At 45.0% G+C, this 123,580-nt stretch overlaps 1 protein-coding gene across 1 annotated transcript; it reads left to right on the top strand.

Annotated features, from left to right (window-relative positions):
* The first annotated feature begins 1,916 nt into the window (after positions 1-1,916).
* Positions 1,917-75,560, top strand: LMOD1 (leiomodin 1). The gene is made up of 3 exons (XM_073542541.1): positions 1,917-2,362; positions 59,233-60,627; positions 73,638-75,560. Exons 1-3 carry the CDS (start codon positions 2,135-2,137, stop codon positions 73,662-73,664), a joined length of 1,650 nt encoding a protein of 549 aa, XP_073398642.1. The 5' UTR covers positions 1,917-2,134; the 3' UTR covers positions 73,665-75,560.
* The last annotated feature ends 48,020 nt before the right edge of the window (positions 75,561-123,580 follow it).

Raw genomic sequence — 123,580 nt, forward strand, 5'->3', positions numbered from 1 at the left:
AGGCTTGTATTTTACATGAATATGATAATTGAGAAGGGGCTGCCTAAGTAGTGGCCAACGCCTTTAACCTCTCTCCTGGAATGTAACTACGGCACACTCTTGGCCAGGGTCTGGGCAGGCATAAGGAGGAAGACCAGGCTGCGGGTACCGGTGCAATGATGGGTCCGGAGCTGCCGAGGCTGCATCCAGTGCTGTAGGGGGGAAAGAATGGGGAACCGGACAGGACCCATGACCTGGTGGGAGAGGGCATAGTGAGCCGGGGGGAGGAGAGAGGTTGAAGCGAGGAAAAGACAGAAGGTTCCTGCCTTAGGGAGGAGCAGGCAAGAGTGTACTGCGCTCTTCAATGAGAGGGAATGTGTGGAGTTGAGACTCGGGAGAGGCTTAATGAGGAATCTCATGAAACACTGAGCGCGGAGAGTGTCGGGCGCCCAGCTAAGCAGCTTGGTGCGGTTGCATTGGGGGGGCGAGTATACGGTGCCGAATTGTGAGTTGTGTTCTCTACCATTATCGGGCGTGCACTGCAGTGCGCATCGGATAGAGATTTGAACAGCACTCCCCACTTTGGCTTTACAGATTAAAGGACTAGGGGCTCAACGGGCAGAACCGTGACCGCCCGTTGCCGCCAGAAGCGAGATTGCGTGTTGGGCGGAATAGGCCCGAAGACACAGTGTCAGCCGTCGCCGGTATTTCATCACTTTTCAGACTGCATGTGACTAAGGACCAACGAAGTCACAAAAAGCAGAGTCAACACAACAATAAGCAGAGTCAACACTGTTGTGTTTACTGTTGTGTTATACTGCAATCCTACTGTTAATCCCATGTAGCCTCCTTGTTAACTGACTGCGAGGAGTTCTATTGTTATAAGTTAAACTGCACTTTAGTTAATTCTTGCTCTGCATTCCCTGCGTTACTGCATTCTCGTACCTGCTTACACTGGCACTGGTGGTCGATCTCCATGGTAACCAACTGTGCACTATAAAAGTTCTTATTGCAGGAGAATGACAACAGATAGAAAAAGCAAGTCAATTGTACACTTCCTTACGTTCATGTTATATACGGTAACCAATTAAAAGCATGCACTCTGCTAATAAATATGATATATACTGCACAGGGCCTCATACTTACCTATAAAGATCAGACTGTTATAAAATTATAGTGAGCATAAACTTAAATATGAAATTAGTGTATTTGTTGGCAGGGTTCCACACTGTATTGCTCTTGGACCCTATGATTTTTCTCTATCTTTGCTGTTTTGCAGATAGAACACATACACTCTGGTTTATGTCCCCCGTAAGGGTAGCGATGTCGTCTCCCATGGCACCAGTGCAGGTGGCATAGGGTATGTGCTCTGTTCTGTTCTCTGTGGTCCAACACTCACATTCCTGGCATGTGTAGTAATAACTTGTGGAGCTGCAGTTAATTCCACAGCAAGCAGACTGTAAACAGAGATATTTTCTTTACCAAATAAGGATTTCTTAATTAATCAGTATCTTACATACAAATGTCCATCACAGGGATAATCCCAATGCCACCGTTCACTATGGTACAGTAGTTGTATCTGCATTATGTGCATGGTCTACATGATAGCATTGCCCCTCAGTATTAATATGTGCGCATTTTGTATACCTTCGCTGTAACTAACCAAGGATCAATATGTACAAGCAGAAGTTACTCAATAATGGACTAAATAGCCCTTCATGTGTAGGCACATCCACCATGGGTACAGGGATCCCTTACCAAGTGACATGTACAGTTTATTTACTCCCAGCCCTCAGTGATTTCCATAAAAAGCGATGTATCCTCTCACTAAATTTGGGCATGAGTGGAACATTCACAAGAATGTCTTGAATCTGCGCCCCTGGGAGGGAGAGGAGGAGGGGGAGTTGAGGAGGAGAGGCAGTAGACAGTGACTAGAGCAGCACAGTATCCACTGGTGGAGAGCAGGCACCTGAGGGGCTCCTGGCTCTAGAACTGCAGGGGATTTCATTCACCTGGTCTTCATACAATTCTTTTGGCTTCATTTTGTGTCGTAAAAGTTTTTCAGGCGCAGGGTCTTTTATCCGTGGACAATAACTGCTCTTTATTGTTCTTTTTCCATCTCAACCTTGTACTCTAACATTAATAATCAGCCATCATGTCCAGGGTGGCCAGGTACAGGCGGCAGGTAAGCGAAGACCCAGACATAGACAACTTGTTGTCCACCTTGTCCCCGGAGGAGATGGAGCAGCTGCAGAAGGAGCTGGATGCCGGAGACCCTGACGCTGGGGTATCTGCAGGTCTTCGAAGGGACCAGACCGAGAGGGCATCAAGTCAAAGAGAGGCGGAGAGGGAGAGCAGGAGACTGGCACAGGAAGCATCTGAGGTAACGTCTATTTTACACATAATGGTTTACGTAGACTGTAGACATGATAGATAAACCTCATAAATAGTTACGTTTGCTTGAAAAATGAAATATCTCAACGTTAACGAGCTATTTATCAATCTCACACCATAACTCATAAATGACTTAGGACATTTTTGGAAAGTGGCGTTCTTTTCACGTTCATCTATGTGTGACCGATTGACAAGATTTCCAAACGTAGTGAAAAGTGCTGCTTTTTTAGTGCCGTTCCTGCGACATATTTCTCAATAAGCCGTATTATGGTGCATGATGTATCATCTCAGATCTGTATCATCCTTTTCTTTTGCGTCAGTAGCGCCTCAGTCTTCAGCTTTTGTGAGTTGCTTTTTTTTTTATTATTTATGTGTGATTACAAAAAAAATATATTTTATCATTGTGTTGGATATGAATTTCAGCCATTTTCGGTCATTTGTCCATTTTTTCCAGTAGTGTGGCATCTGTTTTTTTCATATGCAAAAAAAAAATCTCCAAGCTTCTCCTACCCACTAAAGAGTTAAAATCGGATAGCACACGGATGACACACAGACGGCATCAGAGTGCTGTTTGTTTTTTTGATCAATCTTTTCAATCGAACGGGAAAGATTGGATAAAAAATGGACATGAGCGTGCAAGATAGACTACAATGGGTGTGTGCTGGGTCCCTGAAAACATATATAGAACATGTACATGACACATGGAGGTAGTGTCACCTTGTTGTCTCTGATTAGTCCAGCTGAGGAGCTTTCAGGTATATACCAAATGTAGCAGATCTGTCCCAATAAGGGAAAATGAGGCAGTGTTTGCATATTGCCACATATCGTTTTAGCAGCCACCTAAAACACATATCGCCTAAATCCTTGATAGATGCATGCTCCACCTCTGCGGCCTCTGCACCTGCCCCCCTGACACCCATCATGACAGATGGTGCATCCAGACAGCTCACATGTGTGGTTCTTTCTAATTACTTGCATAACAGTCATGAAAACAGACAAGCATGCTTACATTGCCTCCTCTCCTTTCTTTCTTGGCCTGTATCAGCAGCCAGAGGTAAGATGATGGAAACCCATTCAAGAGATAGATGTGTCTCCTGAATCTATTACATATACATTGCATTTTGTGTGAATATGCCATAAATGTCTATAGTGGAAATACCTCTATAATTAGGTTTAAGATTGGCTTCACACTAGGTTTTCAGATTCAATTTCAAAATTTTGGTTGGGATTAAATTGAGCAACATGTTTGTCAATGTTCCTTGCTCTTGTCTATGGGACGGATAAAGATAGGCAAGTGCTGTTCTCTGTTATCACTGTCAGTTCCAAAGACCTGGAATAGACCAGTGTTTAGCAAATTTTCCTCTACAGCCCAGTAATTTGTTGATATTTTTCTTGTAAAAAATTTCACTTAAGATTGTCTTAAAATAGTGTGACATTAAAGCTGGACAACCACTTCTTCAGTGGGGTCATCTGCTCACTAGTGAGCTTCTGTCTGTTAGGGAAGCTCCTCATCTGCAAATATATAGCATTATCTCACAGTGTGGTAGTCACAATGTAAAAAAAAACATAACTTATTGTACTTTATAGGGTACTTTACCCCAGTTAGACTTAATAAAATCTTCCCAGCACAGTCATTTTTGTGCTGGAGGAAATGCGGGAAAAGAGAGACATCAAGCATATCTTTTGGAAATGTACCTCGATTAAAGAAACATGGAAAAAGGTGGAACAACTGATACAACAGATTACACACAATAATATAATACTCTCTCCACAATTAACAATTCCAGCAATAGGGATAAATGATATAGCAAAAGAAAATATCTATATACAGTGGGGAAAATAAGTATTTAGTCAGCCACCAATTGTGCAAGTTCTCCCACTTAAAAAGTTGAGAGAGGCCTGTAATTGACATCATAGGTAGACCACAACTGTGAGAGTCAAAATGAAAAAAAAAATCCAGAAAATCACCTTGTCTGATTTGTCAAGATTTATTTTGCAAATTATGGTGGAAAATAAGTATTTGGTCATTAACAAAAGTTCATCTCAATATTTTGTTATATATCCTTTGTTGGCAATGACAGAGGTCAAACGTTTTCTGTAAGTCTTCACAAGGTTGGTACACACTGTTGGTGGTATGTTGGCCCATTCATCCATGCAGATCTCCTCTAGAGCAGTGATGTTTTGGGCCTGTCGCTGGGCAACATGGACTTTCAAATCCCTCCAAAGGTTTTCTATGGGGTTGAGATCTGGAGACTGGCTAAGCCACTCCAGGACCTTCATATGCTTCTTATGAAACAACTCCTTCGTTACCTTGGCAGTGTGCTTGGGATCATTATCATGCTGAAAGACCCATCCACATTTCATCTTCAATACCCTTGCTGATGGAGGGAGGTTTGCACTCAAAATCTCACGATACATGGCCCCATTCATTCTTTCATGTACACGGATCAGTCGTCCTGGTCTCTTTGCAGAGAAACAACCCCAAAGCATGATGATGCCACCCCCCATGCTTCACAGTAGGTATTATGTTCTTTGGATGCAACTCAGCATTCTGTCTCCTCCAAACATGATGAGTTTTGTTTCTACCAAACAGTTCTATTATGGTTTCATCAGACCATATGACATTCTCCCAATACTCTTCTGTATAATCCAAATGCTCTCTAGCAAACCTCAGACGGGCCCAGACATGTACTGGCTTAATCAGGGGGTCACGTCTGGCACTGCAGGATCTGAGTCCCTGGTGGCGTAGTGTGTTACTGATGGTAGCCTTTGTTACGGTGGTCCCAGCTCTATGCAGGTCATTCACTAGGTCTCCCCGTGTGGTTCTGGGATTTTTGCTCACTGTTCTTGTGATCATTTTGACCCTACAAGGTGAGATCTTGCGTGGAGCCCCAAATGGAAGGCGACTATCAGTAGTCTTGTATAGTAACATAGTTATTAAGGTTGAAGGAAGACTTTAAGTCCATCTAGTTCAACCCATATCCTATGTCTTCCATTTTCTTATTATTGCTTCCACAGTTGATTTCATCACCCCAAGCTGCATGCCTATTGCAGATTCAGTCTTCCCAACCTGTTGCAGGGATTCAATTTTGTTTCTGGTGTCCTTCGACAGCTCTTTGGTCTTCACCATAGTGAAGTTTGGAGTGTGACTGTTTGAGGTTGTGGATAGGTGTCTTTTATACTGATAACAAGTTCAAACAGGTGCCATTACTACAGGTAATGAGTAGAGGACAGAGGAGCTTCTTAAAGAAGAAGTTACAGGTCTGTTAGAGCCAGAAATCTTGCATGTTTTTAGGTGACCAAATACTTATTTTCCACCATAATTTACAAAATAAATCTTGCCAAATCAGACAAGGTGATTTTCTATATTTGTTTTCTTATTTTGACTCTCATAGATGTGGTCTACCTATGATATCAATTACAGGCCTCTCTCATCTTTTTAAGTGGGAGAACTTGCACAACTGGTGGCTGACTAAATATTTTTCCCCACTGTAGATATTTTTTTATTGTTTTTTGGTTGTTTGTGTTTTTGAGAAAATGGACTACACAGCATTAACTCCTGTTTTTATCCTAGATCTGGATATTCCCATTCCTTTACCCTTCTAACCCCCCTCCTTGCCCTTCTCTTGCCCATCTCTCCCATTACAATAAATAATATGTCTTAAGTATAGTAAAATATTGAGAGAAGATATACTTAAAAGGTAGAAGTGATGCACCACATGCACCGCTTGTTATTGTTGTTAAAAAAATAGTTTGCTTTTTTTCTTTTTGGAAAAATAAATATAACTCTATTGAAACATTAAAAAACAAACAAACATGACTTTACTTCCCCTAGGAGTCCTGACAGTCTGATACATTGTCTGCATGTTTTTGAGGAGACCCATACTGTGAAAAAGAAAGCTGCCTGTGCAGAGTATAGCAGCATGACGAAGTCATCTAAACTGCTGCGCTCGACATGCAGCAATAAAGATATTGTAATTCAGGCTGTGCAGGTCTTGTTGAACTGATTTAGCAAGCATGGATTTAATGGTATTCCATATAATGAATTAGTCAAACAAGCTTGGTCACGCCCCTTTTTTTAAAGTGGGTAGAGCTGGTCAATGTTCATGTAAAAAGACTGAAACTCACAATATTTTTGCACAATTTTAAATTGGGCAAACATTTTGCAATGTTTCAAGGTGTTTTACATCATTATTCTGGTGAAAACACCTTCATGAATTGGGACCTAATTGAAGATTAGAAAATGTTGAATGGGCTAGCGGGCACTATTCTCAGGGCACACGGTATACTCAAGGTATACACTCTAGTCTCACTGAGTATTCATGATCAAAAATGTCCCACTGATTATTCTGGAGTTTGTTTGGGTTCCGTTTTGTCTATTTTTGGAGCAGAGCAAAAGAAGTCCTGCATCTTCCATTCTAAAAGCTGGCAGAAAACAGAACCCAAACAGACCCCATAATAAACAATTGTACTCTCTGCTTCTGTTAACAAGGTGATACAAATGGATACTTTTGAACATGAATTCTGTTTGTTCCTCAATATGGAATAGAATGTACAGACATGTAAGGTTAGCCTTATGCCCCCCAACACATCACAGAAATGTTGGATAAACCTGCTGATATCAGCGGGCGTGGTTAACAGTCTAATGTTATGGGGGCCTCCAGCAATATACCACTGGTGTATTCACAGTTATGAAGTGCGTTAGGATGCTATGAGCGGAGGGAGATACAGTAGAATAAAAATTGTTGGCTGAAGTACATTATTGTTAAAATCACAGGATTCAATTGTTTACTGGTGTTAAGTCTAACTAAAAATGTCTCTTTAAGGAGTGATTGAGATTGTGGATGTTGGAAATTGATCTGATTATTAGGGGGTAGTGTATCCCATACAATGGGGGGTGTAATATGATAAAAGTCTTGAAGACAGAAGGAATGGATTATGGGGGATTTAGTCTTAGATCTTAGGGTACCGTTACACCCAGCGATGCACCAGCGATCCCGACTAGCGATGTGACGCGGTCAGGATCACTGGTGCATCGCTAGGTGGTCGCTAGTGAGCTGCCACACAGGCAGATCTCACCAGCGACATCGCTGGGGACGGGGATCGCTACTTACCTGTCAGACGCGGCGATCCTGCGTCCTCCCGTCGCTCGTCGGCGCCACAGGAAGCGCCGCAGGAAGTGACCGACGAGGAATGGTCCAGGAGCTTCTCGCGCGATCAGCGATAGCCAGCGGGGGAGCCGGTCGGAGGTAAGTATCACATGTAGCGATATCGCTAGCAATATCGCTGCTGCGTCACAAAATCGTTGACTTTATAGCGATATTGCTAGCGATATCGCAGTGTGTAACGGGGGCTTTAGTCAGAATGTTAGCTCAGCTAAGGGAAGAAAATATAATGTGGTAGAGCACTATAGAGAGCTTTGAGGTTGACAGCAATACATTTCCAATTAGTTCTAAAGTGAATGGTGGTTTAAAATGATAGAGAGCTTTGTGGTTGACAGTAATACATTTCCAATTAGTTCTAAAGTGAATGGTGGTTTAAAAAGGGCCATCAATGTAATTGAAGTGTTTATTTTCAACTTTATTTCAAAGGTTTTGACATAAATATTGCATCAAAAAGTTATCATATTTATATGCAATTAATGTGTCAGATGATATACAGTATGTCATAAATGTATAGTAGATATGGGTGTTAGACTCACCAGGTGAGGCGTATCCTCCAAGCCCAAGGTCTAGGTGGACACACAGGCCATGGGCATTGGTGCAGCAGCTAGGTGGGGCACACAGAACACTGACAGCAGAGGAGTTGGAAACCACAGGTACGCGGATGGTATACTTGAAACCGATGGCAAGAAGAATGGACTGATCATATCAGGATGGTGTAGTACTGGAGCAGTGAAAAAATAGGACTTGAGTTCCTGAAAGGCTCGAATAGCAGATTCTGCATAGTTTCGCGAAATAGCGCCCTTCCGAGTAAGGGCCTTCAGTGGAGCAACCACTTGAGACTAGTTTTTAATAAACTGATGATAATAACAAAGCCAATAATTCTTTGGAGAGCCTTGAGACCAACTGGTTGTGGCCAATCTAATATGATAGATACTTTTGCTGGGTCCATATGAAGACCACCAGAAGAGACAATGTAGCCGAGAAATGGCAATTCTTGTCGCTCAGACACTTCTTCAACCTGGCATAGAGATGATTTTGCCGCAACTTCATTAGAACAGAGTGGACATGAAGATGATAAGAGTCTAAGTCTCTGGAGAAGATTATTATGTCATTCAGATAAACTAAGACATATAGATACAGGACATTACAAAAGTTCTTCTTCTAAAAAGGCTGGAACACAGCCAATGCATTGCATAATCCAAAAGGCATCACTAGATATTCATAGTGACCATCGTGAGTATTGAACACCATTTTCCATTCGTCACCCTCCTTGATGTGGATCAAGTTAAAAGCACCACGCAGGTCTAACTTAGTGAGGACAGTAGCAACATTAATCCTGTTGAATAACTCAGAGATGAGGGGCAATGGATAATGGTCCTTCAGATTGATTTTATTCAAGCCATGATAGTCTATGCATGGTAGAGAGCCATTTTTTTTTCTTTACAAAGGAAAAGCTCACACCGGCCGCAGATGAAGATTTTCAAATATACCCCCTCTCCAAGTTCTCTTTAATGTAGGCCTAAATTGCCTCAGTCTCTTGAAGAAATAGAGGATAAACTCTCCCTCTCGGGGGTGACATACTAGAAAGAAGAGGAATGACGCAGCCAAACTGCCGACGAGGCAGTACTGTCTCTTCCCTCTTCTTGGAGAAGACACCCGTGAAGTCCTGATAGGGTGCAGACATATTGGAGACAGCAGATACTGAACATACAGTAGTTTCACAAGAGAGGCTTGAGGCAGAATTTTGAGACGACAATGAAAACAAGATGGACACCACCGAGTGATCTGGTCGGTCGAGCCGTCAATGAGCAGAGCATGAATCCACAGCCATGGAAGTCCTAAAACCACTTGAACATCTGAGAGTGGCACAATTTAAAAAATAAATGTCCTCAATGTGTAGCACACCAATTTGAAGGATTACCTTCAATGTCCAGAATTGGATATGACCTGGAATTGCAGTGCAATTTGTCAAGTTGAGCTTTAGATACGTTCTTAGAGGGATGAAAGATATCTTCAATTTTTTGCCAAAGAAAAGTCCATGAAATTTTCAGCTGCTGCAGATTCAAAGCATGCTTGTCCAGTGAAAACAAAGGAGCTGAAGGAAACGGACATAGGGACAAGCAATTTATCTTTAGTGGAGGACAGTTCTATGCCCAGGGTGATGCCTCCTCTCTCACCTAGGGGCTGAAGTTTTCCTGGTTAGCCTTTAGTTTCGAACAGTCTGTGCAAGAGTCCCATTTGTAGCAACATAAACAGAGTCCTTTTCAAAGTCAACAGGATCTTTTGGCAGGTGACAATCTTTTCCAACCGATTTGCATAGGTTCTGGTATGGCCGCTCTGGGAGATTTAGAAGAGACTCTTGCAAGGATAAGAGACAGGAGAGTCCAGAGTCTTCTCCCTAGAATGTTCCTTGAAACGTAAATCCTCATGAGTAGTGAGAGAAATTAGATCATCAAGGGAAGACGGCAAATGTCTACCCTCAAGTTCATATTTAACACGGTTGAACTGGCTTGTTAGGTGTCGGGTTCCTGCAGCGGCTCAGCAGGAATCCAAAGCCTCACATTCTGCGGTCTCTCACTGTCTATCGACTGCAGAGGAGATTGCTCAGCTGTCTCAGCGTCCCAGATGCTCTGCCCAGACCTGCTCTGTGGGTCTGGCTGTTGCTGCCACCTTCAGCAATAGCAATGCAGGCTGCTTTGCAGGAAAACGCTCCAGAGGCTAAGTCCTCTTGTCACGCTACAGGGCATGCTCACGAGATGATCTCCCATTTGAGATCGTGAGTCACATACTCAGGTCCTTCTCCTGATCTCAATGGTCCATCTCAGAGATCTGGAAGGTCCCGGAAGCGCACGGCTATGAAAGGTCCGCATGGCCGCTCGGCCATGCGCTAGTATAGTCTCTAGTTGCTACTGTGTGAATGATGATGGATGCATGAACCTGCGAATGACTCATTAAGATCCCCTTCCTCTGATATTACGAGTGTGTATAGGGACTTATGTTATGAATGGGTCACCGAGGAGGAAAAGAAGACCAAGCCAGGTCACAGAAAACCAGAGAGGTTGGTAACTACGCGGATTGCAGACCCCTGATCCTAACCACAGAACTAACAGCAGCCGTGGAGCGTACCTACGATGATTCTAGACGCCTCATCACAGCCGGAGGACTAAATGAGCCTAAAGCAAGAAAAGGGGAAATCTAAAACTGCCCCAGAGCAGACCCCAAAGGAATAGACAGCCCCCACACATGTATTGACGGTGAGACAAGATGAAAACACAAACACAGATAGGAAAATAGGCTGAGCAAACGATGGGGCCCACACTAGCTAGAAAGGACAGGAAGGGAAAGATACTGTCTGCAATCACGCCAAAAAACCCTGTAAAAATGTCCAAAACTTCTGATAGAAAAAAATACCCTGAAGTCACTAGACTTCTCCCACTATATCAGCACTCTGGCATATTCTGAGAACAGAGCAAAAAGAGGTCAATCTAATAAGGGACAAAAAGCAAACTGGCACATACAGTGACATAAGAGTGGAAATTCAGCACAGCCCCTGCCTGAATAGACCAAACCAAATCAAATGTGAATATTATTAAAGACAACTTAACTTGAGAAGACAGGAACTGAGCTTGAATCTAAGACCTCAGGAGACAGGAAAAAATCACCAGCATGGGAATAGGGAGTCGGCTGACTTAAATCCAGTCTGAGACTCCAGATGTCCACTCCTCTTCCTCATTATCAGGTGGCAGGACTCTGTTAATTAGATAAGCTCCACTACATCCTGCCACCACCAGAGGGAGCCCGGAAAGAGACCTCACAACTCCTCTGTCAGCACAACCAGCTCCCTCACCAGAAACCAGAGGCAGACCAGAAAATGAGTTCACAACAGACTTAGCTTTTGAGTCTGCGCCAGCCAGTGGCAAGCTACAAGCCACAACAGCATCCTCCACAGTGCTAGCGTCCGACAGTGCGCCTGCTACCGGGCATTGTCGATTAGCGGCAGTGTCTGTCGCCGCGCTGCAGTCCGCAGCTCCTCTCGGTGTCCACAGTTGCGACGCCGCACGCACGGTAGGTCTAGACGGACTCTAACTCTCTGCCTAGGGTCCAGCTACTGTGACCACATACTGTGCGTGCACTTCTCTGAGACCTGTGAGTCCAACAGGCTCAGTATTTTTGTTAATGCCTTAGGCGTCTCTGTGAAGCCAACAGAGTACGCCCCGCGCACACCGGGTGACGTCCAACCCGCGTGCGATAATACCGCCATATTTAGTGTTCGCCATTATCTAGCAGCCGTGTTAACACCTTCTGCACGGTGGACCCCGTGCGGCAAACGCACTTTTATTATTTATTTATTTAGTGCGTTCCGCCGTTCGTAACATTATACCAGCGCCAGGGTCTGGCTAATAATGGCAGACCAGCAGCAGTTACAGTGGTACATTCGGCAGCTGGAGGGCAGGTTGGCAGCCCTCGGGAGTTCCACCTCAGCTGCGGATGCTGCTGCGGTCTTTGCCCAGACAAATGCAGAGGCTGTCTCCTGTGTGTCCATGTCCACGCTGACAATTTCCCGTCTCCCGTTGCCCGATAAATTTTCTGGTGACAGCGCCACCTGTAGGGGTTTCGTGAGCCAGTGCTCTATCCAGCTCGAGTTACTGGCCGAGCAATTCCCTACAGAGCGGGCTAGGGTGGGGTTTATCGTCTCCCTCCTGTCAGGCAGGGCTTTGGAATGGGCTACGCCACTATGGGAGCGTGATGACCCTGTGGTACTGAGCGCTGCTCAGTTTCGGAAATCACTAAAGCAGATCTTTTTGGGGCCCCGGGTCACTCACGACACCTCTCTCCAGTTACTTGCATTAACACAGGGACCCCTGTCGGTCAGTCAGTCCGCCGTCAGTTTCCGGACACTGGCTTCCGAGCTGGAGTGGCCTGATAAAACACTCATCCCTGTGTTCTGGAGAGGGTTGGCAGAGCATGTTAAAGACGCTTTATCTACCAGGGAGGTTCCCTTAAGCTTAGAGGAGTTGATTGCGATTTCCACCCGTATTGACCTCCATTTTACGGAGCGAGGGCTGGAACGTACTCAATCCAGACAGAAGCTTGGGTTGGCTCCCGACTTCTCTGAATTTCTTGAACCCTCTGCTCTGGAAGTTATACCTCCTGAGCTCATGGATGTGTCTCGTACTGGTCCCAAACCGCGTCCGGCACAGGGCTCCACATGCTGTTATCTGTGTCGACAGTCTGGCCACCTGGCTAACAGGTGTCTGCAGCGATCGTAAAAACATTCACCTCCCATAGTAGTTGGTGGGGATCTACCTAATATGAAAACTTTCTCCTCCAAACCGGTATTCCGAGGGACGTTAGACAGTGGAGCTTCCACCTGGGAGGTAGAGGTCACGGTGGACTCTGGGGCAGAAGGAAATTTTATGTCTTTGGCCTTCGCCCAAAAGCACGCTATTCCACTGGTGCCACTTCCTCACCCCGTGACTGTCAGGGTGGTCAACGGATCTACCTTACATCTCAGATTACCCACCAGACAGCACCCCTGGGGTTTTCAATCTCCCTGTCTCATCACGAGACGTTGTCCCTGCTCATTATGCCAAAGGGCATCGACCAGGGGCTTCTCAGGCTTCCCTGGCTTCGTTGCCATTCCCCTCATATAGTGTGGTCCTCAGGGAGTATACTGGGCTGGAGCAAGGACTGTGTGGGAAGGTGCATGGGGGGCAGTGTCCAAGTAGCCTTTGCGGAGGTGCCCATGGGTCTTTCCGCGCCCTCCACTGGGAATCTGAGGTCCACGGGTACGGCCACCCTTGAATCAGTGCCATCGGCCAAGACCTTTGTTCCGCCTCACCTGCGGTCCAAGGTTCTCGCGTGGGCACACGCGTCCAGGATGGGTGGTCACTTTGATTACAAGAGGACCACAAAACTCCTGGCAAGGTCTTATTGGTGGCTGCACAGGGCCCGGGACACTAAAAAATACATTCAGGCATGCGCCTCTTGTGCTCGGAGCAGCTCCTCTAAACAGAGGCCGGCTGGGTTACTGTATCCCTTGCCGGTGGCAGACCAGGTAATGGAGGTTCGCGACTGTTTGGGTCGCACCCCGCATGTCACTCAAACCTCTAAAGAGAGTATGAAGACCCCCGCCGACACATATCACCGCCCCGCTCCATCTTTTGCTCCTGGCGCCTTTGCCATCCCTGACGCCTGCCACGTGTCCCTTCTCAAACCTGTTCACATGTCCCGGTTTTCTGAGTCATCTGCCGGGACATCAGACTTGTCTTCGGACGAGTCTGAGTCCTATGCCTCTATGGGAAACAAGGTGGTACGTGGAAAAATTATTATTTTTTGATGGATTGGAAGGCTCAGGGGGGAGGGGGCCCTAGGAGGGGGGGTAATGTTAGGCGTCAGGTTCCTGCAGCGGCTCAGTAGGAATCCAGAGCCTCACATTCTGCGGTCTCTCATTGTCTATCGACCGCAGAGGAGATTGCTCAGCTGTCTCAGCGTCCCAGACGCTCTGCCCAGACCTGCTCTGTGGGTCTGGCTGTTGCTGCCACCTTTGGGTCAGCAATAGCAATGCAGGCTGCTTTGCAGCAAAACGCTCCAGAGGCCTCTCGTCGCGCTACTGGGCATGCTCACGAGACGATCTCCCATTGGAGATCGGGAGTCACATGCTCAGGTCCTTCTCCTGATCTCATTGGTCCATTTCAGAGATCTGGACGGTCGCGGAAGCGCATGGCTATAAAAGGTCCGCATGGCTGCTCGGCCATGCGCTAGTATAGTCTCTAGTTGTTACTGTGTGAAGATAGATGCATGAACCTGCAAATGATTCATTAAGATCCCCTTCCTCTGATATTACGAGTGTGTATAGGGACTTAGCTTTAGAGTCTGCGCCAGCCAGTGGCAAGCTACAAGCCACAACAGCATCCTCCACAGTGCTAGTGTCCGACAGTGCGCCTACTACCGGGCAGTCGATTAGCGGCAGTGTCTGTCACCACGCTGCAGTCCGCAGCTCCTCTCGGCGTCCGCAGTTGCGACGCCGCACGCACGGTAGGTCTAGATGGACTCTGACCCTCTGCCTAGGGTCCAGCTCCTGTGACCACATACCGTGCGTGCACTTCTCTGAGACATGTGAGTCCAACAGGCTCAGTATTTGTGTTAATGCCTTAGGCGTCTATGTGAAGCCAACAGAGTACGCCCCGTGCACACCGGGTGACGTCCAACCCGCATGCGATAATACCGCCATATTTAGTGTTTGCCATTATCTAGCAGCAGTGTTAACACCTTCTGCACGGTGGACCCCGAGCGGCGAACGCACTTTATTATTTATTTATTTAGTGCGTTCCGCCGTTCCTAACATGGCTGGAGTAAACCAGTAAACCACGGCCAGGAATCCGTAGTTGTTCCAGGCCAATTTGGCAGACAAGGTATGAAATACACCAAATCCAGGACGTATATCCATCCCAGACAAAGAGATAAAAAAATTAAAATATATCAGTTTATTTCAATATTTAAAAAAAAGAAAACACGTACACATAAAAAACAAGATGTCTCAATGAAAGAAGACATCAACACACAAAAAATTCACGCTCCCAGAAGAAGTCAGCGTCGAAACGTGCGTCGGGGTGAGGAGACACCACCACCTTCTTTTTTTTTTTTAATTTGTTTATTAAACTTTGAAACAAGAAAAGGATGTAATGTACAGCATACATATTTGCTTGTGGTTGTTAACATTGTACAGAGCGTACACATTATCGTCTATTTGTTAAATACTAAACAAAAGTTGAACACTCTTATTAATAATATACGGGTAATATACGCATAATCCCCCAAGCATATACAAAGACCAACAGGCTATACATTATGAGCATGTACATCAATCATATCTCACAGGCCTTTATCATGTCACTCAGATAATGTAGATTAATTTTAAGTTCCTAAACTAAACTACGACTACGTCAACTATTTACTAACTTGCAGCCTACTATCTTGCACTATATTATCTCATATGCAACGTCTCCATTCTACAAAGTAAGACGAGAAGAATTCCACCTCTCCCAGATCTTTTCAAATTTTCCCAAGCATCCCCGGTTCTGATATAATGTACGCTCGTATGGAACAATCGTATTTACCAAGTCAATCCAAGTTCTAAGAGAGAGACATGAATTACCCATCCACCGTAGTGCCAATACTTTCTGTGCCATAAACAGCATCTCACGTAGAAAAATCCCAACATGGTGACCCCAAATCTCTTCCTCCCATACCCCAAACAAGTAGACCAGTGGTTCAAGAGGGACAGGAGTTTGCACCAGTGATGACAATAGCGTCACCTCTTTCCAGCAATGTAGGATAGTGGGACATTGCCATATCATGTGAATAAAATCTGCATCTGGTGAGTTACATCGCAGACATTCTGATGATTGGAATCGACCCATCCTAAAAAGTCGTATCGGAGTCAAATATGATTGGTTTATTATATACAGCTGTATCATTCTATTATTAATAGATGGTGATACTCCGATCGGAGACTCCAGGATCTCTTCCCACTGCTCTCCCTGCGTATTAGGAATGAGTCTTTCCCACTTCCCTTTAACAGAGCTTATGGCAGATTCTGCTCCCACCGACAGCATGTACGTATATAAAGAGGAGATAAGGCCTTGGGGACCCTGTGAATTAAGAATTCCTATCAAAGGTAGGGCCGAAATGGCACGGCCCTCACCCATACACCTTATGTTTGACTGAAGATCAGATCTTAGTTGTAAATAGCGGGAAAATTGAGATCTTGGAACATCACGTTTAGCCTGTATCTGTTCGAAAGTCATTAAGGTTCCATGATTGTACAGGTCTCCTATCAAGGAGACATTATGTTGAATCCAAAAATCAGTGGACGGGTGACTTAGTAATACCGGAAAATACAACATTTTTCTATAGGGGCATTTCAGCTATGATATCCTTAAATCCGATCACTTTCTTAATTTGCCTCCATACTAATCGTGCCAGACGAAGCAAGGGCAGTAAACGAGGGACACTAGGCCTCTCTAAAGGTACTGTCACACTTAGCGATGTACCAGCGATCCCGACCAGCGATATGACGCGGTCAGGATCGCTGGTACATCGCTAAGTGGTCGCTAGTGAGCTGCCACACAGGCAGATCTCACTAGCGACATCGCTGGGGACGGGGATCGCTACTTACCTGTCACACCAGGCGATCCTGCGTCCTCCCGCCCGGCTCCACGCGTCGCTCGTCCTCACAGCAGGAAGCGCCACAGGAAGCTGACGACGAGAAACAGTCCAGGACGTTCTCGCGCGATCAGCGATAAGCAGCGGGGGAGCGGGTCGCTGGTAAGTATCAGACACAGAGATATCGCTAGCAATATCGCTATAACGTCACTAGTTATAGCGATATTGCTAGCGATATCTCTTAGTGTGACATGCCCTTAACTCCAGGAAACCCAGTGGGAAATCAGTTCTTGCCACGTGAAGCAAGTGACTTTCAGAATTAGGAAGGTAATTACCCGGCATCCATTTACTTAGGGCTTTAGCCTGGCCTGCCAAATAATATTGGAAGAAATCTGGCAGCGCCCCCCCACCTCCCTTTTTAGGCCTCTGTAGAGTGGACAATTTAAGTTTGGGTCTGGATTTCCCACAAATAAAAGATGTGACCTGGGAATTAAGATTCACAAAGAAGGACTTGGGTACCATTACAGCACAGCACTGTGCTGAACTGTAATAGCTAAGTTTGGGAAGTAATATCATTTTAATCAGGTTAATGCGTCCAGCCACAGACAGCGGTAATTTGCTCCAAGTTGCAAATTTAACTCTAACCAGCTCTAGCAATGGGTAGACATTAAGTTGTAAGTCGAGCGTACTGTTATGGGATACATGGACACCCAGGTATTTAAAGCTAGATACAATAGACAACAAGGAGAGAGCCTCAAGTCGAGGCATCAAGGAATGGGATAGGGGTAACAGGGCAGACTTTTCCCAATTTATATATAAGCCCGAATATTTACTGAATCCATCTATGGTGGCAATCACTTGAGGCAAAGTTTCCTCCGCTTCGTCCATAAATTTCACCATATCATCTGCATATAAACCTATGGTATCTACCTGACCCGCTATATCTATACCCCTAACACCAGGGGAAGACCTTATACGTATTGCCAATGACTCAATCGCGGGGGCGAAGAGGGCCGGGGAAAGGGGGCACCCCTGACGGGTCCCCCTGTGTAATGAAGAGGACTCAGATATGGAATTGTTCACAATAATACAGGCTTTAGGTTTCATATATAGTGTCTTGACCCAATTTATAAACTTATCACCAAAGCCATATCTCTGTAGGCATACGGAGAGGAAAGGCCACTCAAGAGAGTCAAAAGCCTTGGCGGCATCTAACGATGCCAGTGCCCATTTGTTGTCTGGCACTAGAGAACTATATTGGACTATTGACTGGACTCGTCTGATGTTAATTGAAGTGCTCTTACCAGGCATAAAGCCCGTCTGGTCATGATGTATAAGGTTTAGTATAATCAAATTTAATCTGGTGGCGAGAATCTTAGTAAAGTTTTTATAGTCCACATTTACTAACGATATGGGACAATAGGATCCACATTCTAAAGGGTCCTTCCCCTCCTTCCTAAGCACTATGATATTGGCCTCGTAAAAGGATTCAGGCATAGATTCCCCCTCCCTTATTCCCCGAAATACCTTTATCAGAAGTGGCGTTAATATGTCTCGGTATTTTCTATCTCATACACAGTGAATTTAGCGTCCATAAAGGCTCGCTGATCAGGATCTAAGGTAGGGAAAGTTACATCTGACAAGTAATCCAAACACCCCAAATCATCAGAGCCACTTTTAGATTCATATAATGACTTATAATAATCACAAAAGCAGCCGAGAATCTCCTCAGTTGAAGACACCAACGAATCATCCGACTTACGGATCTGTAGTATTGTGTTAGAGATATTACAGTCATATGTAAAAGTTTGGGCACCCCTATTAATATTAACCTTTTTTCTTTATAACAATTTTGTTTTTTGCAACAGGTATTTCAGTTTCATATACCTAATAACTGATGGACTCAGTTATATTTCTGGATTCAAATGAGGTTTATTGTACTAACAGAAAATGTGCAATCTGGATTAAAACAAAATTTGACCGGTGCAAAAGTATGGGCACCCTTATAATTTTCTTGATTTGAACACTCCTAACTACTTTTTACTGACTTCCTGAAGCACTAAATTGGTTTTGTAACCTCATTGAGCTTTGAACTTCATAGCCAGGTGTATCAAATCATGAGAAAAGGTATTTAAAGTGGCCACTTGCAAGTAGTTCTCCTATTTGATTCTCCTATGAAGAGTGGCATCATGGGCTCCTCAAAACAACTCTCAAATGATCTGAAAACAAAGATTATTCAACATAGCTTTTCAGGGGAAGGATACAAAAAGTTGTCTCAGAGATTTAACGAGTCAGTTTCCACTGTGAGGAACATAGTTAGGAAATGGAAGAACACAGGTACAGTTCTTGTTAAGCCCAGAAGTGGCAGGCCAAGAAAAATATCAGAAAGGCAGAGAAGAAGAATGGTGAGAACAGTCAAGGACAATCCACAGACCACCTCCAAAGACCTGCAGCATCATCTTGCTGCAGATGGTGTCACAGTGCATCGGTCAACAATACAGTGCATGCATAACGCCATTTTGTATGACCAAACAACTCCATCTTTGTTTCATCAGTCCACAGGACCTTCTTCCAAAATGTAACTGGCTTGTTCTAATGTGCTTTTGCATACCTCAGGCGACTCTGCTTGTGGCGTGCTTGCAGAAACGGCTTCTTTCGCATCACTCTCCCATACAGCTTCTCCTTGTGCAAAGTGCGCTGTATTGTTGACCGATGCACAGTGACACCATCTGCAGCAAGATGATGCTGCAGGTCTTTGGAGGTGGTCTGTGGATTGTCCTTGACTGTTCTCACCATTCTTCTTCTCTGCCTTTCTGATATTTTTCTTGGCCTGCCACTTCTGGGCTTAACAAGAACTGTACCTGTGTTCTTCCATTTCCTTACTATGTTCCTCACAGTGGAAACTGACAGGTTAAATCTCAGAGACAACTTTTTGTATCCTTCCCTGAAAAGCTATGTCGAATAATCTTTGTTTTCAGATCATTTGAGAGTTGTTTTGAGGAGCCCATGATGCCACTCTTCATAGGAGAATCAAATAGGAGAACTACTTGCAAGTGGCCACTTTAAATACCTTTTCTCATGATTTGATACACCTGGCTATGAAGTTCAAAGCTCAATGAGGTTACAAAACCAATTTAGTGCTTCAGGAAGTCAGTAAAAAGTAGTTAGGAGTGTTCAAATCAAGAAAATGATAAGGGTGCCCATACTTTTGCACCGGTCAAATTTTGTTTAAATGCAGATTGCACATTTTCTGTTAGTACAATAAACCTCATTTGAATCCAGAAATATAACTGAGTCCATCAGTTATTAGATATATGAAACTGAAATACCTGTTGCAAAAACCAAAATTGTTATAAAGAAAAAAGGTTAATATTAATAGGGGTGCCCAAACTTTTGCATATGACTGTATGTTGGCGCACCAGATAGGCCAAAAATTTACTTGCTTGGTTTCCCAGCTCAAAATAAGACTGGCGAGCAAAGAATAATTTGCGCTTAGACTTAGTGTCCATATGCTGGGTGTATAATCGCTGGGCAGCCTACCACTCAATCCTATTGCCATTAGTTTGGTTAGATATGTATGCAGCCTCTGAATCCTTCAATCGCCGTTCCATCACATCATCCTCCCTTGAGGTTACCCGCTTAATATAAGAAATTGTGGAGGACAAGCAGCCCCTCAGATATGCCTTAAGGGTACCCCAAAATAAATTAATATCCTGAGGATCCTGGTGTAACAAAATGAAGCAATGCAATTGATCGATTGTTCTATCGGGGGGTACTATCAGTTTCAGTCAGAAAGGGTTCAACTTCCAAACCACCCTGTTATTTAATTGCCCGTACTTAAGTCTGAGGATGACCGGGCTATGGTCTGAGATCCCTCTACTGCCATGTACTATATTATCTACCCACATCGCCAGGCCTCTGGATCCGAATATGTAATCTATGCGTGATAGGGAGCGCTTAGTAGATGAGTGGCAGGTATACACTCTCAACTCAGGGTGCCGCACTCTCCACAAATCTAGCCACCCGCTACCCTCCAAAAATAGCGACAGCTGGGTTGCTGTTGGCGAAGGAACCCCCCCCAGATATTCCATCATCCTATCTCAATTTATCAAAACGGTTATTCATGACCATATTGAAGTCCCCCATACAGATAACATCCGCATCCGGATAATTTAGGGCGAAGCTCATCGCCTTCTGAAGAATGGAAATATTAGCCGGGGGTGGATTATAAACACATACAATTACATATTCCCTGGTATTTATCGATGCATATACAAAGACAAAACGACCCTCAGGATCCCTCCGGGTCCCCCTGGCTTCCCATCTAACATCTCTGTGCACCAACCGTGAAACCCCTCTCGAGTAACTAGTATGGAATGCATGGACATACCATTGTACCCAAGGCTTCTGCATGCACCGAGCTGTATCCCTGGTCAGATGCATCTCCACCAAGGCCACAATGTGAGAGCGGTAATATCTGCGAGAAAACTTTGATCTTTTTCCGGGGGGGTTTTATACCTCTCACGTTCCATGTCATACATATCATCTCAGACTCCATGCTTACTCCACTGGATATGGCCTACATCAGTACACGAGTAAAATTTAGAGACACCACACATAGATTATGTAACGGGGTCTACCCAAGCTGGGGTACCTCTTTCAGTACCACCCCATGTTTTCAGAGATCCGCTCTGCGTTGGCTGGAGTCTGAATGAATGACGCTGGCTGGAATTCCTTGGTCACATGGGCGCAAATAAAAGATCACTGCTTCTCCACGTATTTCCAGTCTGACAACACTTTACTCACAGGACACAGAATATATCACACAGATATAGAGGGCAGGCCAATAGAAAAGCGACAGACCAGACATGCATTACAAAAGCCACAGGTGGCCGGAGCCTGCCGATGTTTACTGTGGGAATTACAAAGGTGGGGAGAGGGCGGATAAAAGGAGAAGATCGTGTCCCCTCTACCCAGGGGCGCAGCCTGTGGGCTGATGCATTAGGGACATGCATCTCACATAGAACCTATTATACATACATATAACTGCACAACATATTCTGGGTGCTGAGTGGTTCTGTAACACGTAACACGGCTCCCCTTTTCAGCGACGCGATCGGCATACACAGTCTGATCCTCAACGGATCGGTTTGGGGATGACCGAAGTTTATGGGGTTGGTACAAGTTCCGTTTGTCGACTTAGTCCATCGGCGTTACCATTTTGTTTGCCGGGTCTGTGGTGGATGGTGAAGTCCAGAGGTTGTAGGGCTAAACTCCACCGCAGCAATCTGGCATTGTCTCCGGAGACCCGATTAAGCCAGACTAGGGGATTATGGTCTGTTAGGAGGGAAAACTGTCGTCCATACAAATATGGTTGCAACTTCTTGAGTGCCCATACTACCGCCAGGCACTCCTTCTTGATGGCCGCATAGCTTACTTCACGGGGCAGTAGTTTCCGACTCAGGTAAGCTACCGGGTGTTCTTGGCCGTCCGGCCCAACTTGGCTCAGTACTGCCCCCAATCCAAACATAGAAGCGTCTGTGTGAACAAGGAAACGTTTAGTTGGATCGGGTGCGGCCAATACAGGGGTATTGGTGAGGGCGTCCTTTAGTTGGCAGAAGGCTTCCTCACACTCTGAGGTCCAGGTTACCTGGCGGGGTTGGTTCTTACGGGTCAAATCAGTGAGGGGCTTGGCTACGCTGCTGTAATTGGGAACTAATTTCCCGTAATACCCCGCTGTCCCTAGAAACGCCATGACCTGGGTTTTAGTGCGTGGGATGGGTCATTTGGCTATGGCCTCAATCTTGGCTGGTTCTGGTCGCTGTTTCCCACTTCCCACCCAATGCCCTAAATACTGAACCTCTGCTTTGCCCACGTGACACTTGTTTGGGTTCAGGGTGATTCCGGCCTGGTGGATCCTGTCCAATACTGTCTCTAGGTGATTTAGATGCTCTTCCCATGTCGCACTGTAGATGGCGATGTCGTCCAGGTAGGCACAAGCATAATCCTGGAGACCATCCAGAAGCCGGTCAGCCAGCCTTTGGAAGGTCGCCGGGGCATTCTTCATCCCGAATGGCATAACTCCAAACTGGAATAAGCCGAACGGTGTGAGAAATGCCTACTTGGGAATAGCGTCAGGACTAAGGGGAATCTGCCAGTAGCCTTTGCATAGATCGATGGTGATCAAATACTTTGCCCCCGCCAGCCGGTCTAACAACTCATCCACACGCGGCATGGGGTATGCATCCGTCACTGTTTTCTCATTGAGCTTACGATAGTCTACACAAAACCGTGTAGTCCCATCCTTCTTGGGCACTAACACTACGGGGGATGCCCAGGGACTATCTGACGACTCAATGACCCCTAATAGCAACATCTCTTGTATCTCTTGTCGCATCCCCTCTCGTACAGACTCAGGGACGTGGAAGGGGTTTTGTCGCAGGGGGGTCTGATCCTGGGTCTCAACCTTGTGTTGTGCCAGGCGAGTGTACCCCGGTCTCTCTGAAAACATCTTCTGTCGCAGCCTCAACAACGCCTCCGCCTGCTGTCTCTCCCGGGGGCCTAGGTCTTCACCCAAGTGTACCTGGTCCCATGTTTTAGACTGAGTCCTTTTCCCTAAGACATCCGGCAAGGGAAGTCCGGCTAAATCCTTTGCTTCAGGTGCACAGATGGCCACTACCTCTTCAGGGCGCTCCCGGTAGGGCTTCAGCATATTCACATGGAACATGCGGATAACCCTGGGGTTGTCACAATCGGCGACATTATAGGTTGTGTCGGCTATTTTCCCCACTACCTGGTAGGGCCCCTGCCATGCAGCTTGAAAGTTATTCTGCTTAGTGGGCTCTAACACCAGGACCTTCTGTCCTATTTCCAAAGTGCGCTCTCTGGCCCTCCGATCGTACCATATGCGCTGGCGCCGCTGTGTCGCCTGCAGGTTCTCACGTACAACCTGGGTCAGCTCCTGTAGGCGGTCCCGGAATTCCCGCACATAGGGTACAATAGGTACCCCTTCTATGAGGCCCTCCCCTTCCCAGTGTTCCAGCACTAAGTCTAGGGGTCCCCTTACCCATCTCCCGTATACCAGCTCGAACGGGGAGATCCCCGTGGATTCTTGGGGCACCTCCCGATAGGCAAACAGGAGGTGTGGCAAGAATTTCTCCCAGTCCCTGTAGGTCCTGGTAAAAGTCCCAATGAGCTGTTTTAATGTCCCGTTAAAGCGTTCACACAACCCATTGGTTTGCGGGTGGTACGGGGCGCTTCTAATGGACTTTACGCCGCACAGCTTCCACAGTTGGTTGGTCACCTCTGCTGTAAACTGGGTACTCTGGTCCAAGATAATCTCCCGGGGAAATCCAACCCGTGAGAAAACCTGGAGCAGGGCGTCCGCCACCGTCTCTGCCAGTATGTTAGGTAACGCAACCGCCTCTGGATACCGTGTGGCATAATCTACCACTGACAATATATACTTTTTCCCGGATGGACTGGGTTTGGCTAACGGCCCTATTAGATCGACCGCAACTTGGCTAAATGGTTCCTCCACAATGGGGAGGGGGCGTAATTTGGCCTTGCATCGATCCCCCCTCTTGCCAATGCGCTGACAACTTTCACAGGTCTGGCAGTAGTGACGAACATCATAGGTTACCCCTGGCCAAAAGAAGTTTTGTGTCAGACGATGCCTGGTGCGACTGACGCCGAAGTGCCCGGCCAAGGGTATATCATGAGAGATTCGCAGTAACTCCTGCCTATACTTCTTGGGAACTACCAGCTGTTGTTTTATAGTGGGGCTCGTCCCTGTGTGGTGCTGCTCTGTGATCCGGTAGAGGAGTCTCTGCTTCCATACAAACTGTTCCCCTTCCAGTACTCCTCTCCCCTCCTGTGCCTTCCCACGATATCACTCTAATGAAGGATCCTCCAGTAACTCCCTCTTAAATTCATCTGGGGTGGCCCAAGAAATGTGACTGGCTATGGGAATACATGCAGGGCTGGGATGTCTTACCTGGGCCTCCTCTGAGTGTGATTCCGCCTCCGCAGCTCAAGCTTGTCTCCGGGTGGTCACAGGATAGGTCTCAGCCATAGGGGCCACCGAGAATGCAGACAACATGGGCCCCAAGTCATTTCCCAGCAAGACGTCTGCAGGCAAATCCTCCATCAAGCCGACCTCAACAAGGCCATCCCGACTCCCCAGTTCAGGTGAATCCTGGCAGTGGGTAGTCGATGTATAGCTCCCCCTGCTACACGGACTGCCACTGTCCGGTCCGCCTTCTCTTGGTCCCGGACGAGATGAGGCTTCACAAGGGTCAAAGTTGCCCCGGAATCTCTTAGTCCCTGCATACGTTTCCCATTAACCCACATGACCTGTCGATGCTGTTGTTGATTATCTGCCCGGGCTGCCTGCACGGGGTCTACTTCATGCAGCACTTCCTCCAACTCTTCCACCCCTTGGTTAATCGTAGCCCCCAATGCCGGGTCAGCTTCGCCTTGGTAGCAGTGTACAGCAGCCCGGCTGAAGGTAGCTGTTACCGCCTTTGGCCACTGGGTATGCTGAGTCCGGTTGGGGCATTGTCTTTGCAGGTGGCCCAGCTGACGACAGGTGTGGCATCGCGCCCCAGGGGGACTGTGGTAGGCCGGGTTTCTAGCTGGTCCCCCTACAATCTTCAGTGGTTTGGGGCCCTCAAGGTCCATGGGCGGGCCCCTAGTGACCACCTTTGATCCGGACAACTGCGGCCTCCTGGCATCATGATGTTCATTGGCCAGACGAGCGGCTTCCTCAAGAGTCGTTGGCCGCCTGTCCCGAAGCCATTCCTGTGTCTCGGGGTTTAGTCCATTAAAGAATCGTTCTAACAGGAAGAGCTGGAGGACGTCCTCCTTAGTGGTTGCTTGGCTCCCTTGTACCCACTGTAGCAGTGACCGCCGTAATTTACAGGCCCATTCAGCGTGGGTATCGGTAATGCGTTTTATAAGTCCGCGGAACTTTTGGCGGTAGGCTTCTGGTGTCAGCGCATACCGGGCCAAGATCACTTCTTTGATCCACTCATAGTCCATACAGTCCTCATCAGGTACCGTGCGATAGGCGTCCGCTGCCCGGCCTGTCAGCTTGCTCACCAGAATCTGAACCCGTTCCTCCGGCTTCACTTGATGAAGGGCACACTGCCACTCAAAGTCCTGCAGAAAGCCATCAATGTCTTCCTCTGCCTCCCCCAACTGTCGGAAGGCATTATACTGGATCTTTTTGTGGCTTACTGTTGAAGGTACCTGGTCGAAGGCCAGAGCTCCCCCTGCTCGCTGACTCTCCTCGCTCCGCTCTGCCATCTCCATCTTGGCCAGCTCCACTTTGGTCTGCTCTGCCATCTCCATCTTGGCTAGCTCTATCCTGGTCCGCTCGGCCATCTTTTCCTTCAGATCAGTACGCACATCAGCCATCACCTCTCGTATGATCTCTACTGCAGGGTTTCAGCCATAGAACGCCAGTCTGTTCTTTACCTCCATCTGGAATTCGGTCTCCTCCACATTCACATTGGGGGGCGCTGCACTGTCGTGTTCCATGATGGCTGCTATCAAATCCGCTTTTGTTTTGTTGCTGGCGATCAACCCTCGGGCTACCACCAGATCTTTTAATGTAGTCCTCTTTAACTTCTGGTAGTTATTTTCCATTCATTCCTTTCCTCCTGTAGAACGGGTATCAAATCCCGCTGTCTGCCACCAGTGTAACGAGGTCTACCCAAGCTGGGGTACCTCTTTCAGTACCACCCCGTGTTTTCGGAGGTCCGCTCTGCGTTGGCTGGAGTCTGAATGAATGACGCTGACTGGAATTCCTTGGTTACATGGGCGCATATAAAAGATCACTGCTTCTCCACGTATTTCCAGTCTGACAACACTTTACTCACAGGACACAGAATATATCACACAGATACAGAGGGCAGGCCAATAGAAAAGCGGCAGGCCAGACATGCATTACAAAAGCCGCAGGTGGCCGGAGCCTGCCGATGTTTACTGTGGGAATTACAAAGGTGGGGGGGCGGACAAAAGGAGAATATCGTGTCCTCTCTGCCCAGGGGCGCAGCCTGTGGGCTGATGCATTAGGGACATGCATCTCACATAGAACCTATTATACATACTTATAACTGCACAACATATTCTGGGTGCTGAGTGGTTCTGTAACACGTAACAGATTGAAACTGCTGTTGGCTGCAAATTCAACCTAAAAAACAAATAAAACCACTATAAATAAACATCAAAGTAAAGAAACAAACAATACGGGCGCAAAGTCCTGTTCTCCAGTCATGAAATAGACAAGGGGATAAAACCACTGAGCTCAGTGTCCGGTATTGTTGGTAATCCGGACGCCCACGGAAAAAGCTCCAATCGAACTATCAATAAAAAGAATTCTGATTAACAGTAGAAACATTAGGATTCCTTCGCAGCAGACCCTTTGTGGGACCGCAACCACTCAGCCGCTTCCGCCGGATCCGTAAAAAATATAGAAGAACCCTCATGGACCACCCGGAGCCTGGCCGGATAGATCATGGAGTACACAACATTCCTCTCCCGGAGCCGCTTCTTGATGTCCATGAATTGTGCCCGCTGTTTCTGGAGTTCCATAGAAAAATCCGGAAAAATTGAGATCGTGGCATTGTTGAACTTGATGGGACTTTCCTGTCGAGCTAGACGTAGAATCGCATCCCTGTCCCTGCAATTGAGGAGACGCGCCAGAAAAGGTCTAGGTGGGGCTCCAGGAGGAAGAGGTCTTGTAGGAACCCTGTGAGCCCGTTCCACAGCAAATGTTGGGGAGAATTCATCTCCCAGAGAAGTTTTGAGCCAGTCTTCTAGAAATTGTTCCGGATGTTGACCTTCCGATCGTTCCGGCAGACCAATAACTCGGATGTTATTCTGACGCATTCTATTCTCCAGGTCGTCTGCTTTTTGCCTCCATGCGTTCACCGAGCACACCGCTTTCGCAAGCTTGGCCTCCATGGGTACGATGGTGTCCTCTACCTTGGACAGCCTCGTCTCCACCTCTGTAATGCGCCCTCTCATGGCCTGCATATCTTGTCGAAGACGCCCCACCTCGGTATGCACGTCCTCTATTTTCCCCGTCAGCGATGTCCTAGTTAAGGAGATCCCCTGCATCAGTTGTTCAGATGCCTGCTTGAGGGTTAATTCCTCCTGCTCACTTTCCTCTTCACCATCAGAAGGACGGTTTTTACGCTGAGTCTAAGAGGGGTTATTTCTGAGGGACCGTGCGGTATCAGAATGGTCAGGTCTAGCAAACGCTTTCAATTTTTCGGCTGCTCCTGCCCCCTTAGAGCAGTTAATTTTCAATAGCAATATGGCACAGCCGGGTAACAGTAATGGTATATCCAGGGGATTCTCAGATCCAAGTTATGAGCACAGCAGTGCTATAATATAACGGTGACAAGTGTCCCAAGGGCAACACAGTGCAATAGGGCCACACAGGAGGATAAGATCCAGCTCTAACAAGTAAACGAGAGGTCTTATGGCTGGGGAGGGATCTGCAGTGCCCACAAAGACAGCAGCCAGGGAGGGGTCCAGAGGCCCCTAAAGTAATAACACTGGCAAGTTAGGTGACAGCAGAGGGGAATGGGGGGCCAATCTTCCAGAGCACTCACCGCTTCTCCCCTTCAAGTCCTCAGGATGTGTGCTCAACGTCCTGTCAGCGCTGCGAGGAGGGAGCCAGCGCTGCGTCTCTCACAGCCAAAGCGTGCGCTTCTGAAAATGGCCGCCGCCTCGTGCAGACCCCACCGGCTGCCCCGACCTATGCAGCTATCGGCCCGCCGAGATTCGGCCTCCCACGGGGGTCCAGAGATACTCCACAGTCCAGAGGGTCCAACACCGGCAGGTATGTCACGGCGGCCCGAGTCCACTGACTGGATTAATTGCAGGATATGAGTAGCTCTCCCCGAACGCGTCCTCTCTCCGCCGCTACATAGCCACGCCCCCACCACCTTCTCTTATCAGGTAATGCTGCTGATTATTGTGTTTTGACCTATTCTACTGTTTATATCCCTCCTCACTGTTCGGTTTAGGGACGGCTTTAGCATTTAATAATTTTTGTAACTTCCATTAGCAGCCTGATTTTCTTGTTCCACCAATTTTTTCTTCGCTTCTTAGTGGATTCTTTAACTATGGCACTATAGGTGAGTATATATTGAGCATTAATGTATTATGTAATTTTTTTCATGACTACCTTTTGGGATACCTCAGCATAATTTCTGATATGGTTTTCTATGGTATCTTACCATTATTGATTACATTTTTTGATTTATAACACTGTGCACTTTAATACCTTTCGCACTTTTATTTGTCTTTATAATTAGTACTAGATGGTGGCCCGATTCTACCGCATCGGGTATTCTAGAGTCTCTGTTAAAATAAAAAATAGTTATATACTCACCTTCCGACGGCCCCCGGACTCTTTCGCTCCTCTCCACGCTCCCGGCATCTTCCGGTTCCAGTAATGCTTTGCGCGAAACACCGCTGATGACGTCACGCTCTCGCGAGAGTGACGTCATCTTCAGCCCTTCTCGCTAAGCATTACTGGAACCGGAAGATGCCGGGTGCGTGGTGAGAGGAGGGACAGAGTCCGGGGGCCGTCGGAAGGTGGGTATATAACTATTTTTTATTTTAACAGAGACTCTAAAATACCCAATGCAATAGAATCGGGCCACCATCTAGTGTATTATACTCCTGTTACACCCGGAGCTGCTGTCACTGTTCTGCTGTTACCGAATGTATTGTACTCCAGTTACAGCCAAAGCTGCAGTCACTGTTCTGTTGTTACCTAGTGTATTGTACTCCAGTTACACCCAGAGCTGCTGTCACTGTTGTGCTGTTATCTAATGTATTGTACTCCAGTTACTCCCAGAGCTGCAGTCACTGTTCTGCTTTTACCTAATGTATTGTAGTCCAGTTACACTCAGAGCTGCAGTCACCATTCTGCTCTTACCTAATGTATTATACTCCTGTTACAGCCAGAGCTGCAGTCACTGTTCAGATCTTACCAAATGTATTGTACTCAAGTTACACCCAGAGCTGCAGTCACTGTTCGGCTGTTACCTAATGTATTGTACTCCAGTTACACCATTAGCTGCAGTCACTGTTCTCCTGTTGCCTAATGTACTCCTGTTACACCCAGACCTGCAGTCTCTGTTCTGCTGTTACCTAATGTATTGTACTCCAGTTACACCCAGATCTGCATTCACTGTTCTGCTGTTGCCTAATGTATTGTACTCCAGTTACTCCCAGATCTGCAGTCACTGTTCTGCTGTTACCTAATGTAGTGTACTTCAGTTACGCCCAGAGCTGCAGTCACTGTTCTGCTGTTACCTAATGTATTGTACTCCAGTTACTCCCAGAGCTGCAGTCACTGTTCTGCTGTTACCTAATGTAGTGTACTTCAGTTACGCCCAGAGCTGCAGTCACTGTTCTGCTGTTACCTAATGTATTGTACTCCAGTTACTCCCAGACCTGCAGTCTCTGTTCTGCTGTTACCTAATGTAGTGTACTTCAGTTACGCCCAGAGCTGCAGTCACTGTTCTGCTGTTACCTAATGTATTGTACTCCAGTTACTCCCAGAGCTGCAGTCACTGTTATGCTTTTACCTAATGTATTGTAGTCCAGTTACACTCAGATCTGCAGTCACTGTTCTGCTGTTACCTAATGTATTGCACTCCAGTTACACCCAGATCTGCAGTCACTGTTCTGCTGTTACCTAATGTATTGTACACCAGGTTACTCCCAGAGCTGCAGTCACTGTTCTGCTTTTACCTAATGTATTGTAGTCCAGTTACACCCAGAGCTGCAGTCACCCTTCTGCTCTTACCTAATGTATTATACTCCTGTTACAGCCAGAGCTGCAGTCACTGTTCAGATCTTACCTAATTTATTGTACTCCAGTTACACCCAGAGCTGCAGTCACTTTTCTGCTCTTACCTAATGTATTGTATGCAAATTACACCCAGAGCTGCAGTCACTGTTCTACTGTTACCTAATTTATTGTACTCCAGTTACACCCAGATCTGCAGTCACTGTTCTGCTGTTACCTAATGTACTCCTGTTACACCCAGAGCTGCAGTCACTGTTCTGCTCTTACCTAGTGTATTGTATATGTACAGGACTGTGCCTGTGTAATGAGCTACGAAGCAGTGATGCCTTTAACGGCTGTAATGTGCCTGTACAATAAGCGATGCGGCAGTGTTAGTGCGACGACTAAGCGACTGTCGCTGATTGGTCACAGCCTAACTGCCGCAAGCAATCAGCGACGCTGGATTTCGGTTACAGACAGACATGATAAGACAATTATATATATAGATACGTTAATTAACGTGATTGAGGTTATGTAGCCATATTATGGATATATTCTATTTTCAAGAACTACAAGAGAATTTTTTGTGTGGTGACGTCTTCTTTTATTGAGACAACTTGTTTTTTTATGTGTATGTGTTTTCCTTTTTTAAATATTGAAATAAACTGATATATTTTAATTTTTGGATCTCTTCTTTGCCTGGGATGGATATGCGTCCTGGCTTTGGTCTATTAGATAAGCGAAGTGCCAAATGACCCTTTTTCTGAGGACAATTTTTGTTAATTTAGACAAGGTATGAAGCTGAATAGCATAATGTCCCACAGAGCTAGTCCCATGTCTTAGCCACAGTATTGAACCAGTAGCTGAGTGAACACAACCTGGTTCATCAAACACTCGTCTAAAAGCTGCGTCTATATGGGCTGTGAGGTTTTGCACAGTCTGGACAAGTTCACATTGGCTGACAGCCAGTTTCACCACAAGTCCAGGTAGCTCATCTATATTCCACGGCAACGATGTTGTCACTGCTGCACCTTTGGGATGCATAGTCTTGTTATTCTGTTAGACTCACTAGGTGAGGTGACTCCTCCAAGGCTAAGTCCCGGAAGGGCATACAGGTCACAGAGATCGGTACAGCAACTAGATGTGGCACGAACAGCTGAGTGTCTGGAAACTGCAGGTTGGCAGGCAAAAGGCTGAAAATCGTTGACAGACGGTAGACATCCAGGACACCACAGGCAAGCAGGTGGAATTCTAGAAAACACAGGTAGTCAGGAAATGTCCAGGAGACCACAGACAGCAGCTGAGTAGATCAAGGTGTATGGAGCAGGCCAGAGTCTTAGCAAAAGAGAAGTCTTTTAATACCAAGACACAGGTGTGTTTATAGTTCTTGGAAAAAAGTGAGGAAGAGCATAAAACAAAAAAAACCTCCTGGTCCTTAAAGGATTACTTTGTAGTCCCTTTTTTTTTTTTTTTTACAGGCAACTTTTCTCTAGCCTTCATAGACTTGCCAGCCAATTGCTCTAAGGCACAAACACATTGATCTAGATGCTGTCATTGATAGATCTTGATCCTGTCTCCCTGACATTAGCAAAGGGTTATCTATAAATTCTGGTTCTCCGAATGTGACTCATTACTGTGTATAGGGAAGGGGCCTGTTGTGACTACTCATCAAGTCTTAAAGCTAGTTTCACACTAGTGTTCATTCGACGCAGCGCACGGCACCGCTAAGCCCCGCCCTCTGCCGACTCCCTGCCCGCCCCATCCGGTCATCACCGCCTACTATCGCATATGGACGCTTGCGATCTGCGCACCCTATCTTTAGCATAGGGTGCGCAGATCGAGCGCTAGTAGGATTTTGGCGTGCACCGAAATGCAACATGCTGCATTCGGCGCGCACGGGCGCACCTTCAAAAGTGGGCAGCGCACGCCAAAATCCTACTAGCGCATGGCCAGCGCACGATCTGCGCACCCTATGCTAAAGATAGGGTGCTGTGACGAGCGTCAGCTTACGCTGAGTCGTTCTTCTTAGAGTGGACCCTCTGGGCCGTGGCACCCACCCACCTAGGGTGAGCTGACCTAATGAGAACCACCCCCTATACAGGGAGTGTCAGGGGCAAGACCAAGGGGGTGAGCCACCACAGCAGCTGTACCAGACGGCCGGCTCAGGAAAACAAGACAAGGCAAGACGAGTTGTTAATTCAAAGAAACTTCATTAAGGAAGACTTCAGGTACAACAGGTGCAAAACGTGAACACACAGAACATAAGACAAGGTGCGTGCAAGGGCACGCCGAGGTCCAAGACTCGAGGAACTCTTCAGGGTGCAACAGGAGCAAGCGTGAACACACAGAGTTCGTAGAACAGGGTGCGTGCAATGGCACGCCGAGGTCCAAGCATGGAACGTGCAGATGGTATGCGAACATCGGACTCTGGACAACAGTCCACGATCAACCAGGGCATCAGGGCCTGTAGCTCAGAGGGTGATCGGCAGGATCCAGACATCCAGAAGTCAGCCAGAGTTCCATGCAAGGAAGAAAGACAGGGTTAATGAAATGGTGCGTGTCAACGGACATGCCAGGATCAGGTTCACAGGACAGAGACCTGCGCATGCCGAGGGGCATGCCAGGGACGGGTCAGGTTCACAGGACGGTGGCCTGCGCATGCCAAGGGGCATGCCAGGGACGGGTCAGGTTCACAGGACGGTGGCCTGCGCATGCCAAGGGGAATGCCAGGGAGAGACACAAGGTACGGTGGCATCGGAATCCAAATGCTGGCATCGACCGACAGGGTCCAGGTATCTGGCTACGGACATCAGCTCCGGACATTAGGCCGCAGTCATCTAGGTCCGGACCTCTGGCAGCGGTCGGCAGGTTATGGAATCCGGCAGGCAAACTAGGGTCAGAGAAGAGCAAAAGAGACAAAGGCTTTGTGCAAGAGTAGCACAAAAAGGCACAGTGCGAGAACCAGCGTGAGTGCAAGGGAGCACAGAGACCACGGCTGGGAGCACCGGCAGGTGGTACCGACTATGGCAGTTGCAAGCGGGCACGACTAAAGGCGGCACCGCTGCGGGGCTACGCAGCCAGACCACTATAGCACTGGACGGGGCACAGCTGGGGCACACAGGCGAGCACGGCTAGAGGCGGCACGGCTGAGGCACACCAGGCAGGCACAGGCGACCAGGCACGTGCACGGAGGCACGGAGCCACAAGGCAGGGCTAGGCAAAGGTACAGGACAGAGACGCGTGCGATACCACACGGCAAAGCCTAGTACGAAATGTGCAAGAGCGCACGAAACAACAGGGACAAGACAAAGAACGAGGCAGAGACCTGCGCATGCAGAGGGCATGCCAGGGACAGGGACAGTCTAGCAGCGGAGCGTAGGCCGAAGCCCAGAGCCGGGTCAAGGCAGGGCCTTGGTACTAGACAAGGTACAGAGCGAGGCCTGCACGTGTAGAGACACGCCAGGGACAGAGACAGAGGCCTGCACGTGTAGGGAGACACGTCAGGGCAGGCACAGTCTAGCAGCAGAGCGTAGGCCGAAGCCCAGAGCCGGGCCAAGGGAGGACCTTGGGACTAGACAGGGTACAGAGCGAGGCCTGCACATGTAGAGACACGCCAGGGAGAGGTTCAGAGCGGAGGCCTGCACGTGTAGAGACACGACAGGGACAGAGACAGAGGCCTGCATGTGTAAGGACATGCCAGGGACAGAGACAGAGACGGAGGCCTGCACGTGTAAGGAGACACATCAGGGACATGGAACGGAGGCAGGGTACCTGAAGTCGCAAAGCAGAGTGAGACATGAAACGAGGACAGAAACACGGAACAGAATCAGAGCAAACAAGGACTACAAGACAAAGCAGAGCAGGGACAAAACATGGCACGGGAGACAACACAAGACAAGAGACGGAATACGAGCACGGAGCATGTGCAGAGACGCACTAGAGAGCAAAGTGCAAGGGCACAGAATAGAGGGAGCGCCCCACAGACCAAGCAGCCATGCAGAGACACAACACAATACTCAGTCCCTAAGCATAGGAAGGGGCGGCCTGATATAGGGCATAGCACCTCTTCTTCCAGGTCAGGACCAGGGGAGCACTTCCGGGTTCAGATCCACAGGATAACAGAGCGTAGTCACATGATCAGAGTTCCAGACATGACGAGACGACTGTAGAATTAGTGCTGAAATCTAGATAGGTCACATGATCAGAGTTCCAGACATGACGAGACGACTGCAGATTCAGTGCTGAAACCTAGACAGGTCACATGATCAGAGTTCTAGACATGATGAGATGATTACCAAACCAGACAGTGCAAGATCCTAGGAAAGGTCACATGATCAGCGTTCCAGACATGACGAGATGATTGCAGAACCAGACAGTGCAGGATCCAGACAGGGACACCTGATCAGAGATTCTAGACATGACGAGAAGATCACAGAAGACAGAGCAGAAATGCAGGCATCCTGCAGCTCAGACATGAGGTGAGTGTGCACACTGCTCTAGGGAACAAGCAGGACAGCAGACAAGATAAGCGCATGCACATCGCTCCAGGAGTTCTTGAGAGAAAACAGACAGGGCAGACATGACAGACACGGTGGACATGACAGGTGCGCAGATCGCAAGCGTCCATGTGCGATAGTAGGCGGCGATGACCGGATGGGGCGGGGCTTAGCGGCGCCGTGCGCTGCGTCGAATAAACACTAGTGTGAAAGGGCTGAGGACAAATGTGGAACAGCAAAAAATATCCAGTTAAGTGGCTAAAAACACACTATAGTTAAATGAGACTGGTATCTTAAGACACTATGGTACATCTATAGGTTATGACATAATTTGTAGTAAAAGTCTCTATGCATCATGATAAACATAATGGCTAACATCATTTGACCAAGGGAGCATTGTCAAACATACCTGGTTGAGATTATACAGCCCGTGGCTGATACCTGCTGCCTGTGGATCGGACAGCATCGATCAGCTGTCAGGTTCCCTTTAAATTTTAATCTGTTAGACAATGCAGGTAATCCTTTTACATGTTATGTATTCATGAACAATTATTTTTATCTAATCTGACTGTATTAATTAGAAACTTTAATAGCAGTAATACTTAGAATGTTAATTTATTTATTCAAGGTGTTTATTTTGACCATCAGCGGAGTGTATTTATCATCTAAAATGTCACAAACCCTACTTCACAGGACCATTTATGGTGGTCTAAGTTTTGTTATAGAGACTTTCCCACCTAAGACATGTCTGTGTCTTATGTGGGAATAGAGAACCACACAAGTGCGCTCTGCTGTTACTGTGAGATGGGAGCCATACACATTGCGGCTGAATCGCCACATTAACCCCTTAGTGGCAAGGCCACATTTTTCAAATATGACATGTCTCACTTTACGTGGTAATGACTGAAATGTTTCCACATATCACAGTGATGTTAAGATTGTTTTTTCAAGCTTTGAAAAAAGTTAACAAATAACATTGACCTCATGTCTGTTTTTCATCAACACCATTTGAAACATTTGTAAACGAAAAACCACAAGGTACAACAAATGCACAGTAATAGAATCATATAAGGACAACAACATCTTGTTTACAGAGGAGGGAAATTGGAGTCTAAAGTGCTTCAAATGTAAGAAACTTTTATTAATACACATAATTATAAAACATGACACAGACAATGATAAAAGATGATTAAAGACAATGAACAGAGCTGACACATACATCTACTGAACCTCCCATTAATATATAATTGCCTAGATATAAAATTACCAACTGCCGGCCGGGATATATGGTTCTCCACTGTGCCCCTGAATGCATTTGAAAGCAGTACTCTGTGAATATACACTAGATGGATAAAAGTGTTGGGGCATCTATGCATTACCTACCTTTTCCGACAAGCCTACAACCTGCACTAACCACAGATCGACCAAGCCACTGCATGACCAGCTCTACCTTCACCTACTGTATCCTCACCCATGCCTTGTAGATTGTGAGACCTTGTGGACACTCTCTCCTCCTGTACCAGTCGTGACTTGTATTGTTTAAGATTACTTTACTCGTTTTTATTATGTATTAGAAAAAGACCCGAGTGCGGTGAAATTAACAACTGTGTATGCTTAGTGGTGCTGACAGGAGCAGCGCGGGTAGAGCACGCAGTTGTGGCTGTTACTGCGCATGCGCGGAAATTGCATCCACGAACTGCGCCTGCGCAAGTGACATACACGTCACCGCTATTCCCGCGCATGCGTAGTATCAATGTGGCTGTTACTGCGCCTGCATGGGAATAGCGGAGACGTGTACTGTATAAACTCGTATATAAGCCGACCCAAGTATAAGCCGAGGCACCTAATTTTGCCACGGAAAACTGGGTAAGCTTATTAACTCGAGTATAAGCTGGGTATGCATTGTCCCCCCATCCTGTCCTCTATGTGTGGCTCCCCCCATCCTATCCTGTTACGTGTGGCTCCCCCCATCCTGTCCTCTATGTGTGGCTCCCCCCGTCCATGTCCTGCTATGTGTGGCTCCCCCCATCCCTGTCCTGGTATGTGGCTCCCCCCATCCCGTTCCTAGTATGTGGCTCCCCCCGTCCCTGTCCTAGTATGTGTGGCTTCCCCCATCCCTGTTCTGATATGTGGGGCTCCCCCGTCATTGTCCTGGTATGTGGGGCTCCCCTGCCCCTGTCCTGGTATGTGGGGCTCTCCCCGTCCTGTCCTGTGTGGCTCCCCCTCCTGTATGTATAGCTCCCTGGTCCCATCCTGTATACATGGCTCCCTGGTCCCATCCTGTATACATGGCTTGCCTTGGCTCGGCTCCCCCGGTCCTCACTTGTCCTTGTCACGTGGACCCGTCCTGTGTGACATGGCCCACGGGCCGGTAACTAAAACAACAAGACAAAGGGAAGGGAAAACAGTTACAACGGTGGGCCCTGCGATAGGGAAAGGGGACGTGGAGACCTCCTGCACTCCCCTGAGTCAGTGTCCCTAACACTCAGGATACCTGTCGCCCTAACACACCCTACACCTATCCCTTGCTAGGGAGCTGGGTGGCGCAGGCACTGGCCCCACCGCTGTACTAATACACACGAAGGAAAAACACAAACAGGGAAACACCACTTTGCTTTACTCTGTTGCACTTGCTCCTGGCAACAGAGTCCACCACCAGAATGCAGCTCTCCTCCTGAATAGCTTCCACCAAGCTCTGTCAGAGCGACAAGGAAATCCCCTCTGACTCCTTCCACACCAGGGCTAAGACAGTGCTGCATGGAACGCTCTCCAGCCCCTTCCTCCACCAAGGATGGTTGAAAAGAACACTATCACCAACGCTGATTGCCACACCTGTGACTCTTTTATAGCAGAGCCAGCAATCACACCTGCATTCTAAATGTGCACTTAACTAAAGAAACAGAGTGCAATGATGCTCACCACCACCGGGGGCAAACTTAGAACAAACGACACCACAGTGTAATAATCCAAATGGCCACCGGGGGCAAAAACATCTCTAAGCACAGCTTGAGAAAAAAAAAGGTTACCTGTGCTTTTATCTGTCCTGATCCTGCATGGATCATGACAGTCCTCCCCGGTCCTCAATCGTCTTCCCCGCGCGGTGGCTGCAACAATCCTGCATCTCTCTGATTTCCCGGTTACCAGCAGCACTTCCTGTATTCAGCGGCCAGGTGATACCGCTCAATAAAGTAATGACCGCTGAACACAGGAAGTTCTGTTGGAAGCTGGGAAAACAGAGAGAAGCAGGGACGTTACAGCCATCGCGCCAGGAGTGGGTGAGTATGCTGTCACAGCTGCTCTCTCCAGCCGCTCCCCCTCCCCCCGCTGGCTTGCTGGCTTATACTCGAGTATATACCGTATGTCACTTGCGCAGGTAAAGTTCGTGACCTTGCAGCCACAAACTGCGCCTGCGCAAATGACACTGCCTCGGTGCCTTATGGAATTCGGGGACAGCGGCCAACTGGCAATTATATATGTAGATACCCCTTCTCACATGTAAAGCGCCATGCAATAAATGACGCTATAATAATAAATGATAATAATAATTACGCCTACAGGAGCTTTTATTCCATCCCATCCTAAATCCATAAGCATTAATATTGCGTTAATCCCACTTTAGAGCTAAAACAGCTTCCACTCCTTTAGGAATACTTTCAATAAGACTTTGGAGTGAGTCATTGTGATTTTTTTACCCATTCATCTAGAAAAACATTTGTGATGTCAGACACTGACATTAAATGAGGTGCAGGGGTTGCAGTTGCAAACATCCCTAGGGCTTAGTGGGGCCAAAATATCCATTGGGTCCATATGACCCATACTATTAAAGACCAGTGATAGTTGGGGCCCTGTTGAGAATTTTGCAATGAGGATCATGAGCCTCAAGTTGCTCCACTGATGAAAGGGCCTGGCTCACAATCTCTGTTCTACTTCATCTTTACAAGTGACAGATGAGGTTGAGGTCAGGGCAGTGTCTGGGCCAGTTACAAAATTGTTGGTACCCCTCATTTAATTACAGAAAAACCCACAATGGTCACAGAAATAACTTGAATCTGACAAAAGTAATAAATAAAAAAATCAGAATTTAAAAAAAAATAAAAAACTCATGAAATAGGCCTGGACAGAAATGATGGTACCCTTAACTTAATATTTTGCTGCACAACCTTTTGAGTCAATCAATTAAATCAGTGAAACTTCTGCACCTCTCAACAGGTATTTTGGCCCACTCCTCAAGAGCAAACTGCTCCAGTTGTCTCGTGTTTGAAGGTTACCTTCTCCAGACTGCATGTTTCAGCTCTTTCCAAGATGCTCAATAGGATTTAGGCCAGGGCTCATAGAAGGCCACTTCAGAATAGTCCAATGTTTTCCTTATAGCCATTCTTGGGTGTTTTTAGCTGCATGTTTTAACCACATGTGTAAGTTGTTCCACATCCCTCACTGAACTCACCCAACCAAGATTATATGGACCTTGTTTTGTCTTCTAGGGTTCCAGGGAACTTAAAACGGACCTTCCCAAAGAGTTTCCACAACGTTGGAAGCATACAATTATCCAAAATGTCCAGTATGCCGAAATATTAACATTTGCTTTTATGCTTATAGGCCTACACAGTAATTATCTATTCTGCCTTCGGGCACGCTGACACGTTGTGCACTCCAGCATACAGCATAAACCACAGCTCTGTCTTCCAAAATAAGCACACTGTTCTCTGTAGTCTAACTTGTTTATTGGTGAAGAGTACAGAACATGTGGTAAAACTGTAAAGAATACAAATGACATGCATAAGTATTGGCAAATGATCACAGCTAACACAAATGCAGAAGCATTCAGTGTGATGCAACCTACATAGAAAACACAGGTGTCTAATTATATCTCTGATAAACTCTCTGCACACACTGCATTATAAGAAAGATTAAGCTTACCAGATATGCTTTACCTGGATAATGAACTCAAGTTGGAGAGTTAAGATGGAGGACAGGTATACACATGCATCCTATGATATACACAGAAGCAAAATGGCCCTTCTTTGTCCCAGAATACATTACTTCCTTCCCACAAAGCAATGCTTCAATCCCAAGTGCATTGCTTCTGTTAAAATCACAGACTGAAAATCTTATCAATGACACTGCTATAAATTCAGCCACCACTAGATGGTTCTATAACTAACCCAGCATATAATACAAACATTCTTTGCTCTAGTCAGAGGGCAGAACACTCCCCGCTTGGCATTAACTAATGCCACTTCATTTTCCAGGTTTGGAGCGGTAAAGGCGTGCTTGCAGTGGTGCCAACCTTTACAAGACTTCTGACTGGTGGGTGATGATGACTTGTAAGACTGAGCCACATGAATTAAACAAACAATGGCACGAACAAGCGAATTCAAAGTTGAAAACCTGCTGAAATGGTGGGATTTGAGGTGATTGTCTGAAGTCACCGTACTTAGAGCGGATACCTGAGGGCGGATTTCTTCATCTGCATCTACCAGTTCAAAGGTGTCTGATTCGTCACTGTAAGACATTGAACGGCATAAGAATGCAGGGCCCGTAAACCAGGTTGTGTCGTTAAGGTGTCCAGATTCAACGGATCTAGTTGCGTGGTCTGCAGGATTGTGGTGTGTGGACACATAGTGCCACTGTTTAGGGCAAGTAAATCTCCTGATCCTTAGCACCCGATTGCTGACGTAAACATAAAAGCATCGAGTTTCGTTGCAAATGTACCCAAGCACTACCTTGCTGTTTGAGCAGAACTCAACGTCCTTGATTTTCAGGTCAATTTCTGTCAAGATAAGTTCAGCTAACTCTACTGCTAGCACAGCCACACAGAGTTCCAGTCTGGGTATTGTGTGCTTCTGGACTGGTGCTAGTTTTGTTCGGCTCATAACAAGCCTTACATAAATATCAACTATAGGAGAAAAGAGCGCAATAGGGTCTTATCTGGGTAGACTTTTGAAAGAGGATAAGATAAATATACTCACCCTTTGTAGGAGAGATTTAGGCACGTAAATTCAATGGTCAGCCTGCTGCACGTCCAAGGGTCCACTCCGTGGCCGCCAAAACATCAGTTTTAAAAGGAATAAATTTATGGACTTCTTGTGCGCTGCTTGACAAACTATCACATCCAAATTGTGTTGAAAGATTAACCATTTATTACCCAACGCATTTTGAAGTGTACAGCACTTCTTCCTCAGGGGATGACATATACGTATAGATAGAGTTGTCTCCAGTTATATACATACAAAATTTGAAAATTGGCGCCAAACAGTCACATGCTATGCGGCACAGAAGTCAAAGTTCAAATAAGTAAAATGACATAAAAATATGAATATAACAACGGTCAATCCAGATCATATAAAAACAATTGATCTTTTTATTATTTGACAGATGAAAACGAAAAAAAAGGGTAAAAAAAAGAGAGAAAGAAAAAAAATCAGTTTTAAGTAAACGAACCCACGCTGAAAGAAAAAAAGGGAAGAAAGAGGATTGCAGTCCACTACTTAAACCACCACACCAGACAGGATACATGTCTTGGAAGGAGGAAGGAAAAAAGGAGAATGAAATGAACCACTTATAAAAATAATAAAAAATGTATATGTGAAAATAAAAATATATATATAGAAAAAGCATATAAAAATATATATTCCCTGACAATAAAATTATTTTTGGCAATAAAAATAAAAAAGAAATATATGTCTGTTGATTATTGAGTCCAATATCATGAAGGGAGCTGATGGCATTCAGCCAGGGAAACAGAACTTCAGGAAAGCAAACCAGCGCTCCCGGAGGAAACCAAGATCGCTCACCGTGTTCAAAAGACACAAGAAAAAAAGAATAGAACACCTCACTTGCATTACTCTAAAATAAACATTTTTATGGTAAATATATTGTATATATATTTCCATTATATATATCTCCTGAGGTTGATATTATTTTACCATAAAAATAAAGCGTTCTTGGTTTCCTCCGGGAGCGCTGGTTTGCTTTCCTGAAGTTCTGTTTCCCTGGCTGAATGCCATCAGTTCCCTTCTTGATATTGGACTCAATAATCAACAGACACATATTTATTTTTTTATTTTTATTGACAAAAATAATTTTATTGTCAGGGAATATATATTTTTATATGCTTTTTGTATATATATTTTTTTTTTATTTTCACATATACATTTTTTATTATTTTTATAAGTGGTTCATTTCATTCTCTTTTTTTCCTTCCTCCTTCCAAGTCATGTATCCTGTCTGGTGTGGTGGTTTAAGTAGTGGATTGCAAGCCTCCTTCTTCCTTTTTCTTTCAGCTTGGGTTCGTTTTCTTAAAACTGATTTTTTTCTCTCTCTCTTTTTTTACCCTTTTTTTCATTTTCATCTGTCAAATAATAAAAAGATCAATTGTTTTTATATGATATGGATTGACCGTTGTTATATTCATATTTTTATGTCATTTTACTTATTTGAACTTTGACTTCTGTGCCGCATAACATGTGACTGTTTGGCGCCAATTTTCAAATTTTGTATGTACAGTCATATGTAAAAGTTTGGGCACCCCTATTAATGTTAACCTTTTTTCTTTATAACAATTTTGGTTTTTGCAACAGCTATTTCAGTTTCATATATCTAATAACTGATTGACTCAGTTATATTTCTGGATTCAAATGAGGTTTATTGTACTAACAGAAAATGTGCAATCTGCATTTAAACAAAATTTCACCGGTGCAAAAGTATGGGCACCCTTATCATTTTCTTGATTTGAACACTCCTAACTACTTTTTACTGACTTCCTGAAGCACTAAATTGGTTTTGTAACCTCATTGAGCTTTGATCTTCATAGCCAGGTGTATCAAATCATGAGAAAAGGTATTTAAAGAGGCCACTTGCAAGTAGTTCTCCTATTTGATTCTCCTATGAAGAGTGGCATCATGGGCTCCTCAAAACAACTCTCAAATGATCTGAAAACAAAGATTATTCAGCATAGCTTTTCAGGGGAAGGATACAAAAAGTTGTCTCAGAGATTTAACCTGTCAGTTTCCACTGTGAGGAACATAGTAAGGAAATGGAAGAACACAGGTACAGTTCTTGTTAAGCCCAGAAGTGGCAGGCCAAGAAAAATATCAGAAAGGCAGAGAAGAAGAATGGTGAGAACAGTCAAGGACAATCCACAGACCACCTCCAAAGACCTGCAGCATCATCTTGCTGCAGATGGTGTCACTGTGCATCGGTCAACAATACAGCGCACTTTGCACAAGGAGAAGCTGTATGGGAGAGTGATGCGAAAGAAGCCGTTTCTGCAAGCACGCCACAAATAGAGTCGCCTGAGGTATGCAAAAGCACATTTGGACAAGCCAGTTACATTTTGGAAGAAGGTCCTGTGGACTGATGAAACAAAGATTGAGTTGTTTGGTCATACAAAAAGGCGTTATGCATGTGCTGTATTGTTGACCGATGCACAGTGACACCATCTGCAGCAAGATGATGCTGCAGGTCTTTGGAGGTGGTCTGTGGATTGTCCTTGACTGTTCTCACCATTCTTCTTCTCTGCCTTTCTGATATTTTTCTTGGCCTGCCACTTCTGGGCTTAACAAGAACTGTACCTGTGTTCTTCCATTTCCTTACTATGTTCCTCACAGTGGAAACTGACAGGTTAAATCTCTGAGACAACTTTTTGTATCCTTCCCCTGAAAAGCTATGTTGAATAATCTTTGTTTTCAGATCATTTGAGAGTTGTTTTGAGGAGCCCATGATGCCACTCTTCATAGGAGAATCAAATAGGAGAACTACTTGCAAGTGGCCACTTTAAATACCTTTTCTCATGATTTGATACACCTGGCTATGAAGTTCAAAGCTCAATGAGGTTCCAAAACCAATTTAGTGCTTCAGGAAGTCAGTAAAAAGTAGTTAGGAGTGTTCAAATCAAGAAAATGATAAGGGTGCCCATACTTTTGCACCGGTCAAAATTTGTTTAAATGCAGATTGCACATTTTCTGTTAGTACAATAAACCTCATTTGAATCCAGAAATATAACTGAGTCCATCAGTTATTAGATATATAAACCTGAAATAGCTGTTGCAAAAACCAAAATTGTTATAAAGAAAAAAGGTTAACATTAATAGGGGTGCCCAAACTTTTACATATGACTGTATATAACTGGAGACAACTCTATCTATACATATATGTCATCCCCTGAGGAAGAAGTGTTGTACACTTCGAAACGCGTTGGGTAATAAATGGTTAATCCTTCAACACAATTTGGATGTGATAGTTTGTCAAGCAGCGTACGAGAAGTCCATAAATTTATTCCTTTTAAAACAAGCCTTACATGGCATTTATCCCTGATGTCAGTAGTTTTCAGATATGCTACTGCTGCAATCGCTTTGGTTGAGGCATCGCAGAAGATACAGAGCTTTTGAGTCTTGACTTCTGTTGATGGCACTGAAGCGTATGGTCGTGCCACATAAAGATCTGACAAGGCTTCTAAAGATTTCCATCTTACCCATAGATCTCTCTTCTCCATGGGAAGCGGGTCATCCCATTCAGACATCTCTTGGGTGAAGTCTCTCAACATCATTTTACCTTGGATAGTTACAGGGGTTACAAATCCTAGAGGATCATACAGGCTGTTTATCATAGATAGGATGCCTCTACATGTGAAAGGTTTTCCTTCTTCGTTGATCCGAAAGGTAAATGCATCTCTCTTCAAATCCCAGAGCAAACCAAGGCTCCGTTGCATGGGAAGGGAGTCCGTGTCCAAATCCAAGTCTTTTAGATCAGTTGAGTAATCTTGAGAGGGAAAAGCTGCCATAATTCTTTGGCTGTTGGAAGCAATTTTGTGCAGTCTCAAGTTGGACAAAGCGAGCATTTCCTGTGTCCTCTTTAGGAGACTGACCGCCGATTCATCTGTAGGTGTGGATTTCAAGCAGTCATCCACTTAGAAATCCTCCACAAACGATCTAACATCCGAACCGTAATTTGCCTCGTCCTCTCTGGCTGAATGTCTAAAACCATAGATGGCTACAGCAGGGGAAGGGCCATTCCCGAAGATGTGTACTTTCATCCGATATTCCACGATGGTCATTATCGCGGTACAAGAAAGATCTCAAATAGTTTCTATGTTCTTTTTTGACAAGGAAGCAATGAAACATCTGTTCTATGTCAGCCATGAATGCCACTGCATCTTTGCGGAAGCGAAGAAGTATTCCTAGAAGTCTGTTGTTGAGGTCTGGGCAAGACAAAAGGACATCGTTTAGCGAGACACCTTCATATCTGGCTCTTGAGTCAAATACTACTCTTATCTGACCAGGTTTCTTAGGATGATACAAGACAAAAATGGGTAGATACCAACATTCCTCGGAATCTTGAAGTGCAGATGCAATTTCTGCACGGCCATTCTGAAGTATTTTCTCCATGAAGGCAAAGAAATGCTCTCTCATTTCAGGTTCCTTCTGAAATTTGCGTTTGAGAGAGACAAATCGACCATAGACGGGTTCTCTGTTGTTGGGTAAGCGTTGCCTCTGGGGTTTAAATGGTAGAGGGGCCATCCAACTCTTTGACTCATCTCTTACCATCTCTCGATCTATGATGTCCAAAAACAGTCTGTCTTCTATGGACATTGCCACCTTGTTGTCCTCTCTTGTTCTGTGGAAAACTGAGCACCCTATGTGATCTTGGTCGCCGTCACATGTGTGGTCTTCACAGGAAGGATCAGCTAATGGACAAGGTAGAGGAGCATTGTGTGGCAACTCTTTTACCAGGAAGCTACTCTTACATGGCTGGAAGAGAGACGGACGTCCATTTTCAAGAGTATTGGTAAGCATGCTGTCGACTAAGGCCGGCGTGTGTGCTCCTCCTAGGCAGACGTCTCCTATGATGACCCATCCAAGGTCGTGCCTCTGTGCGTACAAAGCGTTCCTGGAGCCGTTTATACATTCTTTAGCCTTGTGGACTTGTACTGTAGTATATCTCTTCCCAGAAAAAGAGCTATTGGGGTTCCTGGATCCATCTCAGGTATCAGGTGGGCTATACGCTTTAGATGGGGGTGATGTCTCGCCACCTCCCGTGAAGGTATTTCTGACCTGTTGTCAGGAATCTGGTTGCACTCCAGGATGGTCGGTAATGATAGGCAGGTCTGGCCATCTATAGAGACCTGTTACTTTGGTCATCCAGGATTGCATGAATCTTGAAAGCTTTGTCCTTGCAGCCTGCAGGATAGATTCGGACAAGGCAGATTTTTGAACAGGACCTTCCTCCTGTGAGTCCTCTACAGATCTCAGTACATTTAGAGCTGACCTCCTGGGCGTCTTCGTCAGTGTCCTTCTGCTTCCCATCGTGCTCCTCGGCTTGCGACAACACTCCTGGAGGTGATCCGTGCTGCTGCATTCTTCACATTTCACGCTAGCTTCACAGTTCCTGGCAAAGTGAGAGGTTGCAGCACAATATTTGAAGCAGATGTTGTTCTCCTTGAGGAAACCTTTGTGAACCTCTAAAGACTTCTCCCTGAAGGCTCTGCATTTTAGTAGAGAATGTGGTTTCTTGTGTAGAGGACAATATTTACTGACATCCTCAGGTTTGCTCTCATCTGGAGGGGGTTTATTCACCTTGTGAGGAGGGCCTGTGGAATGAATGTTAGTTTTGTGGACTGCCACGGGTGTCTTATCAGATTTGAAACCAGTGGCAGTGGAACACGACAGAGTAAAATCAAAACTAGGGTCATTTCTAATCCTAGATTGTTTGGTGACAAAATCAACAAATACAGTGAAAGGAGGAAATGATACATTATGATTATATTTATACTCTGAACCACATGTTATCCACTTTTCTTGTAGGTTGTAAGTAAGTTTCTGTACTATCAGATTGACACCCTTAGGGTACCGTTACACTTAGCGATGCACCAGCGATCCCGACAACGATATGGATCGCTGGTGCATCGCTAAGTGGTCGCTAGTGAGCTGCCACACAGGCAGATCTCACCAGCGACATCGCAGGGGTCGTGGGTCGCTACTTACTTGTCAGATGCGGCAATCCTGACGTCCTCCCGCCCGCGTCCACGCGTTGCTCGTCGGCGCCACAGGAATCTCAGCAGGAAGCAGACGACGAGAAATGATCCAGGACGTTCTCGCGCGACCAGCAATGAGCAGCGGGGGAGCGGTCGGAGGTAAGTATCAGACATGGCAATATCGCTAGCAATATCGCTGCTACGTCACAAAATCGGGGACGTTACAGCGATATCGCTATGTGTAACGGGGGCTTTAGCGGTATCCAAGAATGCCAACCTGGGCAAGTCTCCCTCCTGCTGAGCAACCTGTAACTCATTCAATAAATCTCTCAGTTCTCTAAGCTTCAGATAACCTTTAGGTCCTATCTTAGGAAAATCCTCAATTCTTTTATATAAAGCATTTCCTATGACTTCTACTGACCCATAGCATTCATCGAGTCTTTCCCACACTTTATGTAGAGCTGTGCGAGGATGCTTTACATTAATGTCTCTCAGTCTTTTGACATGCTCGACTGACTCACGTCCAAGCCACTTTACCAGGAGATCTAACTCCTCACTACAAGAAAGGTCCAGACCATGAATGGCGTTCCGGAACGAGGCTCGCCTTGACCGATAGTTCTCAGGTTTGTCAGTGAACTTTACAAGTCCCTTTGTAACCCGTTCTTGGCGGGCAAGGAACTTTGCAAGGTCCTTGATGGCTCCGTTAGTGCTTGCACGAGCTGGTGTGTAATAGTCATGTCTAGTGTGTGGTGTATCACCATACCTGTAAGACGCTTGTGACTCCGGATAGTCTGTGCGGTAATTTGTTGGTGAAGAAGGTGTCTCTTTAAGGCGGGTTGGGAGCTGTACCTTCTTTTCAGTGGAACGGTAGCTGTAGTCGACATCTCTGTGCTGGACGTCTCCTCGCCTATAGTAGTGAAGCTCAGGGTTGGATCGCTGGTAATCGGCATGGGCTGATCGATATGATGCGCCAGGGCTGTCATCTACGCCGGAATGTTGATGTACCTACTCTGCGACGCGTTGCGCTGGATCTTGCTGCTCTAGATCTGGTCAGAGAATGTTGCTGCGTCTTTCATAATCAGGATCTTTCATAGCTTCCAAATACTCTGCTTTAGCTATTGCAGCTGCTGTCTCTTTGTCTGCAGCAAGTCTTTCTAGTTCTGCCTGCAGGCATGTGGTTTCGGCCTCTCTCTCCCCCTGTAAACATGCGGTCTCGGCTTGCAGGCGTGCAGCTTCCGTATCTTGCTCTGCTTGTCTCAGCTTTAGATGCATCTCTCATTCGGCGAAGGAAGATCTTGCTTTGGCTGCCTCAGCCTCGACGCGAGCGACGGCAGCTAGCTCTGGTAATGACGATCTGCTGGAGCTTGCTCGTGATCTCGTTTTGAGTGAGGATGTGTTTTTCCGAGACATTGTGCATTTAGCTGAGTACTGCTGAGTATATTGGAGGGAAACAGTCTATGCGCAGCAGCTTCCACGTGGCAGGAAAGATGTAGCACTTCTTGGCGGGCTGCAGTAGCGTTCTGCGGCTGTATGGCGGCTGCTGTGATACCCGTATGCGGAGCAGTGTGGGTGTTAGCGGTCCCGTACAGTCTATGCAATCACTGCGTGCTTGTATTTCTATGCAGCTGAGCGCTCCGGTCCTGAGTGCCGGCAGCAGTGCAGGTTATTAAGATGCGAGACTCGTGCGAGTTTCTCGCATATCTGACTCTGGCCTAATGGATAGAATTTCTATAGCTCCTTGATGCTTATGATTAGTAATAAGCGAACGTGCTCGAATACTATTTTCAAGTCGCCACCGCAGCATGTCAAGTGGCTGTTTGACAAGGATTACCTGTTTGTTAAGCAATCCCTGAATGTGTTGCGGCTGTTCAACAGCCACTAATCATGCAGCCACGGCGACTCAATCATAGTATTAAACACGCCAAAGATTCTCAATTAGCACTTGAGAAAAATCAGATAACGCCTTATCCGAGCATGCTCACTCATCACTACTTATGATGCCAATGCTTTTGTCCATGCATTTAGTGCTACCTAATGTAGGGCATTGTTTTAGGACACTTAGAGCACTCAAATTCATAATCCTGAAACTTGCTGCCTAGGCTATGTTCACTTGTTGGGGTTTTGCTACGTTTTTTTTCTGAAGGCAAAACCTGCTTTCCTGGCAATAAAGAAGCTACTGATATGGTTTATTTCCCCACAAAAACACAGCAAAACCTGATACCTGCGTTTTTTTGCTGCATTTTTGCACTTAATCATTTGCAAAAACGCAGCAATTTTACAATTAAATTAGGAAGAAACACTAATGTGTGTGTACAAGATTTCTGAAATCTCATAGCTTTTACTGGTACTGTAAAACGCAGCTTAAAATTTGCATTAAAATATACAGCAAAAACACAATGTGTGAACATAGCCTTAGGGTACGTCTCCACGGTCCGTATTGTCGGCGCTTTGGATGGAGCGGAATCCCCAATCTGCCCAAAGCACAGCCCCCTTCTGTACATGCAGTGATTCCAGATGTGTTCATTGAACACATCCGGAATCCCCGCGCCCTATACATAGAACTGTGTTAATTACCTTGCGGAGATGGAGCGTCGCCGCAAGGTAAACAGACATGCTGCTGTCTAAAAAGATGCGCCTCGTGTCCGGAAACTCAGGGCCGCCGGATGCGTGTTCGCACGCATAGTGGAGACGGGATTTCATAAAATTCCCTCCACTATGCTGTAACATCTGGATGCTAATCCGGATGTAATCCGGCCCGTGGAAACATACCCTTAGAATTAAATTTTACTTTGGACCTTTCAATTTACATCTATATATATATAATTGTCTTATCATGTCTGTCTGTAACCGAAATCCAGCGTCGCTGATTGGTCGCGGCAGTTAGGCCGTGACCAATCAGTGACAGTCGCTTAGTCGTCGCGGTAACACGGCCGCATCGCTTATTGTACAGGCACATTACAGCCGTTAAAGGCATCACTGCTGCATCGCTCATTACACAGGCACAGTCCTGTACATATACAATACATTAGGTAAGAGCAGAACAGTGACTGCAGCTCTGGGTGTAACAGGAGTTCATTAGGTAACAGCAGAACAGTGACTGCAGCTCTGGGTGTAACAGGAGTACATTAGGTAACAGCAGAACAGTGACTGCAGATCTGGGTGTAACTGGAGTACAATAAATTAGGTAACAGTAGAACAGTGACTGCAGCTCTGGGTGTAACTTGCATACAATACATTAGGTAAGAGCAGAAAAGTGACTGCAGCTCTGGGTGTAACTGGAGTACAATACATTAGGTAAAAGCAGAACAGTGACTGCAGCTCTGGCTGTAACAGGAGCATAATACATTAGGTAAGAGCAGAACGGTGACTGCAGCTCTGGGTGTAACTGGACTACAATACATTAGGTAAAAGCAGAACAGTGACTGCAGCTCTGGGAGTAACTGGAGTACAATACATTAGGTAACAGCAGAACAGAGACTGCAGCTCTGGGTGTAACAGGAGTACATTAGGTAACGGCAGAACAGTGACTGCAGATCTGAGTGTAACTGGAGTACAGTACATTAGGTAACAGCAGAACAGAGACTGCAGCTCTGGGTGTAACAGGAGTACATTAGGTAACAGCAGAACAGTGACTGCAGATCTGAGTGTAACTGGAGTACAGTACATTAGGTAACAGCAGATCAGTGACTGCAGCTCTGGGTGTAACAGGAGTACATTAGGTAACAGCAGAACAGTGACTGCAGATCTGAGTCTAACTGGAGTACAGTACATTAGGTAACAGCAGATCAGTGACTGCAGCTCTGGGTGTAACAGCAGTACATTAGGTAACAGGAGAACAGTGACTGCAGATCTGGGTGTAACTGGAGTACAATACATTAGGTAACAGCCGAACAGTGACTGCAGCTCTGGGTGTAACTTGAGTACAATACATTTGGTAAGATCTGAACAGTGACTGCAGCTCTGGCTGTAACAGGAGTATAATACATTAGGTAAGAGCAGAATGGTGACTGCAGCTCTGGGTGTAACTGGACTACAATATATTAGGTAAAAGCATAACAGTGACTGCAGCTTTGGCTGTAACTGGAGTACAATACATTAGGTAACAGCAGAACAGTGACAGCAGCTCCGGGTGTAACAGGAGTATAATACACTAGATGGTGGCCTGATTCTATTGCATCGGGTATTTTAGAGTCTCTTAAAATAAAAAATAGTTATATACTCACCTTCCGACGGCCCCCGGACTCTGTCCCTCCTCTCACCACGCACCCGGCATCTTCCGGTTCCAGTAATGCTTAGCGAGAAGGGCTGAAGATGACGTCACTCTCGCGAGAGCGCGACGTCATCAGCGATGTTTCGCGCAAAGCATTACTGGAACCGGAAGATGCCGGGAGCGTGGAGAGGAATGAAAGAGTCCGGGGGCCGTCGGAAGGTGAGTATATAACCAGGGGTGAACCTAGCCTCTCTGCCGCCTGAGGCAAGCAGCAAAATGACACCCCCCCGCACACAAAGTAAATTTTCACATCTATCCTGTAAAACTGAGTACAATAGTGGACATTTTGATTTAGATAAATAGAAAAAAAAAGGTGTCCAAACACAAGGATGTCAGCGCCATCACACGCACATACAAGAACAACACAGAAGTATCCAGAACAAGGGTCATTAATGGCAATGGTAGGCCTGGCACAGGGCCGAACTGGGACAAAAATGCAGCCCTGCCACACAAATCCCACCAGCCCACAAACTATAGCACTCATCACCCCGATCAGTGAATTTTTGCTATACTTTGTCGTCCCCATATCACTCTCTTTAAGGAGTTATTTGAAGAGCCACATGTGAATGGCACCACAGTGCGTATGATTGACCACAGCTCCATTTACATGGTGCTCTTCAAAGCTATGTTACCTAGGATCATGGGGGTCCCAGCGGTCAGATCCACAACAAACAAAGTCATCCCCTATCCCCACATAGTGCTCCATACATTATTATGGGCCCCATATATTACTGCATACAGCATAATGGGCCCCATATAATGCTCCATACAGTATAATGGTCCCCATTTATTACTTCATACAGTTTTATGGGCCCCATATATTACTGCATACAGTATAATGGTCCCCATATATTACTTCATACAGTATTATGGGCCCCATATATTACTTCATACAGTATAATGGGCCCCATATATTACTTAATACAATGTAATGGGCCCCATATAATTCTCCCCAAACCCCGCTGCTCTGGTCTCCTCAGTGTATTCTGATCCTCCGCACTGCTTGGCACAGGGACATCATTACCTTTACGTGTATAATTGTCCACTTGGACTGATAGTAATAGTGATTTGTTTATACCCTGTTGTTTGGGGCTGGCCCTCTTTATGGGGGTGCTCAGGGCATGTGATTATACACCAATAAAAAGTATGAGAGGCTCAAAGTCACCAGTGCCACTTAGTTTCCTACCCCCCTTATTCTACTGGTACTGTGGGCACACTGACTGGTACTGAGGAAAAGAAAGAAAGAACAGAGAGAAAAAAGAAAACAGAGAGAGAAATAAAGAACAAAGAGAGAGTAAGAGGGGAAAGAAAGAAAGAACAGAGAAAGAAAAGAAGAAAGAACAGAGAAAGAAAGAAAGAAAAAGAAGAAAGAAAGAACAGAGAGTGAGAGAAAGAAAAAAAGAAAGATTAGAGAGATAAAGAAACAGAGAGAGAAAGAAAGATTCTATAAAGATACTATAGCAGCCCAGCTCCCACTGTAGTGCCCACCTGAGCCTCCCGATGCAGGACATATCATGATCCGCTCACATGGCCGGCATCCCCGAGTTCAAGGCGATCCTGCTATCCGCGCTGTTGGAGGAGGACACTGTGATGGATCTGAAGCATTCCCTGAAGTGCCTCCATGGTTCCGTCACAATCTCCTCCCGAAATTACCTCATTTCCGGTCAGCTTCTAGCACGTCACTTCCGGTGGAACGTCACGTGCGAATTTTAAAGTGCTCCTCGGGGCTCTGCCGTGTGCTCCTGTGTCCGCGGGAAAAGTAAGCTCCCAGGCAGGGCAGTATCTCTCTCAAAATCGGGACTGTCCCGCTGGGAGGTATGAATGCTCCCCACCATACACCTTGTACACATATGGCTCCGCATACATCCTACACACACGGTTCCGCTTTTTATGCCTCGTACACACGGCTCCGTTCTGTACACCTCGCACACACATGGCTCCACTCTTTAAACCTTGTACACCTTATACGCACATGGCCACGCTCTGTAAACCTTATACACAAATGGCTCCACTCCGTAAACCTTATACACATGCAGTTCCGCTCCATACACCTCACACACACGCGGCGCCGCTCCATACACACACGTGCGACTCTGCTCCGTACACCTCGTACACGTGCGGCTCCGCTCCGTACAACTCACAAACTCACGGCTCTGCTTCGTACACCTCGCACACACGGCTCTGCTACATCCACACTGTAAACCCTCCCTGACCCCACACATAAACTTCACCTCATCCAGGACGATGAGAACCAGCACAGACAGCAGAGTACTGCATAAACCAAGGGCTGATACTGGGTACTGGGGGATCATTATACTGTGTGGGGGATGGCAGTACTGTGGGAATATTATACTGTGTGGGGGGTGACGGTAGTGGGGAACATTATACTGCGTGTGGGGACAGGAAAGGGACATTGCAATATGTGTTTTGTTACTTCCTGTTTTCCATACTTGGGTCATATGTATCTATCAGAGGAAAAGGAACAAAATGCTATGATTCTTAGAAAGTGACAACAAAAAAGCACCAAGATAGTCTCAACTCTGAAAAGCTTACTTCCCCCTGTGCCCAGTAATGGGGAATCTCCGGCACCGACCTCCACCCGCAGAGCCGCACTCCACATAGAGAATAATGGAGCCTCCAGCACCAACCTCCACCCGCAGAGCCACACTCCACATAGAGAATAATGGAGCCTCCGGCACCTACCTCCACCCGCAGAGCCGCACTCCACATAGAGAATAATGGAGCTTCCAGCACCGACCTCCACCCGCAGAGCCCCACTCCATAGAGAATAATGGAGCCTCCAGCACCGACCTCCACCCGCAGAGCCGCACTCCACATAGAGAATAATGGGGCCTCCAGCACCGACCTCCACCCGCACTCCACATAGAGAATAATGGGGCCTCCAGCACCGACCTCCACCCACAGAGCCGCACTCCACATAGAGAATAATGGAGCCTCCAGCACCGACCTCCACCCGCACTCCACATAGAGAATAATGGGGCCTCCAGCACCGACCTCCACCTGCAGAGCCCCACTCCACATAGAGAATAATGGGGCCTCCAGCACCGACCTCCACCCGCAGAGCCACACTCCACATAGAGAATAATGGAGCCTCCAGCACCGACCTCCACCCGCAGAGCCCCACTCCATATAGAGACTAATGGGGCCTCCAGCACCGACCTCCACCCGCAGAGCCGCACTCCACATAGAGAATAATGGGGCCTCCAGCACCGACCTCCACCCGCAGAGCCCCACTCCACATAGAAAATAATGGAGCCTCCAGCACCGACCTCCACCCGCAGAGCCCCACTCCACAGAGAATAATGGAGCCTCCAGCACCGACCGCCACCCGTAGAGCCACAATCCACATAGAGAATAATGGAGCCTCCAGCACCGACCTCCACCCGCAGAGCCGCACTCCACATAGAGAATAATGGAGCCTCCAGCACCGACCTCCACCTGCAGAGCCCCACTCCACATAGAGAATAATGGGGCCTCCAGCACCGACCTCCACCCGCAGAGCCGCACTCCACATAGAGAATAATGGAGCCTCCAGCACCGACCTCCACCTGCAGATCCCCACTCCACATAGAGAATAATGGGGCCTCCACACCGACCTCCACCCGCAGAGCCGCACTCCACATAGAGAATAATGGAGCCTCCAGCACCGACCTCCACCCGCAGAGCCGCACTCCACATATATGGATGCTCTGTGCGCACAGGACCTGTGATGAGGTCACAGGAGGGGAGGAGTCAGGGGTCACATGATCAGGGGGCCCTCCTGTGACCATCAATTACAGCCTCTTGCACGACCGGCCGCAGCACCAGCGTGCAGGCTCAGAGGCTAAATTGTAGGTGCTGCAGGTAGAGGAGCGCATAATGCCGCCCCTTGCTGCCTGCCGCTTCAGCAAGTCACTCAACTTGGCTCATTATAGCTGCGGCCCTGTATATAACTATTTTTTATTTTAACAGAGACTCTAGAATACCCGATGCGATAGAATTCGGCCACCATCTAGTGTACATATAATGTTGATTCATTTTATAGTCTATTCCATGTTATCTTCACTGACATAATGGTTGGTTTCTGTAACTGTCTTGCAATGCTCTGGAATTTATTTTTTGTTGTTGTTAAAAACTGCCTAGTAAAAGAAGCCCTCCTACTGTAAGAGGTTGTAAAGTATGGCATTTCTCCTTTACCCCTATAAGTTCATTATGCACATTTATCTCAATGTATATACCACTGTATCTAAAGTACATGTCTGTGTAAGTTGTTTGCTCTACTGTGTTGCTACTGTAATATATATTTGTATACTTAAGGTTGAAGTATTGCTAGGGAAAGGGAGTTACCCCGGGTTGGCCACTAGATGGGGTAAAATGCTAATGGGGAGTATTACCTCAGATTGGGCACTAAATGGGGGCACTGTAGTCAGGGAACATGGATTGGCGTGTAGATAGTTAACAAAGGAGGGGCACGGTGGGTTAAGAAAGAGAGAACTTCCTGACAGGAGTCAGTCGGGGTGAGGGTGCCCATTAGCTCAGTATGGCTGGATAGCCCTGATCAACACCATGCCACGTAACATTTGGCAAGCACAGAACCCACCATTTATTTGTGACAGGGATTGTCACAGTAAGGAGTTACAGCAGCAGTGCTGGCAGTGCAGTTAAAATGCGTCTGCAATTGCTGGTGAAGAATAGGCAGTACGGGCATAGCACTCAACATGTGGCAGCTTATCTCTTGGGCTGAGGGAACACCCGACTGGAGTGTGGCTGGGCACTGAAGATGCTGTAGGACCGTTCGGCACGGTCCGCCCCTGAGGCGGGCTTAGTAATAGAGAGAGAAGGAAAGGGACAGAAGAGGAGTTGAATGCTGGAACCCTGATGATGATGATGCTGGAAAGAATATGAATATGCTGTCTATAAGTCTCAGTAAAGTTTAAAGTTGAACTGGACTGTGACTCCGTTATTCCTAAAGTAGATCCTGAAGTCCTCCAGAAACGTACAGAGGACCCTGAAGGAGCTATGAAAGGTGCTCCAGGTATGCTGAGTGATGGGAGGCCAGGGCACACTGTTGCAGCTGTTGGTGGCTATGACTACAGCGCTGGACGTCCCTCACACTACCATCAAAGTTTTCATTCTCTCAATATATTGCAATCATCATATTATTTATCACTGTGTACTTATAATTGCTCAATTTGATTTCTATTCAGTTAATTCTCTTTTCTTTGCTCTATGTAGAAACATAAAGTCTTTTGTCCCTGCATTTATCATTCCCTTTTTCAACTCCTGACTCTGCTGCTCCTCCTCCCCCTGCCATGGACTTTTGCAGTGACTCATGACTTACAGGAAAAATGTACCTCCTGTTTCTACGTAGAGTTTAGAAGGATTCAGATTTTAATCACGTGATGTCATAGAACTAATGGAAAAGAGAAAAATTAGCTATTTAGAAAGGTAAAATGAGCAATTGTAAGTACAGAGTGCTATATAATATGATGATTGCAATATTTTAAGAGGATAAAAATCTTGGTGGGAGTGCTTCTTTAGTGTAGAAGTCACTTTGAAAAACTTTCCTTTATGGCTTTTTAAGAAAAGCATAGGGGCACCAGTCTTAGTAAAGGGATTGCTGGAATATGACGCTCCAAATTCATTAAGAGGTACACGGCACTTAATTAAATTGGCGCTTATTCTTTGTGGCATGCGCCTCAGCAGAAATGCTGCAGTTAGTGCTCAAGTTATATTTCTAGTGTAAGAAATGCCTGCACTTTTAATGAATTTGAAGTTTGGGTAAAGCCAAGCCTTGTCCTGCCCAGACTCTTTCCCAGTTTTGCCCATTTTGGCAGAGTTGATTCAAACTGGAATGAAAAGACCAAAAATCACAACATTTAGTGATTTTTCACAGTGTTTTACAAGTTATTTGGCAAAAAAAAAAAACACTGATGAAATACCCCCATATTGTGTAATTTATATTATTTTGTTAATTAGCTTGTTATTATTGTTACTGATGGAAAATAAGTAAGTGTTCATAATAACAGCTTCTTTTTTTATTTCTTTTATTTGTGAATTACTTAAAGGTAATCTGTCACCACACTTGACCTATCCAAACTATTAATATGGGCATTGAGGTTATAGAATGCTGAAAAAAAAAGTCCTCTCTGTGTGTCTTATATCAGATGCCTTGTTGCTGAGAAATCATCTTTTATCACTTTATATAAATGACCTCTTCCATGCTCTGAGGAGGATGGTGCATGGAGATAACTCTGCCTCCACAGCTTGTTTTACATGAAGGGAGAGTTACCAGTGTGAGACAAGTAACTGAATTTTATCTTCTTGCAAACACATTGTTGCATTTCTATCAGCTCTGCTGTGTTGCAACAATATTGTCACCCTGTCTGCCTGTGAGCTGGAAACTGAAGCTGAGAGGAACCTGCTGATGTCAGTTATAATCACACACAGCTCTGTAGTGAGATCAGGAGAGCAGAGAGCGACCATTACACATCACACTGGTAACAGGAGTAACCATTGCACATCACAATGGTAACCATTACACATCACACTTGTAACAGGGGTAACCAATACACATCACAATGGTAACCATTACACATCACGCTGTTAACAGGGGTAACCATTACACATCACACTGGTAACAGGGGTAACCATTACACATCACACTGGTAACCGGGGTAACCATTACACATCACACTGGTAACCATTACACATCACACTGGTAACACTAGTAGCCATTACACATTACACTGGTAACACTGGTAACCATTACACATCACACAGGTAACCATTACACATCACACTGGTAACAGGGGTAACCATTACACATCACACTGGTAACCATTACACATCACACTGGTAACACTAGTAGCCATTACACATCACACTGGTAACACTGGTAACCATTACACATCACACAGGTAACCATTACACATCACACTGGTAACCATTTAACATCACACTGGTAACCATTTAACATCACACTGGTAACACTAGTAGCCATTACACATCACACTGATAACACTGGTAACCATTACACATCACACTGGTAACACTAGTAGCCATTACACATCACACTGATAACACTGGTAACCATTACACATCACACTGATAACACTGGTAACCATTACACATCACACTGGTAACACTAGTAGCCATTACACATCACACTGGTAACACTAGTAGCCATTACACATCACACTGTAACACTAGTAGCCATTACACATCACACTGATAACACTGGTAACCATTACACATCACACTGGTAACACTAGTAGCCATTACACATCACACTGATAACACTGGTAACCATTACACATCACCCTGGTAACACTAGTAGCCATTACACATCACACTGGTAACACTAGTAGCCATTACACATCACACTGATAACACTGGTAACCATTACACATCACACTGGTAACACTAGTAGCCATTACACATCACACTGATAACACTGGTAACCATTACACATCACACTGATAACACTGGTAACCATTACACATCACACTGGTAACACTAGTAGCCATTACACATCACACTGATAACAATGGTAACCATTACACATCACCCTGGTAACACTAGTAGCCATTACACATCACACTGATAACACTGGTAACCATTACACATCACACTGATAACACTGGTAACCATTACACATCACACTGACAACTCCCCGTCATGTAAAATAAGCTCTGGAGGCAGAGTTATCTTCCAGACAACAACCTCCACAGAGCCTGGAAGAGGTCACTTATATAAAGTGATATAAGATGATTTATCCACAACAAGGCATCTGATATGAGACACATAGGGAGGACTGTTTTCAGCATTCTATAACCTGTATGCCTATATTAATAGTTTAGATAGGTCAAATGTGGTGACAGATCCCTTATAATCTCACTATACCTATATATCGTATACAATTCTAAAATTAAGCTAAAATTTAACTGACCTTTTAACTTTTTCAGAGTGGAAAATCTTCAGCAAAGGCGAAAGAACAATCACAAAAAGAAGACAAAGTAAAGGAGATTCCTGTAAAAGACGCTATTTCAAATAAAAAACTGGAGGACACAAAAGACCCCAAAATAAAGGCAAATAGAGATACGGAAAAACCAAAGGATGAACGAGTCAGCAAAATGAGGGAGAGATTCCGACAAGAGAAAAGCAGTAGTGCGGTTGATAAAGATAAATTAGAAAAAACTGCATCTAAAAAGCTAGATGAAGAAAAAGGTCCAAAAAAAATAGGGAAGGATAAATCAGAAAAAATAGCCGTTGATGATAAAGCAGAGAAGATTGCAGAAAAAAAAGGCGTTGCAGGTACACAAACTGAAAACAAACTGGAGAATAAAAAAAGTTCAGACAAGACCCTAGAGAAAAAAGAAAAACTAGAGAGTACCCAAGCTAACAAAGACCTAACAAAGGAAAAACAAGTGACTGAACAAGAAAAGAAAAATGTGCAAAGCCCAGAGCTACAGCGAAATGAAAATGGATCTAAAAATGCAACAGAGGAGAACAAAGATGATGAATCATCAAGTATTTTCGATGAACTTCTAGAAAAAGTGAAAAATAATGAAGCCGAGCTAACAGAGCTCAACCTGAACAATTCAGACTGTATTACCATTGAAACACTGATGAGTTTTACAGAAGCCTTAGAATTCAACACTGTGGTTAAGATCTTTTCCTTGGCCAACACACGAGCTGATGACCATATTGCTTTGGCTATTGCTGCCATGTTGAAGTCCAATAAGATTATTATTAGTATCAATCTGGATTCAAACCACATCACTGGAAAGGGCATATTAGCCATATTCAGAGCTCTGCAGCACAATGACACGCTTACTGAACTTCGCTTCCATAATCAGCGTCACATATGTGGTGGGAAAACTGAAATGGAAATAGCGAAGATATTAAAAGAAAACACCACTCTCTTAAAACTTGGATACCACTTTGAACTAGCAGGGCCCCGCATGACTGTTACTAACTTGCTAAGTCGCAACATGGACAAACAAAGGCAACAGAGGATGGCAGAACAGAAAGCATTAAAAGAAGCAGAAAACAAGAAGAAATGTTTAGATGTTCCCAAAGTAATTCCTCCTCCAAAAGAGCCCAGCAAATCTTTGGTAAAGCCGGTCGCCAACAATCCGCAAAAGGGCGCTTCTAAAAAATTAGGACCACCTGCCCCTCCACCACCTCCTCCACCAATGGCTCCTCTGGCTCCACCACTATTTAATGAGAACATTCGAAACTCATTGTCCCCTGCTTCACAGAGAAGAATAGTAGACAAGACTGGGCCTTCAGAGAAGAACTCAAGAGATCAGCTTCTGGAATCGATTAGGTCCAGTAATATTAAGCATCTTAAAAAGGTACATTATATGACCTATGGCTTTGAAAATATACTGCTCAAAAAAATAAAGGGAACACATCCTAGATATCACTGAATGACAAATTCCAGTTGCAAATCTTTATTCATTACACATGTAATGCATTGAGAGCAATAAAACATAAAAATGATTATAAATTAAAATTAATATCCCATGAAGTGTGATTGACTTGGAGTTACATGGTGTTGTTTAAGTGTTCCCTTTATTTTTTCGGCAGTATATATGACATTCCGTAAAAACTGCTACCTATCTTGGCTAGATTTCAGTCTTGATGTCTTCACAATTTTTTTGTTAATCGAATAAATAGAAGACCACATGTAAAGTGTTTGGCGAGCTTGTTGATCTTTCTGTTTAGGGTAGAGAAAAGAGTGTTCAGTGCAGGAGAGTCATGAAATACCACTTTGCACGCCGGGAACTTGCAGCTCCAGCGGCAATTCACATACCATACATGCGGACATTGCATACTATGTAAACCAACTATCCAAATATTCCAGCACATCTTCTTACTTAAAAATAGAATCTTTATTGAGAAATCTTCATTAAAAATCCAAAAGTAGGATACAGGTTAAAAAGCCATGGTAAAGACAGGCATTTACGCGTTTCAACTCAACAGAGTCTTACTCATAATGAGTAAGGCTCTGTTGAGTTGAAACGCGTAAATGCCTGTCTTTACCATGGTTTTTTAACCTGTATCCTGCTTTTGGATTTTTAATGAAGATTTCTCAATAAAGATTCTATTTTTAAGTAAGAAGATGTGCTGGAATATTTGGATCTTTGCATTTATGTCAGCTTGTGACATTTCCTAGCACCTTCATCAAAGAACTGCCTCCAACGTGACAAGTAAAAAGGTGAGCTGAATATATTCGTTTATGTAAACCAACTAGTCTATTTTTTTATTTATTATATTTACAATATTTATTATTTTTTTTCATTCCTGAATGAATAAAAAATGGTGGTGCTTCCGGTGATAGGTACTATTTAATGAGGTATGTAACAAGGCAAGGTTATTTTTGTGAAAATATATTACATTCATTAAAACCTGATAGCTTTTTTTAGAGCTTTCAGTACTAAGGTCTTCCCATTCGTTCTGTAAATCTACTGACTGAAAGGCAGCACAGTAAGCAAAAAAAGCTGGCATACTTGCCAATACCAGATCACAATACTAATCTACAGTCATGGCCAAAAGTTTTGACAATGACACAAATATTAATTTTTACAAAGTCTACTGCTTCATTTTTTCTAATGGCAATTTGCATATACTCCAGAATGTTATAAAGAGTGATCAGCTTAACAGCAATTACTTGCAAAGTCAATATTTGCCTAGAAAATGAACTTTATCCCCCAAAACACATTTCAACATCATTGCAGCCCTGCCTTAAAAGGACCAGCTAACATCATTTCAGTGATTGCTCCATTAACACAGGTGTGGGTGTTGATGAGGACAGGGCTGGAGATCAATCTGTCATGATTAAGTAAGAATGATACCACTGGACACTTTAAAAGGAGGCTGGTGCTTGGCATCATTGTTTCTCTTCTGTTAACCATGGTTATCTCTAAAGAAACACGTGCAGTCATAATTGCACTGCACAAAAATGGCCTAACAGGGAAGAGTATCGCAGCTAGAAAGATTGCACCTCAGTCAACAATCTATCGCATCATCAAGAACTTCAAGGAGAGAGGTTCCCTTGTTGCCAAAAAGGCTCCAGGGCGCCCAAGAAAGACCAGCAAGCGCCAGGACCGTCTCTTAAAAGTGTTTCAGCTGCGGGATCGGGCTACCAGCAGTGCAGAGCTTGCTCAGGAATGGCAGCAGGCAGGTGTGAGTGCATCTGCACGCACTGTGAGGCGGAGACTCTTGGAGCAAGGCCTGGTCTCAAGGAGGGCAGCAAAGAAGCCACTTCTCTCCAGGAAAAACATCATGGACAGACTGATATTCTGCAAGAGGTACAGGGAGTGGACTGCTGAGGACTGGGGTAAAGTCATTTTCTCTGATGAGTCCCCTTTTCGATTGTTTGGGACATCTGGAAAACGGCTTATTCGGAGAAGACCAGGTGAGCGCTACCACCAGTCTTGTCTCATGCCAACTGTCAAGCATACTGAAACCATTCATGTGTGGGGTTGCTTCTCAGCCAAGGGAATGGGCTCTCTCTCAGTCTTGCCTAAAAACACAGCCATGAATAAAGAATGGTACCAGAATGTCCTCCAAGAGCAACTTCTCCCAACCGTCCAAGAGCAGTTTGGTGATCAACAATGCCTTTTTCAACATGATGGAGCACCTTGGCATAAAGCAAAGGTGATAACTAAATGGCTCAGGGAACAAAACATAGAGATTTTGGGACCATGGCCTGGAAACTCCCCAGATCTTAATCCCATTGAGAACTTGTGGTCAATCATCAAGAGACGGGTGGACAAACAAAAACCTTCAAATTCAGACAAAATAAAAGCATTGATTTTGCAAGAATGGACTGCTATCAGTCAGGATTTGATCCAGAAGTTGATTGAGAGCATGCCAGGGAGAATTGCTGAGGTCCTGAAGAAGAAGGGTCAACACTGCAAATATTGACTTGCTGCATTAACTCATTCTAACTGTCAATATAACCTTTTGCTACTCATAGTATGATTGCAATTATATTTCTGTATGTGATAAAAACATCTGACAAACACACATAAAAACCAGAGGCCAGCAGATCATGTGAAAATATAATATTTGTGTCATTCTCAAAACTTTTGGCCATGACTGTACTATCCCAGTGGGATGCACTTATAGAGTGCTGGACAGCCCGTCTAATCTAATAGTAACGGGTTTTCTTCCTTTCTTTTTGTGATGAACTAGGACGTCAGAGGAGGATGGCTGTCAAGGGGTGGGATTCAGCCGGTTCTCCCTGGTTCGGTGGAACCGGTTGTTAAAAAAGCAGCTGGTTCCCCGAACCGGGGAGATCCAGAGCCGCGATACGGTACTTTGATGTTGCTGCCTGCAGGCAAGGAGCAGAGGAGGACTTGCATTGATACGCATTGATACGTGCTCTGCTGCTCTGTCTGACTGACTACTGGACAGAGCACAGCACTCCCCAGCGGCCCCCGCGCACTGATTCCTGCGGCGCAGTGCGGCTATTGGCGGGTAACTAGTCTGGAGCTCGCTGGAGGAGTCACTGCCGCTGCCCAGTCAATGTGAGCTGAGCCTGAGCCTGGACACTCGTCATCTGTGTGTGGCCTGCCATTGCTGCCTGTGTGCCAGAATTTCTATCCCCGACAGCCCGGTCACCGGCGGTGCAGTAGTGTGATTTGCTTTCTGTGCACTGTGCACACCCGGAGGAGCAGGACGGGCGGCGCGGGGCCTGGCCATCCAGGAGGCCTCAACCGCGGGATTACTTCAGTCTTCAGTTCAGCCTGTGTATGGTACAGGCCAACGCCAGGTCAGATACTGTATGTGCTGCTTATTGGGGACCTGTGCAGTGCTGCCTATGTGGACCTGTACTGCCTATTGGGGACCTGTGCTGCCTATTGGGGACCTGTGCCTGCCTATTGGGGACCTGTGCCTGCCTATTGGGACCAATGCTGCCTATTGGGGACCTGTGCTGCCTATTAGGGAGCAATGCTGCCTTTTGGGGACCTATGCTGCCTATTGGGGACCTGTGGTGCCTATTGGGTACCTGTGCCGCCTATTGGGGACCTGTGCCTGCCTATTGGGGACCAATGCTGCCAATTGGGGACCTGTGCTGCCTATAGGGAACAATGCTGCCTATTGGGGACCTGTGCTGCCTATAGGAAACAATGCTGACTATTGGGGACCTGTGCTGCCTATTGGGGATATTTGCTGCCTATAGGGAACAATGCTGCCTTTTGGGGACCAATGCTGCCAATTGGGGACCTGTGCTGCCTATAGGAAACAATGCTGCCTATTGGGGACCTGTGCTGCCTATAGGGACCTGTGCTGCCTATAGGGAACAATGCTGCCTATTGGGGACCTGTGCTGCCTATAGGGAACAATGCTGCCTATTGGGGACCTGTGCCTGCCTATTGGGGACCTATGCTGCCTATTGGGGACCTGTGCTGCCTATTGGGACTTTTAATTACCGTTAGGACGCAGACAGACTGTCGTATGAATCAGAATGTAGTGCACAGCCTGGCCAGCTGGTCAGTCAAGTGAGACAGCTGCATAGAAATATATGCAGCTGTCACACTCGGGTCAGGAGAGCTGCTGGCCAGAAGGTTGCACTGTTCTGATCTCATTCAAATTTATTTTTTTTCAACTGTTTGACTGCGCCCCTAGGAAAAGGTGTGTGTAAATGGGTGTGGCTTAATAATGGGTGTGGCTTAAAAATGGGTGTGGTTTTCCTACACACAAACACAGAACCTGTTGTTAAAAATTTGAATCCCACCCCTGTGGCCATCCACTCACTTCTCTGCAACTTTTATCACACAATTCTAAGACAGTACATCATCATGGGGCAACATTTCAGTCACTTACAACAGCTTCTGTTACTTCCATCCCCTGATGACATCCTATTTCGGGGGGGGGGGGTGATGGAGAAGTGACTGCAGCTTCTGTCGCTGCCACCCACATCTGTGGCCCCTGTCACAGTCCCTGCCTCAGACACTGCCACCTCTTTCCTTGAAATGAATAGTCGCCAGTGGGACATTGATAGAAGCAGAGTAAGTGACCACCCCATAGTTTTCGCTGCTCTGAAATGAATCATCATTAAAGGGTGGCACTGCTGCCACTCACACTGCTTTATCACCGCGCCCTAGTAACGATACGTTTTAGGGAAAGAGTTGCAGTGGTAACAGAAGCAAGGACTGTGTTATTGATGACAAAAGTGTGGCGGCGGCCACTGAAAATGTGGGCTGCGGGCACAGAGGCTGCTGTCACTTCTCCATCACCCCCACTGAAACAGGACGTCATCAATGGACAATGATGATGGAAGCTGTAATAAGTGACCGCAGTGCCACCCTCTGATGACGTCCAGTTTTATTGGAGAGTGACAAAAGCTGCAAAAAAGTGACTACAGGTCCATCCTCCTGTAATCTCCCTTTGGATAATGCCCTCAATGAAATGCAAAAATAAGTAAAGTAAAAAAAAAAAAAAGATATAGGGAGAATACTATGGCATTTTATAAGAAAAATAATTATAAAAGTGGTTAGGGCTTAAAGATAGATGTTTTTAAAGGGCATTATAGGTACCAGACAACCATTGTCACCCCTTTATGACCTATGAGCTATTGGTATGTCATAGGTCTCCTCCCCCTGTTTGATACAGGCTCCGGTGATGAGCACACAACTTTTCCTAGAGATATCAGCTGATTTCATCAGCCCCTAACAGCCATGGATGTAGTCGCGATCCACCTTTGGCTGTTAACGTGTTAAATGCCGCTGTTAATCTCTGACAGAGGCATTTACCATGATCGCCCCCGGAAGCCCGTCATTAGCTCTGCCCATTGGTGCCCGTGTCACATAAACGCGGGTCGCCGATGGATTGGCATGACAACCCGGGATCTACAGGAGACCCTTGTGGTTGTCATTGCCAGACTTCTATGAGCGCCGCCCTAGATCACAAAATATGGAGACGCTATTTTTTTAATTTATTTATTTTATTTTTTTACAAACTTTGGATTTCTTTTTCACCATGTAAATAAAAAAGAACCTAGACATGTTTGGTGTCTATGAACTCGCAATGACCTGGGGAAGCATAATGGCAGGTCATTTTTAGCATTTTGTGAACATGGTAAAAAAAAGAAAAAACAATTGTGGAATTGCACTTTTTTTTGCAATTTCACCACACTTTGAATTTTTTTTCCCTTTTCCAGTATACTATATGGTAAAACCAATTATACCTTTCAAAATTACAACTCGCCCACAAAAAAAGCCCTTACATGGCCATATTGATGGAAAATTAAAAATGTTATGGCTCTTGGAAGAAAAGGAGCAAAAAGCAAAAACTCAAAAACCCAAGGTGAGGAAGGGGTTTAAAGAGTAATGAATGTTGTATCTGTGAAAAAATGTAAATTAAAAGCTCAATCTAAGAACTAACAATGTGAAAATATTTTTTGTTTCCATTTTCATTGCAAATTATGGTGGTGCTTTCTATACGACTACATATTAAAAGAGATCCGGACACTTGCCGTTGGTGCACCTACTGTACGGTGAAGTTTTCACTTTATCACTGTTCTATACTTTGATAAGAGCAGTAAAGCTGATTATGCACATCAAATAGAACAAACCAACAACTATTTCTTCTCAATATCCCTCATCTACATGCATGCTTGACTAAGCATCAGTGCTCTATATAGGGAAAGAGAACACACCTGTCAAGCAGTGGCTTATCTTCTATGAGAAAGCACAAATTGAGGCATTGCAGCCATAGGCGTACATAGAACACATATCATGGAGCCCCATAGCAAAAGTCTTAATAAGGCTCCTTCCCCTCCCCCCTAAAAAAAATTGGAGGAATAGGTGTTCTCTTGACACAGTCACAGAAGGCAATAGCTCCCAATTTTTAAAGACACAGAGAGGGACATGTATTGTGGTAAGTACACAGAAATACTGCAGCCCCTTAATGTCCTCACCCACTATAATACCTATTCCATGGGCTCCATAGACTATGATGCCAAAAAATATTCCCCTCAACACACAAAAAATCCCTTCAGTGAATTCCCCCAGACATTTTGATTGTCCCCATAGTACCCCTCTACACGTACAGTATAATGATTCCCAGAGTGCCCCCAACAAAGTATAATTCCCAGACACTGCCCCAATACAGTATAATGCCCCACATCCCCAACACAGTATGACGTTCCCCTACACAGAGTAAGATGTCACCACAGACCTTTCTTGAAGTATGATGGACCTCGCACAATATGACGCCTCAGTGTTTACCACATACACCCTGGATACACCGCCTCCAGTGGGGCGAATTTAAATAATAAACACGTGCAGCTGGATACACCGCCTCCAACTGGCGAATTTAGACATTACACGTATATACAAGTCTGGAAACCCCGCCTCCAGTAAGGCGAATTTAAACAATAAGGGAAACCTGGGAAACATTGACAATGGTGGGCCCTGCGATAGGGAATAGGGAAGTGGAGACCTCCTGAGCTCCCCTGAGCCAGTGTCCCTGCACTCCTAACGTTCCCTATGCTGGTTCCGCACAGGGCGCGCAACAGGAGCCTAAAAACCCTAGCTCGTCCTGACCTAGACCCTCACTAGGGAATTGGTCGGTGCGGAAACTAATCCCACCACTGCACTAAAACACACATGAGGAAAGATGACAAAACAGGGGAAACACCACTTAGTCTTGCTCTGTTGCGTACGCTCCTAGCAACAGAGCCCACCACCTGTGTGCATCTTCTCCTCCACCCGGATCCATCACCATAACTGGATCCTTCACTATAGTGCAGCCTTGGAGCAGAGTCCACTACCAGTTGCAGAAGTCTAGTAACAGAGTCCCAAAGATGAGTTCAGCACCTGCCCAAAAAGTCAAGCATGCTTGAGTCCAGCTCTCAGCAACCAGGTCCAGCATGGTGAGTGCAACTCTCACCATCGTCGCCACTCCACCAAGCCATGCAAACACCTCCTGCCGACACCATAAACTGTGACTCCACCACGCCATGCCAACCCTTCTTGCAGACCACCTAGCTGCCACTCGTCCCCTCTGGCTGGGCTGCGCAGGACTCAGGTTCAGCTCCTTCATTCACCCAGGCTTCCTTGAGAATGACTAACACCCAATCAATATCACCAACAGTGATTGAACCCACCTGGCTCTCTTTTATAGAGCCTAACACCTGATTTGTAATTAAGTGCACATTAAACCAAAGAAACTACAGTGCACTACCACTCACCACCACCGGCAACTTAGAATGAACGACACCACGTGTAATAATTCTAATGGCCACCGGGGGCAATCAACCCACTTTGGCACCTAGCCAAAGGAAAAAAAAGTTCACTTTGTCCATTTAACTTGTCAGATCCAGCCTGGATCATGACAGGCATGTTGATTTCAATGGTCGCTGCATACACAGGATGCAGATAGTGTTGAATATAATGGTGGAATAGGGAGTGAACATCTCCTTAAGCGGGGTTCAACAGACATACCAATTAAAAACAGAGGGTGAGAAATGCATGAGGGTTCAGGGGTTCAGTGGGTATTCTGGATTAAGCGGGGTTCAGCAGACATACCAATTAAAAACAGAGGGTGAGAAATGCATAAGGGTTCAGGGGTTCAGTGGGTATTCTGGATTAAGTGGGGTTCAGCAGACATATCAATTAAAAACAGAGGGTGAGAAATGCATGAGGGTTCAGGGGTTCAGTGGGTATTCTAGATTAAGTGGGATTCAGCAGACATATCAATTAAAAACAGGGTGAGAAATGCATGAGGGTTCAGGGGTTCAGTGGGTATTCTGGATTAAGCGGGGGTTCAGCAGACATACCAATTAAAAACAGAGGATGAGAAATGCATGAGGGTTCAGGGGTTCAGTGGGTATTCTGGATTAAGCAGGGTTCAGCAGACATACCAATTAAAAACAGAGGGTGAGAAATGCATGAGGGTTCAGTGGGTATTCTGGATTAAGCGGGGTTCAGCAGACATGCCTGTGGATGAAAGCAGATGGATCAAGACATGATAGCATGAAGGAGAATATATCATGGTTTATCAATCTGGTATATTTCTCATGTATCACTTTAAAGATGTCACTTCAAATGATGTCAAATCTGACCAAGGTCATATCTGACCTGCTCTGTTCAACTTATACCATTCAAATGTCCATGAAATGAAGCCAGCTGCTTTTTTCATTAGCAGCAAAGCCTTTGAGATTTCAGAAATCTCATACACAGGATTTTGTGATCAGGATTTTGTGCTTTGCAGCGTATTTTTAGACATAGAGCATGTCACTACTTTCAGCGTTTTTTCAGCATTTTTGACCCAATGATTTGAATGGATGGTGAAAAAAACGCTTCAAATACGCTAGTTGACTTTTCTTGCAGCGTTTTTGCTGCAGAAAACTCAAGGACAGCCGGATGTGACATCACTTGGCTCTGCTACCTCTAGATGGCAGGCTCAATGATGATTCCATTCAGCCTGTCATCCAAGAGAGTGGACCCAACCCCCATTCACTTAAATGAATGGGGTTCGGGTCAGTACAATACAGGGTTTGTCACGCTGTCATATGCATGACAGAGCGGCAAACACCGCTTCTGATCGGCGGGGAAATCTTCCCCGCCGGTCAGAGAGTCGCGGTTCCCACGCTGTCAAAAGACAGCAGGAGCCTGCAGCTGTGATCGGAGGTATGACGTCTACCTCCGGTCACTGGTGTCAGATGATAGGACTACTGCTCCCATCTAACACCTACAGCCGCTAATTGCAGTGAGAGCAGGAGTGGCAGATGGGAGTATTCATCTGCCGCACCTGCGCTGTATATAAAAAAAAACGGCGAGTGGTCCCCCTTATTTTTTGGACCAACCAGACGAAACTTACAGCTGGGGGCTGCAACCCTCAGCTGTCAGCTTCAGCAAGTTTGGTTCTCAATAATAGAGGGGTCCCCACACTTTTTTTAATTACTTAAATAAATAATTAAAAAAAACGGTGTGGGGTCACCCCTTTTTTGACAACCAACCTGAATAAAGCTCACAGCTGAGGGCTGATATTGTCAGGCTGGTAAGGGGCCATTGAGCTTGGCCCCCCACAGCCTTAAAACAGCAGCCCTCAGCTGTCCAGAAAAGGCATTAGATGCGCCTATTCTAGAGCTTTGCCAGGTTCTTCCCACTGCCCTGTAGCAGTTGCAAGTGGGATAATGAGGGGATAATGTCACTTTGCTATTGTAAGGTGACATTAAGCCGACTTAGTAATGGAGAGGTGTCAATAAGACACCTATCCTTTACTAATCCTAGAGTTGCTAAAGGTTTAAATAAACACACAATAAGAATAAAGTATTTTAATGAAATAATACAACACACAGGTTTGCCATCTTTATTAATAAAGAGAAACGTGGCACTACTGGTGTGGTGCTCAAGTAGGGTCCCAAACCAATAGAAAATATAAGCAAGACTTGGCACTCAACTTGGATGAGTAGAAAGAAACTTTAATGAACAGTCAGTGGTACAGAATTCACAGACATTTCGGTCTAGGCGACCTTCATCAGTGTCCTCACAAAAAATGAAAAACATGTATAACATACATTTAACTACTGTGACCAAAATAGGTCAAATCTACAAATATATGTAGCCTGAAAAGCACCACATATTACTAATGTCACATAATGATAACACTTAATAGACTCAGTCTGGGGACTAAGAGAATTCCAAACTGAAAAGAATCCAAATTTTGACAAAATCTGGAAAAAAGGCATGAAAAATAAAAAAATAAAAGAAGAAATAAAAGATTGGAATCACCTACCCGACTGCGTTAATAGGTAGAACATACTGGATAGATATGTTTGTTTGCACCCCTTTAAGAGCCTGGGGTGAAAAAAACGTGAGTCTAAGTGAGTGATATTCACTATTTATGAGAAGTGATATCTATAATATAATCATGGGAGCGTCACTCTGTCTGAAGCCTTTATAGACTGCGCAAGCGTGACGCGCCTGCGCAGTCTGGCTCCAGACAGAATGAGGCATCCAGCGTGCCAAGTCTTGCTTATATATGCCATCTTTATTAAACTGCTATTCCAATATCGAAGCCCTCGTTCTCCTGCAAAAAAATTAAAATAATAAACCAACAATATCCCATACCTGTCCGGCATATAGTCAAGTCCCACGTCGTAAATCCATCTCAGGGGGTTAATCAGTTTACAACCGGAAAACGTGCTAATGCGACTGCTCCTGGCTGTAAACTACTGGGGAATGAATGAGAAGCCGTGCACAGGCTCAGTGAGTAGCGGTGACGTCACTCAGATTGTTCTCGCTGCCAGCATGAACTCCTGTGACTTCAGCACCGTGGGAAAATGACAATGCTGAGGTCACAGGAGTTCATGCCAGCAGCGAACACAGACTCAGTGACATCACCTCACTGAGTCTGTGCTCGCTGCCAGCCTGACCTGAGGGGAACTCTTCACTGTGGGAAAATGACGGTGAAGAGAGTACCTCAGGAAATCCATCCATCCATCCCTGTCCCTGTCAGTGTGATTTTACCATCCCCCTCCCTCTGTCAGTGTGATTTGCACTTGAATTGCCGGCTTTTCAAAGGAGGTACGATTCTACAGGAAGTTATTTTTTTTTTCTCAGGGGGCACTCAACTTTATTAGATTGCACAAAGAGTAAAAAAAAACGCATGAAAAAGCGCACCAAAAACGTACCTAAACCTGCATTTTTTGACGCAGCTTCTTTCCTGCCAAGAAATCAGGTTTTGCTGAAGAAAAAAAAGCAACAAAAACACCCTGTGTGAATTTACCCTAATAGAAACACGTCACCACTTCTATAATATCACCCACTCTTGGTTTTGGTTGACAAATACTCATGTAAAATACTGATCAAATACTGAACGTGGTCTCAAAAGGAACCCATCAATTGATTCCTGCTGCCCAAGCCAAGCACAGCATGAATTCGAGCCTGGCTGTATGATTGTAGCCCTGTATGTTTGTCTATGAAATTCTCCATCATCTTAGAGAAAGTATAGTTTAAACATCCACACAACTCTTGTCGATCAACAGGTCTCCCCCTTTTGGACCTACAAGGGAGAGACTTGTCAATTATATGGAGTGGTGTGGGGTGAATCCGGCCTGGAGAAGTGATGGATTAGTCGCTACTCTCCCTATGGACCATTGCCATGAAACATCAGAGTGTTTTAGGGAGAAATATACCTGGCTGCAATCATGCAACCAGGCTCTGATTCATGCTGCCCGTGGTTTTAGCAACATGAAATGACTGACGGGTTCCCTTTAACTCCTATTCAATATAAAGCAGTCACACCGTGCTCACTCACTGCAAATATAGACATTGCAGGAAGAATGGTCGTATCAGCCCCCAGGAAATTGGTAAAAATAATAAATTAGCTACAAATACAAAGCACAGTATGGGCGAATCTTTAGGGTGCTTATGCCAAATATCTGGTGCAAACACCTTAAGTTGCAATATTTATGCGCAACTCAGCATAATTACATATAGTCATGTACGAACTGGGGCTGAAATTCAGCCCTGGCATTTGAAATCACACAGGCCCATGCTGTCCCCGTCCCCAAGCACCAGATGGGATATATTACTAATATTACCCTGCATGAAGGAAAGCTAGATTTACTACAAGACCAATATTTTTAATGATACCTCTGTCACAACTCTTAACAGTATGGGTGTCTAGAGAACACCAATTCTGTTAACAACGTAGCAGACAATGCGGCCCACAACCAGACAGGCCCTTCTGGCATTTGCCAGAATTACCAGATGGCCAGTCCGGCCCTGCATATAGTTACATAGTTTGAAAAAAGACCTAAGTCCATCACATTCAACGTTTCTCCACAATCCTATATCACTAGATTGTTTATAACCCGCAATGCTATTTGTTTAATAAAAGCATCCAGCCCTTTTCTAAATGCTGTTATAGTGTCTGCCATTACTACTGACTGACTGCTCTAACTGCAAAGAATCCTTTCTTGTTTAGCTGCCAAGATCACCTTTCCTCCACGCACAATGAATGCCCCCTGGCCCTTTATGAGGTCCTTGGATGGAATAAGTCACGTGCCAGTCCTTTTTTCTGTATTTTAGATAAGAAGCATTTGCGCATAAATATTGCTACTTTTGGCGTTTACATGCCAGCTACATCAATATGGGCGTAGCAATGGCAAGACGTGGTCCGCCTGTCAAATTCATCATATGTTACGCACACTGGGTATATCACACGCGCCTGATTCATTATGCAGATCACTGTATTCTGTGCAGAATTATTGCCCCATCTGCATACTTATTTTTAGTTAATTAAATTGAAATTAAAAACAAGATGAATTTCCTTTGAAAATCTTAGCAACAGACCAATGTTCTTCACATGTTATTGATGCTGTCATTTTTTCTCTTAGGTGGAAGTGCCCAAATGGCTGAAGTAAAAAATGGCTTATGCTTGGACAACAAGCAGATTCGTCTTATGCTTCTACATCCACATCTGTTATTGCAGCAATGATTCCACTTGCCTAAGGGTCCAACTGCAATCCTCCATAGCCAACATTCCAAATGCAAGCATTCGATGTGACTGATTGGCTGTTTACATGTCCAATCGATCAATCTTTGCAGTGACAAGACACAATTTTACCTACTGGGAATTGGATAATAGAACTAATAATTTACTGGGATCAATAAGGGATCAGTGAAGAATGGGAATTTTTCAAGAACTTTTCCTGTATGTATGATTATTGCATATAACTGAAGCCCATTTTGAAGGTCTCTTTTTGTAATTATTTATCTAGTCCCTGTTGTCTTAACCTGGACTTTGCCATTCTTTTATATACTGCAACACCCACAATAAATGGTGAATCACAATGTTGTACAAAAAAACCCGTTTTCGCTGCCACTTAGTGCATGAAGCACTTTCCTCTGTTACCCTCCCCATTGTGAAGTGGTTAACAGATACATGGCGCCAAAGCTGTGTGAGAACATATAGATGGGTACTGAGTATCACTCTTATTTAAGATGCTTTATTCGCACAGATCAGTTTTTTTGACCGACTGTAGATCAATTGTGAAAAAGATTGTTTAAAGCTTAATAAACTTTAGATAGAAGAATATTTAGAATGGTTGATACCTTTTAATGGCTAACTGAAAACATGGTAACAAGTTGCAAGCTTTCGAGACTGCTCAAACTACGCAAACGTAAACTTTAGATATGCATGAGAACTTAGCTTGCCCTGCAAGTTTCCCTATGATGTGTTTTTCTGGCTCTGCAAATCCCTCTGACTGGCACAAGATACTTTATGCTTCAATTTTCCATATATGGAAATCGTTCCAACTCGTTCCTCGTTCTCAGGATAAGGGAGGGCGGAAGAAGGAGACAAAGCGAAGAATTGTTAGACAGCTGAGGCCATCTACGTAACAACTCTTCTCTCTGCTCACTTCTTAGAATGGCTCTGAAAGATGAGAAATGAAGCAAGCAGTGTTTAATTATTCATACTAGCAGTGATCTGTACCTTAAAAAAGATCATGTTACGCCTGAGTAATTTAATACCTGTTAGTTATACTGTACATAGTTTGTGGGTCTCGTGTTCAGCTCGTCAGCATATTCAGAATTTTAAATGTTTGTATAGACTTACCAAAGATCAAAGCATTCTTCATCTTCAAGGCATAAATTATGTACCCTGTCCATTAATTGCAAAACTGAATTGAACTTGAAATTCAAGGCAAGATGCAGGAGATCTCAAAGGGAACCTGTCACGGGAAAATTACGGGAGTAATCTACAGCTTAATAGCGTTCCTCGCTGGCACTTAGACCCCGCTGCCAGGAGGAAATGAACTTTATTCCTCCCTGTAACGTTCGGGAGTCAGTCACGGGGTGGTGGCGCTGCCGCGGGTTCAGTCACCGGCTCACCGCTCTTTGTATAGACAGTGGCGGCTGTAACTGCGACCCCTGCACTGACTGGCAGCCAGCTCTAATGATGAGTTGCTGTCAGTCAGTGACGGGGGGCGCAGTTACAGCCGACACTCTGTATATACACAGAACGGTGACTGAACCCGCAGCGGCGCCACCCCCCGTGTCTGACTCCCGAACGTTACAGGGAGGAATAAAGTTAATTTCCTCCTCGCAGCTGGGTCTAAGAGCCAGCGCAGGGCAGGTTCAGAACGCTATTAATTCCTTTTTGTAATTTTTAAAATGTAAAAGATGAAAGTATATTTCTTTTTTGCCTAAAATACAACTTGCTTAGAACATGTCAGCAGGATTGGGCACAGTAACCTACAGACAGTGTCAGGTCGGTGCTGTTATACTGATTAAAATGATACCTTGGTTGATTAAAATCCGTCCTGTGGTTGTTTAATCTGTATTTTCAGTTTTGAGGTAATGATATGCTTGTGCTTCAGGGCAGCCTGTGTGTGGGTCTTCATGTGGTGCTCTGATTATGTATTGATAATGAAGACTACTGACAGGTTACTGATCCCTCAGTGATCTGCCCCCTAGTTTACATATTGATTATATATATTGTAAAAAAAAAAAAAATCACCTGCACCATGATCGCATGTGTAATGTGTATTAAGTTGTTTTATTTGATTATATAAGTAAATTCATGAAAAAAAAAACAGATTCCTTCAAGGTGGTGCCGCCGACGCCTGCACAGTAGCAGCTATTGGTGATCGCTTTTTTATTTCATCCAGTGCAGACTGCTATCACATCTTCCAGCCAGGACTAGTCTCTGCAGAAAAGAAGATGCAGTTGTCTATAGCTGATCGCTTCCAGAGCACATTCCCCACTTTTTCCCCAACATCTACACTATGTCAGATGAAGAAAATAAGCAACATAGTGCCACCCTGCACAGTAACAAGACCCCCTTTTGTTCCCCCAATGGAAGGCTATCCACAAAACAAAATTATTTTACAGCAGTGATAATGTCCTGTGATTGGCCCCTACAGTAATTATGTCCCCACTTGCCACCATAAACCAATAATGTATGTTCCTCATCCTGACCCCCATACTGTAATTACATCACCCATTTATTTAATAAGGTCTCAGATCTTGTGCCCCTTTATTTAATGTCCCCATCCTGGGCCCCTTTGTTTACTGTTCACATCTTAGTCCCCTATGTTGCCCCCATCTTGGACCCCAATCTACTTTAATATGGTCCCCATTCTGGGCTCCTTTTTTTAAATGCCCCTATCCTAGGCCCCTATGTTCAATTTAATAATGTCCCCATCCTGGGCCCCTATGTCAGGCCCTAGGTCCACTACCCTGCACAATCTCAGAGGGGAAAAAATTCTTCACAGCTTCCTGCGCTCCCCGGCATCCTTTTGCAGCTCCATATTCGGTGTGATCGTTAAAATGGCTGCCGATTGCAGCTATGACAGGGCGCCCTGCTCTTTGACAGGCAGTGCGTTGGCATCACATAGCAGTAACATTGAAAGGCCACCGGCAAAAAAAAGGCTGCAGGCTCCATTTAACGTCACTGTTATGTGACGTCAGTGTGCGGCCTGTCACAGAGCAGAGCGCCCTGTCACAGCTGCAGCTGGCGTTCATCTTGATGTGCATCCTGAGTGCTGTCTACAGGTTTTCATGGGCCCCGGGCGAAAGAGTCTCAGTGGATTTCTTTAACACATACCCCGTTTCATAATGCACAGATACGGCAGAGAAATATACTGTAGGTATAGTACAATGCGAAAGATTTCACATATCACTCATGTAATGTAAGAAGTATCTATTGTAAATTCTACAATAGCTCAGAAACCAGTGAATCCTCGCAGCGCACAGAGTGACTACAGACTTATCATTTTAGACCGGACAATATAGTCTTCCATACAGTTTTATGGGCACCACATAGTCCTTCATACAGAATATGGACACCACATAGTCTTCCATACAGTATTATGGACCCAATATAGTTCTCCATACAGTATTATGAGCCCAATATAGTCCTCCATACAGAATTATGGGCACCACATAGTCCTCAATACAGTATTATGGGTCCCATATACTGCTCCATACAGTATAATAGGCACCACATAGGACACCACACAGAATAATGGGCCCCATATATTGCTCCATACAGAATAATAAGCCCCATATATTGCTCCACATAGTATAATGGGCCCTATATATTGCTCCATACAGTATATAATGGCCCCATATATTACTCCATACAGTATAATGGGCCCCATATATTGTTCCATACAGTATAATAGCCCCATATATTGCTCCATACAGTATAATAGATCCCATATATTGCTCCATACAGTATAATGGGCCTCTTAAATGGGTCCCAAATATTGCTCATATAGTATTATGGGCACCAACATAATGCTCCATACAGTATATAATGGGACCTACATATTGCTTTATACAGTATATGATGGGCCCTATATAATGCTCCATACAGTATAATTGGCCCCATATATTGCTCCAAACAATATAATGGATCCCATAAAATGCTCCAAACAGTATATAATAGGCCCTATACAATGATCCATACAGTATAATGGGACCCTTATAATGCTCCACAGTATATGTGTCCCATATAATACTCAATATAGTATAATGTGCCCCATATATTGCGACATACATTACATAATGGCCCCATATATTGCTTCATACAGTATAATGGGTCCCATTTAATGCTCCATACAGTATTATGGGCCCTATGTATTGCTCCATACAGTATAATGTGCACCATATATTGCTCCATACAGTATAATAGCCCCATATATTGCTCCATACAGTATATTGAGCCTTATAATTTTCCATACAGTATAATGGGGCCCATATATTTCTCATACAGTATTATGGGCACCCACATAATGCTCCACACAGTATATAATGGGTCACATATAATGCTCCATACAGTATAATGGGACCCATATAATGCTCCATACAGTATAACAATATGTAATAGGACCTATATATTGATCCATATAGTATAATGGTCCCCATATAATGTTCCATTCAGTATATATTGGGCCTCATATAATGCTCCATACAGTATAATGGGACCCATATAATGCTCCATACAGTATATAATGTGCCATATAGTATGTGCCCTATACAGTGCTCCATACAGTATAATTGGACCCATGTAGTGCTCCATACAATATATAATGGGCCCCATATAATGCTTGACAGAATAATTGCCCCATATGATGCTCCATACAGAATAATGGCCCCATATAATTCTCCATACAGAATAATGGCCCTATATAATGCTCCATACAGTATATAATCAGCCCTACATAATGCTCCATACAGGATATAATGGGACCAAAATAATGCTGCAAACAGTATATAATCGGCTCCATATAATGCTCCATACAGTATAATGGGCCCATATAATGGTGTATACATGAAAAACTCACCTCTGCCGTTCCCACCGCAGGTCCAATATACACGACGCCTTCTGACTCATTGCAGTGCTCAGGACAGAGAGTGCGCTGTAGTGACGTCATCCCGCCCTCTGTCCTGAGATGTCAGAGAGTCAGAGGGCACTGAAGACACTGCAGCTGCTGGGAATGTGGACAGGTGGGTGTTTGAGGTGAGGCCCGGTGCCAGCACTGTCACCAGGCTCCCTCGTCTCATGGGGCCTCATAGCCCCAGCACTTGCCTGGGTGATGACACTGGCTCTGGTCATGACAGCAGGTCAGGTCTGCGTGCCCGCACCCCTGCCTTCTGCGCATTTAAAGGGCCCATGCCACTAAAAATGTTTTAGTTTTTTTCACCCCACTTCACTCTCTGGAACCTCACATGGCATCTCACCAGTACTCTGCCAGGCTCCGCTTGACCCTGTCCACAAGTGTTTGACAGAAAAAAAGCATGGAGTGGATGTTACAAAGATAAAATTGCAAATATGCAGTATGTAAATTAAATGGGTCCTTCCCACTACACCATTGCCATACATGTGGATGTGAACTGTGGTTTAGCAAATTATGAGACTAAAAAAGTAAGGTAGTGGGTGCCATTTGAATTTGGGAGCGCAGATTTCATTAAAATTTTTTGGGATGTGGAGCTATGTTGCGTTTTCAAAAGAATTTGGCCACCTGTGACATAGAAAGCCAATATTTTTTCCATTAACAGATAATGCACCTGAGTGAGGAGTGACTTGTTTTTTGAAGGATGAGTTTTTATTGGTAGTAGTAAACAGGCTCAGACTGGCCCAAAGAGTAACAGGGGAATCCCCCGGTGGACCCCTGTGCAGATCTGGGCCCCCAAACCCATAGTATTATTATTATATAGAGATATAGGTAAATTTGTGAACGAGGGTTGTGTAATGATTGCATGCAGGTGAAACATGGGCCCCCAAGTCAATGTTTCTGGTGGGCCCTTGGCAACCCAGTCCGACACTGGTAGTAAAGGTCGCATAACATATTTGTTGGCATTTAAGGCTGTGTGCATGCCTAAAATGAGGGACACCGCCATAACAGAGGCCAGATAGAGTTAAAAAAGTCTACAACAGCCTCTTAGTGGATGGTTCTGTCAAGGACTTAATCCGCATTGTTTGGGATATAGACGGAAACTCCGACATAAGTACTCAATGTAGAGCGCAGGATAAATGTTAACCAAACCTCCTACTGATTTTTGAGAGGTAGAATTGACAAATAAATAGCAGTTCTAGAATTACGGTATTTGAGGTACTCTATTCTTTGGGGTCTGTACTATTACAGCAATACCAGATTTGTATTGATTTTATGGTTTGCTTTTTTACATACTAAAAGCAATATACAGTGGGGAAAAAAGTATTTAGTCAGTCAGCAATAGTGCAAGTTCCACCACTTAAAAAGATGAGAGGCGTCTGTAATTTACATCATAGGTAGACCTCAACTATGGGAGACAAACTGAGAGAAAAAAATCCAGAAAATCACATTGTCTGTTTTTTTTTTCATTTTATATGCATATTATGGTGGAAAATAAGTATTTGGTCAGAAACAAAATTTCATCTCAATACTTTGTGATATATCCTTTGTTGGCAATGACAGAGGTCAAACGTTTTCTGTAAGTCTTCACAAGGTTGCCACACACTGTTGTTGGTATGTTGGCCCATTCCTCCATGCAGATCTCCTCTAGAGCAGTGATGTTTTTGGCTTTTCGCTTGGCAACACGGACTTTCAACTCCCTCCAAAGGTTTTCTATAGGGTTGAGATCTGGAGACTGGCTAGGCCACTCCAGGACCTTGAAATGCTTCTTACGAAGCCACTCCTTCATTGCCCTGGCGGTGTGCTTTGGATCATTGTCATGTTGAAAGACCCAGCCACGTTTCATCTTCAATGCCCTTGCTGATGGAAGGAGGTTTGCACTCAAAATCTCACGATACATGGCCCCATTCATTCTTTCATGTACCCGGATCAGTTGTCCTGGCCCCTTTGCAGAGAAACAGCCCCAAAGCATGATGTTTCCACCACCATGCTTTACAGTAGGTATGGTGTTTGATGGATGCAACTCAGTATTCTTTTTCCTCCAAACACGACAAGTTGTGTTTCTACCAAACAGTTCCAGTTTGGTTTCATCAGACCATAGGACATTCTCCCAAAACTCCTCTGGATCATCCAAATGCTCTCTAGCAAACTTCAGACGGGCCCGGACATGTACAGGCTTAAGCAGTGGGACACGTCTGGCACTGCAGGATCTGAGTCCATGGTGGCGTAGTGTGTTACTTATGGTAGGCCTTGTTACATTGGTCCCAGCTCTCTGCAGTTCATTCACTAGGTCCCCCCGCGTGGTTCTGGGATTTTTGCTCACCGTTCTTGTGATCATTCTGACCCCACGGGGTGGGATTTTGCGTGGAGCACCAGATCGAGGGAGATTATCAGTGGTCTTGTATGTCTTCCATTTTCTAATTATTGCTCCCACAGTTGATTTCTTCACTCCAAGCTGGTTGGCTATTGCAGATTCAGTCTTCCCAGCCTGGTGCAGGGCTACAATTTTGTTTCTGGTGTCCTTTGACAGCTCTTTGGTCTTCACCATAGTGGAGTTTGGAGTCAGACTGTTTGAGGGTGTGCACAGGTGTCTTTTTATACTGATAACAAGTTTAAACAGGTGCCATTACTACAGGTAATGAGTGGAGGAAAGAGGAGACTCTTAAAGAAGAAGTTACAGGTCTGTGAGAGCCAGAAATCTTGATTGCTTGTTTCTGACCAAATACTTATTTTCCACCATAATATGCAAATAAAATGAAAAAAAAACAGACAATGTGATTTTCTGAATTTTTTTTTCTCAGTTTGTCTCCCATAGTTGAGGTCTACCTATGATGTAAATTACAGACGCCTCTCATCTTTTTAAGTGGTGGAACTTGCACTATTGCTGACTGACTAAATACTTTTTTTCCCCACTGTATATATATATATATACACTCACTGGCCACTTTATTAGGTACACCATGCTAGTAAGGGGTTGGACCCCCTTTTGCCTTCAGAACTGCCTCAATTCTTCGTGGCAGAGATTCAACAAGGTGCTGGAAGCATTCCTCAGAGATTTTGGACCATATTGACATGATGGCATCACACAGTTGGCGCAGATTTGTCGGCTGCACATCCCTGATGCGAATCTCCCGTTCCACCACATCCCAAAGATGCTCTATTGGATTGAGATCTGGTGACTGAGGAGGCCATTTGAGTACAGTAAACTCATTGTCATGTTCAAGAAACCAATCTGAGATGATTCGAGCTTTATGACATGGCGCATTATCCTGCTGAAAGTAGCCATCAGATGTTGGGTACATTGTGGTCATAAAGGGATGGACATGGTCAGCAACAATACTCAGGTAGGCTGTGGCGTTGCAACGATGCTCAATTGGTACCAAGGGGCCCAAAGAGTGCCCAGAAAAAATTCCCCACACCATGACACCACCACCACCAGCCTGAACCGTTGATACAAGGCAGGATGGATCCATGCTTTCATGTTGTTTACGCCAAATTCTGACCCTACCATCCGAATGTCGCAGCAGAAATCGAGACTCATCAGACCAGGCAACGTTTTTCCAATCTTCTACTGTCCAATTTCGATGAGCTTGTGCAAATTGTAGCCTCAGTTTCCTGTTCTTAGCTGAGAGGAGTGGTACCCAGTGTGGTCTTCTGCTGCTGTAGCCCATCTGCCTCAAAGTTCGACGCACTGTGCGTTCAGAGATGCTCTTCTGCCTACCTTGGTTGTAACGGGTGGCAATTTGAGTCACTGTTGCCTTTCTATCAGCTCGAACCAGTCTGCCCATTCTCCTCTGACCTCTGGCATCAACATGGCATTTCCGGCCACAGAACTGCCGCTCACTGGATTTTTTTTCTTTTTCGGACCATTCTCTGTAAACCCTAGAGATGGTTGTGCGTGAAAATCCCAGTAGATCAGCAGTTTCTGAAATTCTCAGACCAGCCCTTCTGGCACCAACAATCATGCCACGTTCAAAGGCACTCAAATCACCTTTCTTCCCCATACTGATGCTCGGTTTGAACTGCAGGAGATTGTCTTGACCATGTCTACATGCCTAAATGCACTGAGTTGCCGCCATGTGATTGGCTGATTAGAAATTAAGTCTTAACACACAGTTGGACAGGTGTACCTAATAAAGTGGCCAGTGAGTGTATATATATATATATATATATATATATATACACAAACACACATATATAACAAAAAAAGCAGCACAAAAAAAAGCAATTGGGTGCAAAAAACCCTCCAGGCAGTTGGTAAACCTTTGCAATAGTATGCAAAAAAAGATGAGGGCAGCACACCGGTAGATAAAATTCAAGTGTGCTTTATCGGCCCATGTGCTTTTTTGGATTATATATATATATATATGTATATATATATTTATTTATATATACACACACACAGTGTTTTCGCTGACGCTTCTTTGGGGCACACAGGAACCATGGAACACTCTGCTGCCACCTGGAGTATGACACTAATAACACATCTTTCGAAAAGAAAATTGTCTCCTCCCCAGAAGACTATAACTCACCTACTAACACCAGACTCCTCAGTTAAGCTTAGTGTCAGTTGAAGGCAGACATGGGGTCTGAGTCTCAGATAAGTTCAAACCTAAAGTAATTAAAAAAAAAACACGGCACTCTATGTGATGTTCAGTTGTAGGTGCTCAAGTAGGGTATCCAGCCCGTTGTATCAACAATATAGAAAAACTGGGCACTCAAAAGGTAGCAAAGGAAGAAAGTTCCATTTATCATGCATCAAGACAATATGTTGTTATTGAATGTTTTCGGTCAACAACAGGACCTTCATCAGAACAGCCTTTAATCCGGATGAAGAACATACATATAAATATTGAAGAAACTAAAGAACAGAAATATATGTCAAACAATGTGAAAGTAAAAAATCAGATAATCTTTTGATTAGTATAACATGTCAAAAAAAGAAAAAAAAACATCCAGAGTATGGCAGTTGCCACGGGAACCATATCCCAAGAGGAAAGCATGGAGCTAAAAGAGGTACAAAATAATCCATGTGAAACAAAATTACATTTGTTTATCTAAAGCTGAAGCAGTAAGGAAAATTAAAGCAGAGCTGAAAAGCGTTAATTAAGGTAACTATATCAGTTGTAAAGGATATATGTGCTCCATGGTAGAAATGTCTAGGAAAGGAAGTCCAATGGCACCTGGTTCAGTAGTATAGATGAAGGAATTCGGCTCATATAACGATACTTCCAAAGGCTTGTGATTAGGCGCCTGGGGAATGGAAATTATGTATAAGTTAGGTACGTATGAACTTCTAATGCTGTCAAAGGGGGAAAAGAAGATTAAGGGCCTGCTTATGTATGGAATTACCTTAAAGAACAAGTCTTGCGAGATAATATTCTTAAGTGCAACATAGTGATAGTGACTATATGGGGTTTAAAATTTGTTTGTCATTTTTCTGTTTGTCCATAGGTATGTCAAGAGCCAAGGTACACTTGTACTAATTTTATATAACAGAATGTGGAATTTTAGTCGGATGTGATCTTGGGTATATAAGGAAAGAGGAGATATATCTGAAGATCAAGCTTTTTAAAGCCCCTCAAATGTAACCTGTAGCCCCCACATGTTACCTTGATGCCATGGTCCAATCTATGTATAAACAGCGCGTCTGTGGCGTGCGATAAATGTTGCTGGGGATCTACGCTGGATGCATCATAAAGCAGAATGTTAGGTATACCCCTGTTGCAGAGTATTGATATATTCCCAAACGTATTAAATGGATGCGGGAGGAATGAGTATGCAGAGACAGCGCGTCTGTGGTGTGCGATCACTGTCTCTGTGGATGTGCCCTGTGTATCCGGCAGGTGCTTCCGAATTAAGTTGTCCTATTCCGGAAGGGTCCATGTCACGTGATGGCACCGGTCATCGCGGTTACATGTGTGTCAGTGGGTGTCACTCTGCCCTAAAGGTCAGCATTCCGGAGTTTCCTCTTCACTGTAGATGTAGACACTGGCGTTTTGCGTGTACTATTTAATGAAGCTGCCAGTTCAGGACCTGTGAGGCGTCAATTTCTCAAACTACAGGCTCTAATGTACTTGTCTTGTTGAACAGTTGTGCAGTGGGGGTCTCCCACTTCTCTTTCTACTCTGGTTAGAGCCTGTTTGTGCTCTCCTCTGAAGGGAGTATTATACACCGTTGTAGGGAATCTTCAGTTTCTTGGCAATTTTTCGTATGGAATAGCCTTCATTTCTAAGAACAAGAATAGACTGTCAAGTTTCACATGAAAGTTCTTTTTTTTCTGGCCATTTTGAGAGTTTAATGGAACCAGCAAATGTAATGCTCCAGATTCTCAACTAGCTCAAAGGAAGGTCAGGTTTATAGCTTCTCTATTCAGCCAAACTGTTTTCAGCTGTGCTAACATACTTGCACATGGGTTTTCAAGGGTATTCTAACCATCCATTAGCCTTCTTACACAGGTAGCAAACACAACGTACCATAAGAACACTGGAGTGATGGTTGTTGGAAATGGGCCTCTATACACCTATGAAGATATTGCATTACAAACCAGACGTTTGCAGCAAGAATAGTCATTTACCACATTATCAATGTATAGAGTGTAGTGTTGAGCATTCCGATACCGCAAGTATCGGGTATCGGCCGATACTTGCTGTATCGGAATTCCGATACCGACTTCCGATATTTTTTCAATATCGGAATTCGGCATCGGAATCGGAAGTTCAGTTGATTGACGGCCTGACGTCATCATGATGCGCGGTGTGTGCGCATCATGATGCGCCGTCATTTCGGGCCTTCCGGGGGGCTGTGCCGGCCTGCCGGGGGGCTGTGCCGGCCTGCCGGGGGGCTGTGCCGGCCTGCCGGGGGGCTGTGTGGACTGCCCGGGGTCTGTACCGGCCTGCCGGGGGGCTGTGCCTGCCTGCCGGTGGTCTGTGCACCCTGTGGGGGTCTGTACCGGCCTGCCGGGGGGCTGTGCCGGCCTGCCGGTGGTCTGTGCACCCTGTGGGGGTCTGTACCGGCCTGCCGGGGGGCTGTGCCGGCCTGCCGGGGGGCTGTGCTGATGTCCGGGGGTCTGTGCAAGCATCGTCCGATGGGACTACAAGTCCCATCGGGCGATGCCTGCTACCATGACAGTGATTGACACATTAGCCAATGATGGGACAGTAGTAGTCCCATCATCCGGCTAATGTGTTAAATGTTAAAAAAAAAAAAAAATACTACATACATACTACATACATACTACATATATACTACATACATACTACATACATGCTACATACATGCTACATACATACTACATATATACTACATACTACATACATACTGCATGCTACATACATACTACATACATACTACATACATACTACATGCATGCTACATATATACTACATGCTACATACATACCACATACATACTACATGCATGCTACATATATACTACATGCTACATACATACCACATACATACTACATACATACTACATATATGCTACATACATACTACATACATACTACATACATACTACATGCATGCTACATACATACTACATATATACTACATGCATGCTACATACATACTACATGCTACATACATACTACATATATACTACATACATACTACATACATACCACATATATACTACATACATGCTACATACATGCTACATACATACTACATGCTACATACATACCACATACATACTACATACATGCTACATATATACTACATGCATGCTACATACATATTACATATATACTACATGCATGCTACATACATACTACATGCTACATGCATGCTACATACATACTACATACATACTACATGCTACATACATACCACATATATACTACATACATACAATACATTCATACAATACATACATAGACATACAGTACATATAACATAGAGTAACATACTTACCAATACTTGTCACATTGTTCCCCGAAGCCATTGTCTTTCCGGAATAAATATTAACATAACAAACCACAAAAATACTCACCCACGATCCGAAGCAGTCCACGAGTGTGTCCCACGACGATCTTGGGTAGAGAACTGCAGCATCAGATGATGCTGCCGTTCTCTACGGGCTGCAGGAATCCAATGACGGAAGGTAGGTATCCTTCCGCACTGTATTCCTCCGCCACTTAAAAAAAAAAAAGTCCCTAGTCTCACTTTATGCCATTGCTGTGTGGGAAATTCCCACACAGCAATGGCATAAAGTGAGACTAGGGACTTTTTTTTTTTTAAGTGGCGGAGGAATACAGTGCGGAAGGATACCTACCTTCCGTCATTGGATTCCTGCAGCCCGTAGAGAACGGCAGCAACAGCTGATGCTGCAGTTCTCTACCCAAGATCGTCGTGGGACACACTCGTGGACTGCTTCGGATCGTGGGTGAGTATTTTTGTGGTTTGTTATGTTAATATTTATTCCGTAGACGACAATGGCTTCGGGGAACAATGTGACAAGTATTGGTAAGTATGTTACTCTATGTTATATGTACTGTATGTCTATGTATGTATTGTATGAATGTATTGTATGTATGTAGTATATATGTGGTATGTATGTAGCATGTAGTATGTATGTAGTATGTATGTAGCATGCATGTAGCATGCAGTATGTATGTAGCATGCATGTAGTATATATGTAGTATGTATGTAGCATGCATGTAGTATATATGTAGCATGTATGTGGTATGTATGTAGCATGTAGTATGTATGTAGCATGCATGTAGTATGTATGTAGCATGTATGTAGTATATATGTAGTATGTAGTATGTATGTAGCATGTAGTATGTATGTAGCATGCATGTAGTATATATGTAGTATGTATGTAGCATGCATGTAGTATATATGTAGTATGTATGTGGTATGTATGTAGCATGTAGTATGTATGTAGCATGCATGTAGTATATATGTAGTATGTATGTAGCATGCATGTAGTATATATGTAGCATGTAGTATGTATGTAGCATGCATGTAGTATGTATGTAGCATGTATGTAGTATATATGTAGTATGTATGTAGTATGTATGTAGCATGTAGTATGTATGTAGCATGCATGTAGTACATATGTAGTATGTATGTAGCATGCATGTAGTATATATGTAGTATGTATGTGGTATGTATGTAGCATGTAGTATGTATGTAGCATGCATGTAGTATATATGTAGTATGTATGTAGCATGTAGTATGCAGTATGTATGTAGTATATATGTAGTATGTATGTTGCATGTAGTATGAATGTAGCATGTATGTAGTATGTAGTATGAATGTAGCATGTATGTAGTATGCATGTTGTATGTATGTAGCATGTAATTTTTTTTTATTTTTTTTTTTTTTTACATTTAACACATTAGCCGGATGATGGGACTACTACTGTCCCATCATTGGCTAATGTGTCAATCACTGTCATGGTAGCAGGCATCGCCCGATGGGACTTGTAGTCCCATCGGACGATGCCTGCACAGACCCCCGGAGCCTGCACAGACCACCGGCAGGCCGGCACAGCCCCCCGGCAGGCCGGCACAGCCCCCCGGCAGGCCGGCACAGCCCCCCGGAGCCTGCACAGCCCCCCGGCAGGCCGGCACAGCCCCCCCGGGGCCTGCACAGCCCCCCGGCAGGCCGGCACAGCCCCCCGGCAGGCCGGCACAGCCCCCCGGAGCCTGCACAGCCCCCCGGCAGGCCGGCACAGCCCCCCGGCAGGCCGGCACAGCCCCCCGGAGCCTGCACAGACCACCGGCAGGCCGGCACAGACCACCGGAGCCTGCACAGACCCCCTGGCAGGCCGGCACAGCCCCCCGAAAGGCCCGTACAGACCCCAGAGAGGCTGTACAAGGGCAGGAAAGGGTTTTTCTTATTCCGATACCGGAAGTCCCATAGACTTGAATGGGACTTCCGGTATCGGAATCGGCGATACCGATACTTTTTTTAAAGATCGGCCGATACCATCCGATACGATACTTTGAAGTATCGGATGGTATCGCTCAACTCTAATAGAGTGTATTTCTGAATCATTTAATGTTAGCTTCAGTGGAAAAAACTGTGCTTTTCTTTAAAAAATAAGGACATTTCTAAGAGACCCTAAACTTTTGAACGGTAGTGTATCTACGCCATATAACAGAATGTTGCTGAAATAGAGAATGGGTGTACACGAAATCCTCTTCAAAGGCTGCCATATAGGCAACTGCGTAGGGGGGCGCTACATTGGATCCTATCGCAGTACCCTGCTGTTGGACATAAAAGGTGTCCTGGAACATAAATTAGTTTTCCTTGAGGACTAATCCCAATATATCAGTGCAAAAATGTCTAATCCTTATGTCAGTACCTGCCTGAATCAGTAATCTATCTGTGGCCCTTATCCCTTTCTCATGTGTAATAGATGTGTATAGACTGCTCACATCCCAGTTGGTGAGTAATAAGGAGGGAGGAAGGGGGACCAGTGATTTGATTAGTCTCATGAACTCATTGGTATTTAGTAGAAACAATTTGGTTTGCTAGACCAATGGTGTTAATATTTTCTCAAGGACCATAGCTAATGGGGAAAGAATGGAGTCTGTTGAAGATACTATTGGGCGTCCTGGTAGTTTATGAGAAACTAGGTCTGAGCTAATAAAGTAAATTAATGTGTATGCAAAAATGTAAATGCATATAAACACATGACCTTTACACAGAGAAAAACAAAAAACTTTATTTTAGGATATTTGTTTTTTTTTTTTTTTTGGTTGTCCTGGTAGTTTATGTAGTCTCTTATGTATTTTAGGTAAAACATAAAAAATGGGTATGATGGGGTCTGACTTGGTAAGGAATTCCCTGAGTTTCTTATCAATAGTGCTTTCTTGTGTATGGTAATCCAGGATTGATTTGATTCTAGCTGCTATGGAACTTATTGGGTTATGTGAAATAGCCCTATATACGTCAGTGTCACTAAAGCTGTCTGTGGATTTCTGACATGTTGTCTGTTTTGTCCATGACCCGCTGGTTTTATGATTAGGGATTTATCAGATGACAGTTTGTCTAGTGTTGATCTTTCTACCGATGTTAGGTTAGTCTGATAGTGGAGTTTCCCCTGGTTGATCTCCCGATTGAAAATGTTAATATCCCTTTCTACCAAGGAAACAAAGGTTTCCACTGGGGGGGGTTATCCTTGGGGGGCATATATGAACTAGGTGCCTGGAGTCCTAATTCTTTGAATTTGATCAGGGCTAGATTGTCCTGACCCTGAGGCACTGTGTCTTTTGCTTGTTTGGAAAAATGGACTCGTAGTCGGAGGTTCCGGAGAACCTCTGTAAGTCCATGCTAAGTTCAAAAAAGTTAAATCGGTATGCTGGACAAAAAGATAGTCCCTTCTGTAGAAGGGATAACTGGTGAGTGTCTAAATTCTTTGAAGAGATGTTGATGACCAGTGGGAGTTGCCTACCTGGGATCTGGTTGTCACTTAAGTCCTGGTGTCCCTAGCGGGATTGGCCCCCCCGCCTCGTCTTCCTCTTGACCGGCCACTAAAAAAGTAGTGGTATTTAGAGGAATTCCATACATAAGCAGGCCCTTAATCTTCTTTTCCCCCCTTTGGCAGCACTAGAAGTTCATACGTACCTAACTTATACATGATTTCCATTCCCCAGGCGCCTAATCACAAGCCTTTGGAAGTATCATTATATGAGCCGAATTCCTTCATCTAAACTACTAAACCAGGTGCCAATGGACTTCCTTTCCTAGACATTTCTACCATGGAGCACATATATCCGTTATAACTGATATACAGTGGGGAAAAAAAGTATTTAGTCAGTCAGCAATAGTGCAAGTTCCACCACTTAAAAAGATGAGAGGCGTCTGTAATTTACATCATAGGTAAACCTCAACTATGGGAGACAAACTGAGAAAAAAAAATCCAGAAAATCACATTGTCTGTTTTTTTTTTCATTTTATATGCATATTATGGTGGAAAATAAGTATTTGGTCAGAAACAAAATTTCATCTCAATACTTTGTGATATATCCTTTGTTGGCAATGACAGAGGTCAAACGTTTTCTGTAAGTCTTCACAAGGTTGCCACACACTGTTGTTGGTATGTTGGCCCATTCCTCCATGCAGATCTCCTCTAGAGCAGTGATGTTTTTGGCTTTTCGCTTGGCAACACGGACTTTCAACTCCCTCCAAAGGTTTTCTATAGGGTTGAGATCTGGAGACTGGCTAGGCCACTCCAGGACCTTGAAATGCTTCTTACGAAGCCACTCCTTCATTGCCCTGGCGGTGTGCTTTGGATCATTGTCATGTTGAAAAACCCAGCCACGTTTCATCTTCAATGCCCTTGCTGATGGAAGGAGGTTTGCACTCAAAATCTCACGATACATGGCCCCGGATCAGTTGTCCTGGCCCCTTTGCAGAGAAACAGCCCCAAAGCATGATGTTTCCACCACCATGCTTTACAGTAGGTATGGTGTTTGATGGATGCAACTCAGTATTCTTTTTCCTCCAAACACGACAAGTTGTGTTTCTACCAAACAGTTCCAGTTTGGTTTCATCAGACCATAGGACATTCTCCCAAAACTCCTCTGGATCATCCAAATGCTCTCTAGCAAACTTCAGACGGGCCCGGACATGTACAGGCTTAAGCAGTGGGACACGTCTGGCACTGCAGGATCTGAGTCCATGGTGGCGTAGTGTGTTACTTATGGTAGGCCTTGTTACATTGGTCCCAGCTCTCTGCAGTTCATTCACTAGGTCCCCCCGCGTGGTTCTGGGATTTTTGCTCACCTTTCTTGTGATCATTCTGACCCCGGGGTGGGATTTTGCGTGGAGCACCAGATCGAGGGAGATTATCAGTGGTCTTGTATGTCTTCCATTTTCTAATTATTGCTCCCACAGTTGATTTCTTCACTCCAAGCTGGTTGGCTATTGCAGATTCAGTCTTCCCAGCCTGGTGCAGGGCTACAATTTTGTTTCTGGTGTCCTTTGACAGCTCTTTGGTCTTCACCATAGTGGAGTTTGGAGTCAGACTGTTTGAGGGTGTGCACAGGTGTCTTTTTATACTGATAACAAGTTTAAACAGGTGCCATTACTACAGGTAATGAGTGGAGGAAAGAGGAGACTCTTAAAGAAGAAGTTACAGGTCTGTGAGAGCCAGAAATCTTGATTGCTTGTTTCTGACCAAATACTTATTTTCCACCATAATATGCAAATAAAATGAAAAAAAACCAGACAATGTGATTTTCTGAATTTTTTTTTCTCAGTTTGTCTCCCATAGTTGAGGTCTACCTATGATGTAAATGACAGACGCCTCTCATCTTTTTAAGTGGTGGAACTTGCACTATTGCTGACTGACTAAATACTTTTTTTCCCCACTGTAGTTACCTTAATTCACGCTTTTCAGCTTTGCTTTAATTTTCCTTACTGCTTTAGCTTTAGATATACAAATGTAATTTTGTTTCACATGGATTATTTTGTACCTCTTTTAGCTCCATGCTTTCCTCTTGGGATATGGTTCCAGTGGCAACTGCCATATTGTAGATGTTCTTTTTCCTTTTTTGACATGTTATACTAATCAAAAGATTATCTGATTGTTTACTTTCACATTGTTTGACATATATTTCTGTTCTTTAGTTTCTTCAATATTTATATGTATGTTCTTCATCCGGATTAAAGTCTGTTTTGATGAAGGACCTGCTGTGGACCGAAAACGTTCAATGACAACATATTGCCTGGATGCATGATAAATGGAATTTTCTTCCTTTGCTACCTCTTGAGTGCCAAGTTTTTCTATATAGTCCTAAACTAAGGCAGATATGGGTCTAAGTCTCAGATCAGTCCTAGCCTTGTTACGTTAAGTATACTGTATGCAGTTTTCCATATTTAGAACTTCAGGCCTATCACATGTGTACTTGGCACTGAGGAAAATGGTGTTTATGGCATGCTGCGTATTCAGCGCATTCATTATTACTAGAGATGAGCGACTTTGGTCGGATCGGGTTTCATGAATCAAAATTTGTTTCAGATGAAACTGGTCCGACTAGGGCAAAAAAAAGTCGGAGTTTCGTCCGTAACTCGACCCCAATGCAAGTCAATGGGGATTAAAAGTCGGCATTGAGCGGATGACATTCATCCACTCAATGCCGACTTTTATTCCCCATTGACTTGCATTGGGGTTGGGTTTCAGACGAAACTCCGACTTTTTTTTGCCCTAGTCGGACCAGTTTCATCATCTGAAACAAATTTTGTTTCATGAAACCCGATCCGACCAAAGTCGCTCAACTCTAATTATTACCTATACTATTTTGCACACTGCAATCTTTCTGACTAATGAAGGTCATTATATAACCGAAATGTATTTTTGGATTGCCTGCACACAATAAGATTATCTTATTACAACATTTACCTGACTGCCAAGTTATCTACAATATTTAAATGGGATAGGATCCTACTTGGCACCATCCACAGTAGAGCCATAATCACTAATTTGATATTTTATCATGTTTACCATGTTTTTTGTGCCCAATTTTCCCATTTGACAATTAACCCCTTTCTGACATCAGACATACTATCCCGTCCATGGGACCCGGGCCCCTATGCCCATGGACGGGATAGTACGTCTACCGCGATCAGCGGCGCCCACGTGATGAGCGCCGCTGATCGCGGCCGGGTGTCAGCTGATTATCACAGCTGACACCCGGCACAATGTGTCAGGGGCGGTCACGGACCGCCCCCGACACGTTAACCCCTTGCACACCGCGATCAAACACGATCGCGGTGTACCAGGGGGTTAAAGGGAAGCATCGGCAGGGAGGGGGCTCCCTCCGTGCTTCCCTGAGCCCCCCACGGCAGCGCAATGTGCAGCGCTGCTGCAGGGGGCTCCTTTCCTGCAGGCCCCCGAATCCAAGATGGCGACGGGGGCCTTCGGAGGCCTGCAGGAAGCTGGCTTCCTCAGTGCCTGCAAAGCGCAGGCAAGAGGAAGTCTTCTTCAATGCCTGTGACAGATTCCTGATCTGTCACAGAGATCTGTGATGTGACAGATCAGCGATCTGTCACAGGACAGTGATGTCCCACCTGGGACTATTTAATAAAGTAAAAAAAAAAAAAGTGTTAACATAATTACAAAAAAATCGCCAAATAAATTAGAAAAAAAAATAAAATATTCCCCCAAATAAATCCATTTTTTGGAAATAAAAAAAACCAAAACAATAAAAGTACACATATTAGGTATCTCCGCGTCCGTAACGACCCGCCCTATAAAACTGTCCCATTAGTTAACCCCTTTAGCGAACCCCTTAAAAAATAAAAATAAAAAACGAAGCAAAAAATAATGATTTATCATCATACTGCCAAACAAAAAGTGTAATAACGCGCGATCAAAAAGACGCATATAAATATCCATGGTATCGCTGAAAACGTCATCTTGTTCCGCAAAAATCGAGCCACCACACAGCATCATCAGCGAAAAAATAAAAAAGTTATAGCTCGCATAATAAAGCGATGCAAAAATAATTATTTTTTATATAAAATAGTTTTCATTGCATAAAACCGACAAAACATAAAAAAACGACCTAAATGAGGTATCGCTGTAACCGTACTGACCCGAAGAATAAAACCGCTTTATCAATTTTACCGCACGCGGAACGGTGTAAACGCACTCCCCCAAAAGAAATTCATGAAACGCTGGTTTTTGTTCATTCTGCGTCACAAAAATCGTAATAAAAAGCGATCAAAAAATGTCACGTGCCCGAAAATGGTACCAATAAAAATGTCAACTCGTCCCACAAAAAATAAGACCTCACATGACTCGGTGCGTCAAAATACGGAAAAATTATAGCTCTCAATATGTGGTGATGCAAAAACTATTTTTACAATAAAAAGCGTCTTTTAGCGTGCGACAGCCGCCAAACATAAAAACCGCAATAAATAGTAAATCAAACCCCCCGTTATCACCCCCTTAGTTAGGGAAAAATAATAAAATAAAAAAATGTATTTATTTCCATTTTTCCATTAGGGCTAGGGTTAGGGGTAGGGTTAGGGTTAGGGTTAAAGCTAGGGTTAGGGTTAGGTTTAGGGCTGAGATTAGGGTTAGGGGTGTGTTGGGGTTCGGGTTGGAGTTAGAATTGGGGGTTTCCACTGTTTGGGCACATCAGGGGCTCTCCAAATGCAACATTGCGTCTGATCTCAATTCCAGCCAATTCTGAGTTGAAAAAGTCAAATGGTGCTCCTTCCCTTCCAAGCTCTGCCATGTACCCAAACAGTGTTTTACCCCCACATGTAGGGTATCAGCCTACTCAGGACAAATTGCAAAACAATTTTTGGGGTCCAATTTCTCCTGTTACCCTTAGGAAAATAAAAAATTGGGGGCAAAAATATCATTTTTGTGGAAAAAAATGATTTTTTTATTTTCACGTCCGAGCATTATAAACTTCTGTGAAGCCCTTGGGGGTTCAAAGTGCTCACCACACATCTAGGTAAGTTCCTTAGGGGGTCTCGTTTCCAAAGTGGGGTCATTTGTGGGGGGTTTCCACTGTTTAGGTACATTAGGGGCTCTCCAAAGGCAACATGACACCCGCAGAACATTCCCTCAAAGTCTGCATTCCAAAACGTCACTGCTTCCCTTCCGAGCCCCGACGTGTGTCCATACAGTAGTTTTCTCCCACATGTGGGGCGTCAGCGTACTCAGGACAAATTGGACAACAACTTTTGGGGTTCAATTTCTCCTGTTACCCTTGGGAAAATAAAAAAAATTGGGGACTAATTGATCATGTTTGTGGAAAAAATACGATTTTTTTTATTTTCATGCCCTGGCATTATAAACTTCTGTGAAGCCCTTGGGGGTTCAAAGTGCTCACCTCACATCTAGATAAGTTCCTTAGGGGTCTAGTTTTCAAAATGGGGTCACTTGTGGGTGGTTTCCACTGTTTAGGTACATTAGGGGCTCTCCAAAGGCAACATAACACCCGCAGACCATTCCATCAATGTCTGCATTCCAAAACGTCACTACTTCCCTTCCGAGCCCTGACGTGTGTCCATACAGTAGTTTTCTCCCACATATGGGGTGTCAGCGTACTCAGGACAAATTGGACAACAACTTTTGGGGTTCAATTTCTCCTGTTACCCTTGGGAAAATAAAAAAATTGGGGACTAATTGATCATGTTTGTGGAAAAAAGACGATTTTTTTATTTTCATGCCTGGCATTATAAACTTCTGTGAAGCCCTTGGGGGTTCAAAGTGCTCACCTCACACCTAGATAAGTTCCTTAGGGGGTCTAGTTTTCAAAATGGGGTCATTTGTGGGGGGTTTCCACTGTTTAGGTACATTAGGGGCTCTCCAAAGGCAACATGACACCCGCAGACCATTCCATCAATGTCTGCATTCCAAAACGTCACTACTTCCCTTCCGAGCCCCGACGTGTGCCCATACAGTAGTTTTCTCCCACATATGGGGTATCAGCATACTCAGGACAAATTGGACAACAACTTTTGGGGTCCAATTTCTCCTGTTACCCTTGGGAAAATAAAAAAATGGTGACTAAAAGATCATGTTTGTGGAAAAAATACGAATTTTTTATTTTCACGCCCGGGCGTTATAAACTTCTGTGAAGCACTGGGGGGTTCAAAGTGCTCACCACACATCTAGATAAGTTCCTTGGGGGGTCTAGTTTACAAAATGGTGTCATTTGTGGGGGGTTTCCACTGTTTAGGTACATCAGGGGTTTTCCAATCGCGACATGGTGTCCGATCTCAATTCCAGCCAAAAACGTCAAATGGCGCTGCTTCCCTTCCGAGCTTTGCCATGCGCCCAAATAGTGGTTTACCCCCACATGTGGGGTATCAGCGTACTCAGGACAAATTGCACAATAACTTTTAGGGTGCTGTTACCTTTGGAAAAATAAGAATTGAGGGTGAAAAGATCATTTTTGTGGAAAAAATATGATTTTTTAATTGTACGGCTTTATGTTATAAACTTCTGTGAAGCCCTTGGGGGTTCAAAGTTCTCACCACACATCTAGATAAGTTCCTTGGGGGGTCTAGTTTCCCAAATGGGGTCACTTGTAGGGGGTTTCCACTGTTTAGGTACATCAGGGACTCTCCAAACGTGACATGGCGTCTGATCTGAATTCCAGCCAATTTTGCATTGAAAAAGTCAAACGGCGCTCCTTCCATTCTGAGCTCTGCCATGCGCCGAAACAGTCGTCCCCCCCCACAAATCAGGTATCAGCGTACTCAGGACAAATTGCACAATAACTTTTGCAGTCTATTTTCTCCTGTTACCCTTGGTAAAATAAAAAAAATTGAACCTGAAGTATTTTTTTTGTGAAAAAAAGTTAGATGTTAATTTTTTTTTAAATATTCAAAAAAATTCCTGTGACGCACCTAAAGGGTTAATAAACTTCTTGAATGTGGTTTTGAGCACCTTAAGGGGTGCAGTTTTTAGAATGGTGTCACTTTTGGGTATTTTCTATCATATAGACCCCTCAAAGTGGCTTCAAATGTGATGTGGTCCTAAAAATAAAATGGTGCTGTAAAAATGAGAAATCGCTGGTCAACTTTTAACCCTTATAACTTCCTAACAAAAAAAAATTTTGGTTCCAAAATTGTGCTGATGTAAAGTAAACATGTGGGAAATGTTAGTTATCAAGTTTTTTGTGTGCCGTATCTCTGTGATTTAAGGGTATAAATATTCAAAGTTGGAAAATTGCGAAATTTTCAAAATTTTTGCCAAATTTCCATTTTTTTCACAAATAAATGCAAGTTATTTGAATGAAATTTTACCACTAACATGAAGTACAATATGTCACAAGAAAACAATGTCAGAATCACCGGGATTCATGGAAGCGTTCCAGAGTTATGACCTCATAAAGGTACAGTGGTCAGAATTGTAAAAATTGGCCCGGTCATGAACGTGCAAACCACCCTTGGGGGTGAAGGGGTTAATATATGTTTGAGAAGTGAACATCTTTGTGGCCTTGCTTTTGAATAGTGGATGTAAATATCTGTGCCTGTGTTTGATAGCAAGTGTATCAACAATAGCTTCATTTGATACTATACTTGTGTAGTTTTGTAATAATATTAATTTTATTACCGTACTTTAGAGGGGACTTGTACAGACAATAAAAGACATTACAGAATTACAATCACGTAAATGAACAGATACCAAGAAGAGCGAGGGACCTGCTTGCAAACGTACAATCTATAGAATAATATAGTGTTGGATTTAGTATGGTCAACTTGAGAGAAAGGATAATATAGTATTACTTAGAGATGGTGTTTACATTTTTGGATAGATTTGAAATTTTTGTATATTTTGAGTATTATCATAATGCGTCTTTGGGATTCTATGCTGCAAATGGCGAATGCTCCTATCTGCCGCCCAACTTAGCGAGCAGAATGTGAATGTTGTGATCAAGGCATGTGTGGTGTTGCACAACTTTACCCGTATGCATGAATGTCGTTGTGATCCAGGTGCTGAAGATGTATAGGATGTGCCCATTACCCTCTTTGATCCATCTATATTGACTACACAACGACAGTCTCCTGCCCTTAAGGTTCTGGATCTTTTTGCCAAATATTTCCTCACACCAGAGGGTGAAACACCATAGCACATTTCCCAAGTTATTGTTGCTTGAATTTATAACGTGTCATAGTATAATTTTTTTGTATTTTCCTTGTGAAATAATGTTTATGCCATAAACATTTATATTTACTACCTTTACTTGCAAAAAGCAGTCTTTTTATTTTGTAATTAAAAACATGGCTTTGATAAGAAGGTATCTTTAATAAGAACTTAAATAAAAAAAAGGGCATACATATTTCGTTATATGTACATTATTTTTTTGTGTGTGTGTATTTTATGGATCAACAAAATATTTACTTTCAAAGACAAATAAAACAAATTTAACTTTAACCCCTTAACGAGCTTAGACGTATAGGTACGTCCAAGGTTGCATCCCTCCCTTTGATGCGGGCTCTGGCGCTCTGGCGGTGAGCCTGCAGCTTTCCCGACAAATGTCAGCTGATTTCATCAGCTGGCATGTGCCCCTAACAGCCACGTGTGCAATCCACCCACGGCTGTTAACATGTAAAGTTCTGACAGAGGCATCTATCATGCCGGTGATGGAAGCACATCATAAACCCCACACATCGACGCCTATGTCACATGACCACAGGTCGCCGATGGGTTAGCATGACAACCCGGCACTCGTAGCAGATGAGCATTTTTGCTAGGCACAACAGGTCCCTGCAATGAAAAGTAAAAAGTTAAAAAAAATATAAAAAAATATTAAAAAAAAGTTTAAATAACTCCACATTTGCCCCATTCAAAATAAAACAATAAAAAAATACACATATTTGCTATCACTGCGTTCAGAATCACCAGATCTATCAATATATAAAAAGAATCAATCAAAATGCCAGAATTATGTTTTTTGGTCGCCGCAACATTGTATTAAAATGCAATAACGGGCAATCAAAAGATTGTATCTATACCAAATTGTTATCAATAAAAATGTCCGCTCAACTCGCAAAAAACAAGCCCTCACAAAGCCCCATAACAAGAAAAATGAAGACGTTACGGGTCTTGGAAAATGGCAACTTTTTTTTTTTTTCCCCAAACCTTGGATTTTTTATAAAGAACCTACACGTTTGGTTTTTATAAACTCGTAATGACCTGGAAAATCATATTACTAGGTCAGTTTTAGCATAGAGTGAACATGTTAAAAACAAAACGAAAAACAATTGTGGAATTGCACTTTTTTTTGCAATTTCACAGCACTTTGAATTTTTTGCCATTTTCCTGTACACTATATGGTAGTGTCACTGGTGTTGTTCAAAAGTACAACTTGTTCCACAAAAAAAAAAAAGCCCTTATAAGGCCATATTGATGGAAAAGTCAAAAAGTGATGGCTCTGGGAAGAAGGGGGGCAAAAAATGAAAACGCACAAACCAAGGGGGTAAAGGGGTTAACAGCATAATGCAAACGACACAAATTATAACAGATGGGTGGTAACCTTGGGTGAGAGGCAGAAAGGTTTCTAGACATAGATGGAGTTGGTGTAGAATAGGGTTGGGCCATGAACTGTGGGTTATAAGACCCTACAGGGTAAGGAGGCCCCTGTATCTGGGGCTCTTGGCGGTGATGGTATTGGCCACCTTGACCGTAATAATAGTCACCTTTATTCGTACCATGCCTGGACCATAGTCAATGCCTCTCACCACCAATGACTCCAGCAATTGGAGCTCCTGGTCCAGCCCACTCATGTGCTCAGACTGACTGGGTGGTTGTAGAGCCAGTATGGGTATTGGTAGGGAAGTATGGAGCTGATGGCGTGCTTGGTTTTGTGAGGAATCCGCGTGGTCAACATTCTCGTCTGCCGGGCAAAGTTGGTTTCTATCTGACAGATGGCAGTTTTCCTGACAGTCAAAAATTTCCCAGGGATTATTTGGTCTTGTGCAGGCATCCAAAATAATATGGAAGACGTTCCTGGCACACAGCCGCACAGACCTGTCAATGTTGCACAGATAGCATGCCAGGCTCCATGTAAACGTCTCCTCCCCATTGTCATTCACCGTGCGCGCCAGATAATCTAATACGTTACTATTTACCTCGCGCGTGGTGCTGATGATGGGGAGCTCCCTCCTGTGCCAAACTCTTCGTGGGATGGGTGCAGGAACAGGGGAGTTGTCCAGTGGAAGGGTAGGGCTGCTACTACAGCATCCTTCCACTTCCTCCGAGGCTGTTGTGGATGGTGATGCGGAATCAGATGATTGCCCTGCTGATGGGCCAACATCGTTGGCTGTATTGGCTACTGAATCCAACAGTGCAGCATCTGACTTTGTCTTTGAGTTTAACTCAGTTCTGCAAGAGAAAAAAATTGCTGGTTTTAATTACACAACTTAACCCCTTTACCCCCAAGGGTGGTTTGCATGTTAATGACCAGGCCAATTTTTACAATTCTGACCACTGTCCCTTTATGAGGTAATAACTCTGGAACGCTTCCATGGATCCCGGTGATTCTGAGATTGCTTTCTCGTGACATATTGTACTTCATGATAATGGTCAAATTTCTTTGATATGATTTACGTTAATTTGTGAAAAAGCAGAAATTTGGTGAAAATTTTGCAATTCTCCAACTTAGAATTTTTATGCCCTTAAATCACAGAGATATGTCACATAAAATACTTAATAAGTAACATTTCCCACATGTTTACTTTACATCAGCACAATTTTGGAACCAAAATTTATTTTTTGTTCGGAAGTTAAGGGTTAAAAGTTAAACAGCGATTTCTAATTTTTCCAACACAATTTTTTTTTTTTTTTTTAGGGACCACATCACATTTGAAGTCACTTTTGGGTATTTTCTATCATATAGACCCCTCAAAGTGACACCATTCTGAAAACTGCACCCCTGAAGGTGCTCAAAACCACATTCAAGAAGTTTATTATCCCTTCAGGTGCTTCACAGGAATTTTTGGAATGTTTAAAAAATATATATATATGAACATTTAACTTTTTTCACCAAAAAATTACTTAAGATCCAATTTTTTTTATTTTCCCAATGGTAACAGGAGAAATTGGACCCCAAAAGTTGTTGTGCAATTTTTCCTGAGTACGCTGATACCCCATATATGGGGGTAAACCACTGTTTGGGCGTATGGCAGGGCTCGGAATGGAAGGAGCGCCATTTTACTTTTTCAATGCAAAATTGGCTGGAATTAAGATCAGACGCCATGTCGTGTTTGGAGAGCTCTTGTTGTGCATAAACAGTGTAAACCCCCCACAAGTGACCCCATTTTGGAAAGTAGACCCCCTAAGGAACTTATCTAGATGTGTGGTGAGCACTTTGAACCCCCAAGTGCTTCACAGAAGTTTATAACGTAGAGCCGTAAAAATAAAAAAATCATTTATTTCACAAAAATGATCTTTTCGCCCCCAATTTTTTATTTTCCTAAGGGTAACAGGAGAAATTGGACACCAAATGTTGTTGTGCAATTTGTCCTGAATACGCCAATACCCCATATGTGCAGGTAAACCACTGTTTGGGCGCATGGAAGAGCTCAGAAGGGAAGGAGCGCCAGATTTTACTGTTATGGTTTGCAGGTGGCATGATCCACTGGGAGAGCCCACAAGGTGCCAAAACAGCAGAACCCCCCATAAGTGACCCCATTTTACGAACTACACCTCTCAATGAATTCATCTAGGGGTGCAGTGATCATATTGACACCATGGGTGTGTCACAGAATTTTATGCCATTGGACAGTGAGGACAAAATAACTACATTTTTACCACCAAAATTTTGTTTTAGCCAAAGATTTCACATTTTCACACAAGAAATGGGTAAAAATGGCAACAAAATTTGTCCCACAATTTCTACTGAACGTGGCAATACCCCATATGTGGCTGTACAGCGCTACTTAGCCATGCGGAGAGACTCGGGAGGAAAGGAGCGCTATTTGCCTATTCAAGTGAAAGGGTCTGTGCACATGTCAGTGTGTTTCCATGCAGGCATTTTTAGTATCTGCATGCTATAAAAGCTGTCAGCGCTGCACTTACTGCACTGACACTAAGAGACTTCCTGATCATGCACTGCGCATGAAGTTTCTTAGCTCTGGTAATCCGGATGTCGTCATGACATCGGGTTAACATGGCAGCAGTCTGTGACCTAGTGCTGGGTGTCAGCTGTGAGAATCAGCTGACATATGGCCGCGCACCCCCGTGAGCAGGGCCGATCGCGATGACGTACTATGTCATGGTTAAATTGTGCTGGGTCACATGGATGGGATAGTACATCAGATGACAGAAAGGGGTTAATATGTTACTATTCTTGAAAAATGGTTAAACAAGGCAGAACTTATTGACGTAGGTCCATAATGCGGGTAAGAAAATGAAGTCGGTCTATATAAATATACTAGATTATGGCCCGATGCTATCGCATCGGGAGGATGCGATAGCATCACACCTCTTGCCATGTTAACCCTCAACACACACACTCCTCTCACCTTTCACCATCTCCACTCACTCTTTCACTCCACATACGACCCCTTCTCTCACTCCGTCTCTCATACTCACGCCGTCATCGCCGCTGCTCCACGATCCCCAACATCTTCTTCCGCCGGCGCCATCCTGGATCCAGACGTTGTCCATGCCAGCGACATGTTCTTGCGGCGACGCCATCTTGAGTATCGTGAAATCCCGCGATACTCAAGATGGCGTCGCCGGAAGAACATGTCGCCGGCGTGGATGACGTCGGGATCCAAAATGGCGTCGGTGAAATCTTGCAAGTTTTCGCCAACGCCATTTTGGATCCCGACGTCGTCCTCACCGGCGACATGTTCTTGCGGCGACGCCATCTTGAGTATCGCGGGATTTCGCCGATCCAAAATAGCGTCACCTCAGGAACATGTCGCCGGCGTGGATGCCGTCGGGATCCAAAATGGCGTCAGTGAAATCTCGCGAGATTTCGCCGACGCCATTTTGGATCCCGACGTCCTCCACGCCGGCGACATGTTCTTGCGGCGACGCCATCTTGACTATGGCGGGATTTCGCCGATCCAAAATGGCGTTGCCGCAAGAACATGTCGCCGGCGTGGAGGACGTCTGGATCCAGGATGGCGCCGGCGGAAGAAGATGTCGGGGATCGTGGATCAGCGGCGATGACGGCGTGAGTATGAGAGACGGAGTGAGAGAAAGGGTCGTATGTGGAGTGAAAGAGTGAGTGGAGATGGTGAAAGGTGAGAGGAGTGTGTGTGTTGAGGGTTAACATGGAAAGAGGTGTGCGGTGACGTCACCGGTTACAACTGGACGGAAGTTGTTACAACCGGAAGCTGCTTAGGGCATTTATTATAGAAGGCCATTTTCTGGACGCCAGCATTGGGTGATATCATTCACTGTTTTAAAGGAGAAAAAAATATAAAAAACAAAATACGCAAGTTATATACATTTACCATTGATAACCATCATCTTGACATTCAAAATTCAAACTGACAAAAAGGAATAAATATTGATAGGGCAAATATAATACTGGAGAACACATGAAACCTCCACAAATAGAAGTGCAGCCTTTAACGTACACAATACAGGTGCTTCTTACAAAATTAGAATATCATCAAAAAGTTAATTTCACTTCTTCAATACAAAAAGTGAAACTCATATTATATAGTCATTACAAACAGAGTGATCTATTCCAAGTGTTTATTTCTGTTAATGTTGATAATTATGGCTTACAGCCAATGAAAACCCAAAAGTCATCTCAGTAAATTAGAATATTTTATACCACCAGCTTGAAAAACGGTTTTAAAATCAGAAATGTTGGCCTACTGAAATGCATGTTCAGTAAATGCACTGAATACTTGGTCGGGGCTCCTTTTGCATCAATTACTGCATCAATGCAGCGTGGCATGGAGGCGATCAGCCGGGGGCACTGCTGAGGTGTTATGGAAGCCCAGATTGCTTTGATAGAAGCCTTCAGCTACTCTGCATTTTTGGGTTCGGTGTCTGTCATCTGCCTCTTGACAATACCCTATAGATTCTCAATGACGTTAAGTTCAGGCGAGTTTGCTGGCCAAACAAGCACAGCGATACTCGCAGTGTGGACAGGTGTTAAGTCCTGCTGGAGAATGAAATTTCCATCTCCAAAAAGCTTGTCGACAGAGGGAAGCATGAAGTTCTCTAAAACTTCCTGGTAAACAGCTTTTGGTCAGACTTTGGTCTTTATAAAACACAGTGGCACCAGCAGATGACATGGCTCCCCAAACCATCACGGACTGCGATGGTTTGGGGAGTGCCGGGTATTGAGATGCGAGACTCATGCGAGTTTCTCGATGTCTGACTGCGGCCTTATGAAGAGAATTGCTTCTTGATAAAACACAGTGGATCTACTCCAGCAGATTACATGGCTCCCCAAACCATCACTGATTGTGGAAACTTCACACTAAACCTCAAGCAGCTTGGATTGTGTGCCTCTCCACTCTTCCTCCATACTATGGGACCTTGTTTTCCAGATGAAATGCAAAATTTACTTTCATCTGAAAATATCTTGGACCACTAAGCAACAATCCAGTTCTTTTTCTCCTTGGCCCAGGTAAGATGCTTCTGGCGTTGTCTATTGATCATGAGTGGCTTGGTGGCTTGACACAAGGAATGAGACACTTGTAGCCCATGTCATGCATATGTCTGTGTGGTGGCTCTTGAAGCAATGACTCCAGCAGCAGTCCACTCCTTGTGAACCTCCCCGAAATTTGATTGGCCTTTTCTTAACAAACCTTTCAAGGTTGAGGTTATCCTGTTTGCTTGTGCACCTTTTTCTACCACACTTTTTCCTTCCACTCAACTTTCCATTAATATGCTTGGATACAGCATTCTGTGGAGAGCAAGATTCTTTAGCAATGACCTTTTGTGGCTTACCCTCCTTGTGGAATGTGTCAATGACTTCCTTCTGGACATCAGTCAAGTCAGCAGTCTTCCCCATGATTGTGGAGCCTACTGAAACAGACTAATGGACCTTTTTAAATGCTTAAGAAGCCTTTGCAGGTGTTTCTTGTTAATTATTCTAATTTACAAAGATAATGACTTTTGTGTTTTCATTGGCTGTAAGGTATAATCATCAACATTAACAGAACTAAACAATTGAAACAGATTACTCTGTTTGTAATGACTCTATATATGAGTTTCACTTTTTGCATTCAAGAACCAAAATAAATTAACTTCTCACCATGACAGCACCCACTTGAGAGAGGGGATCTGCCCATAGGAACAGGAAACCTACAGATAAAAGGGGCGGTCTCCCTCGCCTCCTCAGTTGGTTTCCTGTTCTTATGGGAACCTGCAGACTAAAGAGGTACCTGGTCCAAATTGCAGCCCTCTTTGCAGTCTCCTTTGGAATGACAGGGTCTGTGGCACCAGAAACGTCGGGGGAGCCCTGCCTCATAGACTCACCCCTTGTCTGTCGGTGGATGGTGTGAGGCCAGGGTCCGGGAGAGGCCGCCCTGACTCACATGGAACGCGGTGCGGTCAGGAACAGCCGGCACTCGTCCAGGGGAGCAGGGTGTGGGCGTTGGCCGCCCTGCACCTGCATCGGGCCGCACATCCGGGTTTTGACCCCCCAGCATGCGCACTGGCCATTTAGCGATCCTGAACCGGAAATGCTCAGGATTCACTTCCGGGGGTCCGGAGAGGCGTATTCCAGTATGGAGAGGTGGATGGGTGGGCTGTAGGTATAAGATCCGGTGGCTTTCTGCTGCTGGTGTGCCCGCAAGATGTCCTCTCGAGGAGAATCCGAGGTGCACCCATAGATGGTGGAAGTGCAGACCCAGAGCAAATCCAAATCGACTGATAAATAGTGTACGCAGCAAGAAATTTGAGCTGTCTACAACTCATGCTGTGCCTCCGCATACAGAACCGGTACCACATTGACAAGCTTCACTGGGTGTTACATCACTCTGCCTACTAAGTTGATTACCCCTTCTTTCTGTGTACCCCCTTTAGGCTAAGAAAGCAAAAAATATAAAAACACAGAATATGCCTTGTGCTCGCAGTCCCTTCCTGACACCTATATTAAGAGACTGGGTCAGAAGTGTATCAGTCAAACTTTAGAGAAGGAATCATCTGTCAGGTCCACTGACATACGGGCAATGATAAGGGAAGAACCCCAGTCCATAAAACATTCAGACAAACCTAAAAAGCATAGGACCAGAGCAAAGAGTGTTACCCTGTCTCCAGCTCCTCTTCCGATAGTGACCAGGTTAGGTCCGCTAGTTCTTCTCGTTCATCATCATCTGATGAAGGACGATCCAGTTTCCCCATAGAAAGCAATGATAACCTGGTAAAATCGGTTAGAAATACCATGGGGATTTCAGATGCAAGAGAAGCCAGGACTACGCAGGAGATCATGTTTGCGGGCCTCTCGCAAAAAAAGACGAGCATTTCCAGTTATTGCAGCGGTGAAAGATTTGGTCAGGAAGGAGTGGGACAAACAAGGGCAGCGAGGGCTCCTCCATCTTCCAATAGAAAGTATCCCTCTGATGATGAAGATTAGGCAACCTGGTCTAAAGTTCCCAAGGAGGACAATGCAGTGGCTTCGACTTCTAAACGTTCTGCCCTACCCGTAGAAGACTCTGGGGTTCTATCTGACCCTCTAGACCCCAAGGCAGAGACACTACTCAAAAGATCATGGGAATTCTGTACTGGAGCCTTTAGACCAGCTATATCTGGCACGTGTACAGCAAGATCAATGTTGGTTTGGGTTGATCAGCTAGAAGAGATCAGGAAAGGAGTTTCTAGAGAGAAGCTTTTGTCTTCTATCCCATTGATCAGGGGAGCTACGGCAAATCTAGCTGATGCTTCTGCAGACTCCCTACGCCTGGCGGCTAGATAAGTTGGTCTTGCAAATTCTGCTCCCGTACATTATGGCTGAAAGGCTGGAAGGGTGATGCACAATCAAAATCTAAGTTGTGCACGATTCCATGCCAGAGTGAGTACCTGTTTGGCAAGGTGCTCGATGAGATCATCACTAAGATGGGAGAAAGAGGGGGTTCCCTAACTAATTTGTTCGGTCCTACAGAAGGGCCTTCAACGAAGCGGCCATTCAGTAAAAGGAGGTCCTATAGAGACCGAGATCACTAGGAGACTAAGGAGACCAAACAAAAAGGTGCCCTTTTTAGTGGATCCTCTTCCAAGAGCGGAAACAAATTCCTTTAACCCTGACCCTCCTGTGAGCGGCAGGTTAAAATTCTTTTGCCACAAATTGGGGGAGATTGCATCTAATCCCTGGACCCTGAGCCTGATATCATCTGGTTTGAAGCTGGAGTTTCGTCAAATTCCCCCAGATTGCTTTATAGTGACCTCTCTTAAATCCCCTGCACAACAGGAGGCTCTTGAGTCAGAGGTTTTGAGTCTGTTGTCTAAACATGTCCTTGTAGAGGTTCCGGAGGGGGGGGGGAATGGGGATTTTATTCCCCTTTGTTCCTGGTCTCCAAGCCAGATGGTTCTTATAGAACCATCATTAATTTTAAGAGATTGAATACCTTCCTTCGACTTCGCACCTTCAAGATGGAGTCTATAAGATCGGCTATTAAACTTTTATTTTCCAGACGCTTTAGGACTGTCCTGGACCTGAAGGATGAATACTACCATCTGGCCAAGAATAAAGTGATTAAACAGAGTCAGCATGGGTTTGTAACTAATAAGTCATGTCAGACTAACTTAATTTCCTTCTATGACAGAATCAGTGATTGGGTGGATCAGGGAAATGCTGTAGATATAGTATATCTTGACTTCAGCAAAGCATTTGACAAAGTATCTAACACAATCCTTATTGAAAAAATGACTAAGTATGGAATGGACAAGGCAACTGTTAGGTGGATTCATAACTGGCTTAGTGATCGGACCCAAAGAGTGGTCGTAAATGGCTGCACATCCAATTAGAAGAATGTCTCAAGTGGGGTACCACAGGGCTCTGTCCTGGGCCCTGTATTGTTCAACATCTTTATCAACGATTTAGATGAAGGAATTGAGGGTAAACTGATTAAATTTGCTGATGACGAGGGGGCGTGGCCTAGCAGCATGTGAGGAGGATGTGGGTCTGCTGAGCTCCCACACACAGCTACTGATTACTGCCATTATATCCCCACAGCACGGTCAGTAACTAATCTGTCTGCATTCCTGAGACCTGCAGGTGCCGCTGGACAGAGACATTCAGCCTCTAGCCCTAAATCATGCGAAAAAAAGGTCAGAGAAGAGTGACTAATGAGCTGGGGCCTGGGTCCCAAGATGGAGCTGCTAACACAGTGCGTGCTCTGGAGGAAGCAGCTGCAGACAGTGAGGCCAGGAACATGGTGGTGGCAGCCCGGCTGAGACGCTTTGCCAGAGTGGAGGAGGCAGAGCGCGAGTCCTTCCAGGAGACAGATGAAGAGCTGGAGTCTGCAGGTGAAGGTATGGATCCAGAGGTGGGAGAGAGGGGAGAGGAGGAGGCCACAGGCTCTGGAGTTCGGGAGAAGCAGGACGCTGCAGCCAGCTGGGGAGAACTAGTGGAGCAAAACAAAAGCCAGCTCCAAGCACTGCAGCTGCAAATGCCAACTGAACCTACTATCAAAGATGTGCTGACAGCAGTTATGCAGTGTGGGTCTGCTATTTCTTCTGTGCTCACTCAGCTGGGTTATTTACAAGAATCCATGCAAAATGTGAGGCATGAACTGCACACCGTTAAAGACAGAACCGGGCAACTTGAGAAACGAGTCGGAGTTGTGGAGGGTACTGTGTCTAAGTCAGCGCAGCATCATAAAGAACTTAAAAGAGATATGGTTGCTGTGTGGGCCAAAACTGATGACCTAGAGAACAGGTCTAGACGGAACAACGTCCGCATTGTTGGCATGCCTGAACGTTATGAAGGCAAAAATCCTACTGTTTTTATCGAAGCCTGGATTAAGGAGAAAATAGGAACTGAACTCATTTATATGCTGTGGAACGTGCTCACAGGGTTCCTACCCGCCCTCCTCCTCCTGGTTACCAACCGAGGCCTATCTTGGCTAAAATTCTCCACTATAGGGACAGGGATAATATCCTTAGATACTCAAGGGAACATCCTGACCTTTCTATTGATGGCTCCAGAGTTTCTTTTTACCCTGACTTCTTGCCAGAAGTCCAAAGAATGAGAGCTAAATTTATGGACATCAAAAAACGTCTAAGGGCCATAGGTATCCGATATTCTATGATATTCCCGGCCAAGCTGCGGGTCGAGGCCCGGAACAAAATTCACTTTTTTCTGGATGCTAAAGATGCTATGGACTGGCTGGATCTGAATGAACAGCAGCTGAGGAAGGATGAGGAAGACCGGGAATGCGGCTGATGATGTATTTGCTACTTTGGACACTTCTGCGCTGTCTGGTGTCTTGACTTTCGGTTCTGTTGCAGGAAACTGTTCGACATGTTGTCGTTTTGCTATAGATGGTTGCCATGTGCTGTGGGGACTCATCCTGTTATGTGTGGGCAGCAGTTAGGAAGTGAAACGCCCGTTGACTGATGTGGAAGGGAATAACATCGCCCTTGTTTGAAATACCCTTGGCACTGCCGGGGGACATGTTGGGGAGAGTTCTGGGGGGGGAGAGGGGGTTCTAGGGGTTTGTCAGGTCCTATGTAACTTTTGTGCACAACAATGTAAGCTCTACTATGACACGGTGGATATTGGCACCGACTGTATATTGACTTGAGAATGGGTGACGTTAAAATACTTAGCTTGAATATTAGAGGGCTAAATTCCCCAGTAAAAAGACAGGCCATATTTTCCTTTATAATGGATCAGAAGCCAACTGTTGTATGCTTACAAGAGACGCATCTTACTCCTGAGACACTTGGTATATTAAATAAGAGGTGGATACAACATGGGTATCATTCCACGTACTCTCAATACTCCCGGGGAGTTAGCATACTGGTCTGTTCAGGTGCCCAGTTTACATGCAATCAGGTGGTGGTGGACACGGAGGGGCAATTCGTCTTTCTATTCTGCAAACTCTTTGCTGAGATAATGATACTCATTTCTATATACATCCCCCCGCCTTATAGCAGCAAAGTTTTATATAAAATTCATACCATGTTGAGGGACTTTCCGGGGGTCCCTTATATGTTGGTGGGGGACTTTAATAATGTTTTGGACTCCCACTGGGATAGAGGGAATCATGCACCCCTGAAACCGGGAGGTAATCGTACGCCTTTCGGAGTTTTGTTACATGAGCTAGCCCTGACTGACTTATGGAGAAGTCGTAATCCTGATGTCTACCAATATTCATGCTTCTCCTCTACCTTTGTCTCAGTGTCACGATTGATTTGGCTATGGGTGATGATTTGATGCTGAGAAAAATTTTAGACGTTAATTATTTGCCGAGAACAGTGTCGGATCACTCGCCCATGTCCATTACAATCAAGGGGGGGATAATAGATTGAAAACTAAACCGTTATGGCGACTTAATCCGTTTTGGCTGCAGCTAGTGGATAAGAATGATAGCTTTAGCTTTGAGATACAGGAACATCTCAGGTTTAATTTGGGTTCAGCATCTAGTTTGACTGTTTGGGAGACTCTGAAGGCATACCTGCGGGGCATGTATATACGTGAGATTTCAAAGCTTAAATCTAATTCCAGAGCAGAATCTCAGATTATACTTCATGAGCTGGAGGATGCGGAAAAGGCTCTCTCCATGCGATTCACTCTCGCCAGTCAGAAAAGGCTAAAAGAGGCACAGTTGAAAGTGACTAAAATGACGCTAGAAACTGCGATACGAAAACGTATGTTTCAGTCAGTTCAATATTTTGAAAATGCGGAGAGTATTGGTTATTTGCTCTCGGTTACAACTTCAGCACGGGGGGTCCTCGTTTATAGCCGGCCTTCGGGATGTGGGTGGGCAACTTTTCAATGACACACCAGGTATTTTGAGAATTTTAGAGACTTTTTATACCGAGTTATACTCCTCACACACCAGGGCCTCGACTGAAGACCTTGACAACTTTTTGGGGCCCGCTAAACTCCCACGTCTGACTGATGAGGTGAGACGTATGCTTGATGAGCCGCTGGACTTGGGGGAGCTTGAAGAGGCTTTGGGATCTATGTCCAATGGTAAGGCGCCGGTGGTGGATGGCTTACCGGTTGAGGTGTACAAAAAGTATAAATCTGTACTACTCCCTACCTTGCTGGCTGTATTCAATGATAGTCTCAGTTCTGGAGCTCTCCCATCTTCTATGCGGGAAGCTATTATTACTGTGCTGCCAAAAAAGGACAAAGACCCGACACTCCCGGCGTCATATAGACCCATTTCCCTCCTGACGGTGGACATTAAGCTCCTGGCGAAGGTTTTGGCCACTCGACTTTCGAAGGTGGTGGAATCGTTAGTACATTCGGATCAGACGGGTTTCATGCCTCGTAAGTCTACGGCCATAAATATTAGGCGACTGTATTTGAACATGCAGGTGAGGGCGGATAATGCGGGGGGGAGGGTGGTCCTGTCTCTGGATGCCGCCAAGGCATTTGACAGTGTAGAGTGGACCTACCTCTGGGCTACACTTCGCTGTATGGGGTTTGGTCCGGGTTTTATTAGCTGGATCAGGCTCCTATATTCCGAACCAAAAGCACGAATACGAGCAAATGGATCACTGTCTGACCCTTTTCCTCTTTATAGAGGTACGAGGCAGGGCTGCCCTCTGTCCCCGCTACTCTTTGCTTTAGCGATAGAGCCTCTGGCCTCCAGAATAAGATATGATAAGGGCATCGAGGGGTTCAGATACGGAGGACAGGAGGAGAAGGTAGCACTCTATGCTGATGACTTGCTTATGTTATTGGCTGACCCTGATAGATCATTACATAATGTGATGCTGCTCCTTAATTCTTTTGGCGCTGTCTCGGGACTAGTTATTAACTGGGAAAAATCTGCGATTCTCCCTTTAGATCCGATCCCAATCAACGTCACACAGGTGCCGGTTGTAACGACTTTCAAATATCTGGGCATTATGATATCTAATAAACTAATGGATTTTGAATATTTGAATCTCTCGCCACTGATGGCCAGGATTAAGGGAAAGGTTAAGGCCTGGGCTAAGTTGCATCTTTCTGTGGTGGGGAGAGTGAACTTACTGAAAATGGTGATCATGCCGCAGCTTCTGTATGTTCTTCACAACTCCCCAGTCTGGCTCCCTCAAAATAGGTTTTACAAAATTAATGCGATATTTAGAGAACTTATTTGGTTAAAAAAGGGTGCAAGGATCAAATTGGAACATTTACAAAAATCTAAAGAGGAGGGGGGGCTGGCGCTGCCCAATCCATGGCTCTACTTTCTCTCCTCTCAATGTCAGCACATGGCGGGGGAATGGAGGGCTTCCCAGCGGAGACAGCGGGGGGCCAGTTGATTTTTCGGTTTCTTGTGGGTCAGGGGTCGCTGTTATCCAACTTAGAGGCGGGCAGATTTAGACCTTGGGCGTCTAGATATCCTACGGTCCTTCTCATGATTAAAGTGTGGGATAAAATTAAACAGTTAAAAGGAATCACGGGTTTCACAAAATACTCCCCTATTTGGGATAACCTGTATTTGCCGCAAATGAGGTCGCTTAAAGGTTTTGCGCAATGGAGGCGAATAGGTATCTGGTGGCTGTCGCAATTAGTGGAGGATGGGGTTTTTAAGTCCTTTGACACACTGAGACGGGATTTTCCGCTCCAACACTCTATGTTCTTCCAGTATCTGCAGTTGCGGCATGCCTACACAGTGCAGGACCAAATGAATAGCATATCTATACACCAGGATGCTATTGTCAGCAGGCTTGGGCTGCAGGCATCCACTAGGGGTTTAATCTCGTTTGTGTACGGTGGACTTCTTTCAATGGTTTTGGTGAAGCATTCGATAGGAGCGCTGGCGAAGTGGGAGCAACAGTTGGGCGCCATTTCAGGGGATCAATGGGAATCTATTCTGCAGATGGTCCCCAGGATGTCTCTTAGTGAACCCAATCGTTTGTCCCAATTGTATATTCTTTATAGAGTTTATAGAACCCCTAAATGGTTATTTGATATGGGGATGAGGAGGGATTCGCAGTGCCCTAACATGTTCGCTCGAGAATGCTGATATCTTGCATATGTTGTGGACGTGCCCCTGCCTGCAGGTATTTTGGATTCTGGTCCTTAATTTGATCCATGTGACTACAGGACAGGATATCCCGAGAGATCCCGTTGTCTGTGTCTTGGGTTATGTGGAGGATGTGGGGGGAGATGAATACCTTCAAACCGCAGTTGCCAGAATGCTTTATGCTGCTAGGAAGCTGATAGCATACCATTGGATTTCAGATAAGGTGCCATCTCGGACAGAATACATCGATAAATTAAACTATATACTCTATAGAGAAAAAGCCATATACCTTAATATACCTTAAGAGGGGACGACCGAATACTTTTGAGAAAATTTGGGCTGGTTGGCTGGACACCCCGGGTCTGCCAGCAGCGAACCTATTCGTCTAATAGCTGATTTTGGTCGACATTGTTATCCACTGTGTCTATGTGCATGTATTTTATATTTTCATAAGATTTGTGCTTTTTGTGTCTAATTTTCTTATTTCTTTTGTGGACTGGGTGGGGGTGTGGGGTGTTGGGGGGGGGAGGGTGGGATGGATGGTGATACAGTTGTTTTTCACTTGTTATAATGAAAATGTGAATAAAAACTATCTGATTAAAAAAAAAAAAAAATTTGCTGATGACACAAAGCTAGGAGGGATAGCTAATACTAGAGAAGAGAGAGAGAAGATTCAAAAAGATATAAATAAACTGGAGCAGTGGGCAGCAACTAACTGAATGGTTTTTAACAGGGAAAAATGCAAAGTACTACATCTGGGCAATAGAAATGAAAAAAGCATATACAAAATGGGAGGAATAGGGCTAAGCAACAGCAAATGTGAAAGTCTTGGGTATACTAATAGATCACAGACTGAAAATGAATGAGTCAACGGTGTGATGCAGCAGCAAAAAAGGCAAAAGCAATTCTAGGATGTATTAACAGAAGCATTCAGTCTAGATCACGTGAAGTCATTATTGCCCTCTACTCCTCTTTGGTCAGACCTCATCTGGAATACTGTGTCCAGTTTTGGGCGCCACATTTTAAAAAAGACATCAACAAACTGGAGCAAGTTCAGAAAGGAGCGACCAGAATGGTGACCGGTCTGCAAACCCTGTCTTATGAGGAAAGGTTTCAGGATTTGGGAATGTTTAGCCTGCAAAAGAGAAGACTGAGAGGAGACTTAATAACTGTGTACAAATATCTCAAGGGCTGTTGCATTGCAGAAGGATCATCTTTATTCTCATTTGCACAAGTAAAGACTAGAAGCAATGGGATGAAACTGAATGGGAGAAGACACAGATTAGATATCAGAAAAAACTTTTTGACAGTTAGAATGATCAATAAGTGGAACAGGTTGCCACAAGAGGTGGTGAGTTCTCCTTCAATAGAAGTCTTCAAACAGAGGCTGGACAGATATCTGTCTGGGATGATTTAGCGAATCCTGCTTTGAGCAGGGGGTTGGACCAGATGGCCCAGGAGGTCCCTTCCAACTCTACGATTCTATGATGATTCTATGTCAAGTTCCAACAGTACCTCAGAGTGGCGGTCATCATGGGAGGTCATGTCTGACATTTCCAATTAACAGCGATGCTATTTGGTCTTTCCATGGTTCCTCGTACGTTCGCAAAATTGATATTGGAGGTTATGGTTTATTTACGTCTGTGGGACACACTTATTATTCCATACCTGGATTTTTCTTGATAGTAGGGAAGTCTGCCTCCCAATGTAGGGGTCGCCTTGCTGACACGATTTCAACCTTACAGGCGTTGGGCTGGATAATCAACCTGAACAAGTCCAGACAACTCTTCAGTCCTTCCTGGGTCTACATCTAGATTCAGCAAGTCAAAGGTGTTTCCTCCCAGATGTAAAAATGCTGATTATAATGAATAAGGTTAAGACAGCAATGGATAACCCTCAAATGTCCCTTAGAGATGCTATGTCCCTCCTGGGGTCTCTTACATCCTGCATTCCAGCTGTTCAAAGGGCCCAATTTCATATTAGGTGTTTACAGCAAGAAATCCTCTGTGCGGAAGAACGACTGCAAGGTCACCTAAAGGGCAGAATCACTGTCGTTAAAAGTAATAAACTCCCTGTCCTTGTGGTTAGATCAGGATCATCTTTCTAGGGGGGTTCCACAGGTAGTCAGACCTTCTAGGATAGTTACTAATGATGCTAGTCCCGATGGATGGGGGACTCATCTGGGTGATGACCTGGCCCAGGGGCAGTGGTCCATAGAAGAAGCTGATGACTCCTCAAACTTAAGGGAGTTAAAATGCAGTCAGTCATGCGATACATCACGTTCTCCCACAGCTGTGGGGGTCTCATGTGAGGATTCTATCAGACAATACCATGTCAGTCGCACATATAAATCGGCAAGGCAGAACTTGGTCTAAGGCTTTGATGTCTACTGCGGGGGGAATTCTCGAACTGGCTTAAGTCCATCTCCTGTCCCTCTCGGCCCTTCACATCAGAGGAGTGGACAATCTCAAAGTGGACTTCCTCAGTCGCCATACATTACATCAAGGAGAATGGGTACTCAGTCACCGAATCTTCAGGAAGATAGTGGACTTGTGGGGGCTTCCAGAGATAGACCTGTTCACTACTAGAGCCAACAGACATGTCCAGAGATTTCCCTCCCTGAACAAGGTGGACCAGCTGGAGATGGCAGACTCCCTTCAGTCCCCTTGGCAGTTCAGTCGGGCCTCTGCGTTTCCTCCAATGATTGATCTTCCCGATGACTAATGGAAGCACAGGGAGGAGGGAACGAGGGTGATCCTCATCGCTCCTTTCCGGCCCAAGAGGCCTTGGCTTTCATGGCCCAGAGGCAAGTCCATATCCGACACCTGGATCCTCCCATAAGATCTGGGCCTGCTTTCTCAGGGTCCATTCCCTCATCCTCAGGTGAAGGGTTTCCACTTGACGGCATGGAAATTGAGAGGCAGCTGTTGAGATTAAGGGTTTTTTTTCTGACAACCTGATCAACACTCTTCTCCAAAGTAGAAAGGAATCCACAACTAAGATATACAGTAGGGTGTGGAGAAAATTCATTGAGTTCCATACCGGTTCCCTCTATAATGAAGTACCAACTCCTGCAATCCTTGAGTTTCTGCAGAGGGGTCAGGAGCTGGGCCTTTCGGTTAGTACATTAAGGTTCAGATATCAGCTTTGGGAGCCCTATATGGATATAATATTGCCGGTGATAGATGGGTTTAACAGTTTATTACAGTGTGTGAGCGTAGCGACCCTATACACATTGTTCGTTTACCTCCTTGGGACCTGAACCTGGTTCTTGATGCCCTAACAGGTCCTCCATTTGAACATTTAGGGTGAGTGCACACGCTGCGGATTCACCTGCGGATTTTACTGCGAGGATTTGCAGGTAAAACCGCAGGTAAAGTGACCTGCGGTTTTCCTGCAGATTTGCCAGCGGTTTTCCCCTGCGGATTGACACCTGGACAATGGAACAGGTGTCAAACCGCTGCGTAATCTGCAGAAAGAATTGACATGCTGCGGCTTTAAAACTGCGGAAAATTCTGCAGCATGTGCACTGCGGATTTGAAATCCCTTTGGCTAACATTGTACTGTACAATGTCTGTGGAACTGCTGTGTATCCGCAAGTCCAAATCCGCAGCAGAATCCACAGCGTGTGCACATACCCTTAGAGTCAGCTTCTTTAAAGTACATATAGTTAAAAACTGCTGTTAGTCGCATTAACATCAGCTAGAAGAGTTAGTGACATACAGGCTCTATCTATTGATCCTCCTTTTCTTTTAGTTTTTCCTGATTGGGCAGTGCTAAAACCAGACCCTTCCTACCTCTAAGGTAGTTGCCAAATTTCACAGAAGTCAGGAGATTTTTCTTCCATCCTTTTTTGCTAACCCTTCTACTTCTGAAGAGAGATTCCACACTTTAGATGTGAGAACTGTAATACATTATATAGACAGAACTCATCCCTGGAGGCAGAGTAGGGCTCTGTTTGTGTAATTTCAGGGCCACAGGAAGAGATTTGGAGTCATAAAGCACACTTTATCACAATGGATCAGAGATGCAATCTGTCTGGCCTACTCAGTGAAAGGTGAATACCCTCCGGATGGAGCAAGTGCCCATTCAGCACGGGCTATGGCATCCTCTTGGGCTGAGAAGGCGGACATCTCGATTGATCTGATATGTAAGGCAGCAACATGGTCTTCATCTCCCTTTTGCAACCACTATAGACTTGATTTATCATCATCCTCTGACTTGGATTTCGGGAGAACTGTCCTCGATATGGTGGTCCCCCCCAGGTGATGGTTTTCTGAAAGTCTCAAGTGGGTGCTGCCGTGGCGAGAAGAAAAAGCTAAATTAGGCTGGCTTCACACTTGCGTTGTGTAGCGCTGCGGATGGCAACCTACTTCCTCTGTTAAACCCAGCCCAGTGCCGCACCTCTTCCTTCAGCTCCGCTTACGTCTGCATGCGTCCTGCGTACCCCATCTTTAACATTGGGTACGCAGGCCATGCAGATGTATGCTGACGCATCTGCATGCGTCGTTTTGACGCTGCGCCGAATGCAATGTGTTACATTTTGTTGCGGTCGGCGGACGCATGCAGAACTGAAGGAAGAGGTGTGGCAGTGGGTGGGGCTTAACAGAGTAACAGAGAAAAAAGAAGGAAGTAGGCTGCCATCCGCAGCCCTGCCGAACGCTAGTGTGAAACTAGCCTTACTTACCGGTAATTGTATTTTATGGAGTCCTCGACAGCACCCACTCACTTCCCTCCCTTAGTTACTAAAAAAAAAAAAAAAAATGAAAATCAACAAATATAAGGGTGTATGTGATTCTCTCCTGTGGTGGTTGCGTAGATGTATAATTATGTGTCACGTGGACCCGTCCTGTGTGCCACGACCCGCAGGCCGGTAACTGAAACAACAAGACACGGGGGAAGGGGAAACAGTTACAACGGTGGGCCCTGCGATAGGGAACGGGGACGTGGAGACCTCCTGCACTCCCCTGAGTCAGTGTCCCTCACACTCCTAACGTTCCCTATACAGGCTCCTCACCTGTCGCCGAGCTGGATACCTGTCACCCTAGCACACCCTACACCTATCCCTTGCTAGCGAGCTGGGTGGTGCAGGCACTGGCCCCACCGCTGTACTAATACACACCAGGGAAAAATACAAACAGGGGAAACACCAAAAACACTTCTCTTGCTCTGCTGCAGCACCAGCAAGCAGAGTGCATCACCGGATTATCTTTTCGCAGTGGCTCGACACCTCAGAGCCAGCTGCCACCTTTACCATCTCACTTTGCTGCGGACATCGGGCAGACAGTTTCACACCAGTTTCAGCAGTGGCTCCAACCTTCAAGCCAGCTGCTAACTTCACCAGGTTTCTGCAGTGGCTTCACACCTCAGCCAGCTACTCCCTTCACCGTGGTAGGAATCCCAAAAGGAAGCTATCACCAACACCTGCTCATAGACCATGTGACCCTATATAGGAAAAGGGAATGGTCAAATGATCAGGGGCCAAAAAGCTGCTATAACCCCAGTGACCACCAGGGGCAAAAGGCAAAGCAAATAAATTATCAAGTGCAATGACACTTGTGGCCACCGGGGGCAAAAGGTAACCAAAGCAACTATTAGGATGCAATGACACCCGTGGCCACCGGGGGCAAAACTAACCTTAAGCCAAAGGCTTGAAGGAAAAAAAAAAAAAGGTTTACATGCGTTAATCCAGAAGCTGACACAGCTCCAAGAATTGGATCGTGACATATGATGGAGATAGTCAAAAATTTCTTTTTGGTGGTTCCTCTCATGTTCTGTAATCCATCTGAGGCGGCGAGGGGGACCGCCCATTTTTATCTGTAGGTTTCTTGTTCCTATGGGTGGATCCCCTCTCTCAAGTGGGTATTGTCGTGGACTCCATAAAACACAATTACTGGTAAGTAATTTAGTTTTTTGATGATATTCTAATTTTGTGAGAAGCACTTGTACATCAGGCAAATGTGCATGTGTGGCCATACACATATTAAATAATTATGTAGTGCTGACGCCAATGTTCTGGTTGGTCGCCTCACTTGACTTCTTAACCCCTTAGTGACAAAACCAATTTGGTACTTAATGACCAAGCCAATTTTTACAATTCTGACCACTGTCACTTTATGAGGTTATAGCTCTGGAACGCTTCAACGGATCCCACTGATTCTTTGATATAACTAGCATTTAAGAAAAAACAGAAATTTTGCAATTTTCAAACTTTTTTTTAAATTTTTGTGCCCTTAAATCAGTCATATCACACAAAATAGTTAATAAATAACATTTCCCACATGTCTACTTTACATCAACACAATTTTTGAAACAATTTTTTTTTGTTAGGACATTATAAGGGTTAAAAGATGACCAGCGATTTCTCATTTTTCCAACAAAATTTACAAAACCATTATTTTTAAGGACCACCTCACATTTGAAGTGAGTTTCGGGGGTTAATATGACAAAAAAATACCCAAAAGTGACACCATTCTAAAACCTGCACCTCTGAAGTTGTGTAAAACAACTTTCAAGATGTTTATTAACCCTTCAGGTGCTTCACAAGAACAAAAGCAATGTGAAAGGAAAAAATGAACATTTTCCTTTTTGTCACAAAAAAATTTACTTTGGAACTAAACTTTATTATTTTCACAAGGTTATCAGGAGAAAATGGACGATAAAATTGGTTGTGCAATTTCTCCTGAGTAAGCTGATACCCGGTAGGTGGGGGAAAGCCACTGTTTTGGCGCATGGCAAGGCTCAGAAGGGAGGGAGCACTGATTGACTTTTTGAACGCAAAATTGGATGGAATCAATGGCTGGTGCCATGTCGCGTTTGGAAACCCCCTGATGTACCTAAACAGAAGAAACCCCCCAATTCTAACTCCAACCCTAACACAGCCGTAACCCCAACACACCCCTAACCCTAATCCCAACCATAAGCCTATCCCCAACACAATCCAACCCCAACATAACCCTTACCCTAGCCCAACCCCAACTATAACCCCAACCATAACCCTAACTATAACCCCAACCCTAGCACAACCTTAACCCTAGCCCAACCCTAACACTAGCTATAACCCCTACCATAACCCTAATCCTAGATATAACCCCAACTATAAACCCAACCATAACCCTAGCCCTAATGGAAAAATGGAAATACATCTTAATATTTTTACCTACGGGAGTGATAAAAGGGTGTTTGATTTACTATTTTTTGCATTTTGATCACTGTGATAGGGTCTATCACAGTGATCGAAATGAACCAATAGGAGAAATCTATTGTTGCCGGGTGCCAGCTGGAAGATCTTGGAGGGCGCACTGTGCATGTGTAGGGAAGGTGACCTGACGGACAGACGGACTAGTCAGAGTGAAGAAGGAAAGGTTTGCACAGTGTAGGTAGGTGTCAGTTATTACAGTGGGGAAACAGCTAGGAAAGTGTAGTGGATGTGCAGTACCTTGGGTTGACCATTAGATGGCAGGGAGGAGTGTGAGCAAAGGACTTGATAACAGCTTAGGGCTTTAGAAACCGTTGGTCATGGGGGGCGTGGTTACAGTGACAGGGGACCGGGAGAGCTATAAATACTGAGGGAGGGTTCCAGAAGGTTCCAGTCCCCAGGGGGAGCTCCAGTGACAGGAGGACTGCGACAGTCTGTGCGCTGTGAGGAGAATCTAAACCAGGGGGACTTAGGAGAGAGAACGTCAGGGGGTGGTCCTGACAGAAAGAACCGCAGAAGGGACGAGGCACTGGGTGTGAGACACCATATTTGACACGACTGATTAGTGGAAGCGCTGTTGGTTTACAGGCCTAAGGCGGCCACAGTGACGGACCTGTCAGAAGCGTCGACGAGTGAGGAGGGGACGGTGTGTGCAGACACGTCCCCAGCATAAAGTATGGTGTGAGAAGCGGCTCTGGAAACGGAGGGCCGACAAGGGAAAGTGTATTGCTTGGAAGTGCGGTATACTTGAAGGCTGTCAAGTGGACAACCAGAGAATAAACTTGGACCTGTTGCACCCAGAATCTGCCTCCATCGTGTCTCTGTTTCGTCTCTGCGCGGTAAGAAGAGGGACCACCCCCCAGCTCGGCCCCACCGACCCTACATTTTGGCGTAGTTGGCAGGATCGCCGCCGCTAATACATCATCTTCTGCGGCAGGCCTGCCTTAAAGGATGGAGAAGGACTTGGACTGTGCTGTTTGGATAATAAATACCTGTTGATTACAATTGGCTTACCAATGGATTACAAATTGGGAGCGCTGTGGTGAATCCGTGGTGCTGACAGAAGATCCGGGGCGGTATCAGGTGCTGCGCAAGATGGCGGCATTACTACAGCGCAGGGGAGAGGTCCGGGTGTTTGCAGTCGAGTTGAATGGACTGGGACCCCCTCCAACATACCGCCGTGGACAGCAGTATGTGCCCGGAGGCCAACGCTCCCATGTTCTGGACCCTAGCAGATGGGTGGAAAGGCTTGCCAATGCCCAACCCAGCAGGAGGAGTGGCGCAGAAGAAAAGCTTGGCTGTAGCTGTCTGGCGCCATTCGATTGCTGCCCAACGGACGATATGAGACGCTGCGGGTGTAGGGGCATCAGCCGCCTGGAGTGGCAATGGAGGCGGGAGATGGGGAAGTCGCCCTCAGAGCCACGGATGAGCCGCGGAATACTGAGCTGGGGAGCGGAGCCTGAGCGGAGTCATCGAGAGCGGCCGCCACCAATACCAGCAGAGGACTTCACAGCGGAGCCCCCGAGTCCGGAGGAATGGCCCGTCGGACAGTGGAGCAAAGAACGGAGGCTGCGGGGGCCACCGCGTGATGATGGGACGGAGGCTGCAGCGCCGGGGAAGGTGAGAGTACCCCCGGCCCTATCAGTGCCTCCGCAGGCGGCCCCCACCATTCTGCTGCAGCACGCGGCCCCTGCGCACCGGAAGGCCTAGTTACCACGGGCCCCGTGGTGTATGCGGAACTGAGCGAGCCCCCACTCAGGTCCCTGAGCTACCCTGCCCGGAGCTACCAGTGCGGCGTTCAGCCGAAGACGCTGCTGCGCTGCCCTTGCCAAGAGGTGCCTTGTTGGAACCGGCCGTTACTCCGGCTCCGTTAGATGCGGCCTACCCTGCGGCCGCGGTATTGCCAGAGTTAGAACAGGCTACGGCCTGTTTGACAGGCCCTGTTACTCCAGCCCTCAAGGACCCGGCTGTCCCCACCCGGCATCCGGCCCCAGCGGCTGCTGGGCCGCAGATTTCATCGGCCGCCTCTGCCCCACGCGCTTTTACAGCGAAGTCCCGCCCACCGGACTCTGGAACTGGCACGGCACCCTCCGTTTGGGTCGCGGAGGTGATCAAACAAAAGAAAGTTCGGGAGCAGGAGGTATGGAGCCTGCTCCACTCAAAGGGGGAGGCAGGCATGGCGGTGGAAAGATCCCGGGGACGGCTGGTATACACCAACATCGATAGAGAATACGGTTTTATCCGGGATGAGACTGGACAAAAGGTTTATATTAATGTGGCATCTATTCGTCACGGCCGGGCTCTGCATGAGGGGGACTGGGTGTCGTACTACAAGGAGTACTGCCCCCGTGGCTACTACGCGGTAGCTGTGGTTGCTGAGCCAGAGGACCGTGAACCCCCGTAGTAAGAACTCCTAAGACACTCCCTATACCCCGGGCGCTCCACGGCTGTGAGGCCCCTCGCTGCCAGCCGTCTGGGAGTGGTTTGAACTCTCGAAATTTCATTGCACGTTGTGACAGTTGATGTATATGTTAATTATAAGAAGTTAAAGTTGTTGGTTGTATAAAGCCTGGCAGAGCGGGGTGTCAAGAAGCGAGGGAGTGTTCAGGTCCAAGGAAGGGGGGAGAAAGAAGACATGCAATGTTTTTTTTTTGTTAAATGTTGGTTTTGGAAGCAAAAGAAAATGAAAAAAAAATAAAAATATAAAAATGGGTACTTGTGCTATTATAAAGTTGTTTAATGTATAATATGCCAAAGTAAAATGCAACAGGTCCGGATAAGGGAAGGTCTGCGGGACCAAAGGAAAGTGTGAGATCCGGTAGGGATCTAACAGTTGAGGAGGTCTGGGAGACCGGGACGCCGACCATGACATGTAATTGAAAGAAGGGTAAATGAGTTGGAAGACGTGAGAGAGACAACCGTCCTAGGTCAGGTCCCCAACACCACGGACACCCCTGAAGGAGGAAGGCGGGCGCTGGTAATGATCTGGAAGGTAAGAGACCTCGATCATGGCGTACCGAATAGTGGAAGGTGACAGTAGGGGAGAGTAGGGGAAGGTACACGCCATAGAGAGAATATGGGTGTACCTAGCCCAATTTGAAAGACGTTGTCATGTGGCGTGCGCGCTGGTGAGTAGCAGTAGGCTGCTCAGAGCATAGTGCGCCCAGTATGGTTCGACCCCCGCA

This window comes from Dendrobates tinctorius, unplaced genomic scaffold (assembly GCF_039654945.1).
Source record: "Dendrobates tinctorius isolate UK_male_01 unplaced genomic scaffold, ASM3965494v1 ptg000127l, whole genome shotgun sequence".
Classification (NCBI taxonomy): Eukaryota; Metazoa; Chordata; class Amphibia; order Anura; family Dendrobatidae; genus Dendrobates; species Dendrobates tinctorius.

Bases quoted from the DNA above. Each gene is read 5' to 3' on its own strand.
- LMOD1 (XM_073542541.1), top strand. From the start codon at position 2,135: ATGTCCAGGGTGGCCAGGTACAGGCGGCAGGTAAGCGAAGACCCAGAC. The intron at 2,363-59,232 runs GTAACGTCTATT...TAACTTTTTCAG, and splicing joins TGGCACAGGAAGCATCTGAG to AGTGGAAAATCTTCAGCAAA. The intron at 60,628-73,637 runs GTACATTATATG...TTTTTCTCTTAG, and splicing joins ATATTAAGCATCTTAAAAAG to GTGGAAGTGCCCAAATGGCT.